The sequence below is a fragment of the Juglans microcarpa x Juglans regia genome, chromosome 2S (assembly GCF_004785595.1).
Source record: "Juglans microcarpa x Juglans regia isolate MS1-56 chromosome 2S, Jm3101_v1.0, whole genome shotgun sequence".
Lineage (NCBI taxonomy): Eukaryota > Viridiplantae > Streptophyta > Magnoliopsida > Fagales > Juglandaceae > Juglans > Juglans microcarpa x Juglans regia.
In genome coordinates this window covers 2,288,306-2,391,728 of record NC_054597.1, presented here as the reverse complement: position 1 = coordinate 2,391,728, position 103,423 = coordinate 2,288,306, and the positions used below count along the sequence as shown (strand labels likewise).

The 103,423-nt window shown below is 36.4% G+C and overlaps 14 protein-coding genes across 32 annotated transcripts; 5 read left to right on the top strand and 9 right to left on the bottom strand.

Annotated features, from left to right (window-relative positions):
* Positions 1–4,554: 4,554 nt before the first annotated feature.
* On the top strand, positions 4,555–7,218 carry LOC121252523 (glycerol-3-phosphate dehydrogenase [NAD(+)]-like). The gene is made up of 11 exons (XM_041152220.1): positions 4,555–4,842; positions 5,022–5,098; positions 5,183–5,255; positions 5,336–5,553; positions 5,649–5,756; positions 5,986–6,049; positions 6,133–6,170; positions 6,269–6,389; positions 6,470–6,524; positions 6,605–6,653; positions 6,775–7,218. The coding sequence occupies exons 1-11, from the start codon at positions 4,659–4,661 to the stop codon at positions 6,958–6,960; spliced, it is 1,173 nt and encodes a 390-aa protein (XP_041008154.1). The 5' UTR covers positions 4,555–4,658; the 3' UTR covers positions 6,961–7,218.
* Positions 7,145–12,248, bottom strand: LOC121252525 (alpha/beta hydrolase domain-containing protein 17B). 3 transcript variants are annotated; one of them, XR_005938232.1, is made up of 6 exons: positions 11,834–12,246; positions 11,009–11,045; positions 10,657–10,893; positions 10,503–10,550; positions 7,721–8,359; positions 7,145–7,605 (listed from the first exon to the last, which is right to left on the bottom strand). XR_005938232.1 is itself a non-coding variant. In XM_041152221.1 (6 exons), exons 1-6 carry the CDS (start codon positions 12,133–12,135, stop codon positions 7,584–7,586), a joined length of 1,125 nt encoding a protein of 374 aa, XP_041008155.1. In that variant the 5' UTR covers positions 12,136–12,247; the 3' UTR covers positions 7,145–7,583. The 3 variants fall into 3 exon arrangements, 2 of the variants coding, with proteins under 2 accessions (XP_041008155.1, XP_041008156.1); XM_041152221.1 differs by having other exon boundaries at positions 7,881–8,359; positions 11,834–12,247; XM_041152222.1 differs by lacking the exon at positions 7,145–7,605 and having other exon boundaries at positions 7,703–8,349; positions 11,834–12,248.
* Positions 12,249–18,402: 6,154 nt separating this feature from the next.
* Positions 18,403–22,543, bottom strand: LOC121253098 (protein SIEVE ELEMENT OCCLUSION B-like). The gene is made up of 8 exons (XM_041152992.1): positions 22,222–22,543; positions 21,911–22,167; positions 21,635–21,739; positions 20,973–21,421; positions 20,338–20,447; positions 20,073–20,215; positions 19,441–19,932; positions 18,403–19,296 (listed from the first exon to the last, which is right to left on the bottom strand). The coding sequence occupies exons 1-8, from the start codon at positions 22,460–22,462 to the stop codon at positions 18,643–18,645; spliced, it is 2,451 nt and encodes an 816-aa protein (XP_041008926.1). The 5' UTR covers positions 22,463–22,543; the 3' UTR covers positions 18,403–18,642.
* A 2,612-nt stretch (positions 22,544–25,155) lies between these two features.
* On the bottom strand, positions 25,156–42,413 carry LOC121251946 (protein SIEVE ELEMENT OCCLUSION B-like). Of its 9 annotated transcripts, none has more exons than XM_041151360.1 (9): positions 42,174–42,413; positions 28,980–29,097; positions 28,669–28,925; positions 28,393–28,497; positions 27,726–28,174; positions 27,091–27,203; positions 26,826–26,968; positions 26,194–26,685; positions 25,156–26,049 (listed from the first exon to the last, which is right to left on the bottom strand). In XM_041151360.1, exons 1-9 carry the CDS (start codon positions 42,327–42,329, stop codon positions 25,396–25,398), a joined length of 2,487 nt encoding a protein of 828 aa, XP_041007294.1. In that variant the 5' UTR covers positions 42,330–42,413; the 3' UTR covers positions 25,156–25,395. The 9 variants fall into 9 exon arrangements, with proteins under 9 accessions (XP_041007294.1, XP_041007295.1, XP_041007299.1 ...); XM_041151361.1 differs by having other exon boundaries at positions 27,091–27,200; XM_041151363.1 differs by lacking the exons at positions 25,156–26,049; positions 26,194–26,685; positions 26,826–26,968; ... (3 more) ...; positions 28,669–28,925; positions 28,980–29,097 and adding exons at positions 38,197–39,101; positions 39,246–39,737; positions 39,878–40,020; ... (2 more) ...; positions 41,445–41,549; positions 41,718–41,974 and having other exon boundaries at positions 42,056–42,192; positions 42,226–42,413.
* Positions 42,414–46,803: 4,390 nt separating this feature from the next.
* LOC121253691 lies at positions 46,804–52,334 on the top strand. Of its 5 annotated transcripts, none has more exons than XM_041153695.1 (10): positions 46,804–46,961; positions 47,912–48,018; positions 48,169–48,500; positions 49,397–49,522; positions 50,247–50,291; positions 50,570–50,608; positions 50,791–50,880; positions 51,055–51,113; positions 51,517–51,667; positions 51,743–52,334. In XM_041153695.1, exons 3-10 carry the CDS (start codon positions 48,183–48,185, stop codon positions 51,812–51,814), a joined length of 900 nt encoding a protein of 299 aa, XP_041009629.1. In that variant the 5' UTR covers positions 46,804–46,961; positions 47,912–48,018; positions 48,169–48,182; the 3' UTR covers positions 51,815–52,334. The 5 variants fall into 5 exon arrangements, with proteins under 5 accessions (XP_041009629.1, XP_041009630.1, XP_041009631.1 ...); XM_041153696.1 differs by having other exon boundaries at positions 48,166–48,500; XM_041153697.1 differs by having other exon boundaries at positions 48,153–48,500.
* A 1,614-nt stretch (positions 52,335–53,948) lies between these two features.
* LOC121252915 (28 kDa ribonucleoprotein, chloroplastic-like) lies at positions 53,949–56,600 on the bottom strand. Its single transcript, XM_041152761.1, has 4 exons — positions 55,970–56,600; positions 55,765–55,866; positions 54,904–55,182; positions 53,949–54,237 (listed from the first exon to the last, which is right to left on the bottom strand). The coding sequence occupies exons 1-4, from the start codon at positions 56,561–56,563 to the stop codon at positions 54,166–54,168; spliced, it is 1,047 nt and encodes a 348-aa protein (XP_041008695.1). The 5' UTR covers positions 56,564–56,600; the 3' UTR covers positions 53,949–54,165.
* Positions 56,601–57,192: 592 nt separating this feature from the next.
* On the bottom strand, positions 57,193–59,225 carry LOC121252917. Its single transcript, XM_041152764.1, has 2 exons — positions 58,635–59,225; positions 57,193–57,724 (listed from the first exon to the last, which is right to left on the bottom strand). The coding sequence occupies exons 1-2, from the start codon at positions 59,127–59,129 to the stop codon at positions 57,404–57,406; spliced, it is 816 nt and encodes a 271-aa protein (XP_041008698.1). The 5' UTR covers positions 59,130–59,225; the 3' UTR covers positions 57,193–57,403.
* A 1,013-nt stretch (positions 59,226–60,238) lies between these two features.
* On the top strand, positions 60,239–64,449 carry LOC121252916 (proteasome subunit beta type-7-B). Its single transcript, XM_041152763.1, has 9 exons — positions 60,239–60,447; positions 61,090–61,252; positions 62,224–62,365; positions 62,510–62,606; positions 62,692–62,761; positions 62,880–62,984; positions 63,589–63,687; positions 63,781–63,868; positions 64,204–64,449. The coding sequence occupies exons 2-9, from the start codon at positions 61,109–61,111 to the stop codon at positions 64,278–64,280; spliced, it is 822 nt and encodes a 273-aa protein (XP_041008697.1). The 5' UTR covers positions 60,239–60,447; positions 61,090–61,108; the 3' UTR covers positions 64,281–64,449.
* A 3,508-nt stretch (positions 64,450–67,957) lies between these two features.
* Positions 67,958–71,449, top strand: LOC121252914 (ras-related protein RABB1b). The gene is made up of 6 exons (XM_041152760.1): positions 67,958–68,117; positions 68,265–68,404; positions 69,241–69,323; positions 69,486–69,690; positions 70,096–70,164; positions 71,173–71,449. The coding sequence occupies exons 1-6, from the start codon at positions 68,072–68,074 to the stop codon at positions 71,263–71,265; spliced, it is 636 nt and encodes a 211-aa protein (XP_041008694.1). The 5' UTR covers positions 67,958–68,071; the 3' UTR covers positions 71,266–71,449.
* A 795-nt stretch (positions 71,450–72,244) lies between these two features.
* Positions 72,245–72,628, bottom strand: LOC121252120. The gene has a single exon (XM_041151602.1). The coding sequence runs from the start codon at positions 72,626–72,628 to the stop codon at positions 72,245–72,247; it is 384 nt and encodes a 127-aa protein (XP_041007536.1).
* A 1,414-nt stretch (positions 72,629–74,042) lies between these two features.
* LOC121252913 (surfeit locus protein 2-like) lies at positions 74,043–77,656 on the bottom strand. Of its 4 annotated transcripts, none has more exons than XR_005938302.1 (6): positions 77,325–77,656; positions 77,008–77,105; positions 76,510–76,809; positions 75,479–75,518; positions 75,234–75,378; positions 74,043–74,826 (listed from the first exon to the last, which is right to left on the bottom strand). XR_005938302.1 is itself a non-coding variant. In XM_041152758.1 (5 exons), exons 1-5 carry the CDS (start codon positions 77,558–77,560, stop codon positions 75,297–75,299), a joined length of 756 nt encoding a protein of 251 aa, XP_041008692.1. In that variant the 5' UTR covers positions 77,561–77,656; the 3' UTR covers positions 75,098–75,296. The 4 variants fall into 4 exon arrangements, 2 of the variants coding, with proteins under 2 accessions (XP_041008692.1, XP_041008693.1); XR_005938301.1 differs by having other exon boundaries at positions 74,043–74,823; XM_041152758.1 differs by lacking the exon at positions 74,043–74,826 and having other exon boundaries at positions 75,098–75,378.
* Positions 77,657–79,044: 1,388 nt separating this feature from the next.
* Positions 79,045–84,932, bottom strand: LOC121252490. The gene is given in 10 exon segments (XM_041152169.1): positions 79,045–79,315; positions 79,942–79,979; positions 80,434–80,517; positions 81,221–81,330; positions 81,639–81,749; positions 82,441–82,519; positions 82,781–82,863; positions 82,956–83,011; positions 83,775–84,053; positions 84,056–84,932. Coding segments are annotated over 10 exon segments (1,623 nt in total). The 5' UTR covers positions 84,768–84,932; the 3' UTR covers positions 79,045–79,244.
* A 2,004-nt stretch (positions 84,933–86,936) lies between these two features.
* LOC121253697 lies at positions 86,937–88,644 on the top strand. The gene is made up of 2 exons (XM_041153707.1): positions 86,937–87,563; positions 88,069–88,644. The coding sequence occupies exons 1-2, from the start codon at positions 87,156–87,158 to the stop codon at positions 88,225–88,227; spliced, it is 567 nt and encodes a 188-aa protein (XP_041009641.1). The 5' UTR covers positions 86,937–87,155; the 3' UTR covers positions 88,228–88,644.
* A 987-nt stretch (positions 88,645–89,631) lies between these two features.
* On the bottom strand, positions 89,632–94,129 carry LOC121252926 (glucuronokinase 1-like). Of its 2 annotated transcripts, XM_041152780.1 has the most exons (6): positions 93,841–94,128; positions 92,663–92,812; positions 91,497–91,685; positions 91,299–91,415; positions 90,323–90,483; positions 89,632–90,079 (listed from the first exon to the last, which is right to left on the bottom strand). In XM_041152780.1, the coding sequence occupies exons 1-6, from the start codon at positions 94,066–94,068 to the stop codon at positions 89,827–89,829; spliced, it is 1,098 nt and encodes a 365-aa protein (XP_041008714.1). In that variant the 5' UTR covers positions 94,069–94,128; the 3' UTR covers positions 89,632–89,826. The 2 variants fall into 2 exon arrangements, with proteins under 2 accessions (XP_041008714.1, XP_041008715.1); XM_041152781.1 differs by lacking the exon at positions 91,299–91,415 and having other exon boundaries at positions 91,473–91,685; positions 93,841–94,129.
* Positions 94,130–103,423: the final 9,294 nt, after the last annotated feature.

The window sequence follows — 103,423 nt, the reverse complement described above, 5'->3', positions numbered from 1 at the left end:
TGCCCCAACTAGCTTCATACCTAAAAATTCTACCTTTTTTTTTGCTGGTGGCTTTCTTTTGGATTATAATGAGAAGGGGTCTATGGTCTGAGGTAATTGCTGCCAGATGGTATACTGTATGGTCTTTAAAATTCTTAATCCATTGTGAGTTTCCAAGGACTCTATCAAGTCGTTCCTTTGTGAAATGCTCCCCTTCTCTATTATTAGCCCATGTGAACCTATCTCCCTTGAAACCCAAATCATTAAGACCACAATGGTCCAGTGCCCTTCTGAAATTCACTATCTATCTGTATGGTCTACTGGCAGCTCCAAACTTTTCATCTAGGCTAGTAATCTCATTAAAATCTCCAAAGCACAACCAAGGGGTATTTAAATCAGGGATTAGAGCTTTGAGAAGATTCCAAGTTTCATTCCTTTTTGCAGAGTTTGGGTGACTATAAAAGCCTGTTATTAACCAGGGGTACTCATCAATGTTGGATTTGATTAAGCTTGAGATGTTCCAATTAGTGTATGTAATTACTCTGAAATCAACATAATGGTTCCATAGAATGGCCAAACCACCACTCCTCCCCTTACTGTTAACACTAAAACAAAAATCAAAACCCAGCTTAACACGAATATGCTCCATCTTTTTGCTGTTGCATTTGGTTTCTATTAGAAAAATCAAATGTGGAAACTTTGACTTCACTATCCTGTGAAGTTCATGAATTGTTCAGGGGTTCTCAAGCCCCCGACAATTCCAGCTCAAAACATTCATGAGGATGGGTGGGGCTGCTGCCAGCCTCCACCTCAATTTCCTGAGTTAGCCTCCTTGCAGGTTTGAGGGTAGTTTTTTGTTTTTTAGAACCAAAAGAACTGGATCTGGTTTCCATTACTGAGGCTGGTCTTTTTGCACATTGGATATGGTGAGGGGCATTAAGGGAATTGGTTATATCAGAGAGTATTGAGTTCTGTTCACTTGCTTTCCTTTTCCACTTGTTTCCTCTGATGGGTAGGTTTGGGATTGCACGAGGTGCTTTGGTGGGAAAGTTTGACATAAAAGGATTTGGCTTGTTTGGGGAACAACAATGTCTAGGGGAGCTATTCTCAACTGACCTATTGTTCACAACCAAAGAAAAAGGTAACTTTTGACTTTTGTTACTTACCTCTGGAGCTGCACACTCAGGATAGGATTGACATGCCTCGTTTTGGTCACAGCTATCCCGAAAACTTGGGGATCTTCCGATAGCTTCATTGGGCTAAAGTTAGCTTCAGAGGACTTGCTACTGTCGTGATTGTTCTGGCATAGCTGCTTTGGAGGTGACTGCTGGTGAAAGGCTGAGTTGTTCTGACTTGAGGACTCAACCTCTGCGGCTGACTGTGACTCCTCACCCACCACCTTCCCTTCACCTGCACCCTCTTCTGGCTCCCTGCAAGGTGGCCGGTTTGAAGGGGTCTCCGTTGATCCACCATACCTCTTCCCTGAGACAGGCTGAGTGAAACCAGAAGTTGCTCTCAACCATTGTCCGTATTGTTCTTTGGACTGAGGGACTAGGTTGAAGCTCGAGCATTTCCCATTTGCATGTTTCAGCAGACCGCATTTAAAGCAAAAGTTGGTTAGTCTTTCATACTTAAAATAGGTCCAGCATTGTTTACCTCCCAGGTTTATCATCCTGCCTCGCAACAAAGGTTTGGTAACATCCACTTCCACTCTGATTCTCAGATAACTCCCCCAACCACAACCTTGGTCGTCCACTTCCACTATGTGTACCTTTCCAATGGCTGCACCTACTTCTTGCCCAGGTGCTCGTTCATGCCTGCAAATGGAAGGTTGTGCACTTGAACCTAAAAAGGTTCTGAGATGAAAGAGACTTCATTTGGGGAAAGTTCCCCTTCAAATTCCTTCAGACATATTATATACCGATCGAAAGACCAAGGCCTCCCTTGAAGAACTTTTTTCTTATCTGATAACAACTGTAATTCTAGAAGGAATTTATTTGGCCCAAGGTCTTTAAATGTTAGCCAGCCGAAATATAGCTAGTCGGGCACAATTAATGCAGGTTGGCCGCGCATGCATAAACAACCTACTGCAGTTGCGGCCATGTTAAATTGTTAATAAGGTTCCAAAAGCCGCACAGCAGATTCGGTACTTTGCATTACTTTTTGTTTCATTGTTATTTTTAAGTAGGAAAACTCTACTACGCCGTCCGAAATATATCGTTTAGTTTGATTGTTCGGTATTATTTTTTTTAGTAAATGATAAGAAAAATAATTTTAAATATATTGATATATTTTTTATTTTTTAAAAATATTTAAATATATTAAAAAAATAAATTAAAAAATTAAACAAAAATAATTTTATTACTAACGATAACTGTGAACGGTGATACTCGACAGAGCAGCACCGATATTTTAAATATGCTTTGGACCGTCTGTCTTTGATTATTTTTTAATGCTCTATTACCTATGTTATTGGGGGAGCAGATGTTGAAATTATTATAATCATCCACCTGTGAAATTACAGCCAGTGAAAGGATACCACGTTGACCGAAGAACATAATAATATATATATATATATATATATTCATGAGTCGTACGTGCAACTGAGCACAAAGTACTGTCCTTTCTCCCTCTTCTCATGGCTCAGACGATTCAGACCAACACATTTGGGTCTGTTAATTTAAACGAACATGTACGTATGTATAATATTTTACACGATAATATTTTAGAAAAAGGGATATTTTTATAAAATAATTTATAAAATTAATATTATTTTATAAAAAGACTCTTATTTTATACTATGTGTTATAAAATATATTATAAAATGTGTTGTATAAATATCACTACTCATACTACTATATAGATTTTTAGAAGAGTAGTTAAGACTTTATTACACTGTCAAATTTTAAAAGAAACTTTTTAAAATGAGTAATGCTACATGCAGTCGTGGAGTGCGCAAACGTCGTGTATTCGTTTTGAAAAAAAGTGAGGTCCATTATAAAAAAATTATTATTTTTTCATGTAGGTCTCGTATTTATTCATTTTTTTTAAAGTGTTTACACGGCGCTTGCACACTCACGATTACAACTATCATTTCTCTTAAATATGATACATATTATGTGTAATTAAGAATAGAATTAGCTACTATTCACTACCCCACACTTTACGTGGCAAACCGGGTTCATTAACAAGTGAACCAGTTCTTGTCCCAACCCCTCCATCTTAGTCCCGTCCGAGGGAAGAACAAAGTCCTCCCCTCCATCTTTAACCTCTCCATCTTAGTAACGATGTGCGTCTATCGTTCCTGGTGATCGAATTGAGATCAACTACAACAACCACTTTGAGAGGAAGCACGGTGTGTCACCAAGAGAGGATGACGAAGCTGGTGGGTGGCCGAAATGGAGGAGGCACGATTTTGCTTTGTTTTGTCGAGGAAGAACAGGGGCTTATGGACATGCCATGGTGGCTTACGATGGTTGCTTTCGTGGGTGGGGTGGTGGCAGAAATCTCTCGACATTGATACTTGGTGCAACGGCTAGGTCTTCATGAGGGCCATTGTTTCTTACGACAGGGAGCCAAGGAGAAGCCATGGGGTGCAAAGCCATGGAGACTCGTCGACTTCTCTTGAATGTGGCGGCACTGCGAGAACGTGGTGGTTGAATCAGAACTTAAAGCTCCCTAACGCGAACTGCCGTGTGTGGGCTCATGGGGTCTATTGATGCAGCGACGTGGTGCGAGGTGAGTTCACAATGGCTGCGTGATGGTGAGAGGTTTGCTCTGTTTTTTAGTTTTCCATGGAGTGTGGTTGCTTGGGTTGCCTTGGGGGATGCTACGGTGGTTCAAAACGCGGGATTGAATGTAGTTTATAGTAAATTTAAAATGACATCTTTCTTCAAAACGAGAGTTTCAGCATTAAGGAAAAAAAAATACAAAATCTACATCAGGTGTGGAGTGTGAGGTAATAAATAATGACTAATTTATAACAAAACTCTTAAGAATATTGCCAGAGTTTTGGATAAAGAAGAGTAGTATTCTTGATTCTTTATCTCAATTTTTGTTATTCCCAATTGCATATAATAATAGGACATATTTTAAATAGATACCATTTAAGTTTAAATGGTCGATAGAATAACCCATTTGAAATATAACATTTATCACGGATGATTAGGAATCAGGGACGACAGCATTTAAAATTTAAAATGAAGAATAATATTTTTCAACTAATTATAAGTAAAATATTTTAAATAATTTTTATTTAAATGATTTATTTATGCTTATCATTTAGTACTTACGGAAATGATAAGATATTTTAATATTCAACTTTCTCTTTTTGAAAATTAGATATACTTTGGGTTGTAAAAATAATAATAATAATGACAAATAATATCAAACTATTTTTTTTAATTACAATTTACATTGCTGAGAACAAAAGTAACTAAAAGTGGGACCTATTAAATTCCACATTAATCTCCAAAAAGACGCCTCACACAAAGAGACAATAAATGCATGAACATAGATCAGATCGCGAAGATTTAACGTGACACGCATTGTTTCTTACGGAATGTGTATGGCTTCTCCGCCCCCGATGAGGCCCTCTTCTCCCCTTATACTCGCTCCTCGCCTCTCACTCCTCGCTTCCACCGCTCATCCTCATCCTCATTATCTCTCTCTCCCCCTCAATGTCACCGGCAATGGAAGCCAAAGCGCAACCACAAGAGGAAGCAGCCGCTACACTCAACGACGACTTCTCCAACGATACAGTTGCTCACAAATCCAGAGTCACCGTTGTGGGTAGCGGTAACTGGGGCAGTGTTGCTGCCAAGCTCATTGCCTCCAACACCCTTAGGCTCGGGACTTTCCATGGTATTCACGTCCTTCATGCGCTTTTCTATTTCTTGCATTTTTTCTTTTGACTTTATCTGTTTCCAAAGAATGAACGCTCTGATTTCTTTTGCTTTTGCTACTTTTTTCACCGGCCAACCATAAATAGGTACTATTAATGAAAACCCATTTTGAATTCAAAGTTTTCCTGTTAAATTCAGATGAGGTGAGGATGTGGGTGTATGAGGAAACATTATCAAGTGGTGAGAAGCTCACAGATGTCATCAACAGCGTTAATGTAAACATCTTTTCCCCTGCATGGCATCACCATTAGCTGTGTTTTAGTATTTCTCCATTGTAATGTTTTTATTTTCCTTGACAGGAAAATGTGAAGTATCTCCCTGGTATTAAGCTTGGAAAAAATGTTGTTGCAGACCCCGACCTTGAGAATGCAGGTATTAGTTTCTTGCCTTTTGCTGATCAGTGTCCTACACTCGAACTTTTGGTTTATTGTTCTGATGGGGGCACTATGCAGTGAAGGATGCAAACATGTTGGTTTTCGTGACCCCACATCAATTCATGGAGGGAATATGTAAGAAACTTGTAGGGAAAATAAAGGGAGATGTGGAGGCTATTTCCCTCATCAAAGGAATGGAAGTCAAGATGGAAGGCCCATGCATGATCTCTTCTCTCATTTCCCAGCAATTGGGGATTAATTGTTGTGTCCTGATGGGGGCCAACATTGCCAACGAGGTAATTAATATAATTTTCAATTTTTTATTTCATGGCGATTTACATGCCATATCATTTGCCATCGGCTTTTCCTAAAACTAGAGGCTACTATGCAGATTGCCGTGGAGAAGTTTAGCGAAGCAACGGTTGGATATAGAGAGAACAGTCAGATTGCAGAGAAATGGGTTCAACTGTTTAGTACTCCCTGCTTCCTGGTCACGGCTGTGAGTGCCATAGAAACTGTGTCCAATTGATAAACGTTAATTTTGTAAACTACTGCATGTGCAATGGGTATAAAGAACTATAATTTCAATCATTCCAAAACCTTCAAATGAATAAAGGAATTCTATTGGAGTGATCTGTGGTAGATTTTAATATGGCAGGAACACTAGAAGTCAAAATTCCATTTTAGTGTATTGGGATATGAATAAGGCATGATTTGTTTGTGAATAGGTCCAAGATGTGGAAGGAGTGGAACTTTGTGGCACCCTGAAAAATGTTGTGGCCTTAGCAGCAGGTTGGTAATAAAACATAGTTCTTTATCTTCTCCATTAAACACACTTTAATAAGTAATAGAGGAATTAATCAGTTATGGAACAGGTTTTGTGGATGGCTTGGAGATGGGGAATAACACAAAGGTGAGTGCAAACAATATAGACTTAGCTAGAAGGTATTTGATCTGTTTTCTCATTTGCTGCTTCACTATTCATCTCGGCTTGGCTGTTTGTTTGCTTAGGCCGCAATCATGAGAATAGGTCTGAGAGAGATGAAGGCATTTTCCAAGCTTCTATTTTCATCTGTCAAGGATACCACCTTCTTTGAGAGCTGTGGTGTAGCTGACCTGATTACAACATGCTGTAAGGAACCAGCTAGATTCCTTTAATTTTCCTTACAGCATAGTTTTGCTTTTACTATAACCATATCATATGTATGGCAGTGGGAGGAAGAAACAGAAAAGTTGCAGAAGCTTTTGCCAAGAATGGAGGGAAAAGGTTTATCGTATCAATCCGGTGCATAGTTGTTATTTCGTGAACAAAAGAACTTACCTGTGACCCTGCTTTCTTGGCTGCAGATCATTTGATGAGCTTGAAGCAGAGATGCTACAGGGTCAGAAATTACAGGTTTTTATATATACTAAAAATCAAGCACCTCCTATCCCAGAGAACGAATAAATTTTAGTTTGTTGGATTCTGAATACTTTCTAGTTTTATTCTACTGATCTAGTTCTCTTTTTCATTGAAGGGCGTCTCAACGGCAAGAGAGGTTTATGAGGTTTTAAGCTACCATGGATGGCTAGATTTGTTTCCACTTTTTGCAACAGTCCATGAGATCTGCATTTTTCATCTTCCACCATCAGCCATTGTCGAACATAGTGAGCGCACACCAAGATTTTCTCTGTTAGATGGCTCTGCCGCCCAATACTGTTGACAATTCCCTGGATTCAACAAATAGAATTTTCAGCAGAAGTTTTCTCCAGTCATGCATCAAGCACGAAAGGATTGCGGGTTGAGTTGCAGCATGTCGGGGGAACTTCATGCTGTTTCCATTGAAGATGAACGGAATTAAGACTCTCTTGAAGTTCCTATTATGTACCGTTTTTTTTTTTTTTTTCTTCCACTTTATCTGTTACACTTGTTCCCATTTTTGTCTGCATGTCGGCTAAATTATTTAATGTATCAGAATTATCAAAAGATCCTTGTCACTGGAGATTATTAAGCTTATAGGTAAAACTCTCTAATGTGATGTGTAAAGTTCGTTAATATGTTCTCAAGTACAGCATAAAAAGATCACAATATTCAATTTCTTGAAGACCATTAAAGACAGAATCCTTGGTAGGTCCCCAACTATAACACAAACGATCAGGATATGCAATTTCTTGGAGACCTTCGTTCCCCCACCCCATCTTCTGTCCCTTTTCTTCAGTTCCACCTTGCGAAAGCAAGGATCTGGACCACGTACAGATCCATATACCGAGGATTGCCACGAACACATTAATCGAGGGAGCGAGAGCCCCTGAATCTAGAGCTGCTTGGCCTGCTTTCAGGCGTATTCTATACTTTTGGGTACAGTTGACTGAAGGAAAATCGAGGTTTAATGATTAATATAGTGGTTAAAAATTAAAAAATTAAGGAAAATACATTTACAAGCTAAAATGAAAAATGGAATCCCATTGTCAGTAACACCATACCCTTCTCATTTCATACCATAGTAATATAGAACTGCCATAAGCCAAACTACACAGCTGCAAAACCATGCTTTTAAAATGAACATGAAAAAAAAAACCAAATAAATTCCCCACAATACCAAACCCGTGGATGAATTTTACAATTGGTTATAGGAAAAATTACCCAGTTCGTATTCTATCCAGCCGATCAACACTCTTCCGTGCTCTTTCCAGCTGGTGGTCGATGCTTTTCCGAGACTTCTCGTGGCAATCCACGCTTCTCCGAGACCTTTCCACATGGTCAAAAGAGATTCTTAATTTTTCTAGCTTATCAACATTGGTGGACAGATTTTTCAGTTTTTCAGGCCTATCAGTGCTCTGCCTTGGTTTCTCTCTTCGATCGGTGCTCTTCCTTGAAACTTCAAAAAAATCAGTACTCTTTCGAGGCTGCTCAAATTGGTCTGTGCTTCTCCTGGAACTGTATCTTTGGGAAGGAGACTTCTCAACAGTAGAGATAAATTTCTTGAGATGCCTGATGTACTCGGGATAGAGCTCCAAATCACAGTGATTTCCTCCTTTAAGCCATAGTGGTTCATACTTCTCTTTGCACAGTTCCCAGAGTTGCTTACCATGGGAGCAATCAACAACTTCATCTGAAGTCCCCTACAAAAGGATATAAAATACTTATATTATAAAACAAGTAATTTATTCCAGCATGTGGTATAATTTTCACTTATTTTTTTTATAGAAGCATCCCGCAAGCATTGGAAAGGGCTTTTCCGGCTCTATATCGCATTGCAGGTAATAGGAAGGCTTCAGTGGCGGATGTGCGGTCATTTGCTCACGGGGTGCATCAATGGAACATGCTTTTTATTAGGGATTTCCATGACTGGGAATTATCTATTGTTTCAGATTTTTTTAGCCTATTACATTCTATGGGGACTTATAGGGCGCTGAGAGATAGATTGATGTGGAGGGCTTATGATCACAAGATATGTACAGTGAAGGCGTATTATAACATCTTGACAACACAAGAGCATACTCCGTTTCCCTAGAAGAATATTTGGAGGACTTGTGTGCCTTCTAAAGTAGTTTTTTTTGTTTGGAATGCTGCTCTTTGGAAGATATTGACCACGGACAATCTGAGGAAGAGAGGATGTGTAGTGATGGATTGGTGTTATATGTGTAAAAAAAATAGAGAATCTGTGGACCATCTCTTATTACACTGTGAGGTAACTAGGGTGTTGTGGGATGAGACTTTTCAAAGGGTTGATGTTGCATGGGTTATGCCTAGGAGGGTGGTGGATTTGTTGGGTTGTTGGAGGAAGATGCAAAGCTGTCATCAAGTGGTTGCAGTATGGAAAATGATTCCGTTGTGCATTATGTGGTGCATTTGGTCAGAAAGGAATGCGCGATTCTTCGAAGATAAGGAACACACAATGGCCGAGTTGAAGAATTTTTTTCTCCACACTTTAATGTGCTGGTTTTCTGCTATTGTATTGCATGGAGATAATGTGCATGATTTCTTGTCTTTAATTTATCGCTCTTAGAATGTAATTAGGGGTCCTTCTGTATACTTCATGTGTACAAGGGCTATGTTTTCTTCACTCATACATATAATATTGACCTCTTACTTATCAAAAAAAAAAAAAAAAAAGAAGCATCCCGCGAGCAATCTCCCTCTCTCTGTTGGTGGGAAGCAAACAATCTACTTATGATTGTAAATACTTGCTTAAAAAAGAATGCCCTTGGAGAGGAAAACCCATAACATATTTTATATAGGAGGAATTTAACGAATATAAAGATACTACTACTATTGGCCTTGAATTAGGGATGTTAAAAATGATGAATAAACTTTTTTTTTATAAGTAAAATCATGAATAAACTTTTTCTAGAATCCCAAGCCTTCCAAGCTAACAATGCAAGTTTGTTTCACGCTACCTACAGATAAACTCTCCCTATATTGTGTTGAGCGTGCACTGAATTGAATACACAGTTCCCAGAAATTCAACACATTATTATTCTTCCAAGCTCAAGAACTAAATATAAGAGGGAAAAAAAAAATGGAAGGGAGTCCTTTTCTGTAATGTTTACAAGTTGCAACTCAAATTATTTTCCCTCCTTGACCTGTTATTTTATGATCACCAGAAGTTTTGTCCAACTCAAAAGCAAAATCCTCTGAGATATAAAAGCTAGATACTGTTCTGACCATCCAAACAGTAACATGGTACACTTATTAAAAAAAAAACATGGTACAGAGACTCAAATTAGATCATACATAAAGAAAGGTCAACTATGGCCCCTCTATGTGAGCACTTATCCCATAGCCCTCTCACTGAGGTGACTTCTTTTCTATGAACCATACCTAATATAAGACATCTAAATATTTGTACTACTGCCGTAACAGGTATCTTTTTGTTTGGACTTAGAATTTGATCCCCTTCATGGGCCACAAGACAGGTTCAGTACTACTTGTATCAGACTCGATTAAAAATAATTGGACCAGAGCAGAACCTAAATGGGCAGCAAAAAAGATGAAATTGGTGATGAAATAAGATTTTATAGATGCAGCTTGACATTAAGAAGTTAGAAAAAGGAAATAGTATTCTAATTGCCTCAAGGCCAACAGGCAGGTTATCCCATATGAATGTTAAATTCCACTGTTATCAAATTATAGTTTGATAAGACAATATGCAGCATATTAAAGAAGAAATGAAAAGCTCTCTCATATATCTAACATCAATATGATTATGATTTTTAGCCTTGGTGATTATAAAACAGGAAACACTTAGATTAGCATGCTTACATGAATGATTAGAACAGGACAGTTGACCAGTGGGATTTTGTCAATATTCTGCACTCAAACAACAGAAAACAGTATCATGTTAGATTAAAGAATCCATGAATGTAACAATAGAACCTAGTAAATACAAAAAGAAAACTGAACAGAATTATATTACCTTGTATATGTCAAACCAGTATGAACGCTTTACAGGATACATGACTCTTAAGCCAGAGAGTATGGGACTATGCAGAACAACAGCTCTTAACTGAGGTAGCCGAGCAGCAAGGTCCAAAGTGGGGCCACTTCCAACAGATTGACCATAAAGGATGATATCTTCCTGCTTAGTACCATAGCTTTCTTCAAGACACTTGTATGCAGCTTCAATATCTGAATATGTATTCTGCTCACTAGGCTACAATAAGGAAAATAGATGTGCTTTAAAATGATAATTTCAACATTGACCCAAGTGCCACAATTTACAGAACAAAGCAGTTTTGTAAACATAAATTTTTTAATTTCCATCAAACCTTTCCAGATGATTGCCCATATCCAGAATAGTCATACCTGCACAAAGTTACCAATTTGTATGAGAAAGCTGCCATCCATTTTTATGCTTTGTCAGGCACTTCGTCTACAGATAAGACACGCTCCTGAAGTTTAAACATATAATAAAGACACCCACACTTAAAAACTCAAGGACCAATCACACCATACTGTACTCGATACTTCAGCATGAGCTTGACTATCCGCATTCGGAAATAAGCACCAGTAAGTGACTACGCAATAAAACATAAAGATATAGTTCATTACAGTCACAAAGCACGCAGTCCTCATTCTAAACCGAAGGGGAGGGGGGAGGGGGTGTTCTATTTGGAAACAAGCACGTATTCACCTCGGATGGGGAAAAAGGTAGATCAAACGACAAAAATTCAGCGTAAAAACTAATTTGAGTTTTTTATAAAATGGATTTATACGTCCATGAAGCAACTCAAATTATATAATCTTCCGTCCCAATAAAATCCTGGAGCTAAATTAAAACACGCTAAAACTATAAATAACCGACCGAATCTCCATTTTCAGTTAATTGTAGACAATCCGAGCTTAACACACAGTACTCCCGCTCATAGAACCAAGGCACAGACAACCAAAACCACCCACAAACCACATCTTAATAACAACAACAATAAAAAAAACAATGAGCCCAACTCAAAAATCAGAAAGACCACAGAAGAAAAGCTCAAAATTTCCACCACCCAGATGCCAAAATTAACTAAAAACGAGAAAAAAAGCACCGAAAAGTTCAAATCTTGCACGAAAGACAGAGAAAAAAGACGGAAGCTAAATTCGAGTACCCCATGAGATTGACGCGGAGGTGGATGCTCAACTCAATGAAGAGCTCGTACATCTGACCCAGATCGGCGGCATTGCCGTGAGAGTAGAGAAGAGTAGAGGTGGCCATGGGGTGTCGAATGTAGATGGCGACAATCTCGGTGCCCCGACGGGTCGGCAATTTGAGAACCTCTACGTTTTCACGGTGGGGAAACGGGCTGAGAAGCAGGAGACCCGTGAGCTCATCCTTGACCAGCTTGTATGAAGATGGGTTCGGCGGGAAGAAAGCGAACTTGGCCGCCATGGACGACGTCACCCCACCCATCTCTCTCCCCCTCTGCCTCTACCTCTGCTTCTGCGAATTTCTAATCTTCGCTTCTCAATTTCTCTGTTATAGTATTGAGAATTGGTTGAAATGGACATTCATTCCACTTCTCGTTCCGCTTTTACTAGTCTTGCCTTTTATTTTTACATGGGTCAATAAGCATATACAATGATGGCTATGGTAGGGTCAAGCAGAGATTATCACAGTAGTCATATTTTTATTTATTTATTAAAAAAAAAAAAAAGAAGATACAGCACAAAGTTTTCTATTAATTATTATTGGTAAAATGGGTACCTTTTGAACCCAACATGGGGATAAAAGTAACTTGTCTTCGACACATAGACATTGATTTGATTCCTTTCTCCTTTTTTTTTTTTTTTTTGTAATTTTCTTTTCAAAATATAATAGTTAGATCTTAATGGGTTTGATTCATTTGACTCCATTATTTTAATTTATTTTTTAAAATATCATTTTACTTTGCCCACTATTTTCAAATATAAACTGTTCCACCAATCTCTTCAAGGCGCATTTCTGGTTTTCCGTCACCCTTCTTTGGTCCCATGCTACTTTATATATTTATATTGACCTCTCCTACCTAACTCCATACAGAACTGAATAGTGAATGCTTACCATATTTTGTCCAAGAAAAGAAAACAAAAAAAGTTTAATTACAAAAATAGTATCTCTTTTTTACAGGTTTGTCAATCAGAAATGTTTTATTCATAAAATAATTTTATAAAAACAACCTAATAAACTAGCGTACTTGATATAGTACTTTGAATTATAAAATTACCTTTATTATAAAGTAAATATACCGAATCATACAAAGAAACACTACTTTATGATTTTTCTTTTGAAAAATTTATTTGTGAATGTAACACTTCTCTTGTATTTTTCTCTCTTTAAATTGTGAACTTTATCTTTTTTCCACTGAATTTATTATTTATTTCAAATAGAAATTTCTATACAAATTTAACTAAATCATTTAACGCAAAATCTGAAGATTATGTATGGTAGCTACTAACTATGTTTAGATGCTGAGATGATCTCAATTGATCTGTGAATAGTAATATTTTGTGAGCCTTATTGATATGCGTTTGAATATAAATAGGTTAAAATATATATTTGAATGTATAAAATAGATTAAGATGAATTAATTTTTATAAAAAATTAAAAAAGTAATACGTTCTATCAATATTTATTTGAGATGAATTGAGGTAATATTAACATCCAAACATGGTTACTTTCCAATTGTTTTACTCATTCTTTAATAAAAGCGTGAATGGAGTTCTTATTAAAAAAATAATTATAAAGTGAAATAATAATATTAAAAAATGCTATCAATTGATTAAAGGATAATCGTGAGAAAATCCAATGATTGTGAAAGAACAAACATTGCACTATTGACAGACCGCGTAGAGGAACCTCAACGGATGTTAACAAGCCCTGTTAATAATAATAATAATAAAAACTAGTATCTTATTGGGGTTTAATAACTCTAGATCCAAGAATATTCTATTGTAATTATAAAGGGGTTCATGTGAATATTTTTTATGGCAATTTGCAGATCCTATTGCAATTCTCGGCAAGGTTTTGGGTTTTTATTGGGTCACGTTTCTCTAATTAAAAAAATAGTAAGTTTATTACAAGAGTAATACTACATGGAGTCTTGAAATGCAAAAGTACCGTACAGTCATTTTAAAAAAGAGTAGATTTTACTATTAAAAAATTAATTAATTTTTTCATGTAAGTCCGTATTTATTCAATTTTTTTAAAATAATTATGCGACGCAAGAACTGCAACTATCATTTTTATTATTACAAAATTTAAGTTTATTATAAAAGTATTGTAAACTTTATGTGATTGACAATACATTATAAATATAGAAAATAGTAATTCAATTTTTTTGAACATTAAATTTTAATTATTGATTTCACATCAATTTATAAATAAAAATATTTTTCTATCAATAAATAAGAGTTTTTCTATGAGAAAAAATAAAATAAAGAAATGGTCATAGAGTGAGTTCAATATGGGGAAGTCCCTTTTGACCTTTTTTACGGTCGGGCTTCATACAAAAAAAGCCTAGAAAGTATTGAATTTGATATCTGATTATGTTGAGGATTGTAAGTGGGATCTTATATTGTTGGGAAGTGACAATTTTTTGTTTTTTTTTATAATGATTTTAATATAATTCAAATTGTATCATTAACTAATGAATAGACCATCTCATGAAGCGTTACAAATATTATTAAAATCTATGTGGGATTCGAGTTCTACGGTGGAATGACTCAAATCAAGATGTCGAGCATTTAAATAAGAAATATCACATCCAAAAGAAGCTGAAGTGATAAAAAGGCATATTTTGCCAACAAAGGATATCACTCTACCTTCACTTCACTCCCCCACGGAACTTGTAGCTGAGTTACTGCTATGTATCTATCCCTCTCTCACTCTTATTTTTAGAGTTGTAAACTCTAGATAATCTAAATTCACCTGTACCAGCCACTCAAAACCACGGAATGATAGCAAAAACTGGAAGATCCGTAAACATGGTAGTACACGAACATATGCAAACCAACATGATTGGGACCTTATTTGATGATTTCTAGACCAAATGCAGCAGATAACAAAAGATTTGTTTTGGATGAACTCGCATCACTAACTTTTCTCATACTTGGAAACCCAAGACAGCACCCAAGAAAACTGAAAAAGTTCACGAGAGAGGCATAAAATATGCTTAGCACATATTATATTGTCATTCTGTCCAAACTAATCGCGTTGATTTTCTGGTCTACCAATATCATGTAGGACCATAAATGCAACAAACCATGATAATAGCCACACCTGATGGACCCTAATTTCAGGACTGTGCTTGGAGTCAAGGTCTCATGACAAGCACTAATCTTATGGGTGAAAACTGACTAAATGGCAACTAGTGTACTTAAAAAAAGGATGACTATGAATATGGCCAGTGATTGAATAAAGGGATGTTTGTGTCATCACATGGTCCATAAAATTAATTAGATGAAAAGAGAGAGGTGGTGGGTCTCACTCACCTTAACTCTATCTTCTTGTTATTGGATTGAATGATGAGACATGTCCCTTGCCCGCAGCAAAACTGTTGCATATTCCTCACCTGATATGCATTCTAATTTTTGGGTGGTTCTATGCTTCTGTTTTCCCAAAGTCTATAACAGAACTACATCCAACCACAGCAAAACCATGAGAAGGTTTTACTAATTCTGGGTACATCTCAGAAAACTGAACTCTTTCTTGTTCCAAATAACAAGTATTCTGTGAATCTTCTGTAGAGAATGTGAGCTTTAAGACAGTATTGTGCGTATCTACTGTAAATATGTGTCGTACTGTTACCAAATATTTAGCACCCATAGATGGGGTGCTCTTAACACAAGGCAGAAGGGTTAAAAACTTCAAATCTCTGTGCCATAATAAACTGGCGAATTTCACTTGTAACCTAAGACCTTACTCCCTATGCCTTGTTCAGTTTAATATGGCAGGAGCACCCAAATTTTAAGGGTGGTAGTTAGTGCTGTGGTGCTGGTCAGCACTGAGCAGGCTATTTTGACTCGGTCAGGAAGAAGGGCTTGTCCCTTCCATCCATCAAGATCGCTGGTGCCACAAACGATGAAAAGATGAGCAGCCAAGCGCATAAAGACAAGTTTTGGGTGATGTTACATGAAGCGTTTGGATTATCTTCAACCACAATTGCCACACACATCCTGAACAAACATATCTTCCAGGTTTATTGATGCAGTGTAAGATTGGTTACTATATCCAAAGAAAAAGGGAGAGAGAATTGGCTTGGGGGGGGGGGGGGGGGGGGGGGGGGGGGGGGGGGGGGGGGGGAGTAGTTAAAAAGGAAAACAAACAGGAAGAATAAATCGACTGGGATCATGGTTGTCATCCATATAGCTCAACTACGATTGCTGTGGAGTAAATAAACAATCTCAACTCCCAAAGCTAAAAAAGAAGAAATTCCCTGGGACTCACCTTGATGCTCTAAAATCCAGATGTGCGAGGAATGAGATCACAAGTATTTTTGGCAGTGCTGCTAATGCCAAACAATGAGAGACATAAGCCAAATGTTAAAAAATTCCCATTGCATACAAGAAGAGAATCATAAAGCTCAAGCTTTACTGAATATTATTAAAGACATGGGTAAAAAGAAAATGAGGCAGAGGAAAAAAAGACAAAAATATGCAGTCACACAACTATGAGAAATGGTTTATGAGAAATACTTGTAAGCAACATGGTTGGAGTACATTCACTATCATAGAATATGAACAATCTCAATGGTTAAAACTTTCATATAGAGCAAAAGGGGCAGTAGAGTAAATTGATCCGCCGTGATTCAACATCTTTGTCCAAGCTTTGGTAAAGAAGCAAAACTGATCTTTTTATACTTTCAACTGTAATCTTCAAACTAGTAAAATGAAAACAAATCTTACTACTATCCGCTTTTATGAAGTTGACCACATAGATCCGAGGTGCTTCCCTAGGGTAGGGGACACAGTTGCAGATCTACAATCGTCTTCCTTTCTTCTCAGCTGATCTACAAACAACCATATTTGGTGTAATATCAATTCTGAATAAATTTTCAGGGCTAGGAAATTAGGGTTGTTTCGAGCTGATCTAGATCACAAAGAAATATTTTGGAGCATTGCAGCCTTGATCCCGTGTCTTCTAATAATTTTATGCAACAGATGCAGGCAATTAGATATAGGCACGCTTTAATATCACTACCTCCACGGACAGATATATGCACATGTATATGCAAACCCTGTTTCTCATTCTTCCCTCAAACAATACTTTTCATAAATATAAACTCATTTGGAAAACAGAGAACCGCAATTAAAATAACTAATGATGGGATTGAGGCCAAAGACTACAGAATAAGACGTATGCCAGCAGAAATAATACCCCTCTTTCACCTTAAATGAACAATACCTAATTTGAGAGACCCATTTCACCATGTAAAACCCACATTCCGGATAGATGATTCTAGTTGTGCTTATTGACAAAGGAACCAGATCCCCACTCAAATTAGGAAAAGTCCCGAAACTTGCATTAACAGTTCACCATAAGCACACGCTAAAAGGTATGCAGAGCAACGCACGGGTACCTAACTCTAGAGGTCTAGCTCTCATCTACAAATAATCGGCCTTTAGATCAACTGATCAGCAAATCCAAGTTAATGAGCACCACATAAACATATGCTACAATGCAAACTAAAATGCACAGTGAAGTTATGCATATACGTGCATAAATACAAGAGCATAAACCTCAACTCGGTGCATCCTATTCCACGACCAACTAAATAGCAACGTACTTCAAAACAGCTGAACATTAACCTAAGCTATCATCAACAAACTGAACTCCAAAAATTCTTCTTATTACCAGAAAGAGAAAGTAAGAATACAAACTAACCCGACTTTTAAACAATATCTTCCACTATCTCACTTAAAAGGAAGGATAAAGGTGAGGTTTTGAGTATCAAATAACTAAATTTCAAATTAAACAAATTAGCGAATCCGCTATATTCACCAAAACATCATCAACTCTCTCCTAAGAAAGGCACCTAAAGTCTGTGCCCCCCGAGACGCTTCCTCAGCATGTTGTACTTGTGCTTGTTCATCTTTCTCTTCCTCTTCTTCTTCACACTACCCGGCCGGCCACACTGTCAAGCAACCGCGTCAACTGTCTCGGATGAGACCGACCCAGTTGAGCAAATCCGGTTCAAGTAAAACCCATATGATAAGCTGGGATAAATTCGCGAGAATTGGGAATGGGTCAAGTTCTCCGCTTTGCGTCAAGTCGAAACGAGCTTGGATTGGTGGATTCGATGAGAAGGGAGAGATGGAAAATAAGAGGTGCAGTGGGATTCGGGGCTTGTGGTTTTGCACAGCGGAGATGAATCTTGCGGCTGGCGATTTTCTGAGGAGCTTGTGCAGCGCTAAAGCCATTGAATTCCAATTTCCAAGCAGTAATATTGCACGACGACCGATGACGATGTGCTTTTCTGATTAGGAGGATGGGATCGCATTCGTTATTTTTGTTTTGATTATAACCAACGAGAAAATCATAAATCGAAAGAAGAATAATAGATTAGAAAGGAATCAAAACGTGGTGACACAGTATGGTTCATGGTAAACACCCTTTATATATGTGTGTATATATAATATAATTAAAAATAGAATTATTCGTAGCAGACTGAATTTTATAAATAAATAATCAACAACGAAAGATTAAGTACTTCTTATTTATAGCATCAAACATTATAAGCGACCAGAAAATGGCCACTGAGATCATGCCTTCTCACACTCTTGCATATATATTGCGTACATTAATATAAAAATGAAAGGATATAAAACCAAATCAAATCAAAACACACACAATCGATTGTTATTTTGAACCAGCGTCGTGTGCATATAGCTGCGAGCTAGCTGGAAGGAAACTATGCATGCAGTGGTTGATCAGGTTGTTCTAATTATACAATATCATGTTTGGAGTATTGCCTTCATCGTGGCAGCAGAGGTAAGTGGTGTACTTCTCCATGTTGCGGTTACACTCAGGGCATCTCATTCCCTCCGGGATCCTTCCGGCAAAGTGCGAGAACTCGAAACGGCAGCAGGGGTAAGTCTCACCTCGTAGCAGCTCGTGGTGGTTCTTGAAAGCCACATCAAAACCCTGAAGGCGCACATTTTCCTTCCATTTGTCAAACTCAACCAGGGTAGGCAGGATGGAGTTCCCGTGCCCATTGACCACCACAGAAGACCCTTTACAGAGCACAGCCCAGCTGCCATCTCTGTCATAGCTAAGGAGTTTCTTGATCTCTTGCATCATGGGGTCGACGTGGTCGTCAGCCTTGCCTTGTTGAATCTTGGAGAACAGCATGCTCTCGAGGCGGGTCCAGAAGAACCACATCATGGCTAGGTCTTGCCAGCTATGACCCAGCTTCTCCACGGCAATAGTCGCTAAGACTCGCCGGACTTGCTCCCGTTTGCTACCCTTTCCCACATAGGCCGACTCTAAGGGTACGTCTGCTGCCAATGCAACTGCGCGTGCCGTGTTCGTAAATTTTCGAACCCAGTCAGTGTCATCCCCTCCATACAAGAAGATGTATTTTCCATCTTTAATCTGTTCATAAAAAAATACGTACACAAGTGGAGAAGTGGATATGATAAGCATTAAATTATATCATGTATATATATAGATTAGTACTGCATGCAAGTATAATTAGCTACAATGCATGTACACTAGTACTGCGTGCAGCATGCTCACCCAGTTTAGTATTGTTGGGTCAATGCCGTCAACCAGCAGCTCAAGCCTCCAAGTCTCGTCCCTCCAGAGAACTTCTTCTCTGGCGCTAGTGAAAGGGAAGGCATTGCTTCCCCAAATCCACATCATGTGGATTGCATTGGGGGACACAACCCTTCCTTGAGGGTCTAGCACCACAAGGATAGGCTTATTCCTGAAGTGCCACTTCTCCTTTATGAACCTGACCACCGCCTTCCCTATCAAGCTAGGGTGGTACACAGTGTACCATGGCATTGAAGACTGCAGGCTCTCAAAACGTTTTTGCATGGGATCAGTCCATGGGACGGAACGGTCCACTAGTGGAATCCACACAAGTTCATACTGACTCTCTAGCCTCGTTGATTGGACCCTGGATTCATTGTAAATTTGTTCCAGAATTGACAGCTCTTCCTGGGAGATGTCCAAGCTGGAAATGAGCAGTAGCACATTTTTCCTCCTGAGAACATCTATATTAACCTGTTTTTGTAAAAACATCATGAGTTACAGAAAATCAATCATATATAGTAACATATTAATATATTATATATGTATATATATGGTTTTGTAACAATGATTAATGGTAGGGATGCATGCATATTGTGTTTAGAAAAGCCAACCCTTTTCTTGGAGTAACCATCTACAAGAGGCTGAAGATCATCCCTGGGGTAAATAATGGCCCTGAGAGGCTTCATATTGTCAATGTGGACCATCTCGAAGAGACTGACGAGCATTTGAAAGGCTTCAACATCCCTCTTCTCCTCTGCATTTAATGACAGATTCTCAGTACTGCTAGCACTACATCATGTATTAATATTTCTTTCTTTCATGGTTGATCTATCTATATTTGACAAAATTAAAAATGACTTATATATGTATATATACCTATGTATTGGTTGCATATTTCCAACTGCTTCTTAAGATGGTCGCGTATGGTTCTGAGCTTGTGAGTCAGGGTGGATAGTTCCCATGCTTCTGTGGTGGAGACCACAAACCTGCTATCAACATCCATTAATTTAGCAGTGTTGCGCTGGGAAAAGCACTGCAACTCTTACTTTTCACTAGTACTCGGGAAATAGTTTTTAACAAGAGAAAATTATATTTTACACTCTCATAATCAGGAACTGCCACATTTTTTAATTTGCACATGAAAAAATGTCAAAGCCGCCAATTTGCACCATCAATCACGATATATCTCATCAAGATTGTCACGTGTTATTTATAATGTTCACATCCAAACTGAGTGCAAATTATATATTAGAAAACGTAATTTTAGGTCCAATTTGACAAGTTTTGTGGTGCAAATTAAAAAATGTACTAGTAGTTCATGCAAAATATTATATCCCTTTCAATAATTTATGTGTATATTATTTACCAAGCATATAAGGTTTAGAAAACATTTAATAAAAGTTGTGATATAATGTCCTACTATATCATGTAAATATGTGAGTGTTTGTGTGTGTGTGTATATATATATTTTCAAGGTTTTGAAGGATGGATCGATGACAGAAAAAACATACTCGTAGCCCAAGCTGGTGAAGCTACTTATTTGAGCTGCGCAAGCTACAATACTCCTGATGGTCCAATAGATAGCAGTTGGAATTTGTGCCAAGGCTGAGGATAATGCAGGCACCTCCTGGGTGATATACGTGGATGGCAATTCTTTAAACTCAACTACACTCCGGGTTACTTCCAATATCGCTCTGATCAGATCATTTAGCGCATCGAACCTTGGTTTCAGTAAGCCTGCATGCTCAATGATGCCAGGTACTTGCCTTAAGAATGCCATTGCTCTTGCAAGTTGGTTTGTTGAGTAAATCTGGGCAAGGAGCCAGAATTCTCCATAGTTCAAAGCAAAAGCCGCAAGGGCCAACACCAGCTTAGCATCCCATGCAAAAGAAGACACCAGGTGAAATATTGAAAGTGTCGTTTGGTGTGCATCCGAGCCACCGAAAGCTTTGTATTGCATCTGAAAATTCATATATGTATAGAGTATTTTATGAATGTGTACATATTGATGTCGATCCAAGTATAAAACTTAATAATCTGTGGGGAAATTATAAGCTGATCTTTAGGTCAGGTATTAGAATATTGACGTTGCATATACTATTTGTGAGAATAATTATATGAGATAGACACATCATATGCAGCATAAAATGTTGTATATATGGTTGGATTCAACCTCGCAGGAAATTCGATCAATTGTATATGACAGAGCATCAAGCAGGACAAGGAAATTGGCTTGGTGGGTCTTGTCCTCCAAGTATTCAACTTGTGCTTGGGTACCCTGCAGTAAAATACAAGTGGTACTTAAGCAATGAAAACAATGGACGAATGCATAATTGAGATAAATTAATTAGACACGCATTGATCTGTGGCATCAAGTTTGTCCGCTGATGCTTCTAATTGTTTTTCACGAACCGTTAATTTCTTGAATGAAAAGGATTAGTATTATTACCGCTATCATTAGGCCTTCAGGATTCAAAGTGGTACGATTAAGAATGTCCTCAACAATATAAAGAAGGGGTCTAATATCAACTTCTCGGCCATCGGGAGCATGGGTTCCCAGAACTTGCTTCACCATCACATTGTCATCGGACAATGTTATCATGCTTCGATCACCTTTGATCAATTGCTGCATAGAACTAGGCGAGAACCTGTTGGTGAGGCTGTGTTGCTGCAAAGCACCTAGTTGGTGGGTGGGTTGGAAAGAACCCAGCTGGTTAGTGGGCTGCAATGAACCCAGATGCCTTGGCTGCTGCAATGAACCCAGCTGACTTGGTTGCTGTAGGGAACCTTGTAACACATTGGTAGTCAGGCCGGGTTGTTGCAGAGAACCCAGCTGGGAGGATTGCTGGAGAGATCCCTGTTGGGAGGGTTGCTGCACATTGCCCAGTTGGCTTGTTTGCTGAAGTGGGACCTGTAAAGGATTGTTAGACTGGGTGGGTTGCTGCAAAGAACTAGCAACAATAGGTTGCTGCGAAGAACTGCCACCCAACTGGGTGTCCATGTTGTACAAGACAGCAAAGGAAGGTTAGAAACTCTAGGTATGGGGTGGATCAAGGTGTAGAATATGGCTTGTGTGTTTGTTGCAATTTGGCCGGCCTATATATAACCATCAAAAAGTGAGAACACATGAACAAATAAAATCAGAAAGGGAGTAAAGCGCAGCTGCATCAACTTCCTTGCTTTCATTGGAGTTAACCCTTGTACGTTAAGTGGAAGACTGTCTCTCTCTCTCTCTCTCTCTCTCTCTCTCTCTCTCACACACACACAGACACACACAAAAGTGGAAGCCTTGCTTTCGTGGTTGTCGTGTTTCATGGCCTCTTTGTCAAGGATTCTGAAGCAGTAGCATTGCTTGGAGAGAAGGATCCAAATCTGGATCCAGACTCTGTAATTGTTGGTTCAGGGCCAGACCATGGGTCTAAATTATTTAAACACACTGTCACACACACATACCAGATTATATATTCTATGAAATATCATATATATTGGAGAAAGTTATTCCCTTAAAATTACTCATGCATTAAGAACAAACAAAAATTAGAAACATATTTATTTATATATGAATGTTTATATAACGTAGATTTATAACTTGGACGTGCATTTGTTGGAGGTTCTGGGTCGGTTTTGGTCCGTTCTATTCATTGTTAATAGTTTAGATGTTAGCATGTATCTCGTGGTCCACAGTAGGAATATACAGTATCAAGAATTAAATGATCGTGGCCGTCAGATTGTATCCAATGATTGCTCAACTACGATTGCTGTGGAGTAAACAAACAATCTCAACTCCCAAAGCTGAAAAAGAAGAAATTCCCTGGGACTAACTTTGGTAAAGAAGCAAACTGATCTTTTTATACTTTCAACTGTAATCTTCAAACTAGTAAAATGAAAACAAATCTTACTACTATCCGCTTTTATGAAGTTGACCACATAGATCCGAGGTGCTTCCATAGGGTAGGGGACACAGTTGCAGATCTACAATCGTCTTCCTTTCTTCTCAGCTGATCTACAAACAACCATATTTGGTGTAATATCAATTCTGAATAAATTTTCAGGGCTACGAAATTAGGGTTGTTTCGAGCTGTTCTAGATCACAAAGAAATATTTTGGAGCATTGCAGCCTTGATCCCGTGTCTTCTAATAATTTTATGCACCAGATGCAGGCAATTAGATATAGGCATGCTTTAATATCATACCTCCACGGACAGATATATGCACATATATATGCAAACCCTGTTTCTCATCCCTCCCTGAAACAATACTTTTCATAAATATAAATTCATTTGGAAAACAGAGAACCGCAATTAAAATAACTAATGATGGGATTGAGGCCAAAGACTACAGAATAAGACGTATGCCAGCAGAAATAATACCCCTCTTTCACCTTAAATGAACAATACCTAATTTGAGAGACCCATTTCACCATGTAAAACCCACATTCCGGATAGATGATTCTAGTTGTGCTTATTGACAAAGGAACCAGATCCCCACTCAAATTAGGAAAAGTCCCGAAACTTGCATTAACAGTTCACCATAAGCACACGCTAAAAGGTATGCAGAGCAACGCACGGGTACCTAACTCTAGAGGTCTAGCTCTCATCTACAAATAATCGGCCTTTAGATCAACTGATCAGCAAATCCAAGTTAATGAGCACCACATAAACATATGCTACAATGCAAACTAAAATGCACAGTGAAGTTATGCATATACGTGCATAAATACAAGAGCATAAACCTCAACTCGGTGCATCCTATTCCACGACCAACTAAATAGCAACGTACTTCAAAACAGCTGAACATTAACCTAAGCTATCATCAACAAACTGAACTCCAAAAATTCTTCTTATTACCAGAAAGAGAAAGTAAGAATACAAACTAACCCCGACTTTTAAACAATATCTTCCACTATCTCACTTAAAAGGAAGGATAAAGGTGAGGTTTTGAGTATCAAATAACTAAATTTCAAATTAAACAAATTAGCGAATCCGCTATATTCACCAAAACATCATCAACTCTCTCCTAAGAAAGGCACCTAAAGTCTGTGCCCCCGAGACGCTTCCTCAGCATGTTGTACTTGTGCTTGTTCATCTTTCTCTTCCTCTTCTTCTTCACACTACCCGGCCGGCCACACTGTCAAGCAATCGCGTCAACTGTCTCGGATGAGACCGACCCAGTTGAGCAAATCCGGTTCAAGTAAAACCCATATGATAAGCTGGGATAAATTCGCGAGAATTGGGAATGGGTCAAGTTCTCCGCTTTGCGTCAAGTCCGAAACGAGCTTGGATTGGTGGATTCGATGAGAAGGGAGAGATGGAAAATAAGAGGTGCAGTGGGATTCGGGGCTTGTGGTTTTGCACAGCGGAGATGAATCTTGCGGCTGGCGATTTTCTGAGGAGCTTGTGCAGCGCTAAAGCCATTGAATTCCAATTTCCAAGCAGTAATATTGCACGACGACCGATGACGATGTGCTTTTCTGATTAGGAGGATGGGATCGCATTCGTTATTTTTGTTTTGATTATAACCAACGAGAAAATCATAAATCGAAAGAAGAATAATAGATTAGAAAGGAATCAAAACGTGGTGACACAGTATGGTTCATGGTAAACACCCTTTATATATGTGTGTATATATAATATAATTAAAAATAGAATTATTCGTAGCAGACTGAATTTTATAAATAAATAATCAACAACGAAAGATTAAGTACTTCTTATTTATAGCATCAAACATTATAAGCGACCAGAAAATGGCCACTGAGATCATGCCTTCTCACACTCTTGCATATATATTGCGTACATTAATATAAAAATGAAAGGATATAAAACCAAATCAAATCAAAACACACACAATCGATTGTTATTTTGAACCAGCGTCGTGTGCATATAGCTGCGAGCTAGCTGGAAGGAAACTATGCATGCAGTGGTTGATCAGGTTGTTCTAATTATACAATATCATGTTTGGAGTATTGCCTTCATCGTGGCAGCAGAGGTAAGTGGTGTACTTCTCCATGTTGCGGTTACACTCAGGGCATCTCATTCCCTCCGGGATCCTTCCGGCAAAGTGCGAGAACTCGAAACGGCAGCAGGGGTAAGTCTCACCTCGTAGCAGCTCGTGGTGGTTCTTGAAAGCCACATCAAAACCCTGAAGGCGCACATTTTCCTTCCATTTGTCAAACTCAACCAGGGTAGGCAGGATGGAGTTCCCGTGCCCATTGACCACCACAGAAGACCCTTTACAGAGCACAGCCCAGCTGCCATCTCTGTCATAGCTAAGGAGTTTCTTGATCTCTTGCATCATGGGGTCGACGTGGTCGTCAGCCTTGCCTTGTTGAATCTTGGAGAACAGCATGCTCTCGAGGCGGGTCCAGAAGAACCACATCATGGCTAGGTCTTGCCAGCTATGACCCAGCTTCTCCACGGCAATAGTCGCTAAGACTCGCCGGACTTGCTCCCGTTTGCTACCCTTTCCCACATAGGCCGACTCTAAGGGTACGTCTGCTGCCAATGCAACTGCGCGTGCCGTGTTCGTAAATTTTCGAACCCAGTCAGTGTCATCCCCTCCATACAAGAAGATGTATTTTCCATCTTTAATCTGTTCATAAAAAAATACGTACACAAGTGGAGAAGTGGATATGATAAGCATTAAATTATATCATGTATATATATAGATTAGTACTGCATGCAAGTATAATTAGCTACAATGCATGTACACTAGTACTGCGTGCAGCATGCTCACCCAGTTTAGTATTGTTGGGTCAATGCCGTCAACCAGCAGCTCAAGCCTCCAAGTCTCGTCCCTCCAGAGAACTTCTTCTCTGGCGCTAGTGAAAGGGAAGGCATTGCTTCCCCAAATCCACATCATGTGGATTGCATTGGGGGACACAACCCTTCCTTGAGGGTCTAGCACCACAAGGATAGGCTTATTCCTGAAGTGCCACTTCTCCTTTATGAACCTGACCACCGCCTTCCCTATCAAGCTAGGGTGGTACACAGTGTACCATGGCATTGAAGACTGCAGGCTCTCAAAACGTTTTTGCATGGGATCAGTCCATGGGACGGAACGGTCCACTAGTGGAATCCACACAAGTTCATACTGACTCTCTAGCCTCGTTGATTGGACCCTGGATTCATTGTAAATTTGTTCCAGAATTGACAGCTCTTCCTGGGAGATGTCCAAGCTGGAAATGAGCAGTAGCACATTTTTCCTCCTGAGAACATCTATATTAACCTGTTTTTGTAAAAACATCATGAGTTACAGAAAATCAATCATATATAGTAACATATTAATATATTATATATGTATATATATGGTTTTGTAACAATGATTAATGGTAGGGATGCATGCATATTGTGTTTAGAAAAGCCAACCCTTTTCTTGGAGTAACCATCTACAAGAGGCTGAAGATCATCCCTGGGGTAAATAATGGCCCTGAGAGGCTTCATATTGTCAATGTGGACCATCTCGAAGAGACTGACGAGCATTTGAAAGGCTTCAACATCCCTCTTCTCCTCTGCATTTAATGACAGATTCTCAGTACTGCTAGCACTACATCATGTATTAATATTTCTTTCTTTCATGGTTGATCTATCTATATTTGACAAAATTAAAAATGACTTATATATGTATATATACCTATGTATTGGTTGCATATTTCCAACTGCTTCTTAAGATGGTCGCGTATGGTTCTGAGCTTGTGAGTCAGGGTGGATAGTTCCCATGCTTCTGTGGTGGAGACCACAAACCTGCTATCAACATCCATTAATTTAGCAGTGTTGCGCTGGGAAAAGCACTGCAACTCTTACTTTTCACTAGTACTCGGGAAATAGTTTTTAACAAGAGAAAATTATATTTTACACTCTCATAATCAGGAACTGCCACATTTTTTAATTTGCACATGAAAAAATGTCAAAGCCGCCAATTTGCACCATCAATCACGATATATCTCATCAAGATTGTCACGTGTTATTTATAATGTTCACATCCAAACTGAGTGCAAATTATATATTAGAAAACGTAATTTTAGGTCCAATTTGACAAGTTTTGTGGTGCAAATTAAAAAATGTACTAGTAGTTCATGCAAAATATTATATCCCTTTCAATAATTTATGTGTATATTATTTACCAAGCATATAAGGTTTAGAAAACATTTAATAAAAGTTGTGATATAATGTCCTACTATATCATGTAAATATGTGAGTGTTTGTGTGTGTGTGTATATATATATTTTCAAGGTTTTGAAGGATGAATCGATGACAGAAAAAACATACTCGTAGCCCAAGCTGGTGAAGCTACTTATTTGAGCTGCGCAAGCTACAATACTCCTGATGGTCCAATAGATAGCAGTTGGAATTTGTGCCAAGGCTGAGGATAATGCAGGCACCTCCTGGGTGATATACGTGGATGGTAATTCTTTAAACTCAACTACACTCCGTGTTACTTCCAATATCGCTCTGATCAGATCATTTAGTGCATCGAACCTTGGTTTCAGTAAGCCTGCATGCTCAATGATGCCAGGTACTTGCCTTAAGAATGCCATTGCTCTTGCAAGTTGGTTTGTTGAGTAAATCTGGGCAAGGAGCCAGAATTCTCCATAGTTCAAAGCAAAAGCCGCAAGGGCCAGCACCAGCTTAGCATCCCATGCAAAAGAAGACACCAGGTGAAATATTGAAAGTGTCGTTTGGTGTGCATCCGAGCCACCGAAAGCCTTGTATTGTATCTGAAAATTCATATATGTATATATAGAGTATTTCATGAATGTGTACATATTGATGTCGATCCATATATAAAACTTAATAATCTATAGGGAAATTATTAGCCGATCTTTAGGTCAGGTATTAGAATATTGACGTTGCATATACTATTTGTGAGAAATAATTATTTGAGATAGACATATCATATGCAGCATAAAATGTTGTATATATGATTGGATTCAACCTCGCAGGAAATTCGATCAATTGTATATGACAGAGCATCAAGCAGGACAAGGAAATTGGCTTGGTGGGTCTTGTCCTCCAAGTATTCAACTTGTGCTTGGGTACCCTGCAGTAAAATACAAGTGGTACTTAAGCAATGAAAACAATGGACGAATGCATAATTGAGATAAATTAATTAGACACGCATTGATCTGTGGCATCAAGTTTGTCCGCTGATGCTTCTAATTGTTTTTCACGAACCGTTAATTTCTTGAATGAAAAGGATTAGTATTATTACCGCTATCATTAGGCCTTCAGGATTCAAAGTGGTACGATTAAGAATGTCCTCAACAATATAAAGAAGGGGTCTAATATCAACTTCTCGGCCATCGGGAGCATGGGTTCCCAGAACTTGCTTCACCATCACATTGTCATCGGACAATGTTATCATGCTTCGATCACCTTTGATCAATTGCTGCATAGAACTAGGCGAGAACCTGTTGGTGAGGCTGTGTTGCTGCAAAGCACCTAGTTGGTGGGTGGGTTGGAAAGAACCCAGCTGGTTAGTGGGCTGCAATGAACCCAGATGCCTTGGCTGCTGCAATGAACCCAGCTGACTTGGTTGCTGTAGGGAACCTTGTAACACATTGGTAGTCAGGCCGGGTTGTTGCAGAGAACCCAGCTGGGAGGATTGCTGGAGAGATCCCTGTTGGGAGGGTTGCTGCACATTGCCCAGTTGGCTTGTTTGCTGAAGTGGGACCTGTAAAGGATTGTTAGACTGGGTGGGTTGCTGCAAAGAACTAGCAACAATAGGTTGCTGCGAAGAACTGCCACCCAACTGGGTGTCCATGTTGTACAAGACAGCAAAGGAAGGTTAGAAACTCTAGGTATGGGGTGGATCAAGGTGTAGAATATGGCTTGTGTGTTTGTTGCAATTTGGCCGGCCTATATATAACCATCAAAAAGTGAGAACACATGAACAAATAAAATCAGAAAGGGAGTAAAGCGCAGCTGCATCAACTTCCTTGCTTTCATTGGAGTTAACCCCTTGTACGTTAAGTGGAAGACTGTCTCTCTCTCTCTCTCTCTCTCTCTCTCTCTCTCTCTCACACACACACAGACACACACAAAAGTGGAAGCCTTGCTTTCGTGGTTGTCGTGTTTCATGGCCTCTTTGTCAAGGATTCTGAAGCAGTAGCATTGCTTGGAGAGAAGGATCCAAATCTGGATCCAGACTCTGTAATTGTTGGTTCAGGGCCAGACCATGGGTCTAAATTATTTAAACACACTGTCACACACACATACCAGATTATATATTCTATGAAATATCATATATATTGGAGAAAGTTATTCCCTTAAAATTACTCATGCATTAAGAACAAACAAAAATTAGAAACATATTTATTTATATATGAATGTTTATATAACGTAGATTTATAACTTGGACGTGCATTTGTTGGAGGTTCTGGGTCGGTTTTGGTCCGTTCTATTCATTGTTAATAGTTTAGATGTTAGCATGTATCTCGTGGTCCACAGTAGGAATATACAGTATCAAGAATTAAATGATCGTGGCCGTCAGATTGTATCCAATGATTGCTCAACTACGATTGCTGTGGAGTAAACAAACAATCTCAACTCCCAAAGCTGAAAAAGAAGAAATTCCCTGGGACTAACTTTGGTAAAGAAGCAAACTGATCTTTTTATACTTTCAACTGTAATCTTCAAACTAGTAAAATGAAAACAAATCTTACTACTATCCGCTTTTATGAAGTTGACCACATAGATCCGAGGTGCTTCCATAGGGTAGGGGACACAGTTGCAGATCTACAATCGTCTTCCTTTCTTCTCAGCTGATCTACAAACAACCATATTTGGTGTAATATCAATTCTGAATAAATTTTCAGGGCTACGAAATTAGGGTTGTTTCGAGCTGTTCTAGATCACAAAGAAATATTTTGGAGCATTGCAGCCTTGATCCCGTGTCTTCTAATAATTTTATGCACCAGATGCAGGCAATTAGATATAGGCATGCTTTAATATCATACCTCCACGGACAGATATATGCACATATATATGCAAACCCTGTTTCTCATCCCTCCCTGAAACAATACTTTTCATAAATATAAATTCATTTGGAAAACAGAGAACCGCAATTAAAATAACTAATGATGGGATTGAGGCCAAAGACTACAGAATAAGACGTATGCCAGCAGAAATAATACCCCTTTCACCTTAACTGAACAATACGTAATTTGAGAGACCCATTTCACCATGTAAAACCCACATTCCGGATAGATGATTCTAGTTGTGCTTCTTGACAAAGGAACCAGATCCCCACTCAAATTAGGAAAAGTCCCGAAACTTGCATTAACAGTTCACCATCAGCAAATCCAAGATAATAAGCACCACATAAACATATGCTACAATGCAAACTAAAATGCACAGTGAAGTTATGCATATACGTGCATAGATACAAGAGCATAAACCTCAATTAGATGCATCCTATTCCACGACCAACTAAATAGCAACGTACTTCAAAACAGCTGAACATTAACCTAAGCTATCATCAGCAAGCTGAGCTCCAAAAATTCTTCTTATTACCAGAAAGAAAAAGTAGGAATACAAACTAACCCCCACTTTTAAACAATATCTTCCACTATCTCGCTTAAAAGGAAGGATACAGGTGCGGTTTTGAGTATCAAATAACAAAATTTCAAATTAAACAAATTAGCGAATCCGCTATATTCACCAAAACATCATCAACTCTCTCCTAAGAAAGGCACCTAAAGTCTGTGCACCCTGAGACGCCTCCTCAACATCTTGTACTTGTGCTTGTTCATCTTTCTCTTCCTCTTCTTCTCCACACTATCCGCCCACACTGTCCAGCAATCGCGTCAACTGTCTCGGATGGGACCGACCCAGTTGAGCAAATTGGGTTCAAGTAAGACCCATATGATAAGCTGGGATAAATTCGCGAGAATTGGGAACGGGTCAAGTTCTCTGCTTTGCGTCAAGTCCGAAACGAGCTTGGATTGGTGGATTCGATGAGAAGGGAGAGATGGAAAATAAGAGGTGCAGTGGGATTCGGGGCTTGTGGTTTTGCAAAGCGGAGATGAATCTTGCGGCTGGCGATTTTCTGAGGAGCTTGTGGAGCGCTAAAGCCATTGAATTCCAAGCAGTAATATTGCACGACGACGATGTGCTATTCAAGAGAAAATCTATTCTTAATCCGGTCTGGGTATCACATGCCACCTGAATATGATGCGTCAAACCGGTCTATTTTTTTTTTTTTTTTTTCACATTCATTCTCTCTTTTCTTTCACTCTTTTGTTTTTTTTTCTTTCATCGTGGATATGTAGGTAAATGAACAGACCTACAGATTTGAGGTGATGTAAAATTTTAGAGAAAGGGCTTGTGTATACAGCAAAGGACTGAAATTTTTTTTGAGTGTTTAAATTTTTTTCTTCCTAAAGATCTGACTCGATGTACATTTTTTTTAAGTTGGTTTATTTTTAAATTTTTTTTTTCTCTATAGATCTATAGATCTTCATATATTTGAATAGATCGTATTTAAATCTGAGTGGTGTTAGTTTTTTTTTTATTTTTACCTATAAATTTTTTTCACTCTCGTTTTCTCTATTCTTTCACTATTTTTTTTTTCATTTCATTATGCATTTGTAAGTAAATAAACACATGTTGTTAATTTCCTATAGATATGAGTTGATGGAAAAATTTAGGAAAATAGTATGGTTTTGTGTATAGAACAAAGTAATGGAATTTTTTTTTTTCCTGAGTGTGCTTAAATTTTTTTTACCTTTCACTTTGATCTTCTCCTTTTTTTTCTCTCTTCTGTTTGTTCTTTATTTTTCTTGTATTTTTTGTTTTTCTTTAGCCCTTGTTTTGTTTGTTTTTTCTTCTATCGTGTATATTGGTTTTGTTTCTTTATTTTGTTCATTTGTGTTGGCTTTTTTTTCTCTATAAATTTCAACACATCTTCACATATTTAAAGAGATCGTGTTCATATATCAATCTCATTATTTTCTTGTATAATTTTTGTTTGGTTGTGATATGAGATTTTGTAGAACCTATGAGTTTGTAAAAGTTTCGATTTTTCTTTTTTGTTTTATAAATCTCTGGATTTGTCATTCAGATCTGAAAATATTAATATTTGCTATTTTTTGTTTTTATATATATTGTTTCCTTTTTTTCGATATGCATTCTTCTCAGACTTCGAAATAATAAATTATTTTTATTTTATTTTTCTTAGGTTAAAATTTTCAGATGTGGAAATTTATTTTTCTTTTTTCGTTTCTTGTATATTGGCTTCTTCTTCTTTATTTATTATCTCACACTTCGCAATAATTTATTTTGGTTATTTTTTTCTATAGATTTGAATAGATGTTAATAATCATATCCTTCTGTGGTTTATGTTAGTCGATATAAAGCATAATTTTTCTCTTATGGCCTCGTTATCTTATTCTGTTTGGGGTTTATTTTCTTTCTTTATAGTTGAATATTATTTGTTTTCTCTTCTATATTTTAGCATAGCTGAAACAATCTATATGTGCTATCGGAATTTCAAAATCTAGAATCAAGAAACAACAGTAGAAGCAGAAATGTTTATTTTAATTTTTATTGTCCTTGCTTCCTTAATATCTTTTGCCCATTCATCCAAAATTATTTTATTTTTTTATTTATTTTTTAGAATTAACTACTTCATGTAAATCTATAATAGAAGAAATTATCAGAAATATTTAATTTACAACAATAAACATAATAAAACATACCGTAAGAACTGAAGAACTGAAGAGCAAAGAGGATAATTTCGAAGTCAGGAGCAAAAAAGCAGATTTGTGAAGATAAGGAACAATATAAACCGAATAAGATGAAGACTTTTATACGAAGCGGCAGAAATGTAATCCAGAATAAACATGCCACATCTTAGGGGTATTTCCGTCTAAAAAACTTGATTTTACACTTAAAATCTCTCGGTGCAAACGGTGATAAAAAAAAGATAAGAACTAGAATAAAAAAAACTGGTAAAACCCAAAAAAATACCAGAACCTAGGAGAAGACAAGGATAGATCGGGAAAATGAATAGAAAATTGAGGGCAAAATCGGAAAAATAAAATGTTAGACAACAACTGCTTGCTTATTTGCACTCGTATATTTTAAGCTAAGAACTAGAATAAAAAATTGGCAGAATCGAAAAGAAAAAAGAAGACCAGAATCTAGGAAAAGTCAAGATAGAGCAAGAAAATGGAGGGCAAAAATGGAAAAAAGAGATAACATTAATTATAGATTTATTCGCAGCAGACTGAATTTTAAAAATAAATAATCAACAACAGATTATTAAATCACACCAATCGTCTTAGAAACTTCTGCTAATTCCTCCAACCTGAAAGGTCTCCATCTTTATATGGAAACAAATGGCCTTTTTTAATCTAGGTCATCTCGGCCCAAAGCACAATTGGTCTAATAACAAACAAGGGTTAGGCAATATAAGGGAGAGATTGGATAGAGGTGTGGTAAATTTAGATTGGAATAATCTCTTCCTTGAGGTAAAGACTACCAACCTTTCAAGATCTGCCTGTGACCACTCTCCAGTCCTCTTAGAAACTTCTAGTTCCAAAAAAGGCCCCAGATCCTTTATATTCGAAGAGTTTTGGACTAGAAACTCTTCAAGTGTTATGGTGGTTGAAAAAGCTTGGCTAACTCAAATCCAAGGCACTGCCTCCTTCATCTTAAGCAAAAAATTCAAAGCTACAAAAGCAGCTCTAAAAACCCGGAATAAAAAAACTTAGAAGTGACTGCAAATCTCAACTTTGTCTAATCTCAAACATTCGACCATCCCCCTTCTGAACTTGAAGAAAACCTCAAAGAGAATCTCAATGAGCTGCTTAAGAAGGAAGAATCTATCTAGAGACAAAAATCAAGAAACACTTGGCTCACCACCACTGACCTCAATACCAAATATTTCCATACCTCAACAATCATTAAGCGTAGAAGGAAGTGTATTAAGAGTCTAAAAGTTGGGAAAAATCAATGGAATTCTGATACTACCATCATCAAAGGAAAATTTATTGAACATTTCCAACAAGTTTTCACTTCCACTCATCCTGAGATCCTTGAGGAACTATATGACCATTTCCCTAGGAAAGTCACAGATAGGGATAACTCTCTCTTGTGTGAAATCCTAACAGATCATGAGATTCAAGCTATTGTGAGCAAAATGCCCTCCAATAAAGCCCCTGGTCCTGATGGCTTTACTATATTATTCTATAAATCTTATTAGGATATTATTAGCAAAGATCTTGTAGTTGCTATTTAGAGCTTTTTCACACATGAGAAGCTTTTAAAAGAGTTGAACCACACAAACATTGCTCTTGTTCTAAAGATTGACTCCCCAAATGAAGTTCATCATTTTAGACCCATAAGTTTCTCTAATGTCTGTTACAAAATCATAACAAAAATACTTGCTAACAGACTCAAAACCCTGTGGCCCAACATCATCTTCCCCTTTCAAACTACATTTGTACCTGGAAGACTTATTCAAGAAAACACAATAATGGCTCAAGAGATTTTCTATCATATGAAAAAAAAAAAAAAAAAAAAAAAAAAAGATGAAGGAATGTTCAACAAAAATTGATATGGAAAAAGCTTTTCATGACTTCATGGAGTGATCTTTCCTCTATCAAATCTTTCAAGCTCTAGGCTTTGGCCTAATCTGGATCAACTGGATCAAAGAATGTATATTTCGGTTTCCTACTCTCTCCTTTTTAATGGAAGTCCTAATGGTCTCATTCAACCCACTAGAGAGATTAGGCAGGGAGATCCTCTCTCACATTTTCTTTTCATGCTGAGAAGTGAAGTGCTCTCAAGGCTAATTCATTGGAAGGAAACATTTGGGAACATCAAAGGTATTAAAATTTGCAAAAACAACCCAGAAATCTCACACCTCTTGTTTGCAGATGATCTAATTTTATATGGCTCAGCCACTACACAAACAACTCAAGCTTTCTCTTCCTGTCTTGAAAAATACTGCACCTGGTCAGGTCAAAAAATTAATCTAAAAAAATCCTTATTGTACTTTAGTACCAATACCCTTCCCACCAAAAGAAATGAGATCAAAGACCTCATGAATCTCAAAAGCTCTCCTCCAAAGCTTCAATATTTGGGTCTTCCTCTCTTTATAGGAACAGAGAAAAAAGAGTTGTTTTCGGCCATCTTAACAAAAATCCAAAATAGACTTCAAGGATGAAAATAAAAAATTATTTGCCAGACAAGGAGGACCACTCTCATCAGATCAATTGCAAGCTTCATTCCTTCATATGCTATGTCTTCCCTAATGATGCCAAAAGAAATCACAAAATCAATAGACTCTAGTTTTAGAAGATTCTGGTGGGGAACAGACTCTTAGAGAAAAAAAAAATACACTCCTAAATCTTGGAATTCTATCTGTAGTCCAAAAACCATGGGGGATTAGGACTAAAACAAATGAACATGTTCAATAAAGCTATGCTGTCCAAATTTGCATGGTCAATTCTAAACAATGTGAGTAGTATGTGGAAAAACCTTTTGACAAAAAATTCTTGAGCAAGACCAAATTTCTAGAAACCACCAAAAAACCCATAGATTCTTTGTTCTGGAAAAGCATTTCTCCAAACAAAAGACTTTGTCAAAATTGGTTACTGCTATAGGGTTAATAATGGTAGCTCAATAAAAGTATGGTCTGACCCTTGGATCCCTACATTAAGTAACTTCACCCCAATACCAAAAATTGATAATGTTTGGAGGGACCAAGATATGACTATGTCTGAACTCACCCTAGAAGAACCAAAAAGATGGAACATTATTCTGCTCCAAGCACTCTTCACTGAAGAAACAGTCCAAGAAATCCAAAAAAATACCACTGTCCAGCATTAACTTTCATTTTCATAATGATTGTTTAAACTGGACCCACCATACTTCATGACAATTCCCAGTCAAATCAACCTATGCAGCCTTAAAGAATTCTCAAGAAATCATTCCTATCCAACACAATTCTTCTAGATGGGAAAAAGCTTTGGAAGCTCAAAATTCAAGATAGGCTCAAACTATTCCGATGGAAAGTCAGTCACAACATTCTCTCCACCAAGTCTAATCTTAAAAGAGTCATCCAAATGGAAACAGAACAAATCCAGTGCCCTCTTTGTAGTGCAGAGGAAGATCTACTTCACATTTTCTTAAGCTATGCCTTCTCAAGAATCCTGTGGAGACATTCAAGTTGGCCTATCAATGTTTGGAATTTTGTCACTCAAACCATTAACAACTGGATTGACATTATTATCAATTCAACAGCTGGTCTAGACATTCAACTGTTTGCTCTCTTAACAATGGATAGTATATGGTTTCTAAGGAACAAAGTGATTCACAATTCGCCTTGTCCCTCTCCAATGAAATTTGTAGCCACAGTTCTAAGAAGCTATGCTGAACACAGAAATGCTTGGTTAAGAAAAAAAAACAGATAGAAGAAGAGCTACACCACCAAACTCCACGGGACTTTAATGAGATATATTTTGATGTAGCAGTCAAGAAGGAAGGGAACATAATTGCAACAGTAGGTAAAACATATGCAGGAGATAATTTGTTTGTCAAAACTGATCTTACTCCTCATACCAGTTCCAATACAGGAGAAGCAGCAGCAGCATTGATGGGTGTTATGAGGTGGCTTGAATTCTGATTCAACAGGGCAAGTGTCGTAGGTTCGCTCGAGCGGAGGTTCACTCAGCTCGAGCGAAGTCAGACAGAGAGTTTCGCTCAAATATTCGCTCGACATTCAGCTCGAGCGAATTCAGACAGAGAGTTTCGCTCGACATTCGCTCGACATTCAGCTCGAGCGAATTCAGACAGAGAGCTTCGCTCAAGTATAGCTCGACATTCAGCTCGAGCAATATCCAAGTCAGAGAGCTTCGCTCGACACTCGCTCGACGCCCAGCTCGAGCGAGTTCAGGCAGAGAGCTTCGCTCGACTCTCGCACAACTGTTGGCTTGAGCGAAGTGCAGAATATCTACGTTCGCTCGACACTCGCTCGACGTTCGCTAGAGCCAATGTTCACAAAAGTGAATTCTCACTTTTCCTATAAATATCAAACGGCGCCTCTCTCATTGTTAAGACTTCATAATTCATTTGTTATTTGTTTTAGTGTTTTCTTGAGAGAGAAGTCTAGAGAGAGTTTTGAGAGATAACTTCCTTGTGAAGTTTTGTTGTATTGATTTGTATTCCATCTCTGTTGATAGTGAAATCTTCGATACCGACCCCACCAGTGGACGTAGGCTCGTTTTGAGTCGAACCACTTAATTCTTGGTGTTCATTCTGTGTGATTGTCATCAATTTCTTTCGTTTTAGTTCTGCTACTATACTTCGCGTTAGTCCTAGCTACACTTATTCCCAACAATGGGTATAAAAGAACCCATGCAGAGAAAGAGGAAAAAAATTGCCATCAAAGGTGACTCGTAATAGGTGGTAAATGCAATGACTTCTTCTAACCCAAACACAGACTGGACCATGCAAGCTACTATCAATGACATTAAGCACAACCTAGAGAGCTTTGAAAACTGGTCTATGGTAAAAATTCATCGATCGGACAAAGAACCGATGTGCACACAATGTGCCGCAATGGGCAGCTTCTACGCAGCCCTTGGAAACATCCCCTAATTCTAATCCCACCAAGTTTGCTGAATTTCCCCAGAGGAAAAGATCCACCTGTGTCATATAATTAGCCCATGATGAATGCTGAATATATGTAATGCAACTTTAATATTGTCTTGCTTAAAAAAAAAAAAAAAAAAAAAAATACACCAAGTACTTCTTATTTATAGCATCAAACATTACAAGCGACCAGAAAATGGCCACTGAGATCATGCCTTCTCACACTCTTTCATATATATTGCGTACATTAATATAAAAATGAAAGGATATAAAACCAAATCAAATCAAAACACACACAATCGATTGTTATTTTGAACCAGCGTCGTGTGCATATAGCTGCGAGCTAGCTGGAAGGAAATTATGCATGCAGTGGTTGATCAGGTTGTTCTAATTATACAATATCATGTTTGGAGTATTGCCCTCATCGTGGCAGCAGAGGTAAGTGGTGTACTTCTCCATGTTGCGGTGACACTCGGGGCATCTCATTCCCTCCGGGATCCTTCCCGCAAAGTGCGAGAACTCGAAACGGCAGCAGGGGTAAGTCTCACCTCGTAGCAGGTCGTGGTGGTTCTTGAAAGCCACATCAAAACCCTGAAGGCGCACATTTTCCTTCCATTTGTCAAACTCAACCAGGGTAGGCAGGATGGAGTTCCCATGCCCATTGACCACCACAGAAGACCCTTTACAGAGCACAGCCCAGCAGCCATCTCTGTCAAAGCTAAGGAGTTTCTTGATCTCTTGCATCATGGGGTCGACGTGGTCGTCAGCCTTGCCTTGTTGAATCTTGGAGAACAGCATGCTCTCGAGGCGGGTCCAGAAGAACCACATCATGGCTAGGTCTTGCCAGCTATGACCCAGCTTCTCCACGGCAATAGTTGCTAAGACTCGCCGGACTTGCTCCCGTTTGCTACCCTTTCCCACATAGGCCAACTCTAAGGGTACGTCTGCTGCCAATGCAACTGCGCGTGCCGTGTTCGTAAATTTTCGAACCCACTCAGTGTCATCCCCTCCATACAAGAAGATGTATTTTCCATCTTTAATCTGTTCATAAGAAAATATGTACACAAGTGGAGAAGTGGATATGATAAGCATTAATTTATATCATGTCTATATATAGATTAGTACTGCATGCACGTATAATTAACTACAATGCATGTACACTAGTACTGCGTGCAGCATGCTCACCCAGTTTAGTATTGTTGGGTCAATGCCGTCAACCAGCAGCTCAAGCCTCCAAGTCTCGTCCCTCCAGAGAACTTCTTCTCTGGCGCTAGTGAAAGGGAAGGCATTGCTTCCCCAAATCCACATCATGTGGATTGCATTGGGGGACACAACCCTTCCTTGAGGGTCTAGCACCACAAGGATAGGCTTATTCCTGAAGTGCCACTTCTCCTTTATGAACCTGACCACCGCCTTCCCTATCAAGCTAGGGTGGTACACAGTGTACCATGGCATTGAAGACTGCAGGCTCTCAAAACGTTTTTGCATGGGATCAGTCCATGGGACGGAACGGTCCACTAGTGGAATCCACACAAGTTCATACTGACTCTCTAGCCTCGTTGATTGGACCCTGGAGTCATTGTAAATTTGTTCCAGAATTGACAACTCTTCCTGGGAGATGTCCAAGCTGGAAATGAGCAGTAGCACATTTTTCCTCCTGAGAACATCTATATTAACCTGTTTTTGTAAAAACATCATGAGTTACAGAAAATCAATCATATATAGTAACATATTAATATATTATATATGTATATATATGGTTTTGTAACAATGATTAATGGTAGGGATGCATGCATATTGTGTTTAGAAAAGCCAACCCTTTTCTTGGAGTAACCATCTACAAGAGGCTGAAGATCATCCCTGGGGTAAATAATGGCCCTGAGAGGCTTCATATTGTCAATGTGGACCATCTCGAAGAGACTGACGAGCATTTGAAAGGCTTCAACATCCCTCTTCTCCTCTGCATTTAATGACAGATTCTCAGTACTGCTAGCACTACATCATGTATTAATATTTCTTTCTTTCATGGTTGATCTATCTATATTTGACAAAATTAAAAATGACTTATATATGTATATATACCTATGTATTGGTTGCATATTTCCAACTGCTTCTTAAGATGGTCGCGTATGGTTCTGAGCTTGTGAGTCAGGGTGGATAGTTCCCATGCTTCTGTGGTGGAGACCACAAACCTGCTATCAACATCCATTAATTTAGCAGTGTTGCGCTGGGAAAAGCACTGCAACTCTTACTTTTCACTAGTACTCGGGAAATAGTTTTTAACAAGAGAAAATTATATTTTACACTCTCATAATCAGGAACTGCCACATTTTTTAATTTGCACATGAAAAAATGTCAAAGCCGCCAATTTGCACCATCAATCACGATATATCTCATCAAGATTGTCACGTGTTATTTATAATGTTCACATCCAAACTGAGTGCAAATTATATATTAGAAAACGTAATTTTAGGTCCAATTTGACAAGTTTTGTGGTGCAAATTAAAAAATGTACTAGTAGTTCATGCAAAATATTATATCCCTTTCAATAATTTATGTGTATATTATTTACCAAGCATATAAGGTTTAGAAAACATTTAATAAAAGTTGTGATATAATGTCCTACTATATCATGTAAATATGTGAGTGTTTGTGTGTGTGTGTATATATATATTTTCAAGGTTTTGAAGGATGCATCGATGACAGAAAAAACATACTCGTAGCCCAAGCTGGTGAAGCTGCTTATTTGAGCTGCGCAAGCTACAATACTCCTGATGGTCCAATAGATAGCAGTTGGAATTTGTGCCAAGGCTGAGGATAATGCAGGCACCTCCTGGGTGATATACGTGGATGGTAATTCTTTAAACTCAACTACACTCCGGGTTACTTCCAATATCGCTCTGATCAGATCATTTAGTGCATCGAACCTTGGTTTCAGTAAGCCTGCATGCTCAATGATGCCAGGTACTTGCCTTAAGAATGCCATTGCTCTTGCAAGTTGGTTTGTTGAGTAAATCTGGGCAAGGAGCCAGAATTCTCCATAGTTCAAAGCAAAAGCCGCAAGGGCCAGCACCAGCTTAGCATCCCATGCAAAAGAAGACACCAGGTGAAATATTGAAAGTGTCGTTTGGTGTGCATCCGAGCCACCGAAAGCCTTGTATTGTATCTGAAAATTCATATATGTATATATAGAGTATTTCATGAATGTGTACATATTGATGTCGATCCATATATAAAACTTAATAATCTATAGGGAAATTATTAGCCGATCTTTAGGTCAGGTATTAGAATATTGACGTTGCATATACTATTTGTGAGAAATAATTATTTGAGATAGACATATCATATGCAGCATAAAATGTTGTATATATGATTGGATTCAACCTCGCAGGAAATTCGATCAATTGTATATGACAGAGCATCAAGCAGGACAAGGAAATTGGCTTGGTGGCTCTTGTCCTCCAGGTATTCAACTTGTGCTTGGGTACCCTGCAGTAAAATACTAGTACTTAAGCAATGAAAACAATGGACAAATGCATAATTGGGATAAATTAATTAGACATGCATCGATCTGTCGCATCAAGTTTGTTTGCTGATGCTTCTTATTGTTTTTCACGAATTGTTAATTTCTTGAAAGAAAAGGATTAGTATTATTACCGCTATCATTAGGCCCTCAGGACTCAAAGTGGTACGATTAAGAATGTCCTCAACAATATAAAGAAGGGGTCTAATATCAACTTCTCGGCCATCGGGAGCATGGGTTCCCAGAACTTGATTCACCATCACATTGTCATCGGACAATGTTATCATGCTCCGATCACTTTTGATCAATTGCTGCATAGAACTAGGCGAGAACCTGTTGGTGAGGCTGGGTTGCTGCAAAGCACGTAGTTGGTGGGTGGGTTGGAAAGAACCCAGCTGGTTAGTGGGCTGCAACGAACCCAGATGGCTCTGTTGCTGCAATGAACCCAGATGGCTTTGCTGCTGCAATGAACCCAGCTGACTTGGTTGCTGTAGGGAACCTTGTAACACATTGGTATTCAGGCCGAGTTGTTGCAGAGAACCCAGCTGGGAGGATTGCTGAAGAGAACCCAGTTGGGAGGGTTGCTGCACAGAACCCAGTTGGGAGGGTAAGGGTTGTTGCACATTGCCCAGTTGGCTTTGTTGCTGAAATGGGACCTGTAAAGGATTGTTAGACCGGGTGGGTTGCTGCAAAGAACTAGCAACATTAGGTTGCTGCGAAGAACTGCCACCCAACTGGGTGTCCATGTTGTGCAAGACAAAGCAAAGGAAGGTTAGAAACTCTAGGTATGTGGTGGATCGAGGTGGAGAATAGGCTTGTGTGCTTGTTGCAATTTGGCCGGCCTATATATAACCATCAAAAAGAGAGAACACGTGAAAAAATAAAATCAAAAGGGAATAAAGCGCAGCTGCATCAACTTCCTTGCTTTCATTGGAATTAACCCATTGTACGTTAAGTGGAAGACTCTCTCTCTCTCTCTCTCACACACACACACACACACACAAAAGTGGAAGCCTTGCTTTCGTGGTTGTCGTGTTTCATGCAGGCTCATTGTCAAGGATTCTGAAGCAGTAGCATTGCTTGGAGAGAAGGATCCAAATCTGGATCCAGACTCTGTAATTGTTAGTTCAGGGCCAGACCATGGGTCTAAATGATTTAAACACACACATACCAGATTATCTGTTCTATGTATTATCATATACATTGGAGAAAGTTATTCCCTTAAAATTACTCATGCATGAAGAACAAACAAAAACTAGAAACATATTTATTTATATATGAATGTTTATATAACGTAGATTTATAACCTGGACGTGCATTTGTTTGGAAGTTCTGGGTCGGTTTTGGTCCGTTCTATTCATTGCTTAATAGTTTATAAGATGTTAGCTGCATGAATCTCGTGGTCCACAGTTGGACCACACCAGTATCAAGAATTAAATGATCGTGGCCGTCAGATTGTATCCAATGACAAACATATTGAACGCCAATGCTATGGTTGCCTTCCTTGCTTGATTCCTTTTTTGCTTGTAATGATAGGTGAGAATTTTTGTCCCTGGAACAACGTGAAAAAGAGAGAGACAGATTTGATTCCTTGCCTTTGTTTTCTTGTAGGTGTAATATTGAAGATTTAGTTAAGCATTAAAGCAAGATTGATATGCAAATTAAAGGTGGGAGTGTCATGTCAAATTGATATGCTTTCTGCTAATACCTAAACATCGGCCTCTTCGGTATTCCCTGTCTACCTTATTATGAAATAGAGTCCCCCCCAATACTGTTGAAGTCTTCAAGAAAGCAGACCAAATAAGAAACATAGAAATAAATAACTTACATAAATCTTAGTTTGTCTTGCATGCATGCTTTTCTCTCTTCTGCAATGAATGCAGGTACTTCATTCTCCGTAATTAGTTTGAAACAAGATATCATCTACAGATTTTTTTTTTTTTTTTTTTTTAATATACCAGAAGGAGAAGTCGATTTGCCAAATCTGTTGAATTCAAAACTCGTTTATTTCATTGTTCTATATGATTTTTCTTTTGAGGAATTGGTTAATTTTATTTTATTTTTAAAAAAGATTTTACAGGCAAAGACACCAAGATAACCCATCCCAGAAAGCTCCAATGTAATAGCCCAAGCATGCTATATCCTTCTTTGTCCCACATATCACTCATTCCTTGTTCTGTCTGATGCAACTTTAGGTTTTGAAGATCTCTGCTTCTAATATCATACTAAAATAAGCATCGACTATGAAACTATAAGGAATCTAGGCTTTCCTATAATGGACTAACAGCTGACTATGTACATATGTACTGTGATTTAGCAATCTGACTTTATACATGCTGATTTGATGCATGTATTCCTTATATGGTATTCCTTATATAAAGCATCCATGTGTAAGAGTTTTATTTAAACTTTATCTCATACACCCATCTTGGTAGAGTTTAGAATAGATCAAAACTTATCAATTAATAAATAAGTTATAATGGAATAAGAAAATTCTTAAAAGATAATATTAAATCTATATCTTTAATCATAATTAAACACAAAGTCTTAGATTTCTTGATAGTCAGAAATCTATAAATAGGGTTTAGGAGTTAAAGGATTCTTACCTACAACATTATTGTGCCTCTAGTCGTTTGGAAACACTTGGAAGTAAAGTTGTTAGGATAATCCTTCTCTCCTAATCAGATTAGATTCTTTATTACATTGTAATGGTGGAAGGTACGTTTTCTACCTGTTATTATTTTATTATCTTGGATTATAGAAAATCAAAAATCCGATTACTAATATTAATGTTAAAATATTTAACACCCTGTCCTTATTATAGTATCTACACATGACATCATTTGATCAAATCACAAACTTTGAGAACAGAGGAAATTCACAGTAATGAGAACATGTTTTCATAGATCTCAGTTCTCACATTAAATCTAATTGTTTCAAACAGATCTGGAATAAGTACAGCATAAGCATGATTAGTATAAATGTAAATGTGTAGTATGTATAGAGTGTATGTCCCTGCACATTCGTTGCAACACTGATACATGATAAACTTCTCCTTCCTGCGGCCACACTCGGAGCATAACAGCCTTTCTCATATCCTCCGGCCGACAGAAGTACCTCGAAGCACAGGGCGGCCGGTTTACCGTGATGTGGGGTTTGAAGCTGTGTAAGGTGGTCCCTAATTATTGCTTGCTGGCACATATCCAATTTAGTTGCTAGATGACTATGCATGTTGCTGTTGCTCATTATATTTTCCTGAAACCAACTTCAGAGAAACCAACTTCACCTTTCATTTCTGCATGAAAAATCTACAGGGAATAACAACCAATAACAGTTTCAAGATTGGACAAACGTTACACAGTTGAATGAAGTTGAAGTTATCAATCAACAAAAAATTGCTAAGAAAGAATAGTAACAGTTTATTCACTAATATAATAATAGTGACAAATATGAAACTCTCTCGAAGCATTCTTAATGGATTAGCTAAAGCTAAAAGATACTTTTGATGAATGTAAGATGAATTTAATTTTTGACTATTTCATTCTTATAAGTTTCTACATTGAAATAGTTATTTTTTAATTATATAATAATAAAATAATATAAGATAAATTTGGTTTTAACTATTCACTTCAAATCTTAACATTGGATTATCTATTTATTCATTATATAGTAATGAATAATTAATAATTAAAAAAAATTTAATTTTTTTAATTATTAATTTATTTATTTTGTCATATTTTATTAATTAATAATTTATTTTATTTTATCATATTAGTAAAACCTACAGTAATGTTGCAGCTCCACATCGGAGAAGAACTTTCTGGTTTATTGAGAGGGAAGTTGCAGTTGTGAGAAAGAAAGAAAGAAAAAAAAAATGATAAAATATAAATTTGATGTATCTACAATCACTTTCAAGTTTAGAAATAGTTTTGAAAGCCATTGTAGCTTGGGCTGAATTTTATCCCAATAGCTCTTAACATATATTTTTTTGACATTTGGCTAACCCACTAAGACTGCTATAAGGGGATCCAATTGCAAGATGAGTGAGAGTTTGAGAACTAAAATGTAATTTTATTTAAAAAAAATTTAATCATTAAGTAAAAAAAAAAATCAAGATAATGTCGGACAAGTATCATTATTCACAAAAATAACTCTTTGATAAAACAAGAGAGACTATTAGTCAAAGGCTTGTAATCTAATTGATATAACTTTCGGTCTCTAAAATGAAGGTCTAAAGTTCAACTCTCTTAAAAAAAAAAAAAAAAAATAGACCATTAAAGAATGAAGAATTGAGATTGAAAAAACAAGGCGTGAATGAACTTGTTTGGCCTACGCAACAACTTTTTGTACTAATAAATTTATTTTTCCTCATTATTTTAACTCGGAAAAATTTGTAGGATAATTATGTTATTGTTTTAATTTAGAGAATTATTATAGTTACAAAAATATTTTATAAAAATAAATTTACAAATTGATATAATTTCATATAATACATTAGATATATTTTACTATAAAAGTAGCTTTACAGTAAAAGTAGTTTTTTCAGTATATTTGTGAATAATAATGAAAGACTAGTGTTATATGTACTTATAATTTTATTTATATTTTTATTTATAAGACTCATTTTGTTAGTTTTCTTTTGAAATTTAAATCTTAAATTTTAAATTTCATGATTTTTGGTATATCAATAATTGACATGTAAAGAAGTAAATTTTTTGTAAATTTTTCTAAAGTATATTTAGTATTTTTCTAATCAAATAGTTTTAGTTATAATATTTTATTAATTTTTAAAAAATGAGAGAAAAAAAATAAAAATATTATATAGTTAAAAAATTGTTAAATATTATTTTTTTATATTATTTTTATTTTAAAATTTAAACAAATATTAAAAAATATTTTATATTTAAATAATATTTAGAAATGAAATATCTGAAAATATTTGAAAACAATTCTATTGCCAAATAGGTTTGAATTTGTTTGAGATCACAACTATTTTCTATATTTTCAGACTATATCATTACTATTTATTATTATTTTTACTATTATTCATAGATTATAAGAGATACTCTATTTTCTTGAAATTCTAACAGTTACTATATGTTAAAAATAATAAAACTTGGATGGATGGTTTAATTAAAACTAATTTTTTTTGAAGTATTAATTAAAACTAATTGAATCTTCGCGGAAATACTTTGAAATCCTATTTTGAAAAATGAAAGGGAGGCACGGCACCGGCACGGACCTCGTCCCTCCCGGATATTAAGAACTTCTTCACCTCCGGAAACGAGATACTCATCTCCTAAAAATTCCCATGCGCATATTTTCTTCTCCGAAATAGCTTCCTCGTTGGTCGACCATCCGACAACGTTTTCAACCATGTAAACTCTCTCTCTCTCTCTCTCTCTCTCAAATGTGTTGGCTGGGATGGGGGCGTAATTTTCTTCGCTTAAGAGCTCCAAACGGTTTGTAATGGCCTTTAGAGTACAAAAATTTTACAAGAGTTGTTCTTTTTTTTTTTTTTTTGCTTCTTAGTTTTTTTTCTGGCGTTGAACATATTGTTGAACTATATTTTTTCCTATACTTTCTTGGCAATCGATCGGAGCGTTAGGTTTCTCTGGTTCTGAACATGTTTGCATGTTTGTGGTTTTGATGTATATACTTGCATGAGATGCAGATATGAAGAGAGGAAATTACAAGGCATATTTGTGCCGTTGAAACCCAGCTTTTCGATTGGTTTCAGCGGCTCTGCAATGTCGGTTAAGAAAACCCAAATCCGAGTTGAATTTTTAACCGTTATTAAACCCTAGAAACTATCTAATTTTGAGCTTTAACCGCGACATGTTTTTTCTATATATATGAGACTTATCAATGTCATGCGTTTCTCTCAATTTTTGGGTTTTTTTATTTGCTTATTTGAGGACTGGCTATCTTTAAAGAAGAAATGTATGAACTGGAGGAGAATAGATTACTCTTTTTTAATCCGTTATGCCTATGGCTTAAAGCTATTGCTTTCAATAGGCTTGATTTCTTGATTTCCTTATGTCTATTTCCTTATATCTGTTTCTTCCCCTTAATTGAAAACTTTGGTTTTGAAACAAAAATCATGTTTTCTTCATGATTATAATATTTTTTCTTCTTCAGCCCGATATTCTTTTATAAAGATAAAAAAGAAAATGTTGGTGGCTTCATAGCTATAATTCATACAAGCTGAATGCAAGTTTTGTCCTTGCTTCATGTATCTCTAGTTAACTTTTACTTTTTGTGTACGATCACGATTGTCTGCTTAAGAAGTAGGACACTAAATTCTGGATGTAAATTTTTTATGCAGATATTGGGTGCCTGACCAGCATAATTTCAGTGTAAAAGAATGCACATGCACTCTTTACTGGCAGAGGAAATGATTTGCTAAGTAGGAGTGTTACTGTGATGTAATTTGTAAGGTGTTGCAATTTCCCTTTAATATTTCTCACATTCATGCATTTTCTACTATTTTTCATTTTTAAGAGGAAGGGGGTGCCATTGGGCCTCTTCCTTGACAAATTATCATCTAGTTTCTCATTAAACTTCAGTTGTCATTTGTAGCAGTGGCTTTCCTTGTTATGTCAAAAGCTTCAAAGGGGATGGTCGCTAGAGCTGAATACCATGCAGGACCTGATTACTTTGGTTTCTATGCACAACAAGTAATGGAGCTTTTATCGTCTGATGATGATTTTCTCCCTTCTGCTTCCCAAACATCCAACTCTTTTGGAAGAAAATGTGAGGAGGTCATAGGGAATGGATCAGTTGAGCCTATGAAGAATACTTCTGGTTCTTTATTTAGCAACAGCATCGGAGCTGGACTTTCAGATTTCAAAAAAGAAAGATTGAAGGCATTGCTGCAGCAGGGCACGATTGTTCTTTCACCTGAATTTGATGAGGTATGTTGGGTTCTACTTCCTTTTTTGCCTGTAAATGGATGATGGAAAATGACCAGCTTCTCAGAAATTTTGATATTGTACAATGCTGATCTTTGAATAATCACTAATGACATCATATATTGCTTGGGTCCTTAAGTTCATGGGTGGCACCTTATTAAAATGTATTGGACCTCACTCATTATAGCATTTTGGCATTGGATCTTCATAACATATAAAATAATATTAGCTTATAGATGCAGGCCTGTTCGCATATATAAGTATTTTTTATTATCAGTAAACAAAGAGTTTTATTAAGGATATAGATAGGCATAGCTCAAGTACACGGGACATATACAAAAGCAACACTTAAGCATGAGTGTCCAATGATACAAGAAATCATGAATATTCAATCCATTAAAATCTATTATAAATGACCGATGGAGTAAGGTGTTGCAGAAAAAAAAGTTCTAAGCTCGTCCATTGACCGCTCGTGACCATCAAAGCTTCTTTCGTTCCGCTCCCTCCAAAGACACCATAAAAGTGAACATATAAATCATTGTATTCCACATGGTCAAGAAGAGTTTGGAAGATGTTCACCTTTATACCATCAATCTTTTTTATTATCCTAATTTTCTTTTACTATAATCCATTTCAACAAAATTAGTGGAGAGATCAAGGTATATTTGAAATTCAGATTTTCATTGAGTGATAGCAACCCGAGGACACATACCTTAAGATGTATAAATGTGTTCATTAAATTTTGAGCTCTATTTAGCTGTGAATCATGTGATACATGGAATGTGAAAGGCCTTTGATTGCATTTGTTTTTATAGCCGGATCAATCTACCTTTGATACCGCCAAGTCCTGTCAATTATGACGTTTTGTAGAGATTTCCAATAACTAAATGCAAATGCAGATGCTGGATCCTATTCTAGCTCTCAGTCGGTTACAGTCCCAAGTAAGAAAGAGAAATCGTCCATCTAGTCCCACAAATGCAGCATACAGTGGTGATGCAGGGCAGGTTCTGCACAAGAAACTCAAGGTTTTATCTTCTTCCTCTTAGATCTCAGCCCCATGCATGCTAGTCCTGCTCGTGACAGGTCTAGAATTGAATTTGTGATCTATTTTAATATTCCAGTCTAGAAGTTCGTGTTTTTCTTGTTGGTTTGAAATGCATATTGAAGACAATTATGCATACTTGAAATGTACACTAGTTAATGAGACATCCTTGATGATGTAAGTATGCAAACCTAAATAATTATAAGTTAGAATTATAATAGAAGGCAGTTATGAAGTTTAACCTTCTTCTTCTTCTTCTTCTTCTTAATGTGGAGACTGCAGATAATTTAATAGAGGTGCGATGTGATTTTATGCAGTAGTATATACCTGTAACTTTCTGCTCCCTTCTGATTCCATATAGAAATTAAATGCTTCATTCGTTTATGTTATCAATTATCATAGTAGGAAGAAGGATATGGCTTGAAGATATTAATGTGTTTTACAAAATTCATTGTTGAAGGCGATTGTTCCATTATCTCACTATATTTCAAAAGTATCAAAGAGGCTGGATACTCAAATTAGTTAATATGAAAAAATACTTTGATGTGAGATATGGTACCTCATGACCAATTTATCCATGTTTTTTTCCTCTGCTGTTTTTTATGTCAGGAAGACTTTCTTGTACTTTTTACTCTGGTCTAATAATTTCTATGTCCCGCTATAAACTAGTTATATTGATTGCTTATTCTTGTTTATCTCATTTCCAGACTGCAGAAATCTCCAAGGAGCAAACTTCTATGGAGGAGCCAAAGGTGAATATAATTATTGTTTTTAATATTATATCTTCTCAGGGGTCAGTCCTGCACACCCATATGCTTTCGTTTTGCTTGGTGGGTGGGGTGGGTAGGGATAGGGATGGACCAACTTACCCATGTTTTTTTTTTTTTTTTTTTTTTTTTTTGCCTCTGCTGTCTTTTATGTTAGGAAGATTTTTCTTGTTCTTTTTACTCTGGTCTAATAATTTCTATTTCCCACTATAAATTAGTTATACTGATTGCTTATTCTTGTTTTTCTCATTTTCCTTTTCCAGACTGCAGAAACTCCCAAGGAAAGAATGGAGGAGCCAAAGGTGATTTTAATTTTTGTTTTTAATATTGTATCTTCTCAGGGGTCTGTCTTGCACACGCATATGCTTTTGTTTTGCTGGTGTGTAGGGTGGGGTGGGGATGTATTAGTCTTGTATTCTTGGTCATCCACAACTTAGTGATTAAGTAGTTTTAGGTTTCACTTAGTTTTTTCCCGTTTATCCAGGTGGATGATGCTGTGCTGTTCTTTCTAGAGAATGATAGCTTGGAGTTTGAGGAAATGGTGAAGAAACACTCTGATGAACTATCTGCAACGGTAAGTTTCTGAAATTCTTCTCTAGACTACAAAGCATGGCATATTCCTGAATATCATCTATGGTTGTGACTTTTGTCACCGACACTTCTATTTGGGGGCATGGTGTTGAATTCATATAAAAAGTGTGCATGTTTTAGAATTAATATCTGAGTTAAGGTTGATGTTTTTTGTTAGTTAGGGTACATGGAGAAGCAGCTTGAGGAGCTTCTTGACTCCGTGAGGTCCACATACAGGTATGTATGTGCAATCCATTTAGGGCTTGGCCTCATGGGTTATAATGTGTTTTTGAGAATTGAGAATCTTACTAGAGAGACCAATATACTGTTTTGGGTTATGCATCTTGACACTGGTTGATTTCAGATCATTTTTTGATGGTTGTGTGCGCATTGGTGTTAGTAGTAAGTATGTGTTCACTTCCCTTTTTCCTGTCAAGTAATTTTAAGACAATAATTTTGCCTCTTATTAAAAAGAAATTGCCCTAAGAAATATAAGCAATAGATTAGAGGTGGTCTCTATGGGCCTTCAAGTTACTCACTTGTATAAATACTCAGTGAAATTCACTCTCCCTATTCTTTATTGTCTGTTGATTGTGCATGAACAAGAAAGCTATTTTCTCAAACTGCCTTTAATTTACAGGCCTATGACTCTCATTGAGAAGCAACAGCTTCGTAAACTGATCCAGAAGCTACCACCAAAAAATCTTGAATGGGTAATGCAAATCGTCCAACATGGCAAGATGGCAAAAACACAATCATGTGATGAAATTTTTGTCGATCTCGAGAAAGAGGTAAATAAAATACCTGAACATGTTATAAATTTTATTAAGAATTTCTAAATGTCGATTGAATGTGTTATTCTGCAGGATAATAAAACGCTTTGGAGACTGTACTCCTATGTTAAATCAGTTGAAAGAGCTACAGCCCTCCCATTGTAGCTCAATCTATTCAATTGGTTTCATAATCTCTGAAGCCTGACATGTGATTTTTGTTTTTTTGTTTTTTTTAAATTCATAAAAACACATTGTAGCTCAATGTTGTCGAAGCAGTGTAATACCTTCATCGAATGTAATTATGTAAGGGACCTAAGCATACAAATCAAGGCCACAATCTTTTTGTTAAATCATTGTCTAGAGAGGATCGGATTTTCTTCATGCCATGAAGCTGCTGTAAAGGCGTCATCAGTCAAATGGCTCATCAGAATCATTTCGAGAGATTTTCTGAAGTTTGCTATCAAGTCTACACCGACTCTAGAATTTATGCAACACAAAATTGCATAATTTGTGCACTAGGAGTGGCAAAGTACATTCTTTTGGAAGTTCTTCCATAATCCTCCAATATAAGTGAACTTCTGATGATATTTTGATGTATTTGGGCAAAGCACAATATAGATCCAAATTTTATGTACATCTTTTGTCATGTCTCCAATATGTAAAACTTGGGCCCCGTTCGAAAGTTGAATTCAGTTCAGTTTAATTTTAAGTTGAGTCTAACATCTAAACACTCAACTCTTAAATCACTAAATTTATCTTAACTCAAAATTTTTTTACACGTGGGACTTACAACATTTTTCAACTCAACACCTCTTTACATGTGGGACTTATAGCCTTTCTCAACTTCTTATAAATACATCTAAATTCATTTTAACATCCAAACACATCTAAACTCATCTTAAGTGGATTCTATAAAACTCATTTCACCATCTCAACTCACTATTATTTATAAAGAATTTAATTTATCTCAAACTAACTCAACATCCAAACGGAACTTTTGTCTTTAATTAAAATTTAGTTTTTTGCATTTAAAAAGTGTGACATTTTAATCATCAAGATCAAAGAGTGCATGATTAATTTTCAATCATGGACTTGGAGTATGGGAAGAATACCACTTTTCTCCTAATTGCACCCAACTTGGTTGACAAGCAAAATGCAACAGAGTAAAATTTTTAAGATCTTCTATATACAGTCATTAGATACAACCGGCGTGCAGTCATCCATGCCACGTTAGATTTAAAATGAATTGTTTATTCTTTCTTTAAACGCACATGTTCTCCCTCATCAACTCTCTTATCAGTGCTCTCTCTCTCTCTCTCTCTCTCTCTCTCTCATCAACTCTCTCTATTTCTCGCTCCTTAGGTCCTCTCTCTCTCCCATCAGCTCTCTCTCTCTCATCAGCTCTCTCTTTCTCATCAAATGTCTTCACATCAGCCCTATTTACATGCCGTTTGCAACATGCATTTTTCGAAATTTTTTGTTGTTGCCATTGATATTCAAGCTCCTCTCCTAACTAGATTTTCTCAATTATTCCCAGATTCTGAGTAACAAATAGCTTAGATAACGATACGCCTGAACAGACTAATGTACTTGTTCATTACGTCAAAGATGTCTGTCTGTCTTCATCCAATCTGGGAATGTCCGATTGGGATTCTGCTCAAGGGTCTGGGCTGTGAAACTTGAACTATTCATACAAGGAGTTTGTGGGATTTGTTCAAATGTACATATCCAAAAATGAAACACTTGAAAAGACTGGGTTAGTAGGAAAGACGACCTGTGATTTGCATGCACGACTTCTAAGTTGTCTTCAAGTTGGCCATCCATTCAAGGGACAACCAAGTACTCCAAATATAGAAGTTTCTGAATGCAAACCAGTTTATCAGTCGACTTCAAGCCTTTTGAAATCTTGGAAAGCACATTGTTCTCAAATTCAATCCAGAATTGGCAAATGAACAGCAATTGAAAGGCACATGGTAGAGAGAGAGAGAGAGATTGGATTGACAAAAAAACCATCAAAATGGATTGATGCGGGGATGGCTCATTCTTGATGCTATGAATGGCCATGGCATCTAAAAGCACCTGAGAACAAGAGAGCTAATTCAACTTGCAAGAGCAATGAGGAGAAAGAACAAAATTCTCTGTAGAAGAAAAAAAAAATTAAGGTGCAATTATTTTGTTCTTCACGCAGCTTCAAAACACCCCACCCAGATCAGCATTGTCATAGTTCCCATGCAATCTCGCATGGTAAGATTTTCTCTTGGTAAAAATTAACCAGATGAGGATATAGTGACAACTATGCTTGACCGATAAGATGTAGCATCGATAGAATATGGATATCAATTCACCAACATGCCAAAGCTAAACTTCAACTAGAGAAACTTCAACTCATAATCCAGAACTTTCCTCTCGCAATCCTCAAAAGGGGGAAAAAAGGTAAACGACTGACAGAATCCTATATTCCAAAAGTATTATACCAAACTGGAAGAGCTATTGTGAAGTCTTGAGTAACAATCCTCTTAATAAGAAAATGATCTTCGCCTCCTTCGTTCTTCAGCAACATTTACCCTCATCGCTCTCCCATCCAAATTCTGCACCATCAATGAAACACAAAACCATGTTTTTGTCAATAAAAGAAACTGTAGCAAAAGGCTAAATCTTGCAACAGAGACATAGAAAAGCATGGTTTAGAAAAGTTTTTAATAACAATAAACACAAGTCTGATGATCATGAAGAATAAGAAGAAGAAGAATAAAGAATGTGTGAGGGAGCATATAGTTTTAATAACAAGACGGTTTTCATAACATACTTCTACTGACTGGCACTAATGATTCTACCAATCTGGAATGCACCTCAATTTAAGCACATTAATATCCATCTCTTACCAAAGAAAAAAAACCATTTATAGAAAATTTCTCCAATGTATATGGAATTCATGTCCACAACACTGTTTAATTACTAAAAGCTAATGTCTCAAATAATATTATACCCAGGTTAATTACACATATCCACACCTATATAAAAAAAATTACACATATCCATGACTACTCAAAGATGTTCAAATAGTGTACACAATGAAAACAACACGACGTTTGATGCATCCCCAGAGTGATTGCTTTTAAGATAATCCGCATACATTCTGGAATAAGCATATAACTATTGACCTCAAATCTAAAACGGCTTCCATTTTCTCTGTCATGGTCTGCAATTTGAAAGCATAATCCAAACATCTAAATGAAATGAGTTATAGAAGTAACCTGTCCATCGAGAGCAGCAATAACATCATTCAATTCTGTCTCCCTAGACATTGTAACAAAACCAAACCCTCGTGAGCGGCCTGTTTCCTGGTCACAAACTACCCTGGCATTAACCACCTTCCCATGTTCACTAAAAACCTGCTCCAGACGAGCATCGTCCACTTGCCATGAGAGGTTGCCAACATAGATTTTGAAAGAAGATTCATTCACTCGGGGTCGTTCTGATCGTGATCCTCTAGGAGCAGCCTTATTTACTGTTAAAAGCCTTCCATTTAAATCCTGTTTACAACACATACGAAGCTCAGATAATTGGATATTACAATTTGTTTAAATATGCAGGTACTTGGCTATTTTGATTATAACCAAGATATTTTTTTTTTTTTTGGAAAGTAAACTGACCAGAATATATTCAACAGGCAACATTTTCTAGATCTACAGGGCGACTCATAAACAGTGATTAGTCGACTATTTGCAATATATAAGCTTCCAATTTTGCAAAGGCCTGACACATTTGCTCTCACGTATTGCTTCCCATGCAGCCATTACGTGGCTCTCACATACTAAACTCATTAACCCAGTGTCCTCTACAACATTTGCATGATGAGATTTCCATCGAGACCGTGAAATGCAGAGGGTTGAGTGGGGTACATGAGGTGACTAGTATTAGCAAAACAATGGGATAAATTACAGTAGAAAGAAACCCAGGGAAATGAGATAGATGACATCAAATCAAGCAAGGATGCATAATCACCTAATGATTTCAACAAGCATTTGCGGTATTCTCGTTCACAATTAAATGTTAAAAGACAACATAGTTCATTCTATAGATTAAACTTCAATATGAAGAGAAGAGCAACTCACATAACGGTTGAGCAGGTCCACAGCCTTCTCAGCTTCTTCCACAGTGCTCATCGTAACAAACCCAAACCCTCTACTCCGATCTGTTTCCCTATTGTAAATTACCTATAACAAAATCAGCAAAATAACATGACTTCATGTCACAAATTTACCATCTTCCAATTTGCTCTCACACACACAAAGAGACCCATAAAAAATGCAAAATTACCTCAGCAACCTCAACAATCCCAGCTTGATTAAAGACCTCAGCTAGTTTCTCACTATCAACGTCATAACGCAAATTACCCACAAAGAGTTTCGCCTCTTCAGATGGCTCGGGATAAAATTCTCCACTATCATCCAAAATCCCTTCTCCAGAATTCTCTTCTACACCCTCAACCAAACCTCCCCAACCATCAGAAGCAGCAGTGGCCACTGTCCCCTCCAACCCTTCACTCTTCCAAGTCGAGCCCTCTTCTCCTTCCTCTTCTTCCCCTTGTTGAGCCCAGTCTGAGGTCTGAGCCACCAGTGGGACTACATGGAACGATGAAGACTTGTGTTTGATGGAAACCCACGAATGGAAAGATGGCGAGGATAAGAATGAGAGCTGTGAGAGCTTAAAGGGTTTTGGGGGAAGTGAGAGAAAGGGGTATTTGTTTTTGGTGGTGAAGAATGTCGGTGTAGAAATTAAACAACTTTCGGCCATTGATAATAGCTTACTAGAGAGAGGCGATTGCAGGACAGAGGGAGAGAGAGAGGGGATAAGGGCTTGGGAAAAAGGAGAGGGAAGGAGGATGTTATGGTGACAATGTAAATGTCGCATTAAGTTCAGGATGGTCCAAAATTTGGCCTGGGATTTGCAGATGCAGATAATCTTCCTTGAGATAATCTTCCTTTTATTATACGAAATAAGAAATATGAAATATAAAGGTGAAAGAATAAAATTATATATTTTTAATTGGTACGTAATGGTGTGAGACTTATTTTTAAAATTTTTCTTTATTATTACTCACAGATAAAAAAAAAGATTATTTTCCTTTTATTATTACTTACCATAATTAATTTAGACGGGTTGATCATAAATTTTTTCTCTTTCTTTTTTATTTCCTTGAGATATTTTTCACATTTCGGATCTTAATATGTTTTACTGTGTTTTAGATTTTATTGCTGAATCTACCTGGAAATGTAATATATATTATAATACATACATATAGATATATACGAACTAATAATAGATTGAGGGATATTTGAAGTTTCTTAAGGCGACACCAATTATTTTACATGTCCGCGTCACAAAACCCGGCTTATGGCAACTCCATTCGACCTGAAAGCTCCATATCTCGACACTACAAACACTTCTCTATGATATTTATTGTTAGTCTATACTTTGACGACTAGAAAAATCTCACTTTTGATAATTTAGTTATTATTTTCCTGAAACAACCCGAGGAATAGAGGTCTACAATTGAATTACTCAAAAAACAACTTTTCTTGGGGCATTTCAAAATGCTCAAAGGCATCATACCAATTCACAAATTAAAAATCGACCCAAATTTAAAATTGTTCTTCGACTCAACTATGGTAGACTTATCGCCATAATAACCCTATGTTCAGTGGACATTTGTACATGCTCTTCCATACAGAAAAGCCAATGTCATATTGATCATTCATATGTAGGCTTGAAGTTTTTGTAAGCTATCACTGCATAGAAAGGGTCTGATCCAGACAACAATCCCAGCAGCCTCATGATCCAGCTGAATGGTGATTTGTCCTCTCCAGCACCAGCAGGGGCTGCTAACTTCTTAATAATATCTGCTTGCGTGAAACCTTCCACACATTGGAAGTACTGCACTACCAGTTGTACCCTACTATATCCAGTCCCATCCCTCCATGCGCTTATGGCTTTCTCATAGAACAATCGATTGCTAAAGCTCACAATGAAAACTCCTCCTGGCCTTAGCACCCGAAACACCTCTGCAAATACCTGCAATGATGTTAGCCAATTAGTTTTCTTCATTGAGTTCCTGTTCTGCATTTGCTGAACAATACTGTTCCACCGGTTTAGTCAATTCATGACCATGTATTCCTTTGATTTCAACTGCAAGTTGCATTTTCACTTGCTTCTCAACAGTATTGTTCCACCAGTTTAATCTATTCATGACCATCTTCCCTAGGTGTCATCTGCAAGTTGCATTGTTTGCTTGCTTCCCAATGTTGTTAGTCTCATACCCAACGGATTTTATGCCCCTTTTCGACATTGGCATTTGGAATCCATATACATCTCTCTATACAGTTGATAAAGACATTGATGAGGACGGACAGGAAAGAAGACTGTAGTCCTTAAGGGGTGCAATAGTGGGAAAAAAGATGATGAAGGCAATGCTTCCAAAGATGGATCGGGTTGGGGGAAAGGAGGGTGGATTGGGCGGGCTAAGCAGGCGAGGAACAAGATGTAGTAGCTTAAGATGTAGACTTAGCAACTAGACATAACAAAGAAGTTCCAAATTCTTGAGCTTTGGACCCTGAGGAATGTTCTCTTAGTAAATGAGTTAACTGATTTGTGGGCTGTTGAAGTTTATGTGCTCGCCAATCGCCATAATGGTGTAAAGTAAAACAAGAGAAGGATGAAACTATAGATGCTGATCTTGCAACCATGTTGCCTTCAGGGGTCTTTTTCCCATGGATGTCTGATCACACATACTGACGCGAAGATTTTCTCCAATTTAAGAATTGAGATCTTTAAAATGTTGGATTGACTGAGATGTGACTGAGAAGACAATCCGAGATGATAATGGACTTACTGCTCAAGTTTCCATATTTCACTTAAATGTATGGATATAGATACACACACATACACCCGAATACATAACTAGAACACTACAAAAGTATCTAACCTTCTCTGGCTGTTGAAGATACTGTACACTCACGGTGCATAAAACTGCATCAAAGCTGCAGCTCTCCAATTCAAGGTCTTGTTCCTGATTGAGGTCCTTCACAAAGAAATAGTCCAGCCGAGGGTTCTTCGCAAGCTCTTGTGCATTTAGTCCATGTCCCACCACTCTTTTATACTTCACTTCCTCAGGAAGATGGCTAACCCATGAGCTCATGAGGTCAAGAATTTCCCAATCAGGTCTCAACCTCTCTCTATAGAGATTGGTCAATGTGGATATAAAGCCATCATCCACATGGGTCACAAAGCGAGGATAAGCATAGAATTCTCGATCAGAGTAGGCGTTTAACTTCGTTCTACCTTCCTGGGGGAGAACCAGGCGTTTGATTTTGCCTGCTGAGGACTGTTGGGTGTTCTTGCCCTCATTCAAAGTGTTCACAATTTTGGCAGGAACAGATGGTTGCCATGGCTTGAGGGGGTTTGGATGAAAGGTGAGCATGTGTAATATGAAAGTCTTCAAATAAAATGTTCTGTTTGTGTGAAAGCTTATGTATTTGCAGATAACTTGTCAATGGTTGTGAGAATTTGTGGCTCCTTTAATGGTGGTTGTTTCTTTTGGATCGTTATAGTAGTCGGGTTCGTAGTTGGGCCTAGTTATATTCTGTAGCAATTAGCCCATGATTTTCAGTTTATGGGCCCTATTCTACTGTCCTTTCGAGATTAATCCAATATAGCTACACGCCCACGTTTCTGTCTTCCCGCAATTGCAGTGACAGCGGAAAACACGTGCATCAATGTTGAGGGGAAAAAATAGAAAAGAGAAATAATAGTTGTAGTGGTAAATTTGTAAGTGTGTAAATATCGTATAATTATTTTTAAAAAAATAAAAAAATATAAGATCTATATGAAAAAAAATTAATTTTTTAATAATAGATTCTACTTTTTTTTAAAATAATTATATGATACTTGCATACTTTATGACTACACGTAACATTATTCTCTTAACATCAATTGGGTCAAAAATGCTTGATCAAGTTACTTCAGAATTTTTGTATTTAATGTTGTGAGAAATTTATTTAAATAATAGAATCCACATATTGTGTTTCGCTTTCCCTACATCAACCAATTATATCATCTTGTCTTTAGATACGCGAGCTACACGTCTAGCTTGCTATACTTGGAATTTGAGGCGTTGTCTTATTCATAAACTTCTTTAATTTCTAAATTTTTGAATCAAAAACATTATATTATTTCCTGCATGAATCAAAAACATTATGTTATTTCCTGCCACTATGTGAGAATGTTTTAACTATTACTCAATTTAATTCTTTATAATTATAGAAAATATAGGATTCAACCAACTTGTTAGAACTTTTTCTTTAGGCCCGGTTTGAATACGAGAAATATTTCATTCTATCTTATTTTATTATTATAATTTTTTTAAATTTTTATATAAAATATAATAATTAATTAATTTTTTTAAATTTTAAAATAATAATAATATTAAAAAATAATATTATAATAATATTTTATTCAACTTTCAACTTTTATCTCGATTATCTCATCTAATCTAAAAAATAATAAGTCAATATTTTCTTTGCTATTAGTTTTCTTGCTCAAAAAGCAAAAGAATTTGAATTATCTGTTTATTTATTTAGATTGAAAATTTCGTCAAAAAAGCAACGAGGTAAAACCCGCCGTAAAAGCCAAACGCTCAAACTCGTCTTCCTTTCCCTTATAACATACAGTTTGTATTCAGTGGAGTTGCTTTTGCTCCGCAATTGGATTTCCGTCGAATCTCAGTGAGCTCACCCCAGGTAATCTTATTTCTCTTCTTCCACATCGTTTTTCTTCTTCTTCAGCCCTAGTTCCGAGATTTCGATCTTTTCGTCTCTGCTGTGCCGTTTGCTCTCGAAAGTTTATGATTTACTATTAGGTCAACCTTCTAGATACATATGAATCTTAAAAGAGAAATGTGCAAATAACTCCCATTAGACTTGGTGTAGGGATACCGATCCTTCCAGGTGATTAACTTAAAGTTTATGCCGATTGCATAGTTTGCACTTGAACTTATGGCTAATTTGGGAGAAAATATGAATACTGGGTTTTGATCTGGAAAGCTGGAGGGCTTGATTTTGATAGATAGTCCTTGATTTTGACTTGTTAAAGCGCGGGGTTTTTTTGAAAATTAGAATCTAATTTCAATCATTTGGTTGCTTAGGAGATTTAGGGGGTAGATTGTAGGGTTTCGTTATTTGGGTGAAATGCTACAAAAAAACCTACTCAGTTGAACGCAATACAACTAATTTGGCTTGTTTGGGGTGAGTTTTTTTTTGTTACTGAGTAGATAGAAAAAAAAAATATAAAACTTTCTCTCTTTTTTCTCCGTTTGTATTTTTTAGTTATTAATTTCCTTGGTGTATAAGGTGTGATAAGTATTTTCCGCTTCTGATCTGCAGGTCAGGTTGAAGTTTTGAGATGTCTAGGTCGGCAGTAGATGTTCCTCCCAAGGGTGGATTTAGTTTTGATCTCTGCAGAAGAAATGATATGCTTGCTAAGAAGGGGCTTCAGCCACCATCTTTTCTGAAAACAGGAACTACAATTGTTGGTTTAATTTTTCAGGTAGGACTGTTTGATGTACAATAGAAAGTTGGGATGATATCCGATCAACAGAAATATATATTATTGGTAGATCAGCTACTGTCTTATTTAATTGTTCTTTTCTCGATTATGTTGTTTTTAATTTTAAATATTATGCTGGAAAATGTAGGTAATGGTTTATGGGTTGTCATATTTGGATTCTCAAAATGAAAGTTTATAAATTGATATTAATTGGTTGGCAACTCTGGCCATGTAGATCAATGAACCGAATCAGTGTTTAACGTATATTTTTTTTTATAAAAAATATATATATTATTGCAGTGATTTAGAATTAATCTCTCTCTCACGAGAGTTTAAACTGCAAGTTTTGCCATTGGCAATTTGCAGTATCAAATTTTCAATTCTTACTACTTCTTGCTTCCCTAAGCTTTTCTTAAAATAAGTGTCCCCCTTTGTATACCCTCAGTGTACTTGGGTTGTGGCCCTAGCACTTATAATATACAAGGTATCTTGACCTATAAAACAAAATGAGCATCAGAGCAAATGTTGAATTACAAAAACTCTGTTCTAATGGTACAAGTCGAAAGATCTGGCTATTGAAAACCCACTTTTAGGCTATAGAGAATGTGTTAACATCGCGTGTAGATTGCCTATAAGAAGTTTGATACACTGGAATACATTCATTTCACATAACCAGGGGAATGGCCACCGCACTTGTTTCTTTCTTTCAATCATTGAGAATTAGTTGGAACCAGTACTACAGTAAACCAAATAAAAACTAACAAAGTGACTTATTTGAGAGACCTTTTAAAGATGTGCATCATCCACCTGCACCTGCTTAGCAGAATTAACGGACACCAATCATCCATATTCATGTATTCAAACTCTGCTATATAGTTCATTGCTTGTTGGTTTTATCTAGTTCATACTGATTCAGATTCCTTCCAGGATTCATATACTCATATTGTATTCCTGTTTAACATTTTATTCAGGATGGTGTCATTCTTGGAGCCGATACAAGAGCCACTGAAGGACCCATTGTTGCTGATAAGAACTGTGAAAAGATTCATTATATGGCACCAAACATATATTGTTGTGGAGCAGGAACTGCTGCTGATACAGAGGCAGTGACAGGTATTTGTTAGGTCTTAAGTTCAATGCGATGATGTTGTTGCACTTCTATTCTTTATGACTTCATTATAGCTGCTAATATAAAATTGTTTTATCATCTTCGTGGGAGCACAGCTAATGTACTGCTTTGGTTTTTACTTTCTTTAGATATGGTCAGCTCTCAGCTGCAACTGCACCGGTACCATACTGGTCGAGAATCAAGGGTTGTCACAGCATTGACCCTTCTGAAGAAACACCTTTTCAAGTTAAGTTTCATTTGTTTCCAACATTTTTCAACTTATCTCTATATAATCAACATATGATTCCAACTACTCAAATATCTTCTCCAGCTACCAAGGTCATGTGTCAGCTGCTTTAGTTCTTGGTGGAGTTGATGTTACTGGACCTCATCTGCATACTGTGAGTTTGTTTCAATAATTAAGTTGGGATGTAACTTCTCTGTTTTTTTTTTTTTTTTTTTTTTCCTGGCTTGCATAATTAGCTGCTTTCTTACAGTTACAACCACTTCTTTTTGCAGATATATCCCCATGGATCAACTGACACACTGCCATTTGCAACAATGGGATCTGGTTCACTTGCTGCTATGGCCATGTTCGAGTCCAAGTACAAAGAAGGCCTGACTGTAAGTTAGTATGTTAATAGCTGTAAAGTTTTTTTATAAGTTGACTAGGAGTCTAGCATTATGATTCAGTGGTAATAATATATATGCAACTTTCATACATTTTACACACCATAGTCATCTATTATGATGATTAGATTATCTTTCTATCTTCAAATTCGATTTATGTACTTTGAAGGTTGTATATATGTTAGAACTGTCTGGAATTTTTTTTGTATTTTCCTTTCTGTCTTTGTTTTTAGTTTTAGGGTCTAATGGTCTTTCGGATCATGACTTTCTGATGTCTTTTTCAGTTTTCTAGAATGTATTTAGGTGATTTCTTTTGTATACTTCCTGTGTACATGGGCTTCACCTATACATTCTTCTTTAATAAAATTACATATTACTTCTCAAAAATATATGTATATATGTTACAACTGTCAAGATGGTTAATGTAGTATATCTTACAATTAGTAACCTTGCCCCCGCACTCGTGGGGGTTCTATGTAGTGACTTGTGGAAGACATGGATGGTTTATCAAGACCTGCTATCTGCTTCAACATTCTTGACTGAATCTGAAATGCTTATCTTTTATCTTGATTCGTTTTATATCCTTGATGTGGTACAGAGGGAGGAAGGAGTAAATCTTGTTGTTGAAGCTATATGCTCTGGTATATTTAACGATTTGGGCAGTGGAAGCAATGTTGATGTTTGTGTGATAACCAAGGTTTGTTTTTCCTTGGAAAGTTTTTTTTTCCTGGAAAAGGTAATTCTTAATCTAATTCTGATGAAAGTTCCACATCTTTAACTTCTGGTACAGGGCCACAAGGAGTACCTTAGAAACCATCTGTTGCCAAATCCGCGTACCTTTGTCAATCCGAAAGGCTTTTCTTTTCCTAAGAAAACTGGTCAGTGACATACTCCCAAACTTTATTTATTATACACAGATATAACAACATCCCTAGCATACAATTCTTTTGCTTGATTTGAAAGCTGAAAAATAGTACTGTTTAAGTAGCATGCATTACCTTGTTTATAGCATATGAGTAATGCCTTTAGAGAATGTTCACCTTAAACTCTTAGCTAGGAGCGTTATTTCAAAATTTATTTTGTTTTGTTTCCATTCCTATGTTGAACTAAATATTGAAATGGACATATGCGCCTGTTTCAGAAATATGATGCTTTTCTCTTCTTGAAATCAGTTATAGATTGGTATGACTATGCTGTGTTATTGTGATTACAGAAGTTCTCTTAACAAAGATCACTCCACTGAAGGAGAAGGTGGAAGTGATCGAAGGAGGAGATGCAATGGAAGAGTGAAAACCATCATACGGTCAGCACGACAGGGTTGAGTTGCTTTTGCAACTTTCATTATAAACTTTGTATTAGGTGGGATGCTGATATTCAAAATCTCAATGTCCAGACATTCACTTCTCATGGATTTGGTTTCGAAACTCACATGGGGCTGGCTAGAATAGTGTTCGTTTAATTTGGTGTTGGATCTTGCTTACTTAAGTTATGCCTCTTTTCAAACTTGACAGCAACTCTTAACCTCTACTTGGGAAGGGAAAAAAATGGAGAGCTGTGTTACAGTCACCAAAATTGTGTCCCGAATGGTCCATTTCAATTTTTTATTTTTCATATATTTTTTTAATCATCATAAGCATTTAAAAAAAATCACAGCATCATTAAAAAAATATTTTCTTAATTATTAAGTAAAAAAAAAAACTCATCGGAATACTATTTGGGTCCCGAATTCGGAGCAAAGCATTTCTGAAAAATGGAAGGTTTACTGCTGGATGATGTTTTTGATGACATTAGAATGACATGACGGCAGCATAATTTATTTTATGATTTCACCAGTTAGGGTTTTACTGATAAAACAAAGATAACCATGCCTGGCCTGTCAGAGAAATAGATCTACACGTGATTCCTATATTCTTATAGAAAAACTCTTGTTGCAAGCGCCTGGTACAAACGGTGTGTAAATGTGGCTGACGTGGAGACACTTGATGAGAGAGATGAGAAGAGCTGAAGAGAGAGAGACCGAGCTAATGAGAGAGAGAGACCGAATTTATGAGAGAGAGGTCGAGTTGATGAGAGATGAAGAATTAATTTTAAATCTGATGTGGTATGAACGACTGCACGCCGATTGTATCTACCGATTGTATATAGAAGAATTGATTCCTATAACACTTGGATATGTATTAATTTTTGGAAGAAGGCCTACTTCTCAAGAGTCCCAAAAATATGAAGATATTAGTTATTACCTGAATTCTAAGTCATATAGTAGAAGAGTCCAGAGATGTATCAACATAATAGGTTTTACAATCTTTATTTGATCAATAAATACTGTGGAGTTTATTTTGTGTATAATATATATATATATATATATATATATATATATCCCTCTATTATTCTAGATCGAAAACTTGGGACATAAAACAAAAACGACAGCCAAAAATACTAACGCAAAGTGATAAAAGTACAGGCTGTGTTTTACGGAACATGACCAGTACAATAAATAAAATCTTAATGCCATTTCGTATCAATCCTGTAAAAAATAGGCCATGGCATTGGCTGTATAGGTGCTCAAATATTAATGAGGTGTCACAGGCCCGGCCCAGACTATCCAAGCCCAAGAAAGACCCAACATATAAAATGCATACGTACAAGGTATCAGCCCAGCCAAGCCCAAGAAAGACCAAACATATATAATACATAAATAATTAAGGTATTCAAAAACAGATAAAAGTAAGCAACATACCTTTTACTACGTTTTTGGATATTTTTCCTTTATGGATCTATATGCTAAGAAACTTTGGGAGTTTTGAGTTGTTGGGCTAAATTTAGGTGCTCAAATAGGTGTCACACAATGTTTTGAATACCGTATCGGATGCTGTACCGGTCAAGTCACTGGAATGAAATATTTCGATACTGGTATCGTTTCAGAATAGTATTTCGAGATAACATTTCAGCATAGTCAATATATAAATAAATTATATATATAAATATATATAAAAATTATAATCCAAAATAATAGTCTATATATAAATAAATTATATATAAATACATATATATATATATAAATTATAAATAGTCTAGTCTGAATTGAGCGTTAAAAAATAAGTTTGTAGCTTGAAAAAAAAAAAAAACACAGGCCGAAATATCGGCCGGTACGAAACAGATATAGTACCTGTATCGGCCGGAGGGTCGGTACAAAAAATTTTGACTGTACCGACCAGTACGATACGAAATTTAAAACACTGGTCACAGGTCCATACCATCCAAGCCCAAGAAAGAGCTAACATATGAAATGCACACATACATAAGGTATCAAGTCTAGCCAAGCCCAAGAAAGACCCAACATATAAAATAAATACTAGCCATTTGCCAATACAAATCCAAATTAAAAGCAAATGTGAGAAAAAAAAGCTGCATTAGCCTAGCTAAACTTTCTAAGTTTGATATTTATGCTACAATATATCTTAGATACTGTACACGGACTAAAATGTTATTTTATCATTTCTCTACCTACCGCTCACTCTTTCCTTCGATTTTTCTCTGTCTTCATCTCCAAAACCCTCCATTTCATCTTTATTTTCGTTCTTTCTCTCAAAACTCCCTTCTCTTCTTCGTCATTTTCTTCTTTAACCCACAAGCCATATTCTTCTTCAGGCCAATTCTTGCCAAGAGACGTCACTCTTCCCTAACCCGCAAGCGTCCCCTTCTCTCCAACGGTCGCCTTCTCCAGTGGTTGCCGTCGTCTTCGTTCTCTCGAACGAATCGTCCAGAAGGTTCTTCAATTTCATATTTTTTCAAATATTTTATCTGTACTTTCTTTAATATTTGGGGTTTTCTCTGTTTTCTCTCTCTCTCCATCTTCATAGTTACCTCACTTGTCCCCTTTTCTTCATTTTAACTCCATTATTCTTACGAGTTCTCTTCACGTTCCTTTCGACAAATTTTTTTTACTCTCTAAACTTTAAAGATGGTGGAGGTGGTAATTATTATATATGTGTGTATTTGGTTTTTTTGTATTTGTGATCAAATATTGTTGGCCTTTGCTTCCATTAAATGCGTGGAAGATTGGTATTTTTATTGAGTTTCACAACTTGTTTTAGTATTCAAAGAATACCATAAAGCTTTTTTGTGCCGGAAGAGCCTGTAGGTTCTCTCACGTGGTTCAGTAACTCATTGTATTCTAAATTGGGATTTTGTTTTGATGTCTCTATCTGCTTTGACAAAAAGGGTTTATAGATTAAATGGATCTTTTTATGTTTATTTTGTTTTGATGTCTCATTCATCACTTGACGCAAAATGAGATCAAGAATTTGTGAATCTTTACTTGACAAAGCTTTGTTTTGTTTTTTTTGCTAACACTGAGTAGTTAGTTTATTAAAATATATGAAGTGTATTTATAAAATTAAAAAAAAAATTGTCAGATATTATTAAAATATATAATATAATATTTTTATTTTTATTTTAAGATAACTAGTCTAATATGAACTCACTTAGTCAAAAGTTAATACTATTGTCAAAAGTTAAAATTCTAACCAAATTTTAGACTGGCCATTATCAATGCTCGAAGGTATCCAAACTATCCGCCGTCTGTTTAGATTGAGAGTCGATCTCAACTTATCTTATCTCATATTATTTCATCTAATCATTATAAATTTCTTAAATTTATACATAAAATATAATAAATGATTCAATTTTTTTGTCTATATCCTTTAGATTAATTGATAATACCTTAATTTCTCACTAAGAAAATCAATATCAAATTCTCCCTCCCCATAAAAAAAAATAAATAAAAAAATAAATCTCAAAATAATAATATTTTATTTAACTTTTATCTTAACACATATCATCTCGTTGCATCGACAAAGCAATTTTATCTATCGAATAACGTGTACTCCTTATGTACACCAAACGTTACCGTGTTGTCTTTGGCTCTCTCGTTTATTGCAATAATAATTGCAAAAATTCGCCATTTTTTATTCCTTTTTACTTCTCCACTCTAGCGGGTAGTAGTCTCCGGCTCTCTCTCTCTCTCTCTCTCTCTCGTCAAAGCTCCAAGTTGTTAATCTTACCCCGACGTCGTATCGGCCATGTCTTACGACTACCTCTTCAAGTACATCATCATCGGCGACACAGGTTTTTTACTTTTTTTTCTTTTCTATCAACAATGATAATGATAAAAACCTAACCCAAAATTTGTTTTTTTTTTTTTTAGTTTTTGTTTATTTTTCCTGTCGTTTGGTGATAATTTGTGGGGTGTGGGCATCATTGGGTGGGGTGCAGGTGTAGGGAAATCATGCCTGCTCTTGCAATTCACGGACAAGAGGTTTCAGCCCGTGCATGATCTCACCATTGGTGTAGAGTTCGGAGCTCGCATGGTCACCATCGACGGCCGTCCCATCAAGCTCCAGATTTGGGACACCGTAAGTCCCCCTTTTTTTCCCTAATTACTATTTTTTTTAGGTTTTTCGATGTATTAGAGATAGCGTATTTTAATATATTTATTTACTTTGCTTGCATAACGAAAAGTTAGAGAATCATGTATCATAAATTAAATTTAGTGGCAATTAGAAAATCCTGCTAGTTTACAAATAGGGGCATTTTAAACTCGCAAGATATATTTATCGTTAAAAAAAAAAATTGGTTCTTTGATGGGATAGAGTATTTGAGAGGTTGATTCCTCCTGGTGGTATGCTCCCTCCAGGTCTAAGGATCGAATCCTCTTGGATGCAAAAAATTTGTAGGGAGGGCCACGGACTAGGAGATTTTTCCCTTGAATTACCCGAGGTGCAGTTGCTGGAAACTCCTTGCTGAGGGCCTGTGCACCTTCGGAGATTAGTCGGGACGCTGTTCTCAGACACCCCGTGCCGATCAAAAAAAGGGGGGGAGGGGGGGAAGGAACAAGCATTTTATTGAAATAGTGTTAAAATTAATTCTATACCTCCTACTTCATATAGGAGGATGACATTTGTTTTCCTAGTTCATTTGGAGGTTGCTCCTGAATTATGTTATGCGGTCCTTATGTCTTAGCCTTGAATATAAAAGATTTGATAAATGCATACACGCATTTGATAGATTCTAGATAGGCGACATAAAGTGTAGTTTCTGTTTTGTTTTTGATAAGTAGTGTAGTTTATGTTATGTTACAAGTCCATATGTTTAATCAACGACTTAATCTTATTTGATTAATGCCTCTACCTTAGTGAGCTATAGTGAGCTATAGATTATAGTCATATGCCAAGGGTTTGGGTTTTTTCAGGCTGGCCAAGAATCTTTCCGGTCCATCACCAGATCTTACTACAGAGGAGCAGCTGGAGCACTTCTGGTATATGACATAACCAGGTGTGTGTCCATGCGCACTTTTGTGTGTGTGTGTATGAGAGAGAGAGAGAGAGAGAGAGAGAGAGAACTTCTATATTTGTCCTGCCCCCAATTTCCTGTTCTAGCACAAGTTTCACTACTTTACAAGTTACAACTAAACCATTAATTTGTTCTCTTGTCTAGGAGAGAGACATTTAATCATCTAGCAAGCTGGCTAGAGGATGCTCGGCAGCATGCAAATCCCAACATGACAATCATGCTCATTGGGAACAAGAGCGATCTTTCTCATCGGAGGGCTGTTAGCAAAGAGGAAGGGGAACAATTTGCGAAGGAAAATGGGCTTTTATTCTTGGAGGCATCTGCTAGAACAGCTCAAAATGTTGAAGAGGTGATAACTAAACAAAAAAAGGCTTCTATCATATAGAGTTATACTATACTTTTTTTTTTTATTGGGACCGGGAATTCAGGAACAGTGTCCCGACAAATCCCAGGGGTGCACAGACTCTCGGTAAGGAATTTTCCGTAAGTGCACCTCGTGTAATTCAATGAGAAAATCCCCCAGTCTGTTGGCTGTTAGAGATTGTTTGCACCTAAGGAGATTTGAACCTTAGACTTGGGGGAGCATACCCCCAAACCCAAGGCCTTTACCACTTGAGCGTTGACCCCTAGGGGTTGTTATACTATAATTTATAGTCTTACAAGCTACCTTAATCTTTTTTTTTTTTTTTTTGGATGAGTAGTTACCTTCATCTTTTTTTTATGACTTTAATGTTATATAGCACGTATCTTTCAGGCTTTCATAAAGACTGCTGCAAAAATCCTTCAGAATATTCAGGAAGGTGTATTCGATGTATCCAATGAGGTAACTCTAAAGTCAATACTCCTGGAGAGGAGGGGAACTTTGGGATATTGGGAGTTAGACGTTATCTCAAATTCTTTTTGTTTTTTATTCTAGTTTTGCATACTCGTACTGTAATTTCTATCACTGCATTACACAGAAACTGTAGAAAAGATGATGAATGCAAAACCATCAATTGTCTTAACCGGGGCGCCATATTGCTCCGGTGGGAAATCTGCTTAGGCTATTTAGGTTTGATCTCTTGTGATTTTGTGTTTTATTGGAGAGGCATCAGGAATTCTAGAATTGTAAAAGACATATGATTGGATGGGGGACTTTCTGTTCAGGACTAGGGAAAAAAAGAAAAGAAAAAACTTTATCCGTTTAAAACCCTCCCAATTGAGATGATATGAATTCCTTAGAACACTCTCATTGGATTAGCTAAAAGCTAAATACAATGAGAATTTAACTATTAAACCATAAAATGTATCGCATTAGAATAGTTATATTCCAAATATTTGAAATATAGCTACAGTAACTTCTAAAGTAATTTGAAAGACACTGTTTATTGATCAAATCCATTTTATATTATTTGTTTCTCTCTCCCGAGGTCTCCATCAACGTCTTTTTAGTTTCTATTTTTAACCTATAATTTAATTAGAATATGATTACTAATTAATATATAATATTATGAATAGTACTAAAATATGATAAAATAAAATAATTTCATAATTAAAATATTTTTGAAATTATTAATTACTCATGAATAAATAGATAATCCAATGTAGAGATTTAATGTGAATAACCAAAGTCAAATTCATCTTTTATTATTTTATTGTCATAAAATGAAAAATGACTTCCAATGTGGAGACTTATGTGAATAGAATAGCTAAAAGTTAAATTCATCTTACATTCACAAAAAATGTACTTTTAACTTTTAACTAATCCAATGAGAGTGCTCTTGGTGGGCTAGCTTGTTAAGGAGCACGTGGATATTATCATTTATTGATGCCATTGTGTTAATAACTGCAGTCATCTGGCATCAAGGTTGGGTATGGCCGCCCCCAAGGTCCATCAGGGGCAAGAGATGGAACAATCACTCAGACGGGCGGATGTTGCAGCTAACCAGTCACTCATACAGGTAGATGTTGCGGCTAACTGAACCGGAATCCAGCTCCTGTACTTGATCCCGCTGTGCAATTAATTTGTTATTTACTTTCATCCCTATAAACACACTCCTTCAACTAGCATGTGACTTGGGGATAATACTAAGATGTATAGAATTGATTTCGACTGTTCATGGGACAAACTTGGTAGTTCTGTTAGGAAATCAACTCTTTACAAGTGCTCGAAGATAGCTTTTACAGTAATCAGTTGAACCATGATGAAATTGGTTATGCTATGTGAATTTTTGGAAAATAAGTCCCCTTTTTTGTTCTATTTTTGTATTTTACTCTCTCCTCTAAGAACCACCAAGAAATGGATCGATGATGATTCATATTTCTTCATCCTGGACTTGGCCACTTAGAAGATGGATCGCTCTTATGTTCAATTGGGACTCCTCCTGTAAAACACTTCGCTCTCTGTTTTTGGGGGGTGTTTTCTGACCTTGGTTGGAGTTAAGCGCACCGTTTTGCGCCCCCTTTGTAGTCTGGGCTGACTGAGCACTCAGGTCCTGTACGTGGGTGTGGTTTAGATACGATTGTCTTCTTAGACCCTACGCAATGATGGGCCAAGCTTCTTGTTTTCAATTCACTTTTATTTTTTCTTCCTTTTCAAGAACAAAAATAGAAAAAATGACATTTTTCATTCTGAACTAGCACTGTTTCCGGAATTTATATCCTAAATTATTAAAGTTTAGAATAGAAAAACATGAATTTCCCAAGTGCACGATGTACAATACAAAATGCATTGTAGTGTATTGATATTTCACTGCTGGTTTGGGAAGGAGAAAAAAAAATACTTTCATATATTACGCTTCTGAAATAACTTTATTGCAGCATTAAAGAAGTTTCACATGTGGAGTGGTTCCCTTCCCATGTTAAGCATTATTCACATCTCAGATGTGCAAGAATGCAAATACAGTGAGCGATCGATAGCACGATTAAGCAACTCTTGGAAGAGAGTACCTCGAGGACAGGCCATAAACATCACGATCCCTTTTAAGGCATGTCAATGAGGTTGGGTTGACTTGAATGAACAGGTAGTTTCCAGCAAAAATATCACCAAAATGAGCCTGACTTTCCTTCAATCTCTTCAGCACCTTAGCCCATGAACATGACACTCTGAATGCAGAGAGCAGCCTAGCTTTCCTCCTCAAGAACTTCCTCAAGTTTGGGACCTTAAGCTTGAACCTCCTCCTTATGGACACCCTTTTGAACCTACACCAAGCCCTCGATCTCAAAACCACTCTTTCTCTTTCTTCATAATCTTCAAAGCCAGCTTCATTTCCAAGTCTTTGGTAAGGAAACTTGAATACCGAGGCCATTTCAGTGAGAGACATGGCCATTCAGACACAAACTAAACCCTGATATCTCCGCGGAGAAGTTATATGGCCAGCCTTTATTTCTAGTCAGAGAAACTAAATACACGAGTAGTTGGGGTTTTCTGAAGTAATGATATCACAGGAAGGGGTTGGTTTTCAGTAGCTGTTGAGTGCATTTAATGTGATCGAGAGAAGCGGGTAATGGGTGGAGCATAATACGGAGATTATCATCTTTTTGCCTACCTTTTTGTTTGATGACAAGGAAGTGACAATTGACAAACCACCCACACTTGATGTGTATGTTCATTATCATCGGTGGAAAATGATCGACTTATAGGTAATTTACATACAGAAATGATAAGAAGACTATATTTAAGGCTAGCTTACATCGAGAGATGTTAAGAAAGACAGCCACACGTACAGGATTAAACTAGTAGGTAGGATGACAAGCGTCAAGGGTCCGAAAACCCATAGCCATAATTTCCTTTACCAATCTCTTCTATGGAACATTGAATTCTTTGTGCCAAACCCATTAAATACTGTACTCACACACTTGTCTAACAGTTCTTGACCATGCTGATGTTGCCATTTAACGTTAGATATAAATTTAGAATGTATAAATTTATTTAAAAATAAATAAAATCTTTCAGGCGAATGCCATTTCTTTTCGAAAGGCTTATACAAAATTTGGACAATCATTTTTCCTAAATTAAGACTACCATCTAGCGGCACTGCATAGAAGAGATTATCCCCAAAGTGGACACACAGGCAAGCAACTAGCGAATGTAACATCTAGCGGGCACTGCATAATTCATCATCTTCAGAAGTGACCGGGGCATTTGACATAAGAAAAAGCAGGTCCCATTTAAGAATGTCACATTTTCTAGCTTAGAATAGTCCCCACTCTGCGTGAAGAAAATATGTGGACCATCCTTTCATTGATAAAGCTATGACAGCAATTAAACAATGAGAATTTCGGGATAATGAAGAATAAAATATATAGGAGAGATTTGCTCAATAGTTTCAAGCCCACGCTCGATATTTTACATATTCGTTAGATTGAGGCGGGAAAAAGAACAATAAATGTAATCAGAAACTGGATGAGAGGCTGGGGAACTAACAGTCGAACAAAACGTCCTTTATATCCTAACAAGTCTACCAAGATTTCTCTGCCAAAAGGCTGTTTCATCTGGCTCAACCCCAAGAAGAATGAAGTTGTGGGGTGAGGGAATCATGAAATTTGTTTTGTCTGTAATACCATTTTTTCCTACCAAAATTAGGTGTATTCGTATCTTTTAATTAAGTGCAACTTTAATCGGTATTATTGCTTGTTGAGTTACTATCAGCAAGAAGTTAATAAAGAGAGGAGAATTGAATAAAAAAACAAAAAACCATGTACTAAGTTACGCGGCGGAAGTTAAACCTGGAAAAGATGTGACTCTCGGTCTTCCTCTTCAAGTTTCCATGTAGTTGTCAAAGACGGTGTAGCTTCCCAAAGACAATATCACTACACCTCATCTTGGAATTCTAGCTTTGCTGCAACCGAAGAGGCAGAGCAATTTAGCAGGAGTTCATACAATATATCTAGGTTGCATATAAATAGCCACCTCTTGCTAGTCCAATGCAGTAGTTCATTATTCTTATTCTTTATTTGAATGAAGAATAGTTTAACCTTCCATTCCACCTTAGAAGATGTCCAGCTCTTCTAATTTTAGAGCCCTTACAGGAAAGTTCAAAACGACTGTTGTAACCGATGAGCTGGCGCTGGAAGAGAGCCTTAGATTACTCGTCTAATGTTAATGGAAAGCTGCATGGGGGAGGTAATGTCCATGAGAGAGTTGTGGCTTTAGATATAGAGAAGTCATTCTGCTCAGCTAGTTACGGAATGGTCAAGGAAAGAGTTGTAGTGTTGATGCTAGGTGTGGAAAATGATTGCCTTATTATACACCTTACACACTTCGAGAAAGTACCCACTTCCCTTTCCAAGTTTCTCGATCTTTCAGATATAACATTTGTTGGTGCCAGCATCAAAAGCAACCTGGCTGATCTTCAACGAGATTATGGGATTCAATGCAGGAATGGGGTTGATCTGGGAGTCTTCGCTGCTGCTGTTCGAGATTTGCCTGGCATAAGTGCATATCCTTTGCCGTGTCTGTTCAATCGTATTGTTCCTTTTTCGAGCATTGCCTCTTGTAAACCTGCTGATGTAGCTTTTAGTGAGTGGGGGTACAAGTGTGCTAAGTGAGAAACAAATCGAGCATGCTAGTTTGGTAGTCCATATGACCTTTAAGATTGTGGAACAATTATGCGTTACTTAAGTTAACAGAATTTCTTGGCTTCAGTCAGCTTTTTAATCGCAAATTGATTAATTTTGGGTCGTGGTATGTTGTAAACAAGCAAGGAAGAACATGTTCCAAAAGTGGAAAAATGGCTCTAATTTGAGTCAAATGTAAACTGCTACCTCTCCAAAAGAAACAGAACAGTGAGAGAGAGAGAGTGCATTTTGATACCATATGGACATGCATAAAAACACCACCAAAATTTGATAGAATGCTTACAGTCAAAACTTATAAATGTTTGTGCTCATACATTTAAGTAAATTGCTAACATAGGAGAAACTTCAAAGCTTCATTTTCCAACAAATTGCTAGCAGTAAATTATGATGAGCATATTAATTTGTCAGATTCTTCTTGCACCTTTTCTTCCTTGAGGCAAAACTGCTAGGTCCAATTTCAATGGACATTCTTTTTGTCCTGCATGGCATAAAAAAAACATAAGTTCCTCACCCGCAGAAACCATTGCATGCCCATTCAAAATAGATGGTTGAGATACTAGATGATGAAAAAAAAATACCGCATAGAGAGTTCTTCTGTGTCCTTGCCACCTTCTTCAGCTGGACAATCGATGATAACAATATACCATCAAATTCAGTATCAGGGGTTTGAGAGAATGAGATAACAATATTCTGAAAGCCAAAAGACTACCAGTTGAAACGAAAATTGGCTAATTTCAGAAACATTTAGCTCAAAACATGTGATGCATCTAAAGGATCTCTATTGACATCCCCTCAAGAAAAAATGAGAGATGTGGACACAATGAGCACTATTAGACCACAAGCTAGTACTATAAGGCTTCCTCCTGAGGCCTGCTGCCTTAAGGAGAGGTGCCCATCTATTGCAATTAGCTAAGAACAGGGGAGCCGCAACTCAGCATATTGAAATTCATGCTTAGTATGAGCTAAACCATGGACGTTTAAACAAGCCATTTTGTCAAAAAAGGGTTTGGACTCTGGGTATGGGTTCCAAGAAGAATAATTATGGGGGGATTAATTAACACCGTTGAATTTGGAATTTTGGATGATGGTAAAGTAGCTACCAGATGACAAATCCAAAATGCTTTTCCTAAGGATTCTTTTTAAGATAGTAATAGAGAACGAAATAACTAAAAAGTCTAGAAAACATGCAGCTTCACTTTAAGGACTTGGTTGGAACTCAGATATATCAATTGATGAGATGAGATCTAAAATAAAGTAAAAAGATTTTTCCAAGTAATCAACACTGTTAGCTTTTGCAGCCTGGTAATTAAATCCAACTTCCATAACTTGATGATGACGTGTGTTCATTAAATTTGGATTTTATCATTGTGTCATCCAATTATCTCACATTGTACCCCAGAATTATTTCCCAAAGTCCTATATCCATCATGATGAACATTCATATCATAGCCTCTTCAACAATAATCAGGTTTGAACCAATAGGACAAACGATCAATTTACCATTTAAAGAAAATGGATACGAATGAGTCAATGACCATACTCAACAGAATAAGTGAACGATTCAATTTACAAAGGAACAAAATTTGAGTCAGCATAAGGCAAAACATACCCATTCCATTAACCTTGTCGCTTTCCTGCCCCGACTCTGAACTGCAACACCATCGATCTCCTCCATCATCAAAATCACGGTGTTCTCCCACAAGAGGCATCCAGAAATCAGCTTCTTCTGAATCAGTGCTCTCATCAGACAAATTCCTGACTACAAAGATAATCTCATCAACTCCTTTGTCTTTATCCTTCTTCTTCTTCATTATACCAACCGTGGATGGCTTTGATGCTTTTTGGGGCTTCTGCCCACTCTTCTCTTCTGATTTTCCATCTGAGGTTAGCTTTTCTGCTTCCTTATCCTCTGTTCGTATAAAGTTCATATTTCTCTTAAGAGGTTAACAATCATAAACATCTTAGGCACCCTAGCTACACATAACCCTTACAAACTCAGAAATCCAGAGGCAATTTTGAGACACTAAAATAGTGACTGGATTATCAAGATTGGCTGATTATAAAAAAGAATAACAAAAAGCATAAGAATTGAGGAAAAAACACGAACCTAGTTTGTTGAGGAATCGTTTGCCATTGATGTGCTTCCATATATGTTCCTCGCACTTATTTATGGTGTCTCCTGTTAGCTTACATATCAACTTTGAACTGAAAACGGATCAGCTTACATAAACATTTTGCTTCTTGAGCTTAGCACATAAAGGCTCAACACAATTAAGTTGAAATTTACTCATAAAAAAAAATCTCAAACTCACTATAGGGCGCCCAGAAAACCTAACTAACAACAATTATACACCAATCCAGCTTCAAATATGATTTTAACAGAGGAAAATGTAACTGAGAAAGAGAGGAGGGAACTTTGGGTACCGGGAGAGAGGATCTTGCTTGAACATGTTGAGAGGAGGTTTATTTTGGGAGATAGCGAAGTCGATGAGACCCAAACGACACCGTTTGGACTGAGAGTAGGATTCCTTGTCTTTGGCGAGCACTTCGTGGCCAGTCTCCACGCACTTGAAGCGTCCATTCACGAGCTCCGTGAAGGTCGGTGCGGCCAGCAGGTTGTTCCCTTCCTTGTTCGATGACTTCTCGTCACTCGTCGCCATTACTACGGTGACTGATAGCCCTAGTATACGTGTATGCGCGCGCTCGGCAGAGAGAGCACATCCTTGTTGGCACGATAAAACGGCAGCGCACCACAAATTATGAAAGATGAATTCTATGCCTAAGCTATTATTTATTAAACCATTCTATACATCAGCCTACAGCTGCGCACACTCACGTAATATTTTTTTTGAATAAATATAGCTAGAAATCATTATTGAGAGTATCTATTTTACACACATGATGTGGCATCATCTAGATCATATATCTCCTCAAATGAGTGTTGGAAACAATCAACTAGAAGTAACTATGCAGTGAGTGTAAAGTGTGCACTGCTACAATGACTTCTCTCTAGCATTATTCTTTTTTTTTTTAACTGCAGCACACCGTGTACTGCGACTATAGGCTGATATTTATTTTTTTACTTATTTATTTTTACATCTCACATTAATAGCTCTATTTTTTTTAAGATATGAGGTGTTTTTCATAATATATAAAAGTATTTGTTATATGATATGAAATGTATGATAGTAAATAGTAACAGATAAAGAATTTTTCATTATGAAATGGCATGTGGTTTATTTATTATTTTTTTTTTCCTTATAAATGGATTTGGATTGCTAACATTTTCTTAAAGCAAGTAAAAGAAAAATAGATATAGAAATAGAAAAATATTTTACAGCATTTTTTTAATATTTAAATAATATTCAAAATTAATAATATTTCTCTCCCATTCTGTCGTTAAATTTTAGAAAATATATAAAACTGTGAGAATCATAAATTTATTATTGTATGTGGTTGCATTATTTAACCATCAAGCGAAAGTAAAATCAGAAAAACAATATTAATGCAAGCAGCAGTTAAAAAGGTAAGGACTGATTTTTGTCCTCTCTCAGTTTGTTTTTATAGCTGTAGCGCTCTCTCTCTCTCCACCTTCCTCTGAACATATATTTCCAGTTCTCAGAGAACTCGCCATTGTCTTGTTCACTACGATGGTCCGACAAGTGGTTGGGATGAGTTTGAAATGGTCGAGGTGAGCTATCCATGAGAAGCTATTCAACAGCTTTCGCGTACTTTTGGCCAATGTCTAGATGGTCATGTTTGACATGAACTCCCTGAAACTGATTCGAGGTGGTCTGATAAAAGTTTTCTGCATCCTGACACTGTTGCTAGCCCTATGACTAGATGTTTATTTGGGGTGAGGATCTTGATTCGGCGCATTTCAATGCAGAGGATTGACCGTTCATGGTGGTTTAGATTATAAAAGAAAACTGGCGAGGAAGCCTGGCATGGAGATACCACAGCCTGGTTTAGAACCAAATGAAGGATTAACGTTGCATCTTTATCAGCTAATCGTTTTGGATACTTCATTTCATTGTATGCTGGTGAATTAATCCGGATAATTATTGATCCAACACGATTCTTTTTCATTTCCATGGCTTGTGAAAAACTTGAAAACAAACAAGCTCTGTGCAGCCAACCAGAGTAAACCTTGATAACTTCCAATTGTGATTAATATATCGTTATTGGTACAACATCTTTATTCTTTCCCCTGATATTACATTTTCAAAGAGAACAGATGAGAATAAGAACCCTGTGCACTTGAAAATGTTCTATCCAATACTGTGGATCTGTTCATCATTGTTGCTCCAAAACTTTTGGGAGCAAGCAACAGATTAGAGGCAATTAGAAGTAACTTTTGGTAATTGACTCTTCCAGCTCTTTGAAGTCCCATGCATCATCTGCTGAATATTCACCTGCAAAGGTGGCAAGTGTCATCAAAATTCAAATTCCTAACGTGTTTTGCACCCACAACTAAAAATTGTGATAATTTTCTTTAAACATGCCTTTTGAGATCTGTTTTTACCTCTTAAGGAAACAAAATTTGTGTATCACAGACTTCCATTTTCATGTTCAAATTCCCTCTATTTATTTTCATTGCAAAGAAATAAAGAAGATAGAGATGAAAACTTGATATCCAATAGGTTTGGTTCGAAATCGCTCCTACAATTTTAAGTTAGTTCTCTTTTCCTTCTAATATGGCATCATAGCTTTCTGCTTTGAAGGAAAATAAGGCAAAATTCTATGAATGGATTGCATACACTACTAAGAAAAATATTATCAACCAGCAAAAATTATACACAGATGTCAAACTGAGAAACTATAGATTTAATATTTACAATACTTTATACAAGTTGGAAAGAAGTGGTTCGTTGGTGTAATATTATTAGAATCAGCCAGTTTGCAGATATTTGTTTTGGGAAGTATTTCATCTTTGAACTTAAACTTCCAGAATTTTTCGGTATAACTTAAAAATATTTAACAAAACAGAATTTGATCAGCACTAAAAAATAAACTTCAACGTCAAGATGAGGGCACTTACCAATTGAATCCCTTCGAAGAGCAGTTAAATGAGCACAACTGCAGTGAAGAAGTATGTTAGAGAAACTTCAAACTCAAAACAAAAATTATAAAACCTATATCAACCTTGCATTTAGGAGATTTAAGTCTCACTATCTTCCATTCATCTTTAGCATTTCTTTACTCAAAAGCGTGCATGTACTCTCTCCCTCTCTCTCTCTCTGGAAAGAAGAAAATTTACATATTGATGATAATAGAAGGTTTGATAAAAGGCACATGTTTTCTTAAAGGCTAAAATCAGTAAGCAAATGTGGCTATTGAGTGTTATAGCAAGGTAAAGATGATTGTTGCTCTAGTCATCGTAAAAGTCTTCTCTTACAAAGCTCTTACAGCCATCTGTTCAAGCCTTTCTGGACTGCAGAAGCGGGACCAACCATTTTTACAACAGAAAAACTATTGGTAAGATAGACTAACAAGGGGATACATTAACTGGCGAGTTCAATAAAGTGATTACCTGCCAAGAGCCTTCCCAAAATCTGCACATAGTGAACGTATGTATGTACCTTTGGAGCATGTCACCCGGAAAATCAGATTTTGCCTGTAAAGATCTCACTTAAAATGAAACCAGCTTCAAATATGGCTAACAGATGACAGATTACACATGAACTACATATCTCTCTAAGATGATTTAGAAATCACATCCTTCAGATGTAAGTGGAAATGGAATTACTCTACCACCAACTTCTTCTTCAAGCATGATCTATATTTTCTCATTTAATCATCATGCGTACACGGCAGAAAAAATTTCAGGAAGTTCTAAAATGAGGAATTACAGATGAATTTCAAAATGTGTTTGACTCAGACTTCCGAAGCCTGAGCATATAGGTGTAATTCATGTCCCATAGCTATCACGCTGTTTATTAGCTGTTTCTTATTTACTTACATGTGTTTATGAGAGAACTAAACCTTCAAACTTACTAGAGGACCCAGCTAGCAACCTACCTTTGTGGCCTTAATCCCCTGAATATGATGAAATAGAATTTAACTAGGAATTTATCTCCCTAGATTTTCAGTGTAAGAAGAGATATTGTGCACATATTACACAATAGAGTAAAGTTTACTTCGATCCATCGTTTTAGGATCCGGAACCACTGCACACATCAAAGACCGGAACAAATGAAGTGCATTCCAGGTGTACAATATACCTTGAATCTATGAAATATAAACATATTTTTTACAATGCCAAATATAATGAATCAAAAAGGCCAGAGTTTGTCTAAATCCAAGCAAAATGTAGGTACCTGTCATCTAAGCTACGCTCGATATCAAACCGGAAGATTGAAATCCTTCTAGGTGAAAGTTCAATGCTCTCTCCTCTTCTTGCTTTCTCATACATCTTTTCTCCTCCAACCTGTCAAAGATATTGAAACTTGTAATATCATGAGAGCATGATCTTTTTTTTGATAAGTAATATCATGAGATCATGATCTATTTGCATAAATATGGGTGGACACAGAAGCCATCTTTTTCATACATCTTTTCTTGCTTGTGTTGGTCATTCAGGTTGCTGAAAGTGTTTGGTAAAAAAAAGATGTTTATTTATAAATAAATAAAAGGTATGATAGATGTGCAACCAATGCCTTCTGAACAACATCTAAGTCAGAACTAAGAAAACTGTCAGCTTAAAGATCCATCCCTCATTTGGGGAGAAATGCTTACTTTGATAGCAGAGAACATCGGGGGAACCTGCCAAATTTCCCCACAAAAGGAGGCGGCAGTTTTCTTTATCTCCTCATCTTTGATATGCTCCCAAGGCTCCCGCTGAATGACCTACACAAGAGGGACATCCCTGAGTGAACATTTGGACCATATGAAGAAATTAATTAAATCTTACCAAGAAATAAACGATCATGTTCCAGAAAAACAATAGAAGGTCATCTCACCAAACCATCTAGTCTAAACACTGTTGAGATGAGATTATGCACATGGATAAAATGGAAATCTGCACGCACCGTATCATGTCATTGAGTTTTAGACTGTCCATAACTTCCATTTCTCAATACAAGGATGCATAAAAATACCTTCTTGCTGAGATTATAATGCAATAATCGGGCTACGCCTATTTCATACGTATGAATAAAATCTACTTATTACTTATCAAAAAAATAATAATCGTAAGTGTCCTCGTTGTAATCCATTTGCATCCTCGGTGCAATTGAATTGTGTGTGCCTATCTTTAACGTTGATGGTCTAATTCACTTATGCAACATCTAGTAGACCCATATGGCTTCTTTGTCAACATTAGAAAACTGTTGCTATGGAAGCTAAAACCAAGTTCATTTTTTTAGAGTCAGCAAAAAATTAGATTCAAGTAACTATCTTCTCAGTTATGCCTCAAACTCATTCAATCTGGCCGAGATAGCAGGTGGTTGATCAACAAGAGAGCCCTCTTGCTAAAATAATCATTGTGCATGTATACTGAAGATAAGGAACAATAGTTATTCAAAAGAGAGTAACACACCGCTGAATCAGCATCCCAAGTTGAAGTGGCCTCCCCTAGTCGGAAAACCCCACTATAGCCCTTAATCATACCTTGGTATCTGCAGTACAAACATTCAAAGTCTTCAAAGAGTTCAACAGATTAAATTTGAAGGGAGAAACAAGTTTCAGTTCTAAATTCAAGGTGCAGGTTCAGGGGAAACAATGGAGCATGCCCATAAGATTGATCCCTCACAGTTGAGTATCAATCTAACTGCTATAACTTGTATAAGATTCATTTTTTTATAGGTGTCAGTTTACAAAGAATCGTTAGCATGTATCAAAAAAAGGGAACCCAGATTTGCATAAGACTCATAACTTGCCTTTCTACCAACTTAGTGGCTTTACCAACGCATACAATTAATAAACCAGTTGCCATTGGATCAAGGGTTCCGGCATGCCCTACCTGTTACACACCAAAAAAAGGAAGGAAAAAAACGTTAAGAGGAGCATTTACAGAAGGTGTACCTACATGCATATGCAATAGCAAAAAGGTACCTTTTTCACTTTGACTAGGCGACGCAGCTTTCCACAAACTGTAAATGAAGTCCATCCTGTCTTGCATTTTAAATCTTGTTATATTCTGAATGATGAAAACTTATACCTCATAATGCTAGGACTTTACTTCTAACTTTAAAGAAAATTTCAACCACAGGTACATTAAAAGATCTGAGAATTTAGATAAACTGTCCTGTTAATCCTCAATTGAGTGAGCTAAGGAAAGACCACAATCTGCTGCTGCAACATTCTATGGAGGGCATGTGTTTCTAGTAATTTATAGGCAAATGAGTTTTTTTAATGTCCCATTGAACATCCATCCCGTCTTCCACTCACACTTGCAGCACCTTCACCCAAGACCAAATAATATTCATACTCAATAACGAGTCAGAGTTATATATCCCCCCTACTTCTGTAGTTGTGCCGTTGTGGGAAAATAACTCTCACAGCCATTGTGTTTCCCTACAGTTTCTTTCTTCAATGACAATAACGATTCTCACTCCCCATCTCTAATTCTAATTGCTCCAAATCATTTCTTACGTCCCCCATTTTTCTAAAATTCTGTACTTCTAACATTTTTGTTAATCACGCAGGCATTATCCAAAATGTTCAAGCAATAATTAATGATAATACATTTTTCTAATAGACCTTGCTTCTAATGCTTCTACTTAGCTAGGGCATAGGAGTTTTTTTGTAATTGGCATTTAGCCCATTCTTTTGTTAATAAAAGGTGTTTTACTTATCAAAAATAAATAAATAATAGATGCCTCGTGTAAATTATGTATCGCATCCAGTGCAGCGATGAAACCATGGACTCACCTTTGGGTTTGTTCACCAAAACCACCGTCCCGCACGGACTATCCCATCTTGGCGGAAGCTCCATACTCCTTGTCACAAGGTATGGCTCATTCACGACTTCACCATCCTTCTTGGGAACTTTATTCAAACACTTAAAGAACTCCTCTACCTTCTTCTCCGTAACATCCTTACTCGCATCCTTTTTCGCTAATTCCTCCCTAACCTTTTGTTCTTCTTCTTCGTCAAAGAACACCAACTTCTTACCATCCCCTCCCTCGTCGCGATCCCCACAGTTCTTCTCCCCACTCTTAACACCAGCTTTCTTTTTACCTTCCCCTTCGCATTATTTGCATTCGATTCGCCGGGTTCAAGAAATGCCTTGTCGAGGCAATGATCAGGAAAATACTTCTTCTCCAACTGATACACCATCTTGTAATGCTTCTCCTTCTCCCACGGATACGCAAACGTATCGTAAAAATACAACTCCTCCTCTCTCTCATGCAATCTATTAAACTCCACCACCTCAGGCTTCAGTTCCACAAACCCCTCCTCGTGCCGCTTACTATCCTCATCTGAATCCGACCCATACATCCTCTTCCTCCTCTTACTGTAGTACTTCCTCATAGACTTGTCCATTTCCAATTTTTCCGAACTGGGTCGGTTTGTTCCGCTCTCTGATAACAGCTTTTCATCCACCCAGTCCTCGAAGCCCTGTTCCGAAACGGGTTTCTCTGGTGAATCAAACTCTGGCGAGTAGTCTGGATTTGACTTGCGTACGCGGGCGGGGGTGTGGCGAGGTTGGGACTGAGTTGGGCGGTTGATGATCATATCGTACTGAAGAGGGAATTGGGTGGACGTGGTGGAGAAAAAAAGCGAAGAGGGAGATAGCGAAAAGAGGGTATTGTCAATAGGTTTGGGTAATGAGAGAGAGATTACTCGCGTCAAGGAAGTAATCATGGATCTGGGACGAAAGAGAAGGGAAGATACGTGAATTAGAGTGAGAGACTTGCCCATTTGCGGTGACGATGGTGATGATGATCAGGTTGCTGCTATCTGGGGTGGGGGTTTTAGCATGGTTTTTCGGCGAATGCTTTCTGCCCAAGGCTTTGGAAAGGGGCCGGCGAATGAGATTTCGAACTCTCTTTCCTTTTTGCAACCGCAGCTTACCATTCAAGTAAAAATAAGGAAACTGATAAAAGGTAATCAGAGATAGTTTTTTTTTTTTTTTTTTTTTCATTTGGACGCAATGATAGATTCAAAACGTTTATTAACTCGTCTAATCTAATTTAGTATTATGAATTTTTTTAATTTTTAAATAAAATATAATAAATAATTTAATTTTTTCAAATTTTAAAATAAAAATAATATTAAAAAAATATTTTATAATAATATTTTATTTAATTTTTAACTCTCGTCTTATCTCAACTCAATTCACCATCTAAACCTCTCTTATCAATATTTTATTTATTAAAAATTGAAAAATATAATCTTAATAGTAAAAAACCGTCATTTGCTCTAGACCAATATTATCTTAAAAGATTCTATTTATAAGTCGATATAAATAATACGTTTATTAAAATTAAAATTTTATAAATCAAATATTACTATATAAATTATGTAAATTGTATATTCTATCTACCGACTTAAAAATATAATAACTATATTATCGTAATGATATTGTAATCTATGGAAACTCAAAATTTCAATGTAATTTATCCGCTCACATCCATTAATAGTATCATTATGACACAGTAAAACAAAAATAAAGATATTTTTTATTTTTTAATAAATTAGATAGTCTAATACTAAAAAGGAAAATACAACACTAAACGTCAATATTGATGTATATTATTAGAAAGTCCCATTAGATAGACCTAATATACATGTCTCTCCTTAAAACAATTTCAAAAAATAATTTTTTTTTTTCATTAGCCACTATTTACCATCCCACACCCTATGAAAAACCTATAAGTATGGAGTGTAAGAGTGAATGGTGACTGATATATAATAAATATACTTATTCTTAAATATTAAAATAATAATTTGTTTATAATAAAAATTGACATTATAATCAATAAAGAGGAAGTATTGGAGTGCTTAGGTTGCACCACTAGGGGTGTAAAAGTTTTCCTTTAGATAGAGAAAATTGACCCGATCGACTAGTTTCAGTTAGTCCGGATTAGACTGATTAAGGGACTGATCGATCTTGGTCCAAGAAAATGAAGAAATTGAGTTTTCGGTCCCGTCTCGAATTTAATATATAATTTTTTAAGCAATTTTTTATATAATATTTTTTAAGTAGTTATAAAAATTAAAAGCAAGTAATTATATAATTTTCTTCTGATTATAAGTAATTATTTGATTTTCTTCTAACCTAATTATTTATACTTAGATTATATAAAAATTAAAGGTTAAAAATTTTAAGACAAACTATTAACTATTAATTATTGATAGTACACATACTATTTTCATTATTAATTTATTATACTTAATTAAAATATTTAATTAGTTAAGTATATATTTAATTAGACAACTTAGATTATATCATTCACTTGATTTTTTTAACCATTTCATATAATTTGTTGTCAAAAAATTGTAAAAAAGGAAAAAGAGACCCGAACCGAAATACCCCGTTGACCGAATTGAACCAAAACGATCCAGTTTGGACTTTCAATGGACCCAAAAAAATGGGTCTGAAATTCTCCATCAAGATCGATAGGACGGGATCGATTACACCCTTATATACCACTACATGAAATGTTACTTATCAAACACAAAATAAACCGGAGGAATACTATGTATAGTTTTGGAACATGAGAGTCACGCGTATTTTTATTTTTAAAATTATCATTAAAAAATTATTATTTTTATTTAGATCTCAAATTTATTATTATTATTTTTTTAAAATTGTACAAGATTCCAAGCTTCTATATATTATTTTTATTATTATTTTCGTAAATAAGATGAAATGAATTGATATTAAAGTTTAAAATTAAATAAAATATTATTAAATTTTATATTTTAATATTTTTTTTTATTTTAAAATTTGAATTATTAATTTTATTTTGTATAAAAATTTAAAAAATTTATTATTATGGGATGAAATGAGAATAGCTGAGGCAATTATGAAAACAACCGACGCAAGTGGAGACGTTACCGATGCCAATCAAAAAAGAGTGACAATTTGGGTTCTGGCCAGATGGTGTCTTCTAGATAAGGCTGATAAAAAGTCTTTCAACTCGCGCGCGCTCTTCCGCACTCCCGCTCAATTTCAATCTACCACTACCAATACGATTTTGAATTCCAAATTTATTCCAAAAGATTTCTAATTTTCATTTTTGGACACTCGTATTTCGTTTCACTTCTATGGAGTAGGATATTTTTAATCCGCGCTATTGGGGCATGGAGTCGGCGACCACGTGTTGGGAAGCCGACGAGGGGTGGGAGCTTTATAACGATGATGGCTTCGTCTACAAGCGCAAGAAGCGCTGCCGCGACCCTGTGGCGGCCGAACAACCCGCATCTAGCACGGATCCCGAAGCGGAGGAGAGGAACCGGAAGGAGCGGAAGAGGAGGACACTGCTGAAGCTGAAGGCGCAGTACCAGAGAGAGATCGACCAGTGGGAGCTTTTGTCGAACAGCTTGCGTGCAATGGAGGAGAAAGCCGGTCACAGCCAACGTCAGAGTTCGATTCTACAAAAACAACAAGCTGAACGCGAGGGACTAGCGCAAACGGCGGCGCTCGGTGCTTCGCCTCAGTATTTGCCGGAGGTTGTTGATGGGTTACCCGTGGATGAGCTTCTCTTGCAGGTAATTTGTTCGGTTGGTTGTTGGTTATCTGCTTTTGGATCGCTAATTGACACTATTTGGAGAAGTTGAACTGAATTTTTCTTTTTGCCACGGGAAAACTGAATAAAATTGAGAGTTCTGATCAATTTTGCTCATTGTTTCATATTCATCGTCATGAATTGCTGCGCGAATTTTCTTAGTTACTTTTTCATTAAGCCCTCGCTCCCGTTTGGTTATACGAGAATTTTGAATCTTGCATTCGATGATCTATTTTCTTTTCCCCTTTTTCATTGTATGTAATTGTGGTCCCTTTTTTTTTTTTTTTTTATTAAGTCTCCACTCTTTCAAAGTTCAAAACTTCGAGTCCCTTTATGTTCTATATTACATCAATACATCTTATACACGGAACAGAGATTAATTGCCGTGCAAAGAGAGACTTTTGGTCTTCAAACAGAAGCGGGGGGCTCCTTTAGGCTTACAAACTACACTAAAACCGGTCTTTTGGTTGAACTGGTTGACAATGCAGGTGGAAGCCCAGGAAGCCATAATACGGGATATTTCAAATTTATGCGATGTAGCAGAAGCTACGTGCAATGCACAAGAAGAGCGATTGAAACAATCTTTAATCGATCTTCCAATATGGGCTTCACCGCATGAGCTCATCGCATCACTTTGTGATGATTGAGCTTCTTCTGGATGGGGTTTGCATCTTCGACCTTGGAAAGGAAAAGGTTGAAGCCAAGCCTTCCACTGGTATGCTTGATCTTGACGTATAACAGTAATTTTTTGCGCTCAAAGAAGGCCTTACTTCTGTAAGCTGTTGTCATGTAGAATTATTACTTTCGGACGGATAGGGAAATTTTTTTTAGTTACTTTTTATTTTTTTAGATCTTGTGTTTTATTAGGAGCTGTGTAATTGGACTAACCATCTAATGAATGAACGGTAGATGGAAAATGCCTAGAGATGAGGGTGACAATTGTGTCATGAAGTAACTTAAAACGACGCGGTTGCATTGTTGGCCGAAAGCATGGTCACCTTGATTTCAATATACCATTTTGAAAGCTGAAAAATCGAAGGCTAGGTATACTGCTTGTTTGAGTAGAGAGAGATCATTTAGGCCCCATTTAGTTGTTAAATTTAATTGAGTTGAATTTAATTCAGTCTAATTTTAAGATAAGTCTAATATCCAAATAATAAATTCTCAAATTTATTTCAACTCAAAATTTTTTTACACATTGGATCTACAATCTTTTTCAAATTAACATTTCTTTATATGTAGGATCAATAACTTATTTCAATTTTTTATAAATACATTTAAATTTATCTTAATATCTAAATACATTTAGGCTGCGTTTGGATATTGAACTTAGTTGAGTTGAATTTTTTAAAAATAATAGTGAGTTGAGATGGTTGAGTGAATTTTATGAAGTTTATTTGAGTTGAGTTTAAATGTTTGAATGTTAAGATGAGTTTTGTGGAATTTACTGTTCACCTGACAATCCTTCTCATTGTCGACACAAAAGACAAATTTTTTGTACAAGCTGCACTTGTAGCCACGGCGCTAAGTAAGCAAAAGTAATAAACAATATGAGGTCCCATGAGAAAGATGAAAAACCTTGTATTTGACAATTAATATTTGCAGGTTATGGGCCCCACGATGAATTCAATTTTGAACTAGACTCCAATTGTATAAACCGTGTGTTTGGATGTTGAGAATAGTTTAAAGATGAACTCATCTTATATGAGTTTAACATCCAAACAATCATATTTCATTTTAAGTGGATCTCATAAAATTTACTATATCATCTTAATTCATTATTATTTATAAAGAATTCAACTCAACTCAATATCTAAACACAACTTTAACCACAAGGGAATGAGTCACTGAAGAACAGTTCGTTTATTTAATTTTTCCGTTGAACGACCACTCAGATATAAAATGAATTCTACACAAGTTTGGCACGAAATTCAGCTCAGTCAACCTGAAGGGTCGTTCGAATTTCAAGTCTTTGTTCTGCAAATTATATCACTATCTCCCCACTATTGCGTAGTGAAAGGGCCTCTTGGTACAGCAACGAGAAAGCTTTGTAACGAACAATACTCAATTCGGGGTGGCATTCATTTACATTTACATTAGATGTTCTTATGTAGCCGAAATCAGTTGAAAAAACACAATGTGTTGCGTTATTAGTGGATATGTCTACAATGAAACGCCAACATTAAAGTTTTTAACGAATAAGAAGTTATCAGCTTTATGGGAGATGTGGGGAGGAGCCCTTGATTTCAACACACTAGCTTTTTTAGGGTTTGAAGCTCATTAGCATTTAGACAAGATGAAACAACTTCCACTGGTACGACAATAAAACCAGCTTTCTGGCATTCATCCTCCAGAAGCTTTACTTGTGAAGGCCCGTCAGGGCAAAATGCAATTACAGCTCCACCACTACCTGTAAATTTTGATGCAGCACCCACCTTTCGTGCCACCTCCACCATTTTTATATTTAAATCACCAAGGGCATCATCACCAAACATGCTCCTGTACAGTATTTAAACAACAATATTCAGTAGCAATAAAAGGAATATACGTGTGTGTGTCTCAGACTACCATCATCTTTCTGTCATATTTTCCAAAATAGATATTTAATCACCACCAGGGGAAATCTTTCTATGCATATCAAAGCAGAAGAGCAACAATATGGTGGAGTTGGGCAACTTGGGTCAGAATTATAATAATCATCCCAATGGTGATTTGAACAGTCTGGTTGTATAAATTTCTCACCTTCGGAGATCAAAATTACAATCCATGAGTTTTGCAAGTTTGGAATGGTCCTTCTCAAGTAATGCTGTTCTTCCTTCTTTTGCTACATTTGCAACTTCTAGCATTGATGATAGTATAAACTTATCACCGTTGAGCCACCTTTGGCGTACAGTGCTATGAACCTGCATTTATGATTAATGCTTAAATACAATTCTCTCCCATTACAACTGCGTTCAAATGAAATTTCATAGAGCTCAGCATTTGGGTGCTGGAAGGCTAGTTCATAACTAGGTTTCCAATGAAGTTGTTGACAAAGAAAAGATGGCAGTGAAAAGTGAAAACCATTGACAAACCAGCACATGTATGAAACAATGAAGTTATCAACATAATATTAGTGTGATGTAATCCTGTACTCTCTCTTGAAAAGAAGAAAAAAAAAAGAAGACAAAATATACCAAAGATGGGACAAGCTGATGCGACACTCATAACCTTGGAATAGACTATCAATCAATCAATCAATTTGAAAGACCGCAAATTCTTTACGCACCGATGCGCAAAAGTAGATGACAAACAGACAAAAATAAATATCTGGCATTATCACGAAGTATTGAAACAAAAACTAGTTCAGATGTGAAAATTAAAACTTGATGGTTTGACTAAAATTCTCTTTGTTAAAATAGAAATCGATGGCAAGGCCATCAAACGAAGTTTAAAAACGAGGACTATAGCTCCTATCCAAGGAACAATGCGATGCAGGCAAAATGTAGGATATGGAACTTCTTCAATACTGAGCTAAAACTATTGCACGCCCCTTTCTTTAACATAAAGACTACCTCATGCGCAGATCAGAATTTTGAAAACATGCGTAACCACATCAGATGAGAATGGAAGCTCATATAAAGCATTTTTGTATATAAACACCTTGTATAAAACATAACTAAAGATAAAGACAATGATAAAGATAGGATGAAAAATGAAGTTGGGCTTCGATACTAACCTTCCCTGAATCACTAGGATTCTCAGCATAGATAAGATAAAGAGGTGGGAGAAGACTAATATCCATGGGTGTATAGATGCCATGCCCAAAGGCATCCATGTATTCCTTGCTAAAGTCCTACATAAGAAACTCAAATGTCTAATTCACTGCATTTTATCATTAGATGTGCATTACCTGTAAAAAATTCAAATCATGTACCATGTAAACAAGACCCCCATAAACCTGTGCCACCCGGTCTTGGAGACCGGCAACAATTCCAAGTTCCTGCTCTGCAGCAAGGACAAGAGTAGGCCTGACCTCCACCTTAATCAGATGCCTAACTTCGTAGAAGTCAAGAAGGCAGCTTAGGGCAGCACATACAATAGCACTAGAACCTGAAAGTCCTGTCTGAAATGTCGAAATTATAACTTAAGCCATGTGATGCAATATTGAAAGAGTCAAACATGAAGTCCTAAATAATTATTACTCCCATTGAAAAGAACAATAATAACAACAAAAGGACAGTGCAAGACTTGCGGTCACATAAAGTCACAACTACACTACAACAAAATGGGGAAGTAAAGATGTTCGCAATTTTTTTTCAAGTAACTGTGGAGTTTCGAACTCATGCCCTCAAAATCAACATAATAATACCAATACAAGATGTTTGCAATTAATTTTGTCCACGGGGAAAAAAGGATAATGTAAAATACAGCTCTTGAGGCATGGATGGTATCTTTCTCATTTTGAGTTCACTTCCACCGTTGCCAAAACTATAACCATAAAAAATAAAAAATAAAAATCAGAGTGGATAAAGAGCTCAATCAAAGAGAATACGTATTGGATTTTAATGAGTCAAAGTAACATTCAACTAAAATATATATTGGGAGACATAAGATATCTGTTCTTACATGTACAGCGATGAGCATGAGCACATTTTTTTTTTTTAATAAGTAAATGCAAAAAATAAAACTCATGCTTATGTATCCTGATGCTGAAAGGACCATTTCACTCACCCTACTTTTTACAATGAAAACTTCTTTTACTTCCAGGCAGTAAATCTAAAAGGAAACCCTTAACATAAGGGGGGTAGACTTCAGTTTATTCAATGAATCAATGTTGAACGAAGAAGTAGATTAGTAAAAACTAGAGATTCTAAATAATCAGTAGAAGACATAGTAAATGACCAACCACAAAGATTTTCCCAATAATTTCCTAACGAAAAGATTGCACAAGTACTCGATGCCAACAAAATGGGAATCCGGAAAACATTATATTTCACAGACAAACATAGGAAGAAGGGAAATAATAGCACAACATAATTGACACAATGATGATCACACAAAGTGGCAAGCAATCTGTTGTAGGACTGTTTAAATCTCTACCTGGCGAGGGATATTGGTGTCATACGATAGAGTGAAATTTTTCCCACATATATCAATCTTGTTCTCTTTGCAATAATTATAGAAAACTTTACAAATCGCCATAAGCAATCGTACACCTCCATAGTAACCTTCATTATTCAACCGATTAACCTGTAAACAAAAGGAAAGCATATTATTAATCCTCATGAAATCCAGAATCAATCGTATCATGTAGGACTAAGATAAATATGGACTTGATGACCACAACATTCTTTATTGTTCGTGCATGCATGCACGTGTGTGTGTGAGGGAGAGTAATGGACTAACAAACAAATGGTTGTGTTAGTTATATGTAAATTTTGATTTGGAGAGCATAATGGCTAAATATAAAATAACAACATAAGAACATCATTCCCTAATCCAACCGATCTAATGAATCTTCATGCATATCTCGAAATACGTATTAGAGGAATACAGCTATTGAATGTTATCTTCTCAATCTGTAAAAAGAAACACATAAGTTCATAACTAGTTAAATGGCATCCCAGATTCTACAGACGATAATTGGCAAGACCAAAATAAATCGTCAGTATCCAACCATATGAAAACTAGAGCACAGTCGGGATAAACTATGTTTGTAAGGGAAGACCCCCAGTCCTACATTATTACTTCAGTCAATGCAGCAGGTTAAGTCACCGATTATAGAGCAGCATCGCAGGAATCCTTCTCCTCATTTTGCTCTATCCAGAGCCATATATAACGCTCAGTTTACAAGGGCTTAAATAGGACTGATACGGCACCATAAATATCGGTACTTGCAGTAAATGAACAATTAAACTCTGAAATAAAGATCTATTTAGGAACTGGACCTTTAGTACTATAAATCCCACCCAAATTTAAAACAAAAGATAAGCAAGTTTTTCCCAAAAATCGAGACTTTCATACAGCGATAGGGAGCTAATACCAAATTGAGCAGATATTTGAGATTCTCATATCTTGCAAGCAATATTAAATTAAATACACCTTAAGAGAAAATAATCGGTAAAAAAAAAAAAATAACCGAAAATTCAATACACCCAAATCCAAGTGCAACAATATTGCAGATCAAGCTCACTTTAAAAAAGACACAGACGTGCACCATCATGGAAATGTAGATATAACTAGAGAGAAATAGTGAGAGACAGGGAGAAAGGGAGGACCAGGTGATCGAGGGAGCGGAACTGGACGAGATCGTGTGTTGGGTGGGGCTTTATGACGAGCTCATCAGACGGCTGCAATTGAACGGAGGCCCAGAAGTTGCCGAATGTGAAGGAGATAGTACGGCCGTAGTAGACGTCGCTGGGATTTCCGAGCAGTCCCACCCTCGCATAGGCCTTGTGTTCGATCGCATTCGAAATGGAAACCGGAGAAGTGCTTTGCGTACCCATCGGAATTACAGATCCCTATTTTAACGTTCTCAATCTGAGCTCATTAGTCATTCCTCTCTCTTATATATATGTATGTATATCTGTACGTCTAGCCCGTCAGCATGCCACGTCAAACGTCGGGATCTTTGCTGAATTTAACATTTGTCTGTTAATATTAACGTCGGATTAAAGTTGTCGTCAAGCACAGTATACATCTTTTCTAAAATTAAGATAATTACTAAATATAGATAGAGATAAAAAGAGATTTAAAAAAAAAAAAAATAGAAGCTATTTTATCACCCGTATCAAAGAAATTAGTTATTAGAGTCCAAGCACTCAGTAATTTCTTTTTGATTAGGCCATGTTTGTTTTTACAGTTTAACTCAACTCATTCTATCTCATCTCATTTAATCATTACGTTTTTTTTAAAATTTTTATATAAAATATAATAAATAATTTAACTTTTTCAAATATAAAAATCAAAAAATATTAAAAAAAAATATTTTAATAATATTTTATTCAACGTTCCCTCTTATCTGTCATTTTTTTTTTCAAATATGGAATCCAACGGATAATACAATGACTGATTAGTTTAAACCGAAATCGATCCAATAACTGCATCATTATGCCATGAGAAGTCATGTATGAATCGCATGATGAAACTAAAAACTCAAGGGGTATGAATTAGAAAAAGAAGAAACAGCAGAACAAAAATAGATGAGACTTTTGGATTCGACATATTAAAGGGAATAGAAAATCTATTTTACCTCTCTAATTTGACACCTCTATTTGACCTATAGTCAAAATTTATTTTTTTATTTTATTTTTTTTACTTAGTAATTAAGGAAGTAATTTTAAGTGTATTGGTGTATTTTTTTTATTTTTTAAATATATTTAAATATGTTAAAAAAATGTGAAAAAAAAAAAGAAAAAAAAAATTTACGCTGGGCGGTATACCTAGCGGTTAAAATGGGGCGGCATAGTAACCGCCCCCCAAAGGGAAAAATGGATGAGGGGTGATGGAAACTTCTTCCTTTTTTTTTTTCTCAGTCTTCATTCTCAATTCTAATTGAGAGTTCAGCGAGAATACAAGAATTTGAACAAAACATGATTTTCTTGTAAAATTTAGCTCCTTAAAAACTATGGACATGAGCCTTATATTACGTTTAGATGTTGAACTGAATTGAGTTGAGATGATAGAATATTATTTTTTAATATTATTATTATTTTAAGATTTGAAAAAGTTTAATTATTTATTATATTTTGTATTGAAATTTTAAAAAATTATAATGATGAGTTGAGATGAGTTGAAGTGGGTTGAGAAACAAAACGAAGCTTAATGTCAAACCAGTTTTAACTTATATGTCATTTACTTGATACAATTGATTTACATGGATATTCATCACAAGTGTAACAATCATCAACAACCATATGTATATAGAGAAATAATGCTAGATACATTCGTGGAATGCATAAATACTGCACAATTTTTTTGAAAAAAAGTGATCTATTATTAAAAAATTAATTTTATTTTTATTTTATTTAGATTCCGTATTTACTCATTTTTTAAAAGAGATTGTGCGGCGCTTGCACACTTCACGATTATAAATATCATTTATCATGTGTATATATGAGTGTCAGAAAAATTCTATTTTCAATCCTGAGTGGAGGACTGCATGTGCAGTACCATTAATGAATTGGATAAAAAGAGAAAAAATTATTTTAAAAATAATATTATTATAATTTTAAATGTTTTTTAAACATAGCTCTATGAGTTTGGATGAATAGTCTCCATTTGATAACTATAAATAGACTAATTCTAAGTATCACAAGTATTCAGGCCAGGGGAAACTCGGAAAGTACAGAAGGAGCCCACCCTAGCTAGTAAACCTAACCCAAATAGACCAGTTCGTGGAAGTCCATCCCAAAATCATCCATCTTACCCCCTTTAGTTGTAGTTTAAGCCCAGTTAAGGTCACCATTTTTCACCAAACAAAAACCGAATGGACCAGATTCGTAGCAAGACTTGTTCAAACATGTTATAGTCCAAATCAACACCCTGGTAAGCCCAACAGTCAACCCCTATGTATACATTCCTAATTCCCAAATTCATGAATTGCTGATGATAATGACAACGTACGTAGGACAAGGGAAGATTTTTCCTCTCGGTTATTTACAAAGAATTGAAAAGGCAGGCAAGGCTTTGATCTTCCATCAAAGAAAAGAGGAAGGAAAAACTTTCTTCTTTGTTGTTTGAAACTTTAACGACATGCTGCATGTACTGAACCTCCGACGTTATTTTATTCATATAAGAGATTTTATATAATCGGGAGTTCATTTACGTGGTCAGCTAAGTTTAATATTATGGGCCATGCATGTGTAACACACCTGATGAGTAGTGTTTGGATAACTAAAATATATGAAAGAAAATGTAAAGAAAATGGTCAGATTCGAGGTTGACCTAACCTCCAATAGAAGAGAGATTGAGAGCAAAATAGAAAACAATTGTATTCAGATTCTAGATGTCATTACAAGTTCCTCATTCTACTACATATACGACTTCTATGTTCGACTCTTGGGCCACATGCCACTTACTCCAACAATAAACATAAAGCCACAATTACAATCATAACTAACAATAAATGGGTCATGACCTGACTCAACAAAACTCATGCAAATAAAAGAGATGATCGTTTTGGGTTATAGGCTTAGCCCAACTACTAAATTCTTATTACTTAACTCAAGCCTACTATGACTTGTCCTTCCTATCTCTATTGCAGACATGTGGCAAACCATCCCTTATAGAAGCACCTTGTCCACAAAGTGCTGTATCTTTGCCCACGATTGTCCCATCACTTGAGTCAAAAACAAGAATTTTCTTTATATCAACAGCCACTTCATGTTTCGCAATAATAACCCCATCAATGGGTGTTGCTGCATACCCCAGACCTATAGTTTTGATATTATATCCATTGGCCCAAGCAATTAACCCTTTGTTGCTTATGTACTCTGAATCCAATGATCGGGTCTCCCAAGATTTGCAGTGCGATCCCACTGCTTCCAATGAAATGTTTGCTATTTTTGCACAAGCTGTCACTCAAAGAAATTTTAATGATTTTCCACACCCAAGGGCTAATTCAACCACGCCTTTGTCACTCAAGACTTCCCAAAATCGCAAATTCAAGTCTCCAAATTGCCTACATCACTCTCCAACATCAGAAGTAAAATAGATATCATCCTCAGTGACTTCATTCTGAGAGCCAATCTGCATAACTCCATGCAAAACAACAACTGCATTTTATCAAACATTTGCGAGTTCATGATTGCTACTCATTCGTATCTCCACATTGCTCACTGAAGTGAACCCAAACATGTCTGCTCCACTTGCAAGCTAGAGCAAAATGGCATTCGATTGACCAGGGAGACACAACCAGATTTGGTGCGTCATCGTGCGCTCGAGATGAAACGGGAATGAGAGTTAGGTCATCCTCTCGCCGTTGCAAGGAGCGACAAAGCCTTGAAGCCCTGTCAACTTACATATCAACTTCAAACGGGGGAGAGGGTCTTGCTTGAACATATTGAGAGAAGGTTTGTTTTGGGACCAAGCGAAGTTGATGAAATCCAAACAACAATATTTGGAATGAGAGTAGGATTCCTTGTCTTTGGCGAGCACTTTGTGGCCAGTCTCCATTGCTTCAACAATACTCACAACAAACCAAGTACTTCGAAAACCATTTTCGTTACTGCTAACTTCAACCACTGTCCCCTTGATAAATACATCCTCTGTTGTTTTTGCTTCACTAGCTACTATCCCTATTGCATTTGACACTTTCAAAGGAAAAAAAATAATGGAAGGAATGAAAGTAATGTCAAAGTCGTTGGCATAAACTCAAATTTTTTCGGAATCATTAGCAAACTTGGACCCCTCCAGCTCTTTCAAGCGTTTATGCATGTCTTCTAGAACTACCTTGCATGTCCAAGTAGTTGATGGAGAGGGAGAGGACGAGTGCTCCCATATCTGGTTGATCTTGTCGACACTATAGGAGATGAAGACAAGAGGAGTGTCCATGGTTGTCACTGATTCCTCAATGTGAATTGCGACAAGAACTGTGGAAGCTCCAGCTTTCTGGACATTCTAGACCCTTAAAGTGAAAAAGTCATCTCCACAATTGACCAAAATGAAGGTCGGGAAAGCACTGGGCTTCGAGTTGAGCATAGAGAGTGAAAGTGATTTTCTCATTCTCAAGTTGCCTTCCGTTGAAGACGAGGTGCTTTTGTTGGTCGAGATGCCCTTTTTATCTTTGAACTGACTTGGATTGGGAGGGGAGTTGAGACACTGAAAATATATGCCACGGGGATCAAACTCTCATCTGATAGCTAGGCCTTATCTTCTTATAGTTGGTGAGTAGTTGTTGCTAGTGGCAATCGACATAAACGAAAAAGAGAAAAAATTCCCAAGAGGAGAGAGACGGACACGAGGTTCTTAGGGGAGGATCTGAGAATGATGGAAATAGTTTCTGATTTTTAACTGGATTTTTGGAAACATGAGAAAGAGTAAGCTGAGTGGGGTTGAATACCTCTTTCTCTTCCGTTGTTGCCATGTATTTTTCCTCTTCTTCTAGAGCGTAAAGTTGGTTTTCTAGATTTGCAAAACCTTGCTTGAAGTTGCTCTCGAAATCTTCAAGGTCGTTTTTTATATCTTTGAATGTTTGTGAAATAACGCCATATCGTTGTTGTGATTGTACAACTAGCTCTCTGATGTTGAGTAAGGATGAAAGATTTTTTTTTCTATTTCCGTGGATTGATGAAGCTAATGCCAAGAAAAGACTGGCTTAGGATACCACTTGTAACACACCTGATAGGTAGTATTTGGATAACTAGAAAATATGAGAGAAAATGTAAAGAAAATAGTCACATTCGAGGTTGACCTAGCCTCCAATAGAAGAGAGGTTGAGAGCAAAATAGAAAACAATTCTATTCAGATTCTGGATGCCATTACAAGTTTCTCATTCTACTACATATACAACTTTTGTGTTCAACTCTTGGGCCACAAGCCACTTATTCCAACAGTAAACATAAAGCGACAATTACAATTATAACGAACAATAAATGGGCCATGACCCGACTCAACAAAACTCATACAAATAAAAGAGATGATGGCTTGGGCTATAGGCTGAGCCCAACTACTAAACTTTAATTATTACTCAATCCAAGCCTACTATGACTTTGATCCTTCATATCTCTATCGTAGACGTGTGACAACATGCATATACACAAAGTACGTACAGAACTAGATAGGGTACGTAATTTAATTGTTTAAGCTATATACGACTAATTAGTACTGCTGAAGAAATTGTTTAATATATAGTCGAACAGCGTTGCCCAGCTAATTGCTGCCTGAATGACTTCGACATTTTGCGCAGCAACTTCGGTTTTTTCATGCATGCTTTATGTTTTTTGACGAAAGGCCGATAGATACAAAAAAGGTAGCTAGCTAGGGAGGTGATCATGCCCCAACAGCTGTACGTGGACGATGTCCTCCAGGCTTCTTCTGGCACATTAAAACTGCAGCTTGAAGCTTTTTAATTATAATTATGTACAGTTTTAAGATTAGATAAGTAGTACTATTATTAATGTTATATAATAAGAAATATATATATATATATAAATTTTAGAAATACAGAATAATGCAATTAATTGTGAGTAGCATGGTGATTTCAGCCCAACCTTGAATCAGCTCATTTGTCATATATATTACGATAACCAGGTTGCATCATGCATGGTTAATCTTTCTTTTTATTTTGTCTTTTAAGTAAAAATAGCAACAAGGAAAAGATAGATTGATTTATAAGGGCATGTAACGTTTGGACAATACAAGAGTTCTCAAAATTTCCAAACATCACTGATCAAACACAAAATAGTTTCAATTTCAAAATTTTCATCTAATGATTATCTGATCATTATTCAAACACAAAAATCAATATAATTTCTATACAAAATTTCAAAACAATAATTATATTAAAAAATTTAATTCAAACATTTTTATAGTAATTTTAGAATATTTTTATTTAACTTTTTTTTTCTCCTTTAACCTTTTATATTTCCAAAACCTAATAAAACATCTTCACTCAAACTATTAAATTACTATTCACAAAATTCTAGTATACTCGATCCAAAGTGTCCTAACATGCCCTAAAAATCTTTGAAAAATGCTTGTCAAGTCAAGTAATTAAAAAACTATTATAATTCATGTAAATCTTTTAATTTATTCTCTTTAATTACTAGTAGATCTAGTACTTTTTTTTTATCAGTCTGCATCTGATCACCAAACGAAGTTAATTAAAGAGAAAGAATTGTTTGCAGAACCTCCTCAATATATGTATAGAATTCACATTTATATCATGAGGAAGTTCTGGCCTGTATGTAGAAAAAATATCATGTAGATGATGCAGACTGCATATATAAATACTAGATCAGAACGCTAAAGTGAAAGCAGACAAATAAGCCTTGCCAATTTGGTGCGTAATATTAGGGATCATCAGACTAATTTATATTAACTGGGTAGAAATTAAGCTGATCAGGTATGTATAGGTGGGATTTGTACAAAATTTGATGAACAAACATATCCGGCCGATTTGTTTTTGAGCCATATACGCGCGCATGCATGCCAGTTCAAGATAGATCATTAATTTACAATACCAATGCCCTGATTTTCTAAAGATGCCTAGCTAAGATATATAGTTGAGATTAACGCTTTTGGTGACTTCAGCAGTACTGTTGAAGTACTCCACCATCTTGTTTTTGGCTTGATTGATCAGCTAGGCTAAAGATGTGCCATTTAAAGTTTATAAGTCGATCGACTCTCAATGATTTTCTTATCATATCCCATGCAAAAGCAGCTTTAGTACTTTATATGCTCTAAATAATTTCACAATATTTCAGTACTGTTGGTTATGATCATATATATATATATATATATTGGTTTAGATTAATGCATGCAATATTAATTAATCTCATATATATATATATATATATATATATATATATTGTGGCCAGCTGGTAAATTGGGAAGGGGGATCAGGTACGTATTTGGTGTCTGTGTGGCAAATATTTGCATGATGGGTTAGATTTTAATGATAATAAAAATTACAAAATGAGTCGTGATAGTAATTTGGGAGGCAAAAGTGACACGTATGGTATTGTAATTATATATATTGCAAAAGAATAATAGTTTGAGGGACTAACTGCAATTTTTGTCCGGTTAGTGATGATCATACTATTGATCTAGCTATAACATTAATTGTCATATTTGTGGAGTAAACTAAAAAGGGTGGAACAAAAAAGAAAATTACAAAAGAATAGAAATTAAAATGTATTAATGGCCGGGAATATTTCGTTTACAAAAAAAAATATATATATATATATATATATATATATATATATATAGTGTGTAAAAATGATGAAGAGAATTATTACATATATACATAAAAAGATTATACAAAAATAAATTTAAAAACAGATATGGTTTCATTGAATCCGTTAGATTTACTTTATAATAAAAGTAACTTTACAATCTAATATCAGTTTGCGAATTTACTTTTGTCTAATCCATTAAAATCCTACATACGGTGACACATTAATAACCATTAAAATCCTAGCTAGGTTAATTATGATCGTCTGATTTATTTATACCTAAGATTAATTAATTAAGATATAGTATATACCGGGAATAACAAATTATGTGGGGGCCGGGGAGACATCCCTTTCATACAAAGGAATTGAGGCTTTTAATTATTTATTTCCATTACATGATGCCCCCAAGATTTTTCTATAGGCCAGAGTGGCTAATATGCTCGATGCATCGCATGTGAACTTTCTTGGAAGCTGCGTACAAAACCCCAGCACTGATCTGCATCATCGTCAGGCAGTAATCTTTACAACCTTAATTTTCATCGGTGTTATATAAGGACAGACATGCTCGATCCTCGTAGCCCATTTCTGCATGGGGAAATTGGGGATGTTTCTCATGACCAAATAATTATTAAAGTAGACACTACTACTAGCTGCAACGTGATTTCTGTACGTACGTACATGCTGCATGTCTCTTTTTTAATTAGTATTTATTATATATAATAATCTTTTTATCTTTTAACAACAACAAAAAAACAGGACATGCATGCATGAAGGAATATATGAGGAATGCTTTTAAAAAAAAAAAAAAAAACCAGAAGGAAGGAACGTTACTCTTTGTTTGGACGTGATCATGATCACGCATATCATATGGTTAATTAATTATATAAGGCTTATAGTATTCGAATTTTGAACCAGGGAAAAAAAAACTGAATGAGCATTAATTGGCAAATAACATTAACAGTTTAAAAATTTATTCTCATCAATCACTATTCACCACTCTACACCTCATATTTTATGAAAAATACTCTCATACTCAATGAAAAAAGTATATGCGTGGGAGTAAATAGTAGCTAATGCATAGCCTTTGTCTAACAGTTTAATCTCCATATCAAGATCAACATGTACGTACGCTAGCTTCTTGGTTTTTTTTTTTTTTTCCTTTCCTTTTAAAGTTGAATCTCTTCAAGATCGTCAATTCGAATTATTATTTTCAGATATATACAAAGCTGCATATACTAATTTAAGGAAACATTTTGGGACAAACGAGATCAGCTGGCTGCATGCACGCACGCACGCAGAGAGTACCAGATCATTAATAAAGGTAAGTATATAGCTAGAGTAGAAGTATCAGAATAATAATATTAGCCTAGTACGAAACGTAACTTTCTGGCATTTATATATATATGATCTTGCATGCTTCGACAGACGTTTGTTCTCTTGCTAATTAAACAGCTTAATTGTTTGTAACGATCGATGGGGACAAGTTTAAATATATGAGAACAGTACTATATATGCATATAACATATTTGGCTAAAATGGAATATATTAATTAAAACCGTACGTGGACATGATCGTCGATACTTGTTGTCTATTGATAGTTACAGCTTTCTATCTTCCGATTATTTCTACTTTCTAGCTACGCGCTTATATATACACTTCACCAATTTCCCATTTACAAGATATATATTATATACCAACGATGGATCTAAGTACTACTTCACAGTTAAGAATCTTGGCTGGGTGGCGCTGTAGTAGTACTAAAGATAAATATTTTAATCACAAATAAATAAATTTTATAAAAATAAACCTACACATTAGCTAGTGTGGCTTGATGTGTTGCGTTAGATTATAAAACTACATTTATTATAAAGTAAATCAAACGTATCATATAAAATCATGTCAGTTTATTATAAATTTATTTTTGTAGAATCTTTTTGTTTTATAACACTTAATAGATTATTAT

Excerpts from the sequence above, each read along its gene's own strand:
- LOC121252523 (XM_041152220.1), top strand. The coding sequence starts at position 4,659 with ATGTCACCGGCAATGGAAGCCAAAGCGCAACCACAAGAGGAAGCAGCC. Across the intron at positions 4,843-5,021 it reads TAGGCTCGGGACTTTCCATG|ATGAGGTGAGGATGTGGGTG; the intron begins GTATTCACGTCC and ends TGTTAAATTCAG. Across the intron at positions 6,390-6,469 it reads TGACCTGATTACAACATGCT|TGGGAGGAAGAAACAGAAAA; the intron begins GTAAGGAACCAG and ends TATGTATGGCAG.
- LOC121252525 (XM_041152221.1), bottom strand. The coding sequence starts at position 12,135 with ATGGGTGGGGTGACGTCGTCCATGGCGGCCAAGTTCGCTTTCTTCCCG. Across the intron at positions 11,046-11,833 it reads CTCCGCGTCAATCTCATGGG|GTATGACTATTCTGGATATG; the intron begins GTACTCGAATTT and ends AACTTTGTGCAG. Across the intron at positions 10,894-11,008 it reads ATGGGCAATCATCTGGAAAG|CCTAGTGAGCAGAATACATA; the intron begins GTTTGATGGAAA and ends TCCTTATTGTAG.
- LOC121253098 (XM_041152992.1), bottom strand. The coding sequence starts at position 22,462 with ATGGACACCCAGTTGGGTGGCAGTTCTTCGCAGCAACCTATTGTTGCT. Across the intron at positions 21,740-21,910 it reads CTGAAGGCCTAATGATAGCG|GGTACCCAAGCACAAGTTGA; the intron begins GTAATAATACTA and ends ATTTTACTGCAG. Across the intron at positions 21,422-21,634 it reads TTGATCGAATTTCCTGCGAG|ATGCAATACAAAGCTTTCGG; the intron begins GTTGAATCCAAC and ends ATGAATTTTCAG.
- LOC121251946 (XM_041151360.1), bottom strand. The coding sequence starts at position 42,329 with ATGGACACCCAGTTGGGTGGCAGTTCTTCGCAGCAACCTAATGTTGCT. Across the intron at positions 28,498-28,668 it reads CTGAAGGCCTAATGATAGCG|GGTACCCAAGCACAAGTTGA; the intron begins GTAATAATACTA and ends ATTTTACTGCAG. Across the intron at positions 26,686-26,825 it reads ATGGTTACTCCAAGAAAAGG|GTTAATATAGATGTTCTCAG; the intron begins GTTGGCTTTTCT and ends TTACAAAAACAG.
- LOC121253691 (XM_041153695.1), top strand. The coding sequence starts at position 48,183 with ATGTCAAAAGCTTCAAAGGGGATGGTCGCTAGAGCTGAATACCATGCA. Across the intron at positions 50,609-50,790 it reads AAAGAATGGAGGAGCCAAAG|GTGGATGATGCTGTGCTGTT; the intron begins GTGATTTTAATT and ends CCGTTTATCCAG. Across the intron at positions 50,881-51,054 it reads CTGATGAACTATCTGCAACG|TTAGGGTACATGGAGAAGCA; the intron begins GTAAGTTTCTGA and ends GTTTTTTGTTAG.
- LOC121252915 (XM_041152761.1), bottom strand. The coding sequence starts at position 56,563 with ATGCGACATTTACATTGTCACCATAACATCCTCCTTCCCTCTCCTTTT. Across the intron at positions 55,867-55,969 it reads GGATTGTTGAGGTTGCTGAG|GTAATTTACAATAGGGAAAC; the intron begins GTAATTTTGCAT and ends ATTTTGTTATAG. Across the intron at positions 54,238-54,903 it reads TTGCTGCTCTCGATGGACAG|AATTTGGATGGGAGAGCGAT; the intron begins GTTACTTCTATA and ends TTGATGGTGCAG.
- LOC121252917 (XM_041152764.1), bottom strand. The coding sequence starts at position 59,129 with ATGCTCACCTTTCATCCAAACCCCCTCAAGCCATGGCAACCATCTGTT. Across the intron at positions 57,725-58,634 it reads ATCTTCAACAGCCAGAGAAG|GTATTTGCAGAGGTGTTTCG; the intron begins GTTAGATACTTT and ends ACATCATTGCAG.
- LOC121252916 (XM_041152763.1), top strand. The coding sequence starts at position 61,109 with ATGTCTAGGTCGGCAGTAGATGTTCCTCCCAAGGGTGGATTTAGTTTT. Across the intron at positions 61,253-62,223 it reads TTGTTGGTTTAATTTTTCAG|GATGGTGTCATTCTTGGAGC; the intron begins GTAGGACTGTTT and ends CATTTTATTCAG. Across the intron at positions 62,607-62,691 it reads CTGAAGAAACACCTTTTCAA|CTACCAAGGTCATGTGTCAG; the intron begins GTTAAGTTTCAT and ends TATCTTCTCCAG.
- LOC121252914 (XM_041152760.1), top strand. The coding sequence starts at position 68,072 with ATGTCTTACGACTACCTCTTCAAGTACATCATCATCGGCGACACAG. Across the intron at positions 68,118-68,264 it reads CATCATCATCGGCGACACAG|GTGTAGGGAAATCATGCCTG; the intron begins GTTTTTTACTTT and ends GGTGGGGTGCAG. Across the intron at positions 68,405-69,240 it reads AGCTCCAGATTTGGGACACC|GCTGGCCAAGAATCTTTCCG; the intron begins GTAAGTCCCCCT and ends GGGTTTTTTCAG.
- LOC121252120 (XM_041151602.1), bottom strand. The coding sequence starts at position 72,628 with ATGGCCTCGGTATTCAAGTTTCCTTACCAAAGACTTGGAAATGAAGCT.
- LOC121252913 (XM_041152758.1), bottom strand. The coding sequence starts at position 77,560 with ATGGCGACGAGTGACGAGAAGTCATCGAACAAGGAAGGGAACAACCTG. Across the intron at positions 77,106-77,324 it reads AAGCAAGATCCTCTCTCCCG|TTCAAAGTTGATATGTAAGC; the intron begins GTACCCAAAGTT and ends ATCCGTTTTCAG. Across the intron at positions 75,379-75,478 it reads ACAGAAGAACTCTCTATGCG|GACAAAAAGAATGTCCATTG; the intron begins GTATTTTTTTTT and ends TATGCCATGCAG.
- LOC121253697 (XM_041153707.1), top strand. The coding sequence starts at position 87,156 with ATGGAGTCGGCGACCACGTGTTGGGAAGCCGACGAGGGGTGGGAGCTT. Across the intron at positions 87,564-88,068 it reads TGGATGAGCTTCTCTTGCAG|GTGGAAGCCCAGGAAGCCAT; the intron begins GTAATTTGTTCG and ends TTGACAATGCAG.
- LOC121252926 (XM_041152780.1), bottom strand. The coding sequence starts at position 94,068 with ATGGGTACGCAAAGCACTTCTCCGGTTTCCATTTCGAATGCGATCGAA. Across the intron at positions 91,416-91,496 it reads ATGGGGGTCTTGTTTACATG|GACTTTAGCAAGGAATACAT; the intron begins GTACATGATTTG and ends TTTCTTATGTAG. Across the intron at positions 90,484-91,298 it reads ATCCTAGTGATTCAGGGAAG|GTTCATAGCACTGTACGCCA; the intron begins GTTAGTATCGAA and ends TCATAAATGCAG.